Source organism: Arvicanthis niloticus, chromosome 17 (genome assembly GCF_011762505.2).
Source record: "Arvicanthis niloticus isolate mArvNil1 chromosome 17, mArvNil1.pat.X, whole genome shotgun sequence".
NCBI lineage: Eukaryota > Metazoa > Chordata > Mammalia > Rodentia > Muridae > Arvicanthis > Arvicanthis niloticus.
In genome coordinates this window covers 36494948-36639126 of record NC_047674.1, presented here as the reverse complement: position 1 = coordinate 36639126, position 144179 = coordinate 36494948, and the positions used below count along the sequence as shown (strand labels likewise).

The following is a 144179-nucleotide window of genomic DNA, read 5'->3' as shown; positions in this document are numbered from 1 at the left end:
TAGATAGAACTAGAAAATAACATCCTGAGTGTGATAACCCAGACCCAAAAGGACATGCAGGCAACTTTAGCCAAGTGCCCAGTGGGGACATGAACCTAAAGAGTCCACCTCCTGTAGCCAAGTAGGACCCTCAGTAAAGAGATAAGGACAACTCACCTACAACACTTTTGACCCAAAATTTGTCCTGTCTAATAGAAATGCAGAGACAAAGATGGAGCAGAGACTAAAGGAATGGCCAACCAATAACCAGCCCAACTTGAGACCCATCCCATGGGCAAACACCAATCCCTGACACTATTAACGATACTCTCTTATTCGGGCACACGGGAGCCTGGCATAACTATTATATGAAAGTCTCTACCCAGCAGTTGACTGAAACAGATTCAGATACCCACAGCCAAACATTGGATAGAGGTCAAAGAGTCTTATGGAAGAGTAGTGGGAAGGATTGAATGCCCTGAAGGGGTCGGGCGGTGGTGGCGCACACCTTTAATCCCAGCACTTGGGAGGCAGAGGCAGGTGGATTTCTGAGTTCAAGGCCAGCCTGGTCTACAGAGTTAGTACCAGGACAGCCAGGGCTACACAGAGAAACCCTATCTCGGAAAACAAACAAACAAACAAACAAAAAAAAAAAAAAAAAAAAAAAAAAAAAAAAAAAAAAAAAAAAAAGCCCTGAAGGGGATAGAAACTCCACAGGAAGACCAACAGAGTTGACTAACCTGGACTCCTGGAAGCTCCCAGAGACTGAGCCGCCAACCAAAGAGCATACATGGACAGGATCTAGGCCTTCCTGCACATATGTAGCAGATATGCAGTTCAATCTCCATATGAGTACCCCATCAACTGGAGAGGAGTGTAGGGCATGTGGGAACTCATTACCAGAGAGGCTTAAGAACTGGTGAGGTTGTGAGGTCCGCAGGAGTGAAGCCACTCCTTATCCACTCCTGCGCCTGCTCTGGAACATGTGACCACGACACCCCACTGAGAGGACCATGGCAATCAGTCATATAGAGGAAACACCTGTAGTCCTTCCACATGCAAATAGAGAATTACTAACATCCCAAACTGAGCCAATAGGAAACACCTACCCCTAAATCCCACCCCACTCCTCAATATTTATAAAGCCCCGTTCACATGAAATAAAGTGCACAAGTTATTTCTCCAAGGATCGTCTGAGAATGGCTGTTTTTACTGAGCTGTAACACTTGGGGAAGTATTTTCTCTCTGAAAGCATTCATTGCTGAACCTTGGACCCACCTGACTAGCCAACCACAGGCTGTCCCTGCCACTGGCACTGGCACTGCCCCAGTAGCAGGACCGGTGCTACCTGTCCTGCATATGCCGCCCTAATCTCTCTCTTCTCTTCTAAGAGCTGTAACACTTCCAGCACTCCTGACTGGACCCGAGCTCCATGGAACCCATTGGTCCACGGGTTCTGCTTCACCTTATGGGTGGATGTCAATGACAGGGCTGGGGCTCTCCCTAAAGCTGTAGCCTGACTGTGGAACCTATTTCCCAACAGAGCTGCCTTGTCTGGCCAAGGTGGGAGAGGATGGGCCTAATCCTGAAAAGACTTGATGCCACTTTACTACAGTGTGTTTTATCCCACCCCTTCAAACTCAGCTGACTGGCTGGCCAGTCAGGCGGGTCCAAGGTTCAACAATGAATGCTTCCAGAGAGAAAATACTTTCCCAAGTGTTACAGCTCAGTAAAAACAGCCATTCTCAGATGATCCTTGGAGAAATAACTTGTTTACTTTATTTCATGTTTATAGTTATCTTTCTTATCTGTATTCACCATTTGGATGGGAGCCCAATACAGATAGAACCCTAGTCAGTCGAACTCAACATGGTGACCCCACCTTAGCACAGCACCTACATGGATGAATAAAAGAACCACAGTAAGAATAAATAATTGTGCAATGTGTGAGTGGGCAGCATAACTGCATGAAAGTTCACAAAGTGGCCATTCACAGGAGTCTCCAGTTCTAGTGCTATGTCTGTCATTACGCTCCTAGACAGCACCAGAGGCAGGGAAGGAAGGAAGAATTCTCTACCACTGACCCTTTGGCCACACACCTTTCCTTATTATGACCTTCTCAACACCCAAAAGAACTAGCCAATAAAATTTTCAAATAGCATCTCAGCCTCTGGGTCTGTGTTGTTTTAAAAGAGATCTTATAGATTCTTAAAGATATATAGTGGGGGCCAGGGGTACCCTGAGCAAAAGATAACTACTCAACCATGAAAAGGCTCCAACCAGAATGACTTCTTGGGACCTTAAACGTCTCGAAACAAACAAAACAAAATCTGCACTCGCATTTGTAGGTTTATAATTCGGTTAAGTGATGGCTAGACCATGGCAGACATGGTGAAACACCACTTTCCAATCATCGAAAATGAGAACTCCAAGTCACACAGTTCCACACTGCACCACTTGAGGGTGCAAGAACACCAGCTAAGAGAAACATCTACATTGAAAATCTTTGGAGCCTTTTCTCCAGGTGCCTCCTCTTCACAGCCCTGTCAGAATTAGGTGACAGAGCTTGACAAAACACTAATTCCAAGGCCTTTCTGAATCAGAAAGAAAAGAAAAATTGGGTCGTATCAAGCACCTCCAGTGCTTCTTATGAAACGAACATTTGAAAACTTTCAGGGATCCCTCATGGGAATCTACTGAGGAGTATAGTTACAGTGTATCATTTCTGATACAGAGATGATTCATCCGTTTATGCAACATAAATCTACTAATTAGAAAATCCCATTGCCTTACAGCATACTGAGATTAACATTCACAGTGCAGCTTGCCACTGTTGATTCCAAATCAGAGGCGGGAGCAAGTCTGAGTCTTACGGAGCTGTGGGTCTCCATGCTGAGATGGGTGACTGTTTGCTCACCCAAATATTATTCCTGATGAATTAACAGCTACACAGTCTGCATTCACCTTTTTCATATGCAGAGATGCACAAAGCCACAATCTGTATAATAACTTGAACCGTAATAAACAACTGCTAGTTTCTGATTTGAAAATAAAAGCACTCGATCTTCATCCCCCAGTGCTAATGATGTTCTTTCCTACATTCCACAGGAACTGATTTTGTCCAACTTAATTCTCACTAGCTCTAGACACAACTGAAAAAAAAATGTCTCTCAACTTCCATGTTAACCTAGTGTCTTAGGGTTTTACTGCTGTGAACAGACATCACAACTAAGGCAACTCTTATAAGGACAACATTTAATTGGGGCTGGCTTACAGGTTCAGAGGTTCAGTCCATTATCATCAAGGCAGGAACATGACAGCATCTAGGCAGGCATGGTAGAGGAGGAACTGAGAGTTCTACATCTTCATCTTTAAGGCTGCTAGTAGAATACTGACTTCCAGGCAGCTAGAATGAGGGTCTTAAATCCTACACCCACAGTGACATACCTACTCCAACAGGGTCACACCTACTTCAAGACTGCCATAACTTTTAATAGTGCCACTCCCTGGGCCGAGCATATACAAACCATCACACGTAGCCCAGGGATCTTTGTGTGCTTCTGAAGTCCTGGGCATTTTCTTCCTTCATTATTCTTGGTCCCTCTATACATCCACCCTACTCTTTTATATTCTATGCCTAATAATTAGACTCTTTTAGAAACTACCTATAGGTGTGTCTTGGGGTTTCTATTGTTTCAATGAAACATCTGGACCACAAAGCAAAGTTCCAGGGAAAAGAATTTATTTGAATTACATTTCCATCACTGGAGAAAGTCAGAATATGAACTCAAACTACAACATGTAGCCAGGAGCTGCTGCAGAGGCCATGGAGGGGTGCTGCTTACTGCCTTGCTTCACATGGTTTGCTCAGCCTGCTTTCTTATAAAAACCAGGACCACCGGCTGCGGGATGACCCTCCCCATCAATGACTAACTGAGAAAATGCCTTACAGCTGGATCTCATGGAAGCATTTCCTCAGCCGAGACTCTTTCCTCTATCTTGTGTCAAGTTGACACACAAAACCAGCTGTTTTGGTGTGGTACACAGGTGAACACACTATTGTCCGCTTCTGTTGTTGATTGACATGTGACTATTTTGTTTCAGCCAGGTACTCAGACGTGATCTCCATCTTGACTGTTCTGATGGATATTCATTGGAATAAGCAGAACTGTGAACATGACAGAAGGAGCCACTGTCCTCTCTTCCCCCCACACCCCAACCTTCTCCTATCACATACTGTGATCTGTTCATTTTAGTCCCAGTTCTTTTTGCATCTTCTTTCCATCCTTGTTGCTCCCTACTCATCTGTCTCATGTGGTTGCAATATCCCAGCTCAGCCATGTTCCATATCCCTGTTCAGCCATGTCCTTCATCCACTCTGACTTCTGATGGGCTACAGATAATGTGTTTAACACTAAGGCCAGTCACATCCTACCTGACCAACATGAATCACCACAACAGATCACCTAATCTTTGCATGTTGCACAAAGATCTTTGTTCAGCCCCGTTCATCTGCAGTCTCATTTTCCTTTGCTTGCCCTACCTTGCTAATTAATTAATCTCAAGTGTGATTCCTTGGTTTAAAAACCCCATTACCATATTTTACTATTACTATTTGTTGGGAACAAAAAAATTATTGTCTTTCATTTTAATGTCAACAGCAACTCTCTACTCAACCATTTTAAAAATAATGAACACAAAAATTCATGGTCCTTGTTACAGTAAAACTTTTGTCATATAGGAAGAGGAGATATATTTTTTAAAATCGTGTTACCTAACAACACTGTGCCAGAGTTCAAGAACTATGTCCTGTGTATGCAGTAAGTGGCACATATCAGAAACATGCACATCACTGAATTAAAATAAATGCACAATTGATAGAAAATCTGGAACTCATAAAGTGCAAATCTCATACAATTACTTCAGCCAGAGAAATGTACCCTTTAGTGTGTTTTCCATCCTACATCCTCTCCCACCTCAGACTCAGCTCATCCTCAGCCTAACTGTGTTTGTGAGCAGTCGGTACGGAACATTCTGAGACCTAGCTCACTTATGCAGCTTTCTCTTGCCTGCAATGCCTGCCCTGGACATCTTCTCTCCCAACACAACACCATACAACACTGTGAATTCAGCGTTGCTTCATACACCACACATCCATAAAAGCTATATGGCAATTGCAGTTTTTACACTATAATTTGACAGCATTCATAGTCACTGCTTTGAATCATGGAAAGGAAGGTAATTTCATGATCTTGTCCCTCAGAAAGATTAATTTTTAACTTGCATTAAGAGAACCATGTTTCAATTTCTTTCATATCCCTATCTGCGCCATCTAGATGCTGTATACTATAAAAGAAATCAATATTACATGTTTATTGATTCTTTCACAACTGGAAGGCTCTCTGTACAGAGGCAACCCTGGTTAGCTAATAAGACTCTGTGGGCATAGATTGATCTGGATCATAGTGAAGTTAGACAGAGCGGAGGCAGGTATCCTGGCTTACCTCCTTGGAACGTAAGTTAAAATCTCACCTGTAATCTGCATTTAAAAATTCATTATTGTGATGGAATTTTTCAGGAAAAAAAAAAGCACAACTTTCAGGAAATGTGATCTATGTACAACGTGGTTTATGTGCGTACCTTTCCATCAGTCACCAGCATGTAGATGATCCGTGCTGCAGTAATTGTGATAGGCTGCCTCATATTTCATACTGAATCCGTTCTTGTTTGCTACAAGCCTTCAGTTATTAACTGTCATAGAAATAAGAGTACATAAAAACAGCTTGATGTTTTTCTGTGGGAAAAAAATGAAATAAATGTCATCTACAGTGCAAAAATAATAATAAAAAGAAAAAAAATGAAATGGGGTGGTGGTATCACAGAAAGGAATCAGCCAAGCTTGTCAGTTCAAGAATTCCACTATGAAGTGGTCAGAAAGAAGGTTCCTGATAGATGAGCCTTCAGATGGTAGCCATGACTACAATGCAATGCATCTCTCAGATGGTAGCCAGGACTACAATGCAATGCATCTCTCAGATGGTAGCCATGACTACAATGCAATACATCTCTCAACTCCACATTTTATAAGCATAACTGACAGCTCATGGCCATATTCAAATTTCCCCATAGATAAATGTTCATTATTTCTTCTATAATCATAGCAGGATGTCTGGAAATCATGAGGATTTTCCTGCTAATGATCTCAAGTTATCAAAGCTTGGTTTTCATGGAATTAAACAGCCTGGACTATAAGTTATCTAAGTTATATCTGTTTTAGAATAAATTAAGCTAACTCACCTCATCAACAGATAAACCTAACATCTGTCACATTTGACCAGTGCTCAGAGTTAGAAATGGCAAATATATTCATGTTTATGTTTGTGCATGATACACATATATATGGTGTGTGTGTGTGTGTGTGTGTGTGTGTGTGTGTGTGTGTGTGTGCATATGTATCCTTGCAGTCTTCTTTCCCATTTTTCACATCTATACAAGAAATCATGCCTTGGGGCTGAGCTCCATCTCATAGGGACTCACTTGAGGCTAAAAGGAAAGGTGGAGAGGAAATAATACTGTAAGCCCACACTTCCTGCATTGGTGCTACACTGCCAGAAAGCACAAGTGGTCCTGCCCTGTGCAAATTCAAGTGCGTCCACAAGCACGTGTTTTCAACCCTTAATTTCATGGCCTCCTCTCTGACTACACAAAAGATCCAGATTTGGCTGTTGCCCCAGAGGTATAAAATTATGAGCCACATGTAGGCATAGGAAAGGCATCCCACCTGTTGGGAGCCGACTTTTAGCAGAAAGCGGCTAGATTATCTTTGCAGCCATCTGGAACCATATACCCTGATAAGAGATTTGGTTTTCAATGGCCTACAACAGCTGAAGCACACTCTGATATCCCACATATTTTGTGTTGCTGTTTACTGCCCCCAGCTGCAAGGAGCACGTGGTAGCCACACCTGCAAGGCATTGCAGTTCACATGCTGTCCACGTGCTATCCAGGCCATATATGCCTGCAAGGCGCATGTGGTATCCAAGCCTGCAAGGCGCACGGTGCACGTGCTGTCCACGCTATAGACGCCTGTAAGGCTTACGTCATATCAACACCTACAAGGCACGTGGTATGCACACGCCTACAAGGCACGTGGCAAAAGCGTATAAATACCTCAGAATTCCCTTCAATAAAAGAGACGAGACTTGAGACTTGAGACTTGGTATGAGACTTGAGACTTGATCAGACTTTCTGTCTTGTCTCCATTCTTCGCATCACCTGCCTCAAGAGCCCCACTCTCTGTCTTGACCAGAGCACTTAGTCCCAAAGCGTTGAGGCAGAGAAACGGTTCGCAACACTTTGGCCCCCAAGCGTGGGGCGGTTCTCAACACCACCCTATTCTCAGGCGCTCCGAGCTCAGCATTGCCTTTGCTGCCCTTAATTCACACAGAGTCATCCCCCTGTTGTTTCCTCTTCCCCTTCTGCCACTTGCACATCATAATCTCTCTAAAGTCTTCCTTCTTAGCACTAACTCAGAGGTAATGACTAACAGGATCCTTGCCTTGCCTGAAAATCTTCCTAAGCCTGGTTTCATTAAGATTCGCTGTGAATTTGTGTTCTGCATCCCTAATGAGCTTAGTTCCAAGTCTTTTCATGAGAAAGCTCTTGTCATGGAAATCTCCAAACATCTCTCTAAAGCAATAAAGATGTGGAATATCACTTCTTGCTTTGTGAATTGACAAACGTGAAGACAGGAAGCTCCACGGATTCCCCAGAGTTGCCTGTAAAATAATGTTCTAATAGAACAATTAAAAGACACTGGAGATTGTTTTAATGGTGCTGCTTATGATGTCTGTTAAAGAAATTCCCATTATAGAAAATGCCAGATGGTTCTGGGGCGGGGAGAATAGTGGGTATGTTCTTCTCCATGACAGTAGCCACTGGTATGTTATGTTGCCCAGAGAAACAGACTTCACAGGTGTAGGAGGAGGATTAGAGACAACAATGGGGGTGAAAATGACCAACACTCAGTGTATACATCTATGCAACTATCAAAAAAAAAAAAGTAAAAATAGAAAAAAATTTTCAAAAATAAAAAATGCTACAAGAATGACATAAAACAGAGAGAAATGAGCACCAACAAGCCACACTGATGAGCCACATACATGGCCACTCTTTAATCTGGATCAAAGTCTTCTGTTTATAATGTTGTTTGCTTTGGGTCTGGCTTAGTTTTAGTGCTGCTGGTCAAAGCTGAGGGCCCGTACATGCTCACTCCACAGCTTAAATGGAGCCAAGGCTTTAGCATAGAGATTAGGAGAAGGAAATGGAACACACTAAGCCCAGGCCAGCCATAGCTGACAGAACGAAGAAAGAAAGTATTTATTGAGTACCTGTCCCGGACTGCTCTGCTGCTCTGGTCTGCGGGTCAGGGTCTAGCAAGAGAGAGTGGGGATAAAGGGGAAGAGACGCAAAGAATGGAGACAAGACAGAGTCTCAAGTCTCCTTTATTGTCTCTCTCGTTGAAGGGAAGTCTGGGGTATTTATAGGCTTTGCCACGTGCCTTGTAGGCGCACGGATACCATGTGCCTTGCAGGTGTGGATATGACATAAGCCTTACAGCATGGATAACGTGGATAGCATGTGCACCCTATGCCTTGCAGGCGTGGATACCATGTGCACCTTGCACCTGTGGGCACTAAACAGCAAAACAAGATATGTGGGATAAACAAGATATTTATCAGAGTGTGCTCAGCTGTTGTAGGCTGTTGAAAAACAAGTCTCTTGTCAGGGTATATGGCTCTCGAGATGGCTGCAAAGCTGATAGCCACTTTCTGCTACTAGTCAGCCCCCAACAAGTACCTACTATGTGCCTGCCAGGTCTGCATAGCTATGTTGATCATATGTCATCTCAATTAACCCTTAGAAAAATCTAAAGAGACATTTCTCTCCTTGTTCCTCAGAAATAAATACCTGGGAGCAGATGGGCATAGGCAGCCTCATAATTGTTCCAGTTTTAATCCACACTCCTCTTCCTGGCTTAGAGAGCATTCCATTCATGAGTATATGCTCTCCTCTCTGTTTAGTGTAGGGCTACATGACTATAATACCCCACCATCTTCCCTGGTTGGCTTTCCTCAAGCAATACCTTTTTTCTTCAGGTGCAGACTCTCCCACCTACAGCACGGTGACTTTCAGAAGCCAGTGTGCAAGCCAGCACTACCTGTAAACCACAGGCTGAATGTAAACCATAGGCTTGGTTCTGTATTACTTCTTACTCACCCACAGACTCCCAGCAGCTTCAGAGGCTTAGGTAAGGCTAGTAGTGGTCTTTTGATGTTTCCTGATTTGACTTATGAAGGCACCAATAAGTTCCCTTCAGTTCCAGCTCCATAGTATTTATGATCCATTAGAAAATAAACATAAGAGCTTTTCTGTTCAAAATCTGGGAATCCCACTAAAAATGTAAAGCTCCACTTTCCTTTCTTTAGTAGTCTCTCCACATTTTAGTTTCCATATGTCACTGTCAATTAAAAAAAGTTAAAATATTGAGTTAGCAATGTGAACCCTATCCGTCGTTTATATTGTGCAATGCCAGTTTGTTTAAATGCAAGAATAAAACAAAAAATGCACGGTCACCAATTTTGTGCAATTGGTACTACAGAGTTTACATGCCTGCATTTCCTACTTACCAGTAAAGACAAGGCAAAAAATTCAGCCAACCTTCTTTGGCTTTTTCTCCTATGCATAGTCTGTCAATCATCTTGGCCTTTTTAGCCAATGGTTAAGGAAGACAGTGGGAGAAAAAATATTTCCCAACTCTCTTTTTCCCATTTGTCATCATTTCACTATGAGTAATTGTAGGGGCAGTTTTTGATGCTAAAGGTCCTGTTCCCCAATTGGTTCTTGATCTGTCAGTAAAGAACGGCATAGGCCAATTGCTGGGTGGAAGATACAGGTAGGACTTCCAGGTCCTTGGTGTAAAAGAGAGACACAAGGAAAGAGAGGAGGAGTTTTGCCATGCATTGGAGAGAGAAGAACCCAGCAACCACGTGAGGTCTCTGGAGGAGCTGGGACCTGTGGCCACTACTACAGGCAGGTGGTCAGGGATGTTTGTCAGGAGCTAGATGGGACTAGCCACTGAAATTTAGGACAGGTAGAAGGTATGGAGATAAGAAATTGATAAGGGCATGCTTTTCTAGGCAGGAGATAGTAGCACTCAGCAATTTTGCCAAGAAAGCAAGTTGAAAATGAACAACTGTGTGTGTGTGTTTTATCTACAGATTCAAGGGAAGCCAGATGCAGGCTAGTAGCTTGGCCACATCCTGGAGCAAGGGCAGGGTAGCGTTAAAGCTACACAGAAGTAATTAGATCATACAGGAAAGATATAAATCAAGGTTTCTTCCTTGATCATGCAGGTTTTCTAAACCACCACTACTTTGGCTTATAGCTATTTTTTGTTTTTTGGTTTTTGGTTTTTTGGTTTTTGGTTTTTGGTTTTTGGTTTTTTTGTTTGTTTGTTTGTTTGTATTTTGTTTTTTCGAGACAGGGTTTCTCTGAGTAGTCCTAGCTGTCCTGGAACTCACTCTGTAGACCAGGCTGGCCTCGAACTCAGAAATCCGCCTGCCTCTGCCTCCCAAGTGCTGGGATTAAAGGCGTGCGCCACCACCGCCCAGGCTTATAGCTATTAATATCAATCATTTAAAAGAAATATCTAAGCATATTTGTACTTAACACTAATTCCAACACTTGGGAAAGGGGAACCTCAGCTATATAGAAAGTTAACAGCTGACAATTACAATGAGAACCTCTTTACCTAATGCAGTTCTGCACATCTTATACCAGGGCTCAGCCAAGTAGGTCCCCTTGGTTCTCCCATCCATGTACCATCTTCAACCCCTAGATTTAGTCTAAGTCCCATTATCCAGTGCTACAGCCTAGTCTGGCCAGCCCTGCCCACACTACCCCCAACCCACAAGTTGAACTAAGAAGTGCTCCTAAGGACCAACACAGAGCCTACTCCCACTGCTTCCTTTCGCCCCTCCCATGTCACATTCAACTTCCAGGCTCAGTCTGGGCCTGTACATCTTGTGCTGAGATTCGATTCATTTTAGTGAGTCTATGAGATTTTCCCCTTCTGCAGATTCAACCCAATCCTGAGATCATGAATCCCTCGTCCAAGCCCCCAGCCTAGTCTGATCAGCCCTGGACATACCACCTCCAACCCTGGGCTTTGGAAAGTTAGGTAGCACAGCCTGCATGCCAGTCCAGCCCCAATGTCCATATAAACCCCAGGACATAGAATTTAAAAGGACAATCATAAAACACATCAAAGGATTGAAGGAGTTTGAAGAAGACACAAAACAATTCAATTAATGTAAAGAGAATACACACCTGAGTGATGCCCATGAAAACACAAACATAAAGCTAATAGCAATGATGAGGACAATCCAGATTTAAAAACAGAATTTAACAAAATGATAGAAACACTGAAGAGGACTCAAGCTGAAATAAGAATATAATTAAGAAACCCAATAAGCCTACTAGAAAACTCAAGGAGAAAACCTTACAAGATAAATGAATCAAACAGAAGAAAAAAATATCAGGACTCCAAGACAGAGCAGAGGAATTAGACCACACAAGCAAAGAATGTAGAAAGAAAATTAAAAGCACAGAAAAAGAGACCTGCAGGAACTGTTGGACAGTGACCAATGAGAAGACCAAATCTTCAAATTATAGACATAGGTGAGGGAGAAGAATTCTAAGTCAATGACACAGACCAGATCTTCAACATGATCATAGAAGGAAACTTCCCCACAATAAAGGAAGACATGCCCATACAGATACAAGCTGCACAGAGAAAAACAAGTAGACAAGGCCAGAAAAGAAACTCCTCACTTTATATTACATTAAATCATTAAATATACACAATACAAAGACAAAATGTTGAAAACTGGAAGAGAAAGCACACAAGCCGAATGCCAAAGAAAATGCAAAAAGCCAGAAGAGCCTAGAACAGGGACTGTCCCCTTTTATCCTACCCAACAACTCCTTCTAAAAACAGATGACCTATTAGGTTATGCAGTTTCTGCTTCCCAGTTCCTATTGATCTGCCCAGAACTTTCTGATCCCAGGTCTAGTAGGACTGGTTCTCTTCTCATTGCTTCTCCCCCAGGTACATACAAGCTGCTACTAGGGACACTGCATTCTCAACTCACTTTCCTGTATAAGTAGCTCTCAACAATGGAAGAGAAGAAGTGAAAAAGGATTTCAGAAAGAATTTACCCTAATTACTCTAGGGGTGTGGCCAAGAGTGTCTAACAGAATCCTGACAGCATGCTCAGAGAAAAGAGAAGTAAATAGTCCTTCCTATTCTCGGTAACTCATGAAGACAAGTTCAACCCAAAAGCTAGGTTACTTCCATTGCTACCAGACGTCTACACCACTGTAAATTTTTCTCCTTGAAAACCTCACATTGAATTCAACAGTCAAAATGAACTTTGTAATTTTAACCAACTCCTTAGGTATTGATCACTTCCTGGCTTAACTAGAGCCCCCCAGGCTTCAAAGAAATAAGCCATTAATGCTCTGTTTCTGGCATATAGCTAAGAATATCCAATTGCGTAGATACATGATGAGAAACTGTATGTTATAAATTCCCATGCTAGCCTATGACTCAGAACCAGACAGGAAAATAGAGCCAGCTGGACTCCTGGATTTCCTCTTGCTGACTGTTCCCTTCATCTTATTTGAGATGAATGGTGATGACTTCCTGGTAGTGGACCTTAACAGCAATGTAGTTTATAGTTATAGCCTTGGATCTGGCAAAGCAAGTATCAAGAACAGAACCTCAACTTGAGGCTTAGAGTTCACAGTGTCCTAGGGAGGGTTGGTCTTACAAATGCATTAGCTGAAAATAAAGAGGCATCTCATCATGCATCAGGTTTTCATGGAACCTGACTGGAGTAATGAGAGAATGGAGAAAGAACAGACACTCTAACACATATACAGAGAAGCTGTCACTAGGTGGACCATGCTCACTTTTGATGTAGTGGCACTGTCTATACAACAACAACACCTCAGCACATGTATTATATACAGCATGAGAAGGAGGTTAGCTTGTCTCAGTTGATGGTCTCTGTAGGGCAGAAGTCTTGGGTTGCAATCTTAAGGAGGAGGAACCTGTAGTAACCAGCTTTTGCACACTCTGGCCAATCATTCCATAAACTCAGATCAAAGGAAGGCATTGCCATATCTCTGACCCTCACATGGAGAAAGGCTTTGTAAATTCCTGTGGGTCTGAGACAATGGTATTTGCCAGTGATACATATCAGGACTTCATCCACTCCTCATGTGACCACTGAGGGCTTGCTCAGCTCCTGCAAGTTTGGTGAGCATGGGCCCACTGTTGAATCTATGCTAACGTCCAAAAGCCATGATATTTCACGGAGCAGGGCACCAAAGAGAGGAGCAGGGAGATAATCATAGCTGAGTCGTGTGAGAACCAATGGGAGGAATTGCTAGTGTGGATAAGGGAGATGATGCGGGCCAAAAAAGGAACTGCTTAAAATGAAACCCTAAACAGACTCATAGACTGGAGCAAGAACAGCGGCAGTACACTTGTGGGCTGAAGAACTTCAAATCAGGGCTGGAGAGACTCCAGCAGAGATGAAAGAGCACTTGTTGATCTCTTCCAGGGAACCCAAGTTCAGTTCCCAACAACAACCTACCACTCCAGCTCCAAAGATGTGCTGTCTGTTTATGACCGTCCCAGGCACCTGAATATACATGGCACATACACATACAGGCACACACACACACACATTATAAATATGTGTGTCTTTTCAGGTGGAATTGTGTAACAAGAGTTGTAGTTAAAGGTGGGTGGTGGTCTATGACACCAAGTCACTTGGGTGCTGTACTAGAGAGTCTGTGTTTTTATCTGAAGCTGTGGGAGGTGCTTTTGGTTGGTTACATGGTTGGCTTCTATTTTTGGACCACTGACGTCTTGGATGTATCAGGAATGAATGTAGAGCAAACCAGGCTACAACATGATGCCCTCTCCTAATCTTTGAAGAACTGCGATTTTGATTCCAATTTGAGACCGTAAGTGTAATGTTAACGTATCTGTGTTCATAGGCACCAGCAAAGAAGCAGAGAATAGCATGATGTTATTTTTATGTCTTTCAACTTCAGGTCTGTGCAATATTTTCCCAGCCAAGCTAACAGGAAACAACCAAAGAGCAACTCACCCTTGGAAGTTAATTTGTCCTCAGGAATTAACAGCTCCTTAAATAGGTTTTAGGGGAAAGGGGGAAAGAATCTTTTTTGAGAGGTGCTCTTTTTTTAAGAGTATTTTATTAATTCTTTGAGAATTAATATAGTACATTTTGATTGCCTTCGCCCCCCCATTACTCCAAGACCTACACCTACCTCTCTTCCTACCCAACCTCATGTTTGTGTTGTTTTAAGGCATCAAATACAATTTGTATTACCCAAATGTTCTTGTGTGTGTGGACCTTCCCATTAAGCTCATGCCCTTAAGGAAAATGATGCTTCTTCACCTGATAGCTATCAGATACTAATAACTTCTTAGCTAGTAGTGGGACTTTGTGCCCATCTACCCCTTCCCTTCATACCAGAGGTATTAGAAGGCAGTGATTAAGAAATACATACAAACATACATGCATGCATACATACATACATACATACATACATACATACATAAAAGTATGGCAGAGCTTTGGTCCAAGTTCCAACTCAGCTTTTTTCAGCCATGTGAGCAGAATATGATATTGACTTTCTTTTTCTCTTTTTTTTTTTTTTTTACTTATTTGTCTTTCACACAATATTTCCCATGAGCCTTCCCCTCTCTCCACATTGCCCCTCTCCCCCAGATCCACTGCCCCTTCATTTCCCTTCAGAAAAGAGCAGACCTCTCAGGGATATGAACCAAATACGGCATAACAAGATGTAATAAGACTGGGCATAATTCTTCATAACAAGGCTGGATGAGGTGGCCCAGTAGGAGGAAAAGTGTCTCAAGAACAGGCAAGAGTCAGGAACACCTCTACTCCCACTGTTAAGAGTCCCACAAGAACACCAAGCTGTAGGGCATGTGGGACCTTGTTACCAGACAGGCATAAGATTTGGTAAGGTTGAGTGAGTTCAGACCCCAGGCATCTCGGAATGTTGAGATCAATAGGAGTCAAGCCACTCCCTATCCACTCCTGTACCTGCTCTGAAACACATAATGAGACCTCAGTGAGGGGACCACGGCAATCAGTCACATAAGAAAACACCTGGATCCTTCTCCAGGCAAATAGAGCATCACTAACTAACGTCCTAAACTGAGCCAATAGGAACTATCTACCCCTAAATCTGACCCGACTCCTCAATGTTTATAAAATCCCTGACCATGTGGAATAAAGCACACAAGTCATTTCACCAAGGATACTGAGAGTGGCTCTTTTTACTGAGCTGTTAACACTTGGGGAAGAGTTCTCTATCCCGAAGCATTCATTGCTGGACCTTGGACCCCCTGGCTGGCCAGGCTCATGTCAGTGTTGCAGCCACAACCACCACCACCACCACCATGGGTGCTGTCACAACCCCTGCCACTAGCACTGACTCTACTGCAGTAGCTGACAAGACTAGGGACATTGGCCACCTGCCCTGCACAGGCCACCTGTTAGTTAGGTTTTTACTGCTGTGAACAAACACCATGACAAAGGCAACTCTTACAAGAACATCATTTAATTGGGGCTGGCTTACAGGTTCAGAGATTCAATCCATTATCATCAAGGTGGGAGTATGGCAGCATCTAGACAGGCATGATGCAGGAAGAGCTGAGAGTTCTGCATCTTTATCTGAAGGCTGCCAGTGGAAGACTGACTTCCCAGCAGCTGGGATGAGGGTCTTAAAGCCCATACCCACAATGACACACCTACTTCAACAAGGCCACACCTCCACTCCCTGGGCCAAGCATATTCAAACCATGACACCACCCAAACTTCTTCACTTTTCTTCTAAGATCTATAACACTTTCAGCATTTTTGGTGGGGGACCAGAACCCTATGGAACCTGTTCACCCTGGGTCTGCCTTGCCCGATGCACAAATAACAGACAGTGCCAAGCTGAACAATTACAGCATGTGTTCAGAGGACCTAACTCAGACCCATGCAGGCTCCATGATTGCCTCTTCAGTCTCTGTGAGACCTGTTTAGTTTATTCTATGAGCTGTGTTTTCCTGTTCAACCCCTCTGGCTACTATAATTCTTCCTTCCCTTCTGCAGGGTTCCCTGAGCTCTGCCTATTGTCTGGCCCTGGGTCTCTGACTCTGCTGGAGGATGCCTCTTTGATGATGACAGTTGGGCGAAGCACAGACATATGAGTATAGCAGAATATCATTATGAATCATTTGATTGATTTTTTTGTCTTTTGGTAGTGGTGGTGGTGGTGGTGGTGTGTGTATACCCTGTCCGGTTGTGTTTGTTTCTACCTTGTCTCTGGGTCATCAAGCTTCGAGTTCCCGCCATCCAGGCAATGTCAGGCATGTGCTCCCTCTCCTGGTGTAGGTCTTAAGTTAGACCAGTCATTTGTTGTCCACTCCCACAAGCTCAGAGCACTTCTTGCAGGCTGGACAGTTTGTGGGTGGGTTAAAAAGCATGATTCCATTTCTGAAACCTGTCACATGGCTGCTTTCCAATTTGGCCTGGAGTTTTATTTTAACCAAAAACATTTGTTCACTGTTTATCTGCCACTCCACAGATGTTTACTGGGCATGAACATTAGACTCCTGCAGCTGTGAGTTTACAATCTGTTGAGATAGAAGTGAAAACAGATAGAAGTCTAAATGAGTAATTACAGAGTACTATCCTGGGATACATCCTATAAGAAAGTGAACTTGTATAACATGATAAGAGGGTGTATGAGTAATTGTTTTTTACATAGGATGTTTTTTAATATAGGTTGAACACTATAGATCTCATGGAGCTACTGTAAATACTGAAATTCCAGCTTTGGGGTATATTTAATAGATAAAGTAAGAGGCAAACTGAAGTCATCATATCCACACCATCAAGACGGCACACAGAGACAGGCACTTCAAGCTATCAAGATCAAAAGGGATATTGAAAGCCTGGTGTGGCCATTCACACCCAGACGAAGCTCTTGCGAGGGTACATCAGAAAGATTACTGTGGGTTTCAGGCCAACCTTGGCTACACAGTGAGTTTCAAGATAATATGAATTACAGTGTGAGATACTAAGGGAAAAGGAAAAAGGAAACAATACTATCTTTGGATTAACACTGCATTGGTATGGTTCCCTTGCTGAGTTTCAAAAAGAAACAGGCTTAGACCTTAGCTATAAAACCCAGTTATGAAATAAAAGCATGCTTTGAATTGCTACAATAATAATTCACATGGTACAAAGAAGCTTCACAATAGATGCAATCCCCCAGGATTTGATCACCAGGCTGTTCATACAGGGCCAGGCCGCTGTCAATCAACAGAGGCCTGCTCAGAAAGCATGTCCTGGGAGTCAGGAGCCATCCAAGGCCCAGCAGCATCCTTTTCCACTCTCTCACTGACTTCTGCAAAGCAAATCCTCACAATGCAGGGAAATAGCATAACTAATCCTGTGGAACACAGGTCAGGCTCTAGTAAAATCACTTCATTCTGCCGATGAACCTCTACTAACACTTTCTTTGACGACGTAATCAGTCCTGATTCTCAGAAGAGTGTCTTAAAGGCGGCTTGAAAGCATAGTGTGGCTTTGTGCAAAATGTAATAAAGAGATCAACAGTATTTTCATAGCATAAAGATAATCTGAAAGGATTATAGAGGCAGAGTAAATCAATAGGCTCTTAGTATATTCAAGGAGATAAGTGAGCTTGTATATGTAAAAGATGTGTCAACAAAGGAGAGATCCTGAAAAAGGTCAATCAAAACTTGTCAATGACCGGAAGATCTAGGTCAGTGTAGAGACTTGACTGGCATGTGTTAGGCCCTAGTTCCAATACTTAGGAGACACACACACAGAAAACACAACTCCACCTTGTCACTTATTTATGGATACAGTCTCTATTTAAGCAGTACAACTTGGCTAATTCCTCTGCGTCAGAGGCTGGAATACCATTGGAGATCTGAGTGTGATCTCTGGAACCCAGGTACCGCCAACTCTTCATCCTCCGAGCATCATGACCCTGCCTTGTTGCTTAACTTCGTCTACTTCCCTGTGCCTTGTGTTAGAAATGATAACCAATTTCCCTTGCATAGCATGCTATGCTGAGAGTGAGCCGATAGCCACACTCACCTGTATGCTAGCAGGTGAGGCACCGCTCCCGAAGCAGGCTTGCTGTTTTCTTGGCTACAAACAGTGGTAAAAGCACAAGCTATGGAATCAGGCAGGCTGTGCTCTGCCACCTGGCAGTTATACAAAGCACCGTGCACATTCGGGAAGTACGGCAGTCTCCACGGCTCCTACTAGAAAGGGAGACCTTCTTGACAATTTCGGCTTAACCCAAAGACTTGAAGATGGTTGCTGGAAACCCCAGGTTTGTTTTTCATCCTTGGAATCTTCACTTTTGCCTGTGCTCTTTTGTATAGTAGCATTCAGTATTTGCTGCAAAGCATTGACAACTATTGCCAACTTTCCACAACAACCGAACCACATCTGTCCCAGCAATTCAAGGTTCCCAAAAGCTCACTCATCTACACTCTGAAAAATGAAACAGTACAGCTTCTTAAGAGCAGATGTCTGAGCCCACCCTGGAAGTGTTTAATTGGAATCTCTACAGTTATATCTTTTTAAAAACAGTCTTACTTAACAAGACTCCCCATGGTTAGAAGTAACTATAATTATTCATAGCAAAGCAGACAGAACCCAGTGGAAGAATTTAACTTTGGGGGGGCGAGGTTATAGAATTTGTCTTTAGCAATGCCATCAAAACATACCGGCGAAAGATCATCTGATTTAGTCTTTTAAGTTTCTATAAATACTCTTAACAAATAACGCCAACCCAAATGTTTGTAGTGTAGCACACACATTCTTACTGCAAATAAAGTGTGTTTGGTTTTGTTCTGTGAGTTATTATATCATTTTCTTACAATGTTTATGGTTCTCAAGGTCCATACTCTGTCATCTAAGCAGCCAGACCAGTGGGGCTGTATGGTTCTACTCACCCGAAGAATCCTTCCTGCTTTCAGTGGCTCATCTGTTACAAAGCCACAGCGTGCCCAGATTGAGGCTTATGGATACTGGTGTTAGAGTGAGTGAGCAAGAAGGAAGGAAGAATCAGAGGATGGGGCTGCAGAGACGGCTCAGTGGTTAAGAGCACTGATTGCTCTTCCAGAGGTCCTGAGTTCAATTCCCAGCAACCACATGATGGCTCACAACCATCTGTTATGGGATCTGATACCCTCATTGGGTATGTCTGAAGAAGCTACAGTGTACTCATATACATAAAATAAATTAATGAAATCTTTAAAAAAAAAAGAAAAGAAAAAGAAAGAAAAGAAAAAGAACCAGTCAATGCCTTCAGAAGACCTTTATTGTCTATAGAAAATCCAGTCTGGAGGCTAGTGTGTAAACAGAATAACTGACAGCAAACATCTTTGTCACTACCAGAGTCTTTTCTCAACACAGTTGTTTACTTACTTTTTTCCCTTGTGTTATGTGTCTTGGTAAAAGCCTTTATGTAATAACTCTTAAAGTGTGGTCCCTGGACCAACATTATTAAGCAGAGTTCATTAGCACTATAAATTCTCTTAAGTTTATTTGTTTACTTACTTATGGGGAGGGGGGTATGTGTACACAGAGTAATTCTGACCTAGCCTTACCAGTGAGAGCAAACTGCCTTCCGCAAATTACCAATTCAAATATTAACCTCGTCCAGAAACACATGTGCACACACACATACACACACACACACACACACACCTCTCTTGGTCCAATCAACTTGACCCATAAAATGAATGATCCCAGTAGCTCTTCATTGTTCTGTTTGTCAAATCTGTGCTCTCTATCTCTTCAAATTCTACTTGCCAATTTAAACTCCACCACCTCAGTGGAAGCCCACTCCCTGAGCCGTCAAAGCACTGGTTCCACCCCTCCCCACGCTAGGTCCTTCCCACTTGATATTTTACCACCTAATATATATTCTGTATGCCAAAGGACACCATCATTCAGACAAAATGGAAGCCTACAGAAGTGAAAAAGATGTTCACCACCTACACATCTAATAGATCTAATAGTCACAAAATATAAAGAACTCAAAAAACTAGATATCAAAATTAGCCCATTAAAAACGGGGTACAGATCTAGAGACCTGGAATGTGATCATCTGCAGTAGTTAGACAGGATACGCAGTGAAGAGATGGGGACACAAACCCACCTTCAAAATTTTTGACCCAGAATTGTTCCTGTCTGAAAGAAATGCAGGGACAAAGGTGGATCAAAGACTGAATGAATGGCCGACCAGTGGCACCAGGCCCTGACACTACTGTTCATGTTGTGTTATGCTTGCAAAGTGGAGCCTAGCATGGCTGTCCTCTGAGAGGCTGTGCCAGCAGCTGATTGAAACAGATGTAGATGCTCACAGCCAAACATTGGACAGGTGTTGTGGTCACCTATGGAAGAGTTAGGGGAAGGATTAAAGGAGCTGAAAGGGATAGTAACTCCATAGGAAGATCAATAGTGTCAACTAACCTGGACCCCTGGAAGCTCCCAAAAACTCCACCAACCAATGAGCATACACAGGCTGGTCAGAGGTCTCCAGCACATATGTAGCAGAGGGCTGCATGTCTGGCTGGCCTCAGTGGGAGAGGATGTGCCTGGTCCTGAGGAGACCTGTGCCCTAGGGAGAGGGGATGCCGGAGGAGGGGTTACCCTCTCAAGGTGAAAGGGAGGGGGACTGGAGGAGGAGATCTGTGAGAGGGAACTATGGGGAGGGGGCAACAGTTGGAATGTAGAAGAATAGATTGATTGATAAATAATAAAAATGGGGTACAGATCTGAACAGAGAAATCTCAAAAAAGGAAATTTAAATGACTAAGAAACACTGAAACAGATGTTCAAAAATCCTTATCCATCAGGGAAATGCAAATCAAAGCTACTTGGAGATTTCGTTTTATACCTGTCAGAATGGCTAAGGTTAATAAAACAAGACAGTTCGTGCTGATGAGGATGTGGAGAGGCAAGCAGGCCCATTGCTAGTGGAAGTTCTCACTCATACAGCCACTCTGTAAATCAGTGTGGCAGCTCCTCAGGAAGATGGGAGTCAATATTCCCCAAGGTCCAGCTATAACTACTCTTGGGCAAATACCCAAAGGATGCTTCATCCTCCCAGAGACACTTGCTCAACCATGTTAATGCTGCTCTATTCATCTCTATTCACAATAGACATTGGAAGCAACCTAGATGCCTGTCAACAGATGAACAGATCAAAAACTGGAGGACGTCTACATAATGAAATATTACTCTGTCGTTAGAAATGAAATCATGAAATGCACAGGTACATCAGTAGAACTAGAAAAACAATCATCTTGAGTGAGACACTGCAGTCCAGAAAGAGAAACATAGAATGCATTTGCTTATTTGTGAATATTAGCTGTTAAGTCATTGATAACCATACTAAAATCCATAGAATCACAGGAGATAGGTATAGAGTAAGGGACTGAGGGATGGGTGGAGAGACAGTTAGACCTCCCTGTGTGAGAGAAATAGAATACATAACTGAAGATGGATGGAGAGGGGACTAGAACTGAAGGATCATATGGGGAGGGGGAGAGAAGAAGACAAGAGAGGAAATACAGGGAGAGACAGCTAAAACTTTGGGGATCATATGGAAACCCAATAAAGTAGAAGTTTCCTAAAATTTATACATAAAAGAAGAAAATATAAATGAAATCACCAAACAATAGGGAAGCAGATCCCCCAAACTGGACACCTGTCATAAAATAAAGCTTCTAATACTTGGATTGGGCTACATCTACTTGAGCTGTTGCCCAAATGGAGCCCACAGGAACCCTCAAACTACCCAGGCTGTTGCCAAGATCATAGGTTAGTTTTCATACACTAATGACGAAGCCCGGTTGATAAAGATAACACCTACACAACTCACTGAACACAGTGAAATCAGAGTGGAGCCTTCATCCTTATGGGCTAGTGTTCTTGGTACTCGACGATACTCTGCACACTATCAAAGGAGAATCATAAACACTAACCCAACTACAAATGCTGCAATCTACAACGATGTCCTGCCTGTAAGATACGCCAGGGCAATGGTGGCACAAAGCTTGTGGGAGGAACCAACCAGTATCATATTTGACTTAAAGTCCACTCCGTGAGATGGAATCCATAGCTAACACTGAGAACCTGAGACTAGGTAGACCAGAGGCCTAAGGTAAAACCAATTACTACTGTTCTAAAACTAACAAAAAATAGCAATAAGATGACTATGAACAACCTTCTGTTATATTCATAGATCATCATCTTGCTCAGCCATCATCATCAGGGAAGCTTCCTCCTGCAACAGGTGGGAACAAGACTCCCAGCCAGACATTATGCAGAGTTAAAGTCCTTGGAACACTCAGCTCTAAGCAGTATATCCCCATTAAATCCCTACCCTCAAAGTTCAGGGACCCCCACAGAAGAAGAGGCAGAAAGAATGTAAGAGCCAAGGGGTGTGGAAGATACCAAGAAAACCAGGTCCTATAGATATATAGGATAGTAACACATACTAACTTACAGAGCCAGGACCTGTATGAGTCTTCACCAGACGGAGTCCTAGAGCTGAAAGGAGAAGTGGACACATGTCCTCATGCTTAACCCAGAAGCAGTCTCCAACTGATAGCCACTTGCAAATAATTTAATGTTCTCCAAATGAGTCGATATTAGTCAAAGTTCTCTAAAGAAAATTTATATAATGAATCTCATGCGTCTCTCCCCTCCGTGTCTCTCTCTCTCTCTCTCTCTCTCTCTCTCTCTCTCTCTCTCTCTCTCTCTCTCACACACACACACACACACACATACTCTCACACACACACACTCTCACAGTTTGTGAGCCAGCTAGTCCAACAATGGCTGTCTACCAATGGAAGGTCCGGGAATCCAGTCCACGAAGCTGGATGCCTCAGCTGGCCTTCAGTATACATCGATATCCTGAAGAAGCAGGCTCTAACGCCAGTGAAGGAGTGACTTGCCCTCAACAGTGAGAGCAAGCAGTCAAAGGGAGCAAGCTTCCTCCTTCCATGGCTTTTTCATCGGCTGCCAGCAGAAGGTGTGGCCCAGATTAAAGGTGACTCTTCCCACCTCAGAAGATCCAGATTAAAAGTGGGTCTTCCCACTTCAAATCATTTCATTAAGAAAATGTTCCTCACAGGCACATCTACCCAGCCTCTTGGGGCTTGGTTAACTCCAGATGTAGATGATGGTCACTGTTTTATGGGCACTGGGACCTGGGAGAACAGAGCCAATAAATGAGGCAGACTAGTGTCATGCAATAGCCAGCTTTATTCAGAACAGCAGACAGCGTATACTTTGAGGGTTAAGGACATTCATATGAGTAAAGTTCTCATGAGTTCAGTCTGCATACAATAACAAAGACAAGCTAAGAATGACAATAAAATGTTTTTCCATAGAAGCACACAAAGGATTGTAAGCAGCAATAATGAATCTGAGATCAGCCCAGTCCTTTTGGCTGCATCTAGAAGGAGCACAAAAATCCACCCCAGGAACGTTTCTGTGTGTTTTGAAGGAACTGAGTCACAAGACTTTGGTCCTGTGTCTCTTGGAGTGTTCCCACAAGCACTTGGAATTCTCCTCAGGTGACTCTGGGCCATGTTCTGGGCCATATTTTTAGTTGACGACCAAGAATAGGCAGCACACTAGAGGGGTATCCATTTCCTTACCCCTTCCAGCGACTTCTTTCTCCCAGGTCGTGGTCAGTACCCCATATGTAAAGCCAGAGAAGAGAGGTCCAGTTCTGTTACCATCTCTGACTTTCTCTTCTGGCGCCCTCAAACTGAAAGGTGTGTGTGATTCCATTTGTTCACCCAAATAAAGGAAGATAGCCTTCCTGTCTGGAAGTCAGCTGAAGGGGTGTCATCTGTGACCTCATTTCTCTGCTATGCAACCTGACATTCACAGGTATCGCAGGGATTAAGATGTAGGTAGACATCTTGGAGGTCAGGGAACCATTCTACCTGGGCTTATACATTGTAAAGTAGTCGTCGGGTCGTTAACCTGAGCTCTTTCCTACATGAAATGTCTTAATTTTAAAAAAATAATACTGAACTCATCCCTAAGTGGCATTTCACATTTTATGTTTTCTCCCAAATTAGAAATACCTTGCGCAGCAGCACAAATCCTGGGCTTTCATCAGCCAATGTGTGAGTCCAAATGCTGAATCTCACAGCTGACCAGGAAAGCCTTACTTTACATAATAAGTAGACACAAGCAATAATAATGCATAATAATACATCTCATAGATTTCCTTACAGGCACTAAGTGCTTTCCATATAGAAATTACCATCACAGGCTGGGGCTGAGGCTTGGTGACGGCACACTTATATGTTCTTTCTTGAGACCGTTGTGGCCACTTTGGGGGGTCCTCTGATTAACATAACACCCAAAATATTTACTTTGTGGTAATCACTAGCTGAGGTACAGCTGGTTCTTGTGACAGTCATTAACATAATAGCCCTCCAAACTTGAAACAGCTGAGTTTTCTGTTAAGTAAATTATGCCTCAAAGAAGCTGCTTTAAAAATATCAAGACTGACATTCATAGGTGTTCAGCTCTCTCCGAAGCAGCAGTTCAAAGGATTTTCCCCCTTTGAAAGTTTTTGTAGTTCGGCTGCTAGCTCAATAATAACAATCCCATCTTTAGGGAAAAGAAAATGTGTGTGTTTGTGATATACTCCTCAGTAATACCTAAAAAGCTGCTACTCTTGTCTCTGCATTTTGTTTCTCACCTAAAGCAGAACAATATTGAGTCTCTAAATAACAATATAGATAACAAAAGGATGAAATTCAATCTTTTCTGAAAATAACTGAGATGCAAAAAAAAAAAAAAAAGTTAAAAATTCCCAAGAAACAAGTCCTAAGCCAGAAGCACAAATTTCATGGTGTCTGAAGTCAATTGTAAAAATACAATCTTAAAGCAGTTCAAAGCTATCCTCCTGCTCCAGCCTCCGGAGTACCGGGGTTCAGGTGGGCGTTGCCACATAAGGCTTCAAAGCAGGTAAATGTGTAAAATACTCCTTTTGAGCCTTTCCTCAAAGCTAGGGAGAGGAAAGTTTGCTTTGGTGCCTAGAAGAAAGTCTTTTTAGAAGCAAGGTGTGTGCAGAGCCTTGGCAGAGTGCTGAGAGTCCTGCCTTCTTGTCTGGAGTCCATCGGCACTCGGTTGTATTCTAAGGCCCGTTCTCGTGGTACAATGCTATAAGCAAAGTTTATGTGGGGCCCCTTTATGCTCCTGATGAAGCAGAGAAACAGAAAACGAAGCCTGTTGTTACTGAGTAAAGGGGTTTTTTTGTTTGTTTGTTTGTTTGTTTGTTTGTTTAACAGAGTTCTAGATCCAGTGAGACATCTCGGCAGGTGGATGCATTTCCATCTAAGACTAAAGACAAGAGTTCGATCCCTAGAACCCACATGGTGAGCATAGAAAAGAACTCCTGTAAGCTATCCTCTGACCACGCACACACAACACACACACACAAAAGCTAATAAATATAATATAAAGAATAGTAAAACTATTCTAACTTAACCATATGTGGTCATGAGTTTTGTATGTATTTTTAAAGCAACTTATATTTCCACTAACTTGTTCTTTGATAAAATATAAGATATATATTTATCATGTTTATTATATTTTAGATGTCTGCATTGTAAAATGGAAATACAGTCTGCTCTTAGTGATTTTCGAAATGTAGACGCTGCTGTAAAGAGTCACCATGCTGAGCCTACGTATCCTATGACTTGGGCACAATATCCAGCTGCATCACGTCACACAACACCAGAAAATCTCCTCAAGACTGGGTACCGGAACACTTACCTAGCTCGTGTGAAGAAGCCCTGGGTTTCATCCCCCATCACCACCCATAGGGAGGAGGAAGTCACACCCAAGTAGGGTGACGCTAAGAGAACCGGAACTTGACAAACAAGCCAAAAGCTGGTGTGAATGGACAGGATGACAAATGCAATCCAATCAACAGGCCCTCAGAAGAAGGATAAAAACCCTGCCCTTCCCGTTCTCTTCTTGCAAGTACACGAACGAGCCACTAGGTGGCAGAGCCATCATTGAAAACTGTAAAGACATTGCCCTCTTAACATTCTTGAATAAGAATTTTTACTAGTTTTATTTCTTTTGTAAGATTAGTTTACTCGTTCAACTTTAATAAATTCTCTACCTATTTCATAATCTTCAAACGATAAAAGTCGTATGTGATTTTGTAAGAGATTAATTCTTCACGTTAATTGGTCTTCATTTTAAAGATTATATTCTTCAAATGTATTAATTTATACACAACAAACACATAACTTTCTACTATATATAATATATTTTATATGCATGGTATGTATTATATATTATTTTATATTATATAACATTGTATACATGTATAGGATATACATATATCCTATCTAATGCAGTAGAAATATTCCCACAAATGCATTTCAGTGTGTGCTTATGCCTTATTCCTCTACCTCTAAGGTCTAAACAGATGATAATTTTAATTTTAAACTCCTCCCATGTTAGAGTCTAGGAGAGCACTTGTGAGCATGGTCAGTTTCGGGATTTCAACAGTTTCTTCTCTCCACAGCACACTATGGTTTCCTCTTCTCAGTGAATGCATCTGGCGCCTCATATCCTAGCATGACAGGACTCTCCTGAAGCCAGAGCTTGCTTCTCACACCTCAGCTGCCTGTCAGAGCAGAAACACACATATTAGGAAGATAAATTCTGTGAGGCACAAATAGAAATTAAATGGGAATTTTAAGCAAGTATTGTCTTAGTTATTTTTCATGCTACTGAGATAAAATATCCCCGCTAAGTTAACTGAAGGACAAGAGGCTTACTGAGGCTCACAGTTCATTGCCTTAGGGAAGTGAATGTATCAGGACCCTGAAGCAGCTGGTCACATTGTATCCAGTCAGGAAGCAGAGAATGACAGCTGCTTGTTCTCAACTCTCTTCCTCTTCTTCATTAAAACCGGGATTCCAGCCCAGGGAATGGTACCACCCACAGTAGGCACATCTTCCCAGCTCAATTTACCAAATCAACATAATACCCCACAGGAACGCGCAGTGGTCAATCTAGATCACACCCAGGTCTTTCTTCTACATCTCACCATACTGACAACTGAGATTAGCCATAACAAATACATTCTTAATAAATACACACAGGTAAACAATCATTTTTATGTAAGAATTATTAGTGCCAAAAATAAAGTACAAAGGATCTGTAATATGCTACATTTTGTTTGAACTATATTTAAATCTATTGGTTTAGAGGCATTCTCAAACACTGATAAAGAGAACGAACATAAGTTGGTAGAATTATTATGGAGGAGATACTGGAATTTGAATTTAAAAACCTAAAAGTCATACTGGCACTTGACTTTATCCTAGACAAATAATTATAAATACAAATATTGGACTACAAGAGTTTTGTCACCGTGTTGTTTACATAAAGTGTGAAGCTTTAATTGTATAACATTTCATCCATTAGTGTCACAATGTCCATTAAAATATCTATTAAATATGGGACTAAGGAAGAAAAAAAAGTAAATACGGAAAGATATTTGTGAACCTTGTAAGGTTTCTGTTGTTTTGTGTACAGACATAAACCTGAAAGTAAGTCTATGCCTGTGCACCACATGATTGCAGTACCCGTGGAGGCCAGAAAAGGGCGATCCATCTTCCAGAACTGGAGTCAGGGAAGTTGTTAGCCCCCTTGTAGGCACTGGCCACCAAACGAAGGCCTTATACAAGAGCAGCAAGTTCTCAGAGGCCATCTCTTTAACCCCTGCTAAGAGTTCGTTTATTTCTTTGTCTGTTTTGGTTGGGTTGGGTTGGGTTGGGTTGGTTTTTTAACAGGGAATTCCATTTATGGTATCAAGGGGAAGTAGCATATACTGAAACCGTGTTGCTTTTAAGGTGAATATTTGCAGGTCATTTTCACTTGAAGTGAAAAAAAAAAAAAAAAAAAAAAAACGGGCAGAGACAATAATTTTGAAGCACCAGCATGGAAGTGGCTCATCCCTAATGCTGCCTGCCAAAGCCATGACTTTCTTTTTCTTTTTCTTTTTCTTTCTTTTTTTTTAAATTCAAGAGTATTTATTTTTTTTATTCTTTCTTTTTAAATTTTATTTTATCTACTTTTACATTCCAGATTTTATCCACCTCCTGATCCACCCTCTGTTCCACATCCCACACTTTCCCCACCCCCCCTCATCTCCACGAGGATGCCCCCACCCCCACCCCACACAAACCCCCCACTCCCTACCAGACCTCTCCACTCCCTGGGGCCTCCAGTCTCTTGAGGGTTAGGTGCATCTTCTCTGACTCAGTTCAGACCCAGCAGTCCTCTGCTGTCTATGTGTCAAGGGCCTCATACCAATGCTGCCTGATTGGTGGCTCAGTGTCTGAGACATCTCGGGAGTCCAGATTAGTTGAGACTGCTGGTCCTCCTACCGAGTCACCCTCCTCTTCAGCTTCTTCCAGCTTTACCCTAATTCAATCACAGTGGTCAGCAGGTTCTCTCTATTGGTCGGGTGCAAATATCTGCATCGGACTCTTTCAGCTGCTTGTTGAGTCTTTCAGACAGCAGTCGTGATAGGTCCCTTTTTGTGAGTCCACCGTAGCCTCAATAATAGTGTCAGGCCTTGGGACCTCCCCTGGAGCTGCATCCCACTTTGGGCCTGTCACTGGACCTCCTTTTCCTCAGGCTCTTCTCCATTTCTGTCCCTGCAGTTCTTTCAAACAGAAACAAATATGGGTCAGAGATTTTGACTATGGGATGGCAACCCCATCCCTCACTTGATGCCCTGTCTTTCTGCTGGAGGTGGGCTCTACAAGTTTCCTATCCCCAATGTTGGGCATTTCATCTAAGATCCCTCCTTTTGAGTCCAGAAAGTCTCTCACCTCCCAGGTTTCTGTTACATTCTGGAGAGTCCCCCCAGCCTCCTACCTCCTGAGGTTGCCTGTTTTCATTCTTTCTGCTGGCCCTCAAAGCATCAGTCCTGCTCCCCTCACCCCCCCAATACATGATCATGTTCCCCTGTTCCCCTCCCTGTCCCCTTTCCCACCCAGGACCCTTCCTCCCTCCCTCCTCCTGTGATTGCTTTCTTCCCCCTCCCAAGTGAGACTGAGGCATCCTCACTTGGACCCTTTGGCACCTTAACAGATTAAAGAAGATCTGACATGAAGGCTAATGCATGCCAGAGATGGGGAATCTAATAAGAGACCCTTCATAATGTCATGGCCCTAAGCAGCTATATACATGTAAGAATGAATGAGAAACCCTTATTTAATGCATCAGACACCAAGAAAATAATACTTGCAAGCAGTTGAAGGGGAAACGTATGAAATAGCAAAAGGTTGAAAATAGTTAAGATCTCCACAAGAGAATTACAAAACCACATAATTTGCCATTCTAGACATCAAGACACAAACTGGAGTAACTAAGACAACATGACATTGATGTAAGAATAGGCTAACAGACTAAAAGACATGGGACTGTGTTCAAAGGGACACACCCTATCAGCAGGAAGGGATGTGCTACATAATTGCACATTTCTGTAGAGACCTGGAGTTGAATCTGTGCCCTAAACAAAATACAAGATATTTTTCAGATGCACTAAGAGTTTTGTTCTTTGTACAAGGGACAAAAAAATGTAACCTTTTCAGGAAATAGCATAAAGTAACAGTAGTTGCCAGATACAGTAGTTCATGGGACGCAGGTGGCTCTCTCTGAGCTCCATGTGTAGCAAGTTCCAGGCCAGCCAAGGATACATAATAAAAACCTGTCTTTAAAAATAAAGTAATATTTTAAACATCATACTAAACAAAAGGTTCATAAATAAATCTCAAAAACCTAAAGCCATAAAAGAAAGATGGTGATTTCAACTATGCAAAAATTCTGAACTTCTGCTCTTTGTAATGTACCAGTGGCAATGGCTACAGCCTGTGCCTAACTAGAGCCCCTTGCAGTTCGGATGCAGAGGCTGTCACTGCGGTTTATGTATAGTATAGCACTACACTTGAAACGAGCAAAATTTAAAACTAAAGCTAAAGAAAACTATTTTCTTTAATTTAGGACAGTGGTTAAGCTCCCTGAGTTTAAGACCAAAGGTTATGGAGCCAACATGTTTGTGACCTTGCAGGACTCAAGAACTTTGGGGGCTATGTTTTTGTGTTGAAAACAGAGGTGGTAAGTTCTCAGAAGTTGATTTTATCATTCATCTGTGAGCTGTATATGTACATGAAATATATAACAGAGTCCACAATAAACTAAAAGGCTATGACATATGATGTAAGGCATTTTTAATGTTAGAACTGGCTTGGAAAAAGTACTGGAATTATACAAACAAGTGACACAAATTAGCTCCACTGCAATGAGAGATTTCTATGTTACATTTATGGTGCTTTTACCTCCTGTGAAATCTTGCTAATGTTTGTGGACATGTCAGTTTTCCTTGTCTCCCCTGCTATGTGAAGAATATATTTTTATCCATCTAGGAAGAGCTGTGTATAGTTTCAATCTGTAATATATGTGAGGGTTAGCCGGGCAGTGGTGGCGCATGCCTTTAATTCCAGCACTTGGGAGGCAGAGACAGACAGATTTCTCAGTTGGAGGCCAGCCTGGTCTACAGAGTGAGTTCCAGGACAGTCAGGGCTATACAAAGAAACTCTGTCTCGAAAAAATAAATAAATAATAAATAAATAAATAAATAAATAAATAAATAAATGTGTGTGTGTGTGTGTGTGTGTGTGTGTGTGTGTGTGTGTTATTATGGAATACAGATCGAGTCTGTCAAGTTTTTTCATAGAAATAAAAGAAGTTTCTTTTAAAAGTCCAAGAGTCTCAAGTATTGAAAGGATTGCACATGCTTTGTTTTCTAGACTTCTGGTGAGTTACAATAAGACATTAGAAAGTTTAACTTAACACCTGTTCAAATCTCAAACTCTTCTCCACAAAACATGGGAGAAAATCCCTTCCAGAAGCCTCTGATAGAAGAAATTACCAGATGTCTGGCTGCCATAAAATGATAGTTATTGTGCAGAACACTTAATTTTTAAAAAAGCATACGATCTGGATAGCTCTCCAAAGATCATTTAGAATAAGAGAGCCACCCAAATAAGTAAGTAAGTTAAATTCTTAAATAGAATTGTTCAACATTGTCCATCTGGGTGTTGAAGAAAATCCACCTAAGGGATAAATTCATTCTTTTAATAATTGACACTTAACCATTATGTCTGTTAGCCAAACAGGTTCAATCACTCATTCACACAACTCCCAGTAGACTTCGATGGTAATCCATACTTCCAGCAGGGACAGAGATGCCAAGCTTCCTCTTCTTTCACAATCACCAAATGTGTACAAATTGCTAAAGTTAAAGTGGGGACACAAAGTATGCAGAGTTGCCACTGTTCTGGATGGGGAAAGTTTCGTTTCTACCCATTAGACTCTTGCTGGGCTGAAGCTGAAAGAGGCTGCGGTGAAATGGTTTGCATTCATGCGCAGGCCTAAAAGCAGATATTAGATTAGTAAACGCTAAAGTATCAAATTGCTCTCATTTCTTCTTCTATGATTAAATGGACAGAACATAGCCATGGGTCCAGAGAACAGTTAGCACATGCTAAACTTAAGGTGTTCTTCATTAAATGTGACAAAAGTAACTACAGAGAAAACAGAACTCTGAACAAAGCCGTGTGAATCCATGCGGGCTACACACTGAACTTGAGGGTTGTGGTACATGGAGATACTGAGCTATCAATTTATTTTGAGTTCATTTTGAAGAGCAGTGATATGGAATTCATCTATTTTAGAGGCTGGAGAGCTTGCTATTCTTGCAGAGGACTTTCGGAATAATAGAATAACTTAGTCCCCACCCCAGCCCCCACCCAACACACACACACACACACACACACCAGGCAGCTCACAATTACTATTAACTCCTACTCCAGAGGATTGGACACTCTTCTGTTCTCTATTGACATGGGGCAGACGGCATACACTCACACCAATACCTAAATAAAAATTATTTTTAATCATCTATTTTAGAAGTCTTGGGGCCACCTCAGAGAACACGAGATTGTATTCCGTTTAACGTGATTGAACCTGTTTGGCTATGAAATGGGCAGAGTGGCTGCAGCTGAGGTAGAGCGGTATCAACATGGGCAAAATACAGACCTACTCATTTGAAGAGGACTGCTTTAAAAGCCATGTGGTGAAGCAAGAAGGGGCAGGGGCACATTAGCCTCCAGCCTTCCTTCTTTCCTTCCTTCCTTCCTTCCTTCCTTCCTTCCTTCCTTTCTTCCTTCCATACAAAGACTCCAGATTAACAATATTCAGAGCAAACCAGGCTTGCCTGGCATGGTGGTGTATGTCTTCGATACTAGCACTTGTAGGAAGATCTCTGTTGGTTTGAGGCCAACCTGGTCTGCCTGGCAAGCTCTAGGATAGCCAGGACTACATAGAAACCCTGTCTCAAAAAGCAAAGCAAAACAAAACAAAAACCTTGTTTTCCACAAAATCTAAAGACTCTGTTTCTGCTAAGCAAAGCAAGAGTCCAGAGAAAGGGCTGAAAGATTCAGTCAAGAGTGCTGTGTCTGCCCCATGCAGCAAGGCAAAGCAGAAGAAACCATCTGCACCCGCTCTCCTTCCTCTGAAAGGATAGTGAAGAATGTCTGGGGTTCATTGTCGGTTTTGTCCCAACACCAGCAGAGGAGACTATTTTCTGTCTTACTTGACAGGCTAGCACCAGAGTCCATAAGCCACTGAAACTAAGGTGAACCAGGTGTGCTAGGTAGCACACTCCTTTAAATCACAGCACTGAGGAGGTAGAGGCAGACAGATCTGCATGAGTTTGAAGACAGCCTGATCTACTCAGCAAATTCTAGTTCAGCCAAAGTGTCACGGAAAAAAAAAAAAGAAAGAAAGAAAAAACAAAACAAAAAACAAAAAACAATCTCTTGTCTCAAACCAAAACAAAACTCCCAAACCTAACAAAATGCGTACCAGAACTAAAGTTCTACAAGAAGACACCAGGGGGCGCAAGCTATCAGAAAAGATTTGAGGGCATCTATGGTTTAACAAATGACTAGTAAGCAGGATATGATAAGAACAAAATCACCAATGGTCAGGCACAAGTGGAAATCAAAAGCAGAGCAATATATTGTCTTGTTCTCATTGTGGCTATTATCAACGGTGAGGGAGGGAAGGAGAGAGGGAAGGAGGGAAGAGATTAGATTAGTTAAAAACAAAACCATGTTTTGGCAAGGTAAAGAGGCCTTGGGCCACCTACTTAGTATTGCTTAACAATGCAAAATTATACAGCCTCTTTGGGATCCCTATTATGAGTGCTCCTGAAAACATTAAAAATAGAATTATATGGTCCATCAGTCCTACCTCTCTCTGGGAAAGAGAAAGTACCTACTTAATAGGCATAGAACATACAGATTGGAAAGTTAAAATATTCTGGAGAATTGTTTCATTAGAAAAAAAAGGAAATAAATTTAACATTATTAGATGGTTACACTAAAAAAAAATTAAGCATGTAAATGTTTACCAAGTGGATTGGGGGAAATGTGCATACATACACTGTGGAATAGGATCCAGTCCCCCCCCCCCAAAAAAAAGGAAATTCTGTGCTATCATGAATGATGCTGGAAGGCATATGTTATATGATATAATGCAGACACAAGAGCAGATACGAAGGCAAACATGTAACATGGGAAACACTGAAGATTCAAACTCACAGAAGGAGAGACTAGAATGTTTATTACCTAAAGCTGGAACATGAGGGAGTTCTTAGTCAGAGGGCACAAGATCTCCGTGAAACAAGAAAACATTCAAGGGCTTTATTATAGATCACAGAGACTAACGCTACCATGTTGAGGATTGCTAAGTGGCCTGGCCACAAAAACAAGTGTACGTATATTAGGATATGCAGAAAGGGGATTTGTCTCACCAACCTACATGTGACCACATGTTTCTCAAATAACTAGCATATTTTTGTTATTATTACCACAACAAAATAGATATATTTCAATACAGAGCGATGACACTATGATTTATTCCCACAAATATGCACAAGTTAAATTGGTTTTAAATGTATGATCTCTGGTTGTTTTTTGTCGGTGGTGGCGTTGTGTGTTTTATTTTTTGGGTTTTTTTTTGTTTGGTTGGTTGGTTGGTTGGCTTTGGTTTTGGGGTGGTTTATTTATTTATTTATTTATTTTTGATAATTAAGATGAGTTTGATTTACCTGAGTTGTATGCAAATGTCTTGTTTTGTTTTAAAATATTATCATCATAAGATGAATGTGCTAAATACAAAGTTGTAAGTTGTATATTGTTTTTCTGGGGGGGTCTGTAGCTGTAATAAAACGTGTTCATAAACAACTTAGGGAGGAAAGGGTTAATTTCAGTTTGCAGTTCCACAGTGCAGTCTATCACTGAAGTCATGGCAAGACCTCAAACATGGCAGAAACGGGGAGGCAGGAGCTGACACAGAGGCTATGGAGGCCTGCTGCTTACTGGCTTGCTCCTCCTGGTTTGCTCAGCCTGCTTTTGTAGGGTACCCGGCACCAGCCCAGGTGTAGCATCTCCCTCCTGTGATCCTGACCCGCCTACATTAGTCACCAATCAAGAAAATAGATGTATTTTCTTGATTACAGGCTTCCCTATAGGCCAGTGTAGATAAGGTATGTTTTCAGTAGAGAGTCTCCCTTTCAAAATTAATCTAGTTTGTGTCACATTGAAATAACAATGTGTACATCAACCCTGGAAACAGCATTAAGAGACATTATAGACATGTACATTATGGTAGCATACATATAGTGCTAGCATCTCAAGTGAAAATTAAATTATGAGAGACGACGGACTTTGTTAGTATTCTGTCTAAACTCCACCCCCACAGTTACTTGGCAACAGCCAGGTATGCTCCTCCCCACAGTTACCTGGCAATGGCCAGGTAGGCCTGGCCCACTTTCAAAGGGGCTGCTTGCCTCCTCTCTCTCTTGATCTCTTGCTCTCTTGCCTCTAGTTTCTCTGTCCCCTCCCCCTCCCCCCTTCTCTTCCCCCTCTCTCCATGTGGTCATGGCCAGCCTCTACTTCTTTTCTTCCTCTCTCTTCTTCCATCTTCTTCCATCTTCTTCCCCCAACCTTTGCCCTATCTCCTGAATAAACTCTCCCCACCCCCACCCCTTAGAACCGTGTAGTCTGGAGTGGTCTGTTCTGAACTGCGCGCGGACATCTAACACGGATGTCTAACAGACTTATGTTACTGTGTTTTACAAGTACTACTTGGTGTCAGTGTGTAAAGTGTCTACTTCATATTAGATATAAAGGCTGACTTGAAATTCACCAGTAATCTATTCTAAGGCATACGGCAACAAATCTTGTAGCAGCAGCAGAGGGTTGCCAGACTATTGGATTTTGCAGTGACTTCTCACCAAAAATGCAAACAACAGAAGAAAGGGCTGAATCCAAATTTACACTTGACTGTTACTTTTCCTCAAAAGATAACGTATTGAAGAGGGAAAATACTTCCAAGTCCCATAACGTATATGTTTAATATCCAGACTAGATGAAGGACTTCCAAACAGCCATCACTGAAGTGATAGGTCATGCCACATGTCCAAGAGTCAACCTGATAGAAAATTGTGTTTTTAAAAGCACAAAATGAAACAGTGGGAAGGATTTGAAGAAATCAGAAGCCTCAAGGATTGCTACTGGGAAAGTGAAATGCAATCTCTGTGGAAGTCTTAATTTAAACAGAACTTCTTATGTAGCCAAGAACAATTCATCTAACCCTGCTCAGCTTTCATAATGATGTGAGGCCCATTGTGTTATCTATGGCTGAATTTATTTTGAAGAAGCATTTCTGCCAAGTGCGTATGCAATGCACCATGAACTAAAGGAAAGCTAAGCAACACAATAGGGCACTATGAATGGGAACATGACTGTGTGGTCCGGAGTATCAAGAATTGGGTATTTGTACATGCCTCACAAGTAACTGGAGCATGGAGGAGTAACAATGAAAAGGAAAGGTCCAGTAGCACCTGGTACAGTAGTGTCTGGCATAATAGCACCTAGTATAGTAGTACCTGGTCCAGTAGCACCTGGTACAGGGGCAGCATTAGTGAGTCAGTACGTGTCACCTTCCCAGAATCTTCATTTAAGACAGAGAGAAACCCTGATCCTTTTTCTCTTCTAAAACCGCATTTGAGGCTGGGAAAATAGCTCAGTGGTACAACACTTTCCTGCTTTACATACAACCTATGTTCAAGTCTCAGAATTGGAAGAAAACAAACACTTGAATAAGTCAATCACAGAGGTATGGGTCTGCAGCCCCAACACTGGGAAGGTGAGGTCAAAGACTGGGAGCTCACAGTCATTATTTGCTACATAGCAATTCCAAGGCTAGCCCTAGGATACACAAGAGCCTTGTTTAGAAATAGATGATAGATAGATAGATAGATAGATAGATAGATAGATAGATAGATAGAGTTAGACAGACAGATATATGCTGCACTGATATTTTTAAATTACTTAGTTTAACAGGTGAAGTAAAAATTAAAACATCTGGGAGTTTACCAAATAGGTGAAATTGGTCCTGAATTTGGATACTAGAGCCAAAAAAGCAATGCTTCCCTTGAAGTTTAAAGTGTGTTTGAACCAAAAATATAGATTATGGAAATGCAAAACAAATATTATATGAAAAAGAAAAAAAGGACTAAGATATACCTTAGTGGCAGAATGCTGCCTTAGCATCTACAAGATCCTGAGTTGAAGCCTTGGCACTGCCCTTCCCCTCCCCCCCAAAAAAAGAAGAAGAACAGAAAAGAAGAAAAAGGCCATGAGTAAATGAAAAAGGGAGGAGGGAATTGCTAAACTATAATATCTATTTCTATGTCTGGGTATTTTCATATGTCACTATTTCTTGTGGGCTAGTTTGGAGTACTTCAGCACCCACAAAGTCTTAAACGGGGAATTCTGATTTGTATACAAAACATACTTCTTCCCAACACCTACCAAATGTGTGTGTGTGTGTGTGTGTGTGTGTGTGTGTGTGTGTGTGTGTGTGTACTGTATGAGGGTGCACACACCTCTGTATGGATATGTATGTTGAAGCCACCTTATTGCCCTAAGACAGAGTCTCTCACTGAACTAGAAGCTTGCCATTTCCCTATGCTGGCAAGCCAGTCATCAGCGTCCACTTGTCTCTGCCTACCTATGCTGGGCATAGGACCAGTATATCTACCCGTGCCTGGCTCTTTATGTGGGTGCTGAGGATTCAAACTCCTCATACTGTCAAATCATGTGTTTATGCCAAGTGAGCCATCTCTTCCACCTCCCTACAAATCTTTTCAGATTGCTTCTCTCACAGTTTCTACCCCAAAGTGTAATATTCCATAACCTTCTTAAGTCCTCCCGTCATTGCTGGAGAAGTCAAAGGTCAGAGTTCAACAGTGTTTCTCTGAAGACTTCCCCTTTGTATGTTATACTCAGCTTCTTGGGCCCTGTGCTGGTTCTTCTTTAAACCTAAAGTCAAATTCTGCAAGAATGACATTTCTATCTTTAATCTCAGTGTCTTCTACTTTTCTATGCTCAACTTGAGAAACAAGTTTGGCTTAGAATTTAAAAATCAATCCAACTGGCCACAAAACCTGTCTGATCTTCTTGCTGCAAATGCAGAGGGTTTTTTATTAGTAGGAAAACCTGTCTGCCTGGCTCTTTTTTGTTTAAGATGAGTTGTCAGTCTCCTAGAAAATGTCTATGTCTCATATGCAAATAGATTTCTGGCAGACACCCTGCCATTCTGCCAGATCTACCCAATAGTTACAGTCTACATGAGAGTAGACAGGTGCAATGCGAGCTGTTCCTGCCAAATTACATATGACTAATAAACTAATGCCTTCCTGGTAAATTGTAGACTATACTAAGTCAGAGGGTATCTGATGGAACATGCAACAGATTTAAATCAAACCTTTCTTACTCTCTAAGTCACACATGATGCCTCAAAGCTGAGATTAACCAGACGCATGTAAACTCACGAGTCTAAAAAGTAGCTTATGGATAATTAGATAGCCTGACGTATCTACCGGAATGACCAAAAATAAATAAATGATGATGATCCCACACGAGGATAAGAACTTTGAGAATCTGTGTTTGTCACACAGTACAGTCAATGTAGACTATAACATGGGACAGTCACTCTTAAAAAGCTGTGTTGGCAGGCAGCGTCTCTATTTGATTTCTGTTGTTGTGATAAAATATCCTGACACAACGCAACTTAGAGAAGAAGGGGTTTATTTTTTTTTCTCACTGTTGCAGGTCATGGTTCATCATTTGGGAGAATCTGAGACAAGAGGATCTTAAAATAACCACTCACATCACATTCATACTCAGAGCAAAGAAAATAAACGCATGATGCTCAGCTTGCTCTCTACATTTATACAGTCCAGAATCTCCTGCTAGGTAATGGTGCCACCCATGGTGGGCATGATCTTCCTACATGAATTAAAAAGACAACCCTTCCCACACAGACATACCTATAGGAAAACTCAATCTAGACAGTCCTTTATTGAGACTTTGTTCCTAGGTGATTCGAGATTGTCTTGGGTTGACAACTAAAAATAATCATCTTTTTAAATAAGTTTCTTGTTTAAAATAAAAATATACATTATCCCTAGAACCCAGAATTTATGCTAAAATATTCATAGCTTTAAAGTTCAAAATTATACTCACACAAAACATGTCTATGGGTGGCCATAATAGATTTATTTTTAAAGCACTGAACTGGAAACAACCCCAGTGTCTGAATGAATTATTGAACAATTTGATGGATCTAAGCCATGGGAAAGATCCACTGGCAGAATGTCACCCACAAATACAAAGAAGCATCCCACTTGGAAATCGTGCAAGTATCCACAAGGCTCTCAAGGACAATACATAAGAGATGAGAGGTCATCCATATGGACACAGGAACTGGATTAGTCCCATTATCTATCTCCTGCCTATATGTAAAAGAAGACAGTATGAGAATTGAAACTTTTAAAGAAAATAAACTTCTGAAAGAAGATTGTCAGCAATAAGAGGAAGGATTTGAATGTACATTTTAAAAAATTAATGAAAAGAATATCAAAAGTATTCTCAGAAAACAGAGACCCATGCTGTAGAAGACTCACAATTCCTTACCCATGGACACTTCTGCCAATCCACACTGAACCACTCTACTGAACCAGAGTAGAGAGAAGGAGAAATATGTCAGAAACAGATCTGATCTACATGTAAAGTATCCTCCAGGCAAGAGTCTGACAGAAGTTTTCCCTGATGGCAGGGCAGAAGCAGGGCATCTGGAACTCACAGGTGCCCTTCCACAAAGAACACACTCAGCAGGAGCCCCATAAGCATGGCCAAGAGAAGCCTTGATCAAAGAGATAAATTATCTCAAGGAAAAGTGGCATCTCACAAGCTCAGAGAGGTGTGAGTCTTGTCAGTAACTTCAGTGTGGAAAGCATCTAAATAGCAACATTGTAACTGGAAAGCGTATCTAAATAGCAACATTGTAACTGGAAAGCGGTCTAAATAGCAACATTGTAACTTCAGGGAGGATACATCCTGCAGCTAGACCAAGCAGCTGTAGACAAGGAAGGCAAGCCTACTTTTCTTTTTTTTTTTTTAATCAGAGATCCTCAAAATGTTCTTAGAAAAGCCCAACTGCAGCCAAGTGGGGCAATGAGCAGGAGAAACAAGAAAATGCAACACAGTCCATATGAGACCTGCCCCACTTTTCCAACACCTTTCAAGCTTGCATCAAATACAACTCAAGTTAGGCAGAAAATGGAGAATTCGGTTCAGATTGAATGGGATTTTTAAAAACAGAAAACATTTCACTGAGATCTGAAAATGATCAACGAGTCAAGGGAATTTGCCCAAGATATCATCAGAAATAAGGATGACAGAGCTCCCAGGCAGATCTGAAGGTAAAAAGCAATAAATCCCAAGTTCTTGAAGCTTTTCCCTGGATTCCTAGAGCGATGGAGCCCTGATCTGGTCCCATGTGTTCTGATGAGGTACATTCCCCCTCAAAGATTTTTCTAGTTTCAGAATCTATGGTTCGGTAAATCTGGTGCTGCAGTGTTACAATCCAGCCGTTTCCATGTTACCAATTAGTCCAGTCTTCTTTGGGTTTTCATGCTGGCCTGGTGCCAAGCAATACTGAACAAGTGGGAAAATGTATCTGGAGGGCAGGGAGAGGGTGGGTGAATGGGTCCTGTTTATTATATCAAGATCATAGAGTAGTCAATAGAGTTTGTTCAATATTGGTAACACTTAAATGATTACTTATTATTTATTCCTATCTGAAAAACTTTCTTCCTGAAATAACCCTTTATGCTGACCAGAACAGAAGAGAGTCAGAACCCAATAGGTCAGTGATCTAAGTAAGAGAAGCAGTTGGATGAATTCTTCTTAAACCATCCTGTGTTCATGAGCAAGTTCTTCTGAGATGATTCACTGCAAGAGTGATATCCAATGAGTTACTCAGAAGCCTGGACCTTTACAGAGTTTATCTCAGTGAGCAACAGAGGAAACACTTGGCAGCTAATTTCAAGATGACAGATGTTACTTACTCAATTGGGGTCCTATCACGTCCTATTTGTAGCCTCTACCTACTTCTTCGGGGAGACCCACTCACATTCAAAGGGTATCAGAACGCTTACTCTCTCACTGAAACTGTAAGAGCTCTTCCTTAGTCAGCTTTCTGATTGATTCCTTGAAAAAAAAAAATAAAAACAGAAAATAACCTTAAAGAGGAAATATTTTTAAATCATGCCTACAGCTTGGATCACAGTGTCCCTTTGAAATTTGGTTCAAAAACCCACTTCAAAATGCCTTCTTTGCCTTCCTGTTGCTCCGAAAAAGGCAACTTAAGGAAGAGAGATCAATTAGCTCACTATTCGGGTTATAATCCATCATTGTGGGAGAAGTCAAGACAGCAGGAACTTGAAGCAGCTGGTTACATTACATTCATAGTCCAAAGCAAAGAATGATGAATTCATGCTTGCATGGCAGTGCCTAGCTCCCTCTCTCCACAGGTATACAGGTCAGAGACCCCTGCCCAGGAAACACCACAGTAGCCAAAGCTTCATCTGAACCTAATCAAGGCAATCCCCCACAGATCTGCCTGTTGGTGAAGACATCATGCGCTTCAGGTACAAGCGTTAACAAGCTCCTGAACTAGAACTGACCTGAAAGCTTCCTCGCTTCCGACTAGCCTACCTAGTAAAAGAAGGCATCATGCAAGCTTCCAAAGGAAGGAAGCAACTGACAGCCCTACTCAGCCAGCTATGGTGCCTATGAACCCCAACAATGAGAAGCATTGCACAATAACCCTAAGGGTGCATTAGTGTTACACATACCTTGGCAGTAACCAACAGCTCTCTAGTTGGATTTAAGACCCACTCAATGAGTAACCTCTCCCCTGTTCTGCTATTGGCCATGGAATATTAACTACCTACCACTTGTCTTAGTGTATACACAACTCTTTAAATTTTTGAATGATTCTCTGGTCACAATATCGGCAGAACCTTAGTGTTAAAAGCAAAGCTCACTCATGAGATGGAATGTTAAAATGGATGTACATATATATTAGACATATACATATGCATGTGCACGTTCATGTAACAACGGGTAATGAAAAAGATGCAACCGATTTGAAAGAGAGTGGGGAGGGCTATATGGAAAGATTGGGAGTGAGGAAAGGGGAAAAATATCTCAAAAAAATTTACTGGTTTAATTTTAATTTTAATTTTTCGAGGAACACATGACTTTAAAGTGATAAAAAAGCCTGCCTGGCTTCTAGAAGCATTCTCCGCACTCCCTGCTCGACCTTCCCCTTCCCCCCCCTGCACCCCGTATCCACATGTGGTACAAATGGCTATTCTTGGAGCCACGGTTCTTTCATGCTGCTAGGTCTTTGAGCTCTTCAGGAGTTGACTTCATCAGTTTGTCCTCGAACAACAGGATGAGTGAAGAACCAGAAACTCCAGACAACCACTGCAGCAATCCAGCCATATTTGCCCACAGAAGCTCAGCAACACAGGGAGGTTAGTGGGCAGAACTCAGCATAGGCACACTGCTCCAGGGTTCCGGGGTCTGGGTGATGTGTACTCAGGGTTGAGTTGCCGCTGCTGGTTTCTGTACCACAGGACAAGTAGAAGGAAGTGAGGACCAGGGAGGTCTGCGGGGCAGAGGTAAAATACCCAGGACTGCAGAGGAAGATACATGGCAGGGCCATGTTGGTACAGAGGTGCCCTAAGATGGGAAACATGTGTCCTGTGTGTGCTGTGTTTGAGGTGACTCCTGTCCTCCTGGTTCAATTTTTAAAAGGCAATATTCTTAGAGTAAAAAAAAAAATGTGGAAGAGAAAAAATAGATGCATGATTATGCATTATGATTATGTTTGTGTATGAGATGAATGCATTATGTATGCATTAGATCTATATGATGGCAAACATTGTGACAATGACAATAAGATCACATCTCATCCTGTCAGTGGCTCTTCTCAGTCCTTTCAATGCCTTGATGATTGACATAACAGTGGAGCCTCTGACATGTGGACTCTTTGCTTTCTATAGTGGTCCCACATGTCAGTGTTTAGCGGCTTCTAAACTGAGTATGTCTGAAAAAAAGATCTTCCATGTGCAGATGCTTTTCTTAAGAGGAGGTGGTTGCTTTGTCATAGGGAATGCATGTGTATGTCTTGTGACATCAGCACCGTCTCCAGCTTCTACCTGTTAGAAGTCAGAAGCAGCCCCCAACTGTGAGTGTCCAAAATGTCTTCATGTGTCATGTATCTCCAAAACACAGAGCATCTCTCAGTGAAGAATGCCCCACCACACACTAAGTGATGCCCCTGGACTGGATAGAACTTGATTTCTATTTTATCTATACCCTGTGAAATCCAGATTATGGTAATGTTTCTCTATCTCCATTCTGAATGTATAAAAATGAACTATAGAAGAAATTATACAAAAACTTTAAATTGACCAAAAGACTAACAGAAATCTTCCTTCAAAACCCCACATGTCTAGCATATCCTTCCAAATTACTGCTTGGATGAGGTCTCATTTTCATTTTCTTTAAGGTCTTTAAAATTAAATGTAACTCAGAGAACTGATAATGTAAATTTTTCTTTTCCTTTTTTTTTATATTACTTTATTTATTTTTTTTACAGTCCAGTCATTGTCCCCCTCCTGGTCTGCCCTCCTACAGTTCCTTATCCCTTTCCTCCCCACCCCGTCCCCAAAAGGATGTCCCTACCCACTCCCACCACCACCCCAGGCCTCTCCACTCCCTGGGGCCTCAAGTCTCTCAAGGGTTAGGTGCATCTTCTCTCACTGAGGCCAGACCAGGCAGTCCTCTGCTGTATATGTGTTGCGTGTCCCAGACCACCTAGTGTATGCTGCCTGGTTGATGGCTCAGTGTTTGAGAGATCTCAGGGATCCAGGTTAGTTGAGACCGCTGGTTTTCCTATGGGGTCACCCTCCTCTCAATTTCTTCCAGCCTTTCCCCAATTCAACCACAGTGGTCCCTGACTTCAGTCTATTGGTTGGGTTTAAGTATCTGTGTCTGTCTCTGCTTGTTGGGCCTCTCAGAGGACAGCCATGCCAGGCTTCTATCTGTAAGCACACCACAGCATCAGTAATAGTGTCAGGTCTTGGAGTGTCCCCTTGAGATGGATCCTAAGTTGGGCCAGTCACTGGACCTCTTTTCCTTCAGTCTCTTCTCCATTTTTTATAACCCAGACTGACCCTGAAGCCCAAAGCTTCCTGCATTAGGCAACACACCGATTGCTCGTAATAGAAGTTTTGATATCAGGAATTCAATCTAATTCTGCCGAAATGCAATCACTTATTTGCCAATTAATACCACCATGCTTTTCTGTTTTCATAACTACTTTAAAGTTGATTTCAGCACTCCTCATCTGACATATGTGTTAGCCACCTTTGAATCAACTGCAACGTCATGATAGTTCTTTTTTAAGTTAGTGCATGAAATAGAATCATTCACCCATGTTTGATTTTTTTTTTTAATTTCATCAGAGAAATGTAAGTTAAAATTAATTGGCGATTCTGTTTTGTCTTAGTGTTCCATTGCTGTGAAGAGACACCGTGACCATGGCAACTCTTATAAAGGAAAGCATTGACTTGGAACTAGCCTACAGTTTTAGAGGTTTAGTCCATTGTCTTCATGTGAGCATGGTGGCACATAGGCAGACATAATGATGGAAGTAAAGGGGAGTTCTAAACCCGGATCCACGGGTAACAGGAAGAGAAAGAGCCTCTGGGCTTGGCTTGGGCTTCCGAAACCCCAAACCTATCACCAATGAGATGTTTCCTCCAACAAGGCCACACCTAATCCCTCTCAAGTAGTCTCACTTCCTAATGACCAAACATTCCAATATATGAGCCCATAGGGCTCATAAATCTATTCAAATCACCACACATTTCCCCTGAGTCAGAATAGCTAATATCAAGAAAAAAAAACCCTGCAATTCATCAGTGGAGATGCTCACAAGTTGGGCAGGAAGCTCTGCGACACAGCTTTTGTGAGTAGTCACCCACACTACAGTGAGGCTTTGGCCATATAACTGTCTTTCATTAACCCATGTTCTTATAAGTATCCTTTCATCCAGTGCTCCTCTCGGCCTTGGGATACTCACTCACTTTCTATCTCTTGTCTTAGTGTACACACGACCTTTTGAATTTCTGAATGACTCTCTGGCCATAACATCAGCCGGACCTTGATGTCAAAAACAAAACACACGCCTGCAGTGGAGTACTAAAAGGCCAGCCGGGCATTGTGTGAATGCCTCTAATCTCAGGAAGCAAGTAGATATCTATGAGTTCCAGGACAGCCAGGAAAGAGAGGGAGCCTGGGACAATGAAGCAGAAACCTGATTGTTGCAGTAGTCAGGAATAAAACCTAAGGCAACGAAATAAGAGTTCATATAAACTAAGTATTCAGATAAACTGATTAATTCCAATGAGAATTCTACTGAAAACTGAGTCTAAATTGAACATAAAAGTTGGCTGAGAGTTTAAGCAAGATGAAGAAATGCTGAAGAGAGTGGAGGAAAGAGATCTTATACTTTCTAGAGATGTGGAGTGGATCTAGGATGGTTCTTAAGCTTCAAATCTTTTACTAGGTTTTGTTGATGTTCAAAAAAAAAAAAATGAAAAGGAAAGAAAACATTGATTCCTTTTATGCTTGCAGTCTTGATAGCCTTCACTGGGCCTTCCTTCTACAGCTATCACCCTGGGTCTCATGAACTGACAGCAATCTCCTTGTCCATACTGCCCGTCAGTGTATCAACCTATACGTATACATGTATATATACGTGTAACAATAATAAATAGCAAGAGATTATAAATTTGGGAGGGGGAGATGTGGGAGGAGGCAGAGGGAGGGTGGGAGTGATGTATATGCGTTGTTTGTCTTATGGATTCATTGCTGTAACAAAACACCATGACCTTAAGTCGGGGAGGAAAAGGTTTATTCAGCTTACACTTCCACAGCACCTTTCATTACCAAAGGAAGTCAGGACAGGAACTCACACAGCGCAGGAACCTGGAGACAGGAGATGATGCAGAAGCCTTGAAGGAAAGCTACTTACTAGCTTGCTATTTATTTGTTTGTTTATTTATTTAATTGGATATTTACATTTCAGATTTTATCCCCTTACCCCATTCCCCCCACCACCCAGAAACCTCCTATCCCATCCCCCTCTTCCTGCTTCTATGAGGATGTGCCCCCACCTATCCCCCACTCCCATCTCCGCACCCTCGAATTCCCCCCCCCCCCCACTTGGTGTTCAGCCTTCACGGGACCAAGGATCTCCTCTCCTACCTATGCCCGACAAGGCCATCCTCCCCTACATATAGAGATGTAGTCATGGGTCCCTCCCTATGTGCTCTCAAGCTGGTGGTTTAGACCCTGGCGAGCTTTGGTTTGTTGGTATTAAACCCAGGACCACCAGCCCAGGGATAGCAACGCTCACAATGAGCTGGGTCCTCTCACATAAATCACTAATTAAGAGAATACTCTTACAAGCTTGCCTCCAGCTGGTCTTATGGAGGTGGTTTCTTGATTGAGACTTCATCTTCCAAAATTACTCTAACATGATAAAATTGATAATCAGAACTAGCCAGCACAGTGCCTACACACTAAACTCTCCAAAAAAAAAAAAAAAGAAAAGAAAAGAAAAGCTATTTACTATTTTTTTTTAAATAAAGCAGATTCTTAACCCTTGAAAAGAAACAACACATGCAAGTGTAGATGTAGGAAAAGAGGAACCAAATACTTATTGCTGATGAGAATACAAACGAGTACAGCCAAAAGTCAAAAGAAAGATAATCAAAGCTGCATCTTTTCAAGTCTGCCCATTTTTCTGAAAATGATTTCCATGGAAGTCAGTATGGAGATTTCTCAAAAAAAAAAAAAGAATTTTCCTATGGTCCTCCTGTAGCACTTCTGGGCATAAACTCTTACTCTCTATCCTCCCACAGAGATACTTGCCCATCTGTGTTCATTGCTGCATTACTCAGAGTATCAAGGAAGTGGATCCAGTCTGGATGTTCATCATTACATGAGCAGATAATGAGAAAGTGTAAGTGTATGCAGTGGGGTGTCATTTAGCTGTAAAGAAAAATGAAATCATGACATTTTCAGAAAAATAGGCAGACTTGAAAAGATGAGGTTTTGGTTGTCTTTCTTTTGACTTCTAAATATGCTGAATTTTTTTTTTTTTTTTTTTTTTTTATGAGACAAGGTCTCTGTACATAGCTTTGGCTGTCCTGGAACTTATTTTATACATTAGGAAACCAATAAATCTGCCTGACTCTGCTGGGATTAAAGGTATGTGCCACACCACTCAGCTAGATATGTTGACTCTTAGATATTCTAAGTTCTTTAAATGTTTATTAATCTGAGAAATTCTAGAATAAAATTCAGGCCAGAATAAAAATCAATGATATATATTAAACACATGATAAAAACCAAAAATAATACAGAAAAAAATTATTATACAAAAATCGAATCAATATTATATTGCATAATTCACACATGTGAATGTTGACATAATTGTAATAAGGCAAATCGTGAAGACAAACAAAAAATCTTGCATGAATACGAAGAGGGAAACTGAGGAAGAGTGCATTAGTAGGAGATAAATCCTTATTTTTTGTGTAAGAGAGCAGATATTGCCAGTATTTGTAACAAAGAAATGGCCAGCGCATGAAGACAAATACAGAAGAAACACCCAGGACTCAGTGGCACAGAGTAGTGCAGAGGGGAACCACTGTTTACTTATAAGTCTTCCAGAACACCTGATTTGTAAAATCATGCACTTAACAGATCAGAGGTAATATTAAATTTTACTTACATTTGTTATCAAGTCTAAAAGTCTCAAAATTGGACGTAGGACAGATTCTGAATGATGACCCTCAACTGAGTTGCTCCAGCAATGTTCACGTTGCGTTTTGTTTCTGGGGAATGAACATGCTGGGCAAGCCTCAGCTGCCTGTGCTTTTCAGAAATACCTTTCTGTTGAATATTGAGTCTCCCTCTCTCATCCCTCTGTGCCCCACCCCACCCCCACCATGTATGTGCATGTATGTGGGCTCATACCAGTCAGAGGACAACCTCTGGAATCCATGCTCAGCTTCCATATCGTTTCAAGTCATGAGCTCTTTGCTGTTTGTCCATTGCACACATGGGGCAGCTGATCCTGGGGTTTGCAGGGATTCTCCAGTCTTCACCCCCCATCCTACCAGAGGAGTACCAGAATCGCAGGTAATACCTTGTGACTGTGTTTAGCTTTCCATGAGCTCTGGGGATTCAAATTCAGTTCTCAAGCTCATGAGGTAATCTCTTTACCTATTGAGCCATCTCTCCAGACCCAATGTTTTTCTTGCTAAAACATAAAAGCGCACTTTGTGCCCAAAGACGGTACAGAGACAATTATAAGTGGCAATTCTCTTTCCACTGCTGGTGCTCCCATTGCAGACTGGCAGGATATTGAGACTGTAACTGTTTAGTATTTCTAGAATTTAATAGTTGCAACACACCAGTCATCAAGAAAACCTGTGGCACCCCGTGGTTGACCTGGAACACTGATGGACCGTACAGGTCACAGAGAGGTCTTGGTAAGCAGCAGCTTGTTAAGTTCAAAACAACAACCAGGGAGCCTGCATGAGCCTGACTGAGGCCCTCTACATGTTAAGAGTTCTGCAGCTTGATCTTCAAGTGGGACTCCTTACAGTAGAGCAAAAGCTGTCTCTGACTCTGCTGCCTACCTTTGAGACCCCTTTCCACTACTGAGTTGCCTTGTCTAGCTTTAATACAAGAGGAGGTGTCCAGTTTTACTGCAACTTGACATGCCATGGATGGTTGGCTGGTATTTTCTGAAGAGAAATGGATGGTGGGGTGTGATTGACAACACTGGGAAGAGAGGATGTAAACATAAATTAAAAAAAAAAAAAATCAGGAAACAAAGCTCTGGGGATATCTGAGAGGGAGGACTGGGTTAACAGGGATGAGAAGACCTCCTCCCTAAACGTGGGCAACAGCCTTTCATGGACCAGACCAAAGTCCCAGACTGAGTAAAAGCAAACTGGAGGACGGGGAGGGGGAAGGATTCCTCCCTTTCCTGAACACAGTGAAAATAGATCCTCCACCTCCCCTTTTCCTTTAGAGACAAGACCTCATTATGTAAACTTGAAACAGCATGAAATTCACTATGTTGAATAGACTGATCTCTTCTGACTAAAGTCCCCCGATCTTTACACACTCCCCGCCCACAAGTCCTGAATATAGGTACGTAGCACCACATCCAGCGTTAGATGTAGCTCTTACAGTGCCTGCTGGCTAGTGTTTTGTCAAGTCTTACGGAAGCTGCTAGGGAAGAGAAGGTATCAATGGTTGACCAAGCACTGAAATCTGCATGGTACCACATTGAACTCCATAGCAAGATGTGCTCAGTGGCTCAGTAATGGCATGCTGGTTATGGGGATAACCAACCACATTCTGGTTAGATATGAAGCTTACTTACTCTGTAGGAGGGAAATTCATGCCTGGTTCTGTAAACCTGGTCAAAAGCCAAGAAAGGTCATTGGCTCTAGCAGAAAAATTCAAACTGCCACATGGTCCAACTGCCTTCTAAATACTTAGGTTTATGTGTTGCTCTCAAGATTAAGGGAACACTGCAGAAAAGGAGGTGGGAAGAGCAAGCTGGCAGATGGGGAAAAATACAAAATACTGAATTCATAACATGGCTGATGCACTTATCTATAAGCAGCAGCTATGATTATTTGCATAAAATCAAGCCAGTCAAGATGCCAGCATAGATGACCCCACCATTGGCAAAGATGCTTTTAGAAACTGACAGTTGGCAAGTCAGGCAGTCACCTTGCTTCCAGGACAAGGATGCTGGGGGAGCTAAGGGGAGCTGGGAGGCAGGCTGTGGATCGTTATGAATAAAATACATTGTATAAGCACTCTGCAGAAAAGTATTCTTACAAAACCAATGACACTACTTTCCTGTCCTTTTCTAATGTGTGAGGCAGTCTCAAGTATCCCAGCTGGCCTAGAACTCATGATGTAGCTGCTTCCACTACAAACTGCTAAGATTACGGTGATAACTCCCCTTGTCTGGCTTATGTGGTACTGGAGATTGTACATATTAGGTTCAAAAATAAAAATCTACCAAGCTACAGCCTCACACAAATGCTACATCATTATCTAAATGGGCTATCATTAAAATTAAAAATGACCAAAGAGGGCTGGAATGTAGTCCAGTAATGAGAGGCCTTGCCTAGCATGGACAAGGCCCTGGCTTCAATCCATAGCAATGGGGGGGCGGGGGGGGGGCGCAGAAGGGAAAAGTGGGAGAACTCATCATTTAGCTTTTGTGACCTCAACATGCTCCCCCCAGCTGCAGTCTCACACTCAATGTCACTGCCTCTCACCATGGGGTAAGCTCCTCCAGCTTGGGACCTGCCACAACACTCAGTAATTAACTCCAAGATCACTCAGAGCAGGTACCTAAGAACCTAAGAACTTAATGCTTCCTAGAGATTCAGGGCTCGCTCGGAGGGAGCCCTTTCACTTTAAAACTCTTTACACTTCACAAACAAACATTTCTGCTTTTGCCACCATGTGATCTAAAAGGTCCTATGTGAGTACACTTTGAAAGCAGAGCAAAAATGAAACATAGGAACTCAACATCCATTTTCTTCTATACTGTTGGCATTTACAACGATCTCATTCTGTATTTCCAGAAGGCTAACAATTCAACTACTTTACCATGTATAAACCCAACCTCAAAGATGTCTACCTACATCTTAATCCTTGTGATACCTGTGAATGTCAGGTTGCATAGCAGAGAAATGAGGTCACAGATGACACCAATTCAGCTGACTTTCAGACAGGAAGGCACCCAAGTGGATGGATTCACCTGTGAGGGGTGTTTTAATTAAATGAAGGGTAAGACGAATTTTGGGGGAAGCAGGATCTTTTGAGGGGCTGCACCTTTGGATGGCAGCCATTTTACAGCTCCCTTTAGGCCTGCTTACTCTCATTGGCCACTCAACTTCATTAGCATCAAACCCCACTTCTCTTGTCAATTCTGATGTCTACTGAAGACCAGCTGAGATATCTAGTCTTGTGAACTAACAATTACTGGATTCTTGGATCTTCCATTGGTAGATGGCCATTGTTGAGTTAGCTGGACCAGCCTATAAGCCATTCTAATAAATCATGTTCCATTAACTATATTCCTCTAGGAAATAATAACCCTAATATATTTAGACTCCCCAAAAGGTGTACACCCAATGGCCACCTCCCTGCTAGATGTCTATTACATTTCCATCTGCAGAACTATAGTGAACTGCTAAGGACTCATCACAGCAGCAACAAACCTGAGCACTGGAGAGTTTCAACTAACCTACATTAGCTAATCTGTACAAACAGAGGTGTGGGCATACAGCTGGCTTCCCATTCCTAGTGTCTACATTAGCTTGCTGAGAAGGGGTTCAGCAACACTGATGGAATGAAGAGGGTTAGAATTTTTTTTCTTCCCTTGATCTTAATTCTCAGAGCACCACATGGGACCATGGAGGAAGGCAGAGCTTAACTGGACTCTGACTCAGACTCCAGCAGTCTAAGCTTGGGCAACTTCTCACGTCCCGATTCCTAAGCTCTAAGTCAACCACTCACCTAACACGACTGGTCAAAGTTCACATGAATGCTCAACACCATGCTTGGCACTCAGGGGCTCACTGTTACTCTGTTTTCATTCAACAGCCCATTAACTTTTACTTGTACTTTAGAACCCAAGTCAGGTGTTAGGTCAACTCACAAACCACATAAATCAGTAAAAGTAGATTAACTGACACAGGTGGCTAAGAAGCTCATTTCTTCACAATCATGGAAACAATGATTAGATTAAGCCTTAGGATTGGTCTTGTGTGAGGGCTTTCTTTTCCCTAACAACTTAACTTTCAAAATAAAAGTAAACCAAACGTTAAAAATACTTTATTTAAATGAAAATCCTTCATTTTAGAATTTTCATGATGATGATAAATTTCAGAGGCAAAGATGGAAAATATTGTAATCCTTGCAATTCAGACAAAACGTTTGACTGCTATTTTCTCTAGCAAGGTTAATTTGGTTTCAAAAACCTGGTAATCCTCTTTTAGAAACAATTTTCTTAATTTTGTGGGGTTACTGGAATTCTTCTACATCGGTATAAGTAGGTAAGAACACTGATCGCTCTTGCCTGGGTCTTGAGTGTTAGCATCATCTGGCAGCTAATGCTTTAGGTCTTAAACATCAGCACAGGAAGCATTTCAGGGAGTGGGTAAGTTTAGATCTGAAACAACAGTCTCATTATTTTCTATTTCAAGTCAAACCGGCATACTCAATTTTACAGTTGCCCTACAAAAAAAAAAAAAAAAAAAAAAAAAAAAACCAACAACAACAACAACAAAAAAAAAACCCTAACCCAAAATACCTTTCACTTAAAAGCTCTGCGGTTTTATAATGCGGAGTCTGTATGACAAAGTTTAAGCACATGTAAGTTTTCAGAAACATAATAGCAACTCAGTGGATAGCGGCAGAGCTCCTGCTGGCAGTTCTGAAGACCAGCTTCTTTAGAGGTGAATCATCTAAGACGTAAGAATAACCATTCCTCGCTTAGGCAATGTCTGACAGTGCGTCTACATATTCTTGGCTGAGTAAAAGAATAATGTCTCACGGAAAAGAAACTTCGAAGAATCTCCTTTACTACTGAATTTCAAATCACACACACAAAGTAGGTGAGAAATTCTTTTATCATATTTAGAATCAAAATATCCCTTAAAATATTTACATTTTACAGTAAAAAGGATAGCAAAACACAAGATCATGTACAAGCTTAAGTATTCAAGTTTCTGAAGAGCCAGAAAGGAAAGGGGGATGGCCTACCACAACTGCAGTACATGGTAAGAAACGCCTTCGCAAGCACAGATAAAAGCAGCAGTCGCCTCCCTCCCGGGCCCCTGACTCAGTCGCAGTGGCCCCTGAAGAGTTAGTACGGGCTAATCAGGAAGTCACTTGGCTTTTTTTTTTTTGCTGTTCCTCTACATTTTCTTTAAAAACAGTGCAATTGAAAACAAATGTACAGAGCACAGATTACTTTCAAATTAGTCATTATAGAAAGGACATTCACTAGAGGCAGGAAATATATTTCATAGTTAACCATATTTACCAATTAAGGAATAAAACTAAAATTTCTAAGCCTTTATTGCATATTAATTAAACAAATCTTTGAATATACAGTATTGTAAAACTTTAAAAATATGAAATTCCTGTGGATAGGACAGCGGTGTGAAGAAGGGGTGGTGGGCACTGCTGCACAGGACTCTGCACCAGCACAGTTCACTGCTCTGCCAACCACCAACAGCGAGGGTTAAGATGGCACAGTCCTACCAGGCAATCTTATAAAGACACACATGGAACAGTTTTAAACGTGATGCCGAAGCAGCCTCCGAGTTTCACCTTTTGCTTTTCACTCTGTCAGTGTGGTCCCTGTCTTTGTGGTACCGCTCTCTGTCCTTCTCCCCTTCTCTGTGCTTGCTCTTCTCTCTCTCTTTCTCCTTTTCATGGTCTTCACCTTTAGGCTTATCCGGTTTCTTGTCTGCACTCTTATTATCTCTGCTCACTTTTCCATCTGGTGCTCGATCGATGTGTGATAGCCGTGGCCTCTCCTTATCTTTGTGTGCTTCCTCTTTGCTTTTCCTGTCTCTGTCCCTTTCTTGGCTTCTGTCTCTGTGTCTGTGCCTTTCAGATTCTTGCTCCCATTCCTTGTCGTGACGATCTCTTTTCAAGTGGTGTGAATCGCTGTAGAATCTCTGACGGTCCCCTTTACCCCTAGTAAATGGCCTATCTGGTTGTTGTTGGTCTTGCCTACCCCACGGGTCACTATGGCGCCTCTCTGGTCTCCGAATGTCTTTTACCTGATAAAAATTTTGTGGGCCCATGTACCTTGATGCTTGTGAAAGGGGCCCCATCATGCGTTGTGGTTGGCCAGGGACATGAACAGGTGGCCAAGGAACCATAGGGGGATTTTGAGGAAAGCCAAAGCCTGGAGGGGGGAGTAGCGGAGGTGGCAAATGTGGTGGAAATCCAAACACATTTTGGGGAGGAAAGTTTTGGGGTCCTGGAAATGGGAACCCAGGAGGACTAGACTTGAGGTGCTGGAGGTTGGGTTGCTGTGGCCTCATAGGTGAAAAGTTTGTATTCGCTCGGGGGCTGCTACTCCTGGAAGTAAAGTTGATGCTTTTAGAAGGAAATTCTGATTGGCATGTATTTCCACCTTCAAAATGAGAAGATGTTGTAGCCGATCCTCTTCTGAATGGATGGACGGTTTCAATATTTTGTGTTAAAGTATCCTCTTGTGAAGGATTGGCTTGTTCTGCTTGTGAAGAATTTAAGTTTTCTAGTGAGGATGAGTTTGGTGCAGCCTCTGAGTCATCACGTTGCTCTACACAAGAGCTCTTCTCTAGAGAAGGCAGCTTTCCCTCTCCACCGACAGACTCTGCGAAGGGCTCTCTGTTGGGTGGTGGACCAGACACAGACACAGCATGCTTTTCTCCATTTTTGCAGCTCTCTGCATCCTTGCTTTCTGAAGCTGTCTGCTGATTTCGTCCTGCTGCTTGCCTAGGGTCCCTTTTCAGGTTGATGAACTGTGGGGCTCTGGTGTTAGCAACAAGACTGTCACTGCAGCTCACGTTACCATCCATGCTTCCCTTTCCGGTGCTAGGCCTGCAGGGAGAGTTACTAGAAGTCCTATTATCTTGCAAACTATTCTCTTGATCTTGGAGCAGTGGTCTTTTTAATATTCTCTCTTTGTTTTCCACAGTTTCCTCCTGTTTTGAGGGAATCGATAAGTTTGTTAAGAATGCTTCTGTAGAAACATCTGGTGGTTTCCCTCTCAGACTGAGACTTGCCAGAGGCCCTGGAGAAATGGAAGAGGAACCTACCAATGAAGTTTCTTCTACTCCTGAGGTTTTACCTGCAGACTCCGAAATATTTTCTGCTTTAACTTTTATCTCCTTGGTTTCACCTTCAGTTACCTCCACTTTATCTATTTTCTCTATTTTTGGGTTAGCTTGATCACTTATAAAAGGAATTTCTTTAAGAGTGCTTTGTTCTACAACTGGTTGAGTCTGCTCAAATGCTTGACCAGTGGTGCCCAAAAGGCTCTGGAGTATGTCATCCACAGGAAGAGGTTTATTTGCTAGTTCCAGAGTAGAAGGTTGATTGTCCCAGCCAATTAGGACCCCAGGAAGGAACCTTAAGGGTTTTGGAGGCTCTTGCTTGGTGATTTCCATTAGAGGTTCAGCTGCTGTTGGCATGTCTTCCTGAAGAGGCTGCAGGGGCTTGTTTCTCTGCTTGTGTAATACAGTTGTAAAGGAATTGAAAAAGTCACTCTCTTCCTCTGCTGCTTCTTCTGTGGATGACTCCATTTTACTTTTCTTGTCAGGGGGCAAGGCTATTGGGGCGCTCTCAGGAGTCTCGGCTGTGTGACTGGGACCTGCACTCGCACTGTGCTGTCGCTTCAGCCTCTGACGAATAATCAAGCCCAACAGCAGATTAGGTCTGTGCAGCTCAAGTCCTGGAGAAAATAAACATAACAGCCATAAACTAGCGGTCCTTTTCAGTCATTTCAGAGATTTACAAGCACTTCATGACAAGCTACGGAATGGTGGCCAGCCCAGTCATATCATGTCTAATAGTCTGCATCTAAGACAGAAAGCAATCATTTCCTCTACTTTGAACCTACGCCTCCCAAGCTTATTTCAAGCTCATTTTATTACCAAAACATATACCTACCAGGTCCATCAAAAGGCACAAGAGGGTGTGGGATTTTATCTGCAGCGCCCAACGGAATAAGGTACATGTCTTTAACCTGCTTCATGTTGTTAGCAGCCACACCATAGCGCTTTCTGCTACTGAAGTAGGCGAACAGCAAAGTGTAAGAAATCTGATCTTCTTCAGTTACTGGTGTGAAGCGAACCACACAGATCTCCTATTCAAGAGAATAACGAACAATTGCTTGAAACAGTAACCTAAAATATAGCTTGATTTTTTTAAAGTTTATTAATTAGTACTCATCTAATTTTGAGTTTTGATTTTGATAAGACTCTAAAAACAAACACATAATAGATCCTAAGTTTTTAAGATTGGCTAAGTCAAAAATTTTGTTCGCTATCTCTGAGCTTTCTTTCAAATAAAAAGATAATCATAATTTGGTATTACTTTATTAATGGACTTTTTTTTTTCCTTAAAGGTATTCAGTCAAGATGGAAAAGGCCTGCTTCACAGCAAAGTCTAAACTGACACAAGAAGAAAAATACTAGTGAGCTTAGCTATGGCTCGGCCTCCTACAACTGTATACAGGTTATTAAAGATAAATGCTCAACTCTGAAACCTGGAGGCCAACATTTAAAAAATTCCACTCCAGTCTACAGGTGATAAGATGCAATCAAAACAAAGGTACCTCAAGAATTTTATATGAAATCACCGTTAGTCTATGTTTATAAGGTTTATGAAATCCATAACTCATTTTGTAATTATAATTGAATCTCCATTCTCAAGGAATCATCTTATGTGTATGCTAACATTCCAAAATTCAAAAAAGCTCAAAATCTGAAACATTTCTGATTACAAGCAGTTTGGATAAGGGATATTAAAAACGTATTAGTAATATCACATTACTAATATATCTAAAGCTAAGTAACTACTATGTGTTTAAATCATTTCAAGCTAAAGGTATGCTATAAAGTACTGGACAGTAATGTGTATACACAGGGAAGGGTGTGGGGAGGGAGACAGAGAAGTAATAGCAACTAACGTACTAGCTTTTTTTTCCGACCATGTAATCTAGGCTGCTCTCAAGAGGTCTGCCTGTCCCTACCTCCCAAGTTCAATAGCCTTTTAACTGCTTCAGTGAACTGTTAACACTATATCAATTCAACAGTTTATACTGGGAAAAAAGATCCTTCTCATTTTAAGACTCTTCCTTTTGAGCCCTCTAAAGAAACCAAGAAATTTCTATCAAAAAAAAAAAGGGGGGGGGATTTAAGTTATTCCGTGAAATATTATTCTCTATGAGTTTAAGAAACTACAGCAAATAAACAGAGACCATGGCTGAAGAGAAGCATTGCTGGGCCGGAGGCAGAGGTCACATGTCAGTTTATAATCTCTCTGTTACTAACAGATCTCTAATAACTAATCTCTCTCTGTAACTTCCAGCCGGCTTGTGGCCCCCTCTGCCTGCTTTCTTTTCAACTGCACACAGCTCTGTGACTCCATGCTCAACAACTCCAGCTCAAGCAGAGACAACTGCAATTTCTGGAATTTGCCCTTAAAAACAACCTGGTAAGCAGCCCTCACTGGTTCCCATCTGCTGCTGTTAAGGGACCTATGAGCACTTTGCCTGATGAAAGCCCGCACTACTAGAGACAGGAAAGTAGCAAGCAGTAGCCTGGATCCCAATTGATCCTACAAGACCAGAGCCCTAAGCCTCTGCAGGGTCTGTAACACTGGACTGTTAGTATCGGGGACACAGGCATACAGAGCTTGGCTGTGCCCTGTCTGACACAGGTAAACCTCATATTTGCTCTAACACAGTTCCTTCCAGTGTTGACAGAATCTACAGAGAACACAAAGCAGAAAGCAAAGACTCAAGGGAAGGTTGCACTGCCTTGAGCAGATGGCTTTCCTTCAGTTTGTGTATTCATACACAGACTCCAGAAATCAACCAAAGCACCATTTCTAGCTGTTCAGAAACAGTCTCTGGGACCTGAGCTCCAACTAGCCTGCTTGGTCCACATCTCTGTCTCCCCAGGGCTGAGATTCCAAATGTACACCTCCATATCCTAGACTGTTACGTGTGTACTAGAGAGCACACCTGTGTAACAGCCACTTTAATAACTGAGCTGGCTCTCCCCTCCCACATACATTATACACATTATATACATTTCCAATTTGTATTAGCTCCCTCCAAATAAAAGACACTGGATCCTTGTGTGAGAATTTCAGTAGTTTGACTCTGTAAACATTTCAGATACTGGCATTGTTGAGTTTACTCACCTTGGTGCCTGATGCTTTTATTTTTTCCACATAATCCCAAACTGTCTGAGGCGATATCCTGCCACCTACTTGAATGCTATCTGGTAGATCCTATGGATAAAAGAAAAGGTGATCAAATATACAATATCTCCACTACAATACCATGTCTCATACATATTTAGCTTTAAGAATACTTTGAATAAAAATAAAACCAAGTAAACAAAGCTGAGAACATGGTAATGTGCTTAGCATAGGTAAAATTCAGGGTTCAATCAATCCCCAGAACATACAAACAATAAACAAACTGCATCAGAAAATAAAACCCAGTAGAGAGAAAGCAACTGAGCCTATCTTAAATGCCAACTTCAAATAAGTAATACTGGGATCATAGTTATTAAGGGCACACAAACATAGACAGCCTCAACACTAATCAAAATCCAAGGTCATGCCAGGGCAGGATAGACAAGCACAAGGACCCCGTGGCCAGCACCACACCCACAATTCAGGAAGAGCAACACGTTCAGAGACTCAGAGGTGGGCTCTCTGCTCCTCAATGGTGGTCTCTGGCAGCGGACAGCATTATTTCTTTGTTTTGTTTTTTGTGAAACAGGGTTGCAAAATGTAGCTCTAGCTGTCCTAGAATTCACTATATAGACCAGCTATCCTTGAACTTGTATGAGATCCTCCTGCCTCTGTCACTTGTGTGCTGGTACTAACAGTATGTGCCAACTATGCCTGGTGCATTTTTTTAAGCTTTTTTTTTTTTTTTTTTTTTGAAGGAATCCTTAATTATTAATAGCTAAGTTCAGATTTTATGCAATTAATTACAAAGTATATTTTTGCAAGAGAAAACTATGTAGTTATATATATATATATATATATATATATATATATATATATATACACACACACACACACACATATATATAAAATCAGAAAATTTAAAACTCTATTCAGCATATTTTTTTCTATGAAGACCAAGGAAAGGCATAAAAAGTCGAATTAAATTTATTTAACTCATTAGTTGCTTTCAATATTTTAAAATTACCTGTAATAAAAGTAAAATAAAAGTCAGAGATGGAGTTCAGGAAACTAACTACACTGAAACTATGGCACTAAGAAAAATATCTTTATTCAAATTTAAAAGGGTCTGTGAGACCAAGACCTAATTATTCATATAAAAGAATTAGCTTCAAAATGATCTAAAGAAAAAATAAAAATTCTGAAGGGTTATTTTTTTACCCCCCAAAAGACCATTAGTGGCCCATTAATTTTCCTCTAACAGTATTCACATTCCTAAAATATTAGTGTCCAAGTAAACTGCGCAGCAGCAGCACTGTGCAGTAACCCAGAACGACGGGAATGGACAGGACCGTGGCTGTGGCTCAGCGACAGAAGGCTCGCTGCGTACACACTGGGCACCCAGGCTACACACAAAGATCACAAGGAGAGAGGACGAGGTGAGACAGGAAAATTTCAGCCTAATCAAAGGAAAACTCACCTTACCAGTATAGGAATTTAGGCCTTTTGAAATTTAAAAGGAATTATTTCAACAACTTTTGCCTTAGAAAAATGAGAAAACCAATGAATCAAATCCACAAAAATAATGTATACAGCTCATGTATACTGGCGTTCTCTCTTCTGATGTTTAAACGTCACACGTGTCACTGACCAAGCATTACGCTCCCGCTGCTTAGTTTCTATTTGACCGACCACAGGAGTCACTGCAGTGACTGCTCAGTGCTCTCGGGGACTGACACTGTGACAGCCTGAACAGTGACAGACACAGGCAGGTACAATGGTCCTGAAACATGAACAATGTAAGATTTCCGTTTCTTTAACAATTACTTTTTTTTATAAGCTAACTTTGCCATAAATTTGCCAGCATTTTATGTAATAAAGGGGTTAAACAATTTTTTTAAAATTATTATTAATAGCATGTCTCCCTGCCTGTTGTTTTCAGAAACACATGCAGTCTCAAGCAAGGAAAGGCAGAAAAGTTCACAGTACCTCTGTCAAGTAGTCAGGGGATCCAGAAACAGGGTAGGCTTTGGTAACAAACTTTGCCACAGATGGCATATTGATAAAACCTTTCCAGATGAAGTTCAATCGAGCCAGGAAGGTTGATTCAACTTCTACAGTTCCAGGCATCTCTGGACTAGAAATGGATACTAAAGTTAGCAACCATGCCACCAGATGGCTCAGTGGTAAAGATACTTGCCCCCATTCCTGAGGGCCTGGGTCCAATCCCTGGAGCCCACATAAGGATAGAAAGAAAATCAACTCCACAAAGCTGTCCTCAAACCTCTACATGAGTACTGTAGCATGTATACACACACAAATGTAATAAAATAGCCAAGAATGAGTCAACTTTCTACAACCATTAAAAGTATTTTATGTCAAAAAAAGACAATAAAAATAAGTATTGATAAATGTTGATAAAAATAAAAACTATTTTATTTTGTTTATCTTAATTTTTAAATTTTAAGTTTAATTTAAAAATTTAATTTTAAAAGTTTACAAGCTATTTTAATTAAATTGTTCACTCGATTCAAATGAACGCAATAAAAAGTTTGTACTTTCAATTATACATTTACAATCATAAACACAGTTATGCTTTACAAAGAGAATCTTCTGAACTGGCTTGAGGTAGACACAAAGATGTGCATGCACAGAACAAAGGCTACATCCCTACTTCTTGAGATCAGTGTGTTTTTATTTGTTTCTGATTTGTTTATAGAGATTTATTTGCATTTATTTCATGTACATGGACTTTGCCTGTGTTTGCCTGTGTACCATGTGCATGTCCGTGGAAGCCAGGGGGAGATATCCAGTCCACTGTCACTGGAGCTACAGATGATTATGATCTGCCTTGAAGGTGCTGGAACAGAAACCAGGTCCTCTGCAAGAGTAGCCAGTGCTCTTAAATGCTGGATCTTCTTTTCAGCCCATAATATAAGAGTCTGAAAATCATTACTTCATACTCTCAAATCCATTCAAAATAAATTAACCTCCAAAGTCCTGTTCATTTATCTCAATTGGCCTGGGGTATACATAATTACTTTCTCCAAAGTCCCTAGGAAATGTCACTTCTCTCTATGTTTGCACATCTGTAAGTAATTAAGCAATGTTTATTATAGAATTATGACAGAGAAAGCTACCGTGGAGTGGGGGAGAATGTTGATTTGGGAGATTCTTGTTTCTCCTCCTCAAAGAAATCAGAGGCCAGAATATTTGTAGTTGAAGACAATGCATCTGCTATACTTTCTGCTTCATTGTCGGAATGTTTACGGGCTCCTCCTACAACAACTTTCACATTTTTTGGAGAAAGATCATCTACAGGTGGTGCCATTCGACCTGAAGCCAGAAAACACCAAAATAAAATTGTTACCTGCAATGTTTACATTTTCATGCATTTTTACTTTCAGAAGTGATATAATTTCTTTGGCTTAATTACTGAATAAATATTTCCTTGGATAGTTGTTCCACCTGTTTTAAGAACCAAAGAATTTACCAATGGCACCCCTCTGTCCCAGAGACCTAAGCTAACTGAAGTGTGGTTTCCTCACACCGTGAAGGGTTCTACCTGGACTAACTTTTTATAACTATTTATTAATTAACTATTTTATAATTATCACCAATGTTTAAACAGAAAACAACACAAGCAAATGAGAAGTTGCTAGTGCTTGCCTTCTGATATGAAAGCAAAAAATTAAGAAAAGAATGTTAACACACTAATGGGGAATGGTATGGGGAAAGCCTTTAACCCCAGGACTGGAGAGGCAGAGGCCAGCAGACCTCTCTGAGTCTGAGGCTGGCCTGGTCTACAAAGTGAGTTTTAGGACAGCCAGAGCTATTAAAGGAAACCCCTTCTCAAGAAAAGAAAGAAAGAAAGAAAGAAAGAAAGAAAGAAAGAAAGAAAGAAAGAAAGAAAGAAAGAAAGAAAGAAAGAAAGAAAGAGGGAGGGAGGGAGAGAGAGAGAGAGAGAGAGAGAGAGGAATAAACTAAAATAAAAACATTGTAAGAACCTAAAGTATATCTGACTCCCTGATGATTTTTTCCTGAAAATGTGGATAAGCTCCAACTAGTAAAAAGAAATCTGTATTCTACCTATTCCTAACCATAAATGTACAGTGCATATCAATAAACCCGAACAATATAAAATAGAAAATGACACTAATTTGTGACAATAATATCAAAAAGAGAAAACAAACAAAACCTCCAACACTCTGAAAATGGGCAAGTTTAATAGTCTTCTTAACAGATGCCTACTGTTATGTTTGCATTCCTGTGAACATGGTAAAGAACAGCTGTGTCTGCTTCTGCATTTATAAATTGGATCCACTCTCATACAACAGAATGGGTTGGAGCTGCAGCATCCAATGGGAGAATAAAACCTACCCTGACTACAAACATGAGTGCTAAAATAACCCTTAAAGAGTGAGCACAAAACTAGAGTGAGCAAAACTCCCAACCTATGCATATTTTGCAGTTCAGGTCAAAGAGATGCTGTCTGTGTTGACTAGTGGTGTCTTTAGATGTGGAGTCAGCCTCTTCTTTTTGTTTCTCAGATGCTTCTGGCTTCTCCAATGACTTATTGGTTGAAGATTCCTAACATAAGTGAAAATGAAAATGAGTTTTAACTGATACATTTTGGCAGCAATTTTAAAAATCAAGTTGTTAATTTGTCAAAGTCAAGCACTGCATTCAAAAAGCTGTTTTACTTTCTTAAAAAAAATACTACTTAGCATTTGTTACTTAGAGTAAAAACTCAAAACAATTCATTCTTCAAAGCTTTTAATGAAACTTCAAGTCATATTTTCCACTGGTATTTGAAACAAGGAACCCTGAAGTAAACTGTCTCCGCCCTGATCTACTTATTTCTTTTTTCTATTATGCAAGAGAAAACACATCTTAATATAATTAAAGAAAAGTTCTCAAATTACATTATTTACAAAGCACCAAGGAAGTACTGTATCAAATACCCTCAGGATTTAACAAGTTTTTAACAGGCACCTATAATGCAGACAATCTGCACTCTGAGGAGAAATAAGCTCCCAAGAAGCAACCCAGTAACACAGGCTCCTTTAAAGCACACGACTTGATTTTAATGCTCTACTTTAAGAGCACGAGGAAAGCTTTTGTCCACGCTCACATCTGGAGCTGTAGAGCACACACGGCAGATCTGCTCCTACCTGGATCTCCATGGCTGCTTCCTGCTCTTTCATCGGGGCGTCACTCTCGATTTCTATCTCACCTTTGTGAGTTATTTTCGTGATTGGTCGTCTTTCCACTTCTCTCTGTTCCTTCTCGATCATCTCTATGGTCTAACAGAAAATATTTTAAGGAAACATTTAAAGTATGTACCTTAATTTATGAGGACTTAAAGAATTAAAATTAACGTTCAGTTTTTCTCAGATATAAAATACCAGAACCTGAGAAGTGCAGCCAGTTCTTACAAATTCAGCTCTATGCCTCAGCCATGAGAGGCTCATGTTAACACTCTGCAAGGAGGCGACTGAGAGGCACCGCTCCGTCCGAGTGGGGAAACAGTGTTTATACTTGAAATCAGCTTACAAGGAGCCAAGGATGAACTTGACTCATATTCCTCGTCTGATGTTCTAGTATACACCCCCATATCAGCTTTACTCAGTGATTATAAAACAAACAAACAAACAAACCCTTTTCCTGTCTCCTGGACCAGTTTAGTTAACACTGGTAATTAACGGAAAGAAAGAAACTTAGTAACAACATATGAAAGTTAGCAAGTGTAACAAGAGTATGAGACAGAGCGGGGCAGAGCGTGTGTACGTACATGCGTGCATACATATGCACACATGTGCATGTGCAAACTAGAGCACAGAACAGTAAGAACTGTAAAGGTTTGTTCATCTCGTTTGTTACTTGTAAAACATCCATTTAAAAAGTCAAATAGGACTAGTATTCAGTGGGTAAAGGCTTTTTATCACACAAAGAAAAGAAAAACATGGTCTCCAAAGCAAATGCAGCCAATTTTAAAGCTTAGGTAGGCAATTGAAGTTTTGGGATGTGGAGGGAAAGATGATGTTCCAACAGTATTTTCAAAATAAAGAAGGGGCAGAGTTATATGAAATCAAAGCAAATAAAAAAAGTGTGATACACTGCATGAAGGCCTCATGACCTTCAGACCATCTCAGGCACAGGCCAAGGAAAGTTAATGTCTAAGACTCAAACAAAAGAATCATGGACAAAAGAATCATGTAAATAACACAGGGCAATGCAAACCATACATAATCATTATTTCCTAAAACAGGCAGTGGCTTTATCTGATCAAAAGCTCAAATCATGTGTTCCGTCAATCTTGCTAGGCATGGTGGCACAAGCGGCTGTTTAGCCAGCACTCAGGGAGTGTTGAAGTAAGGGGATTACAGCCTGGGCTATACAGGGAGATCATTCCTCGAATGAATGAATGAATGAATGAATGAATGAATGAATCAATCAATCAATCAATCAATCAATCAATCAGCAAACTTTTTAGTTAATCTTTTAAGATTGACTTTAAAGATGTTGCAAGTATAAATCCCAACTGCAAATTTTTGGCACCCGTGACTTTGAGAAATTTTTATTTTAAAGATTTTGTGTGGTCTACAAATAACAACGCTCCAGTTTGATCTGAGGCAGCACCACATAAACATAACAATATTTCTATGCATATTACACATGACAAGTCAGGTCATCTTCTCAATAAATTAGTTTTTAAAAAGCCTGACTTTCTTAGAAATTCAGCCCATGAAACTTGGTAGCAAGATTCTCAAGTTTTGCAAAGTTTTAGAATTGAACAATTTGATTCATTAAAATGTTAATGTTCATAATGCATTCAAACTGGTTATAGAGTGCACGGGTTGGTTAACGCTTATTTTCCAATTGTTCTGATTGCAAGTAACAAGTCATAAAGTAATTCTATAATCTGGTGATTTAACAAAATAATAAAAAAAAACAAAAAACAGAACAAAACAAAAACCCTGCAGAGATGAAGACAGGCAATAAAATAAAGAATTTAGGAAGCTGAGGCTGGAATAGCCCAGAAGTTAAGGGTACTTGTTCTTTTAGAAGACAGGACCTACATGGAGGTTCACAACTGTTTGTAACTCCAGTTTTCTGGGATCCAAAGCTGTTCTGACTAGTTATATATCAATTTGACACATGCTACAGTCATCTGAGAGGAGGGGACCCTAATTGAGAAAATGCTTCTAAAAGATCAGGCTGTTAGGAGACAAGCTGCCAGGGGATTTTCTTAGTGATCAATGAGAGAGGGCCTGGCTCAGTGTTAGGGACACAAAGTGGGAACAGCCCTGGGCTGATGTTCCAGGGCTGAGCAAGCCAAAAGGAGCAAGCCAGTAAGCAACACTCCTCCATGGACTCTGTATTGGCTCCTGATTCCTGCACTGTCGGATGAGTTCCTGTCTTAACTTCCCTCAATGGATTGTGACTCAGGATATATACACCCAAGAAACTCTTTCCTTCCTAAGTTGCTTTGGTCCTGGGGTTTCAGCACAGCAAGAAAATCCCTAAGACATATGCCCTCTATTGACACTACATGTACATGAAATACATACATACAGGAAAAAAAAAAAAAAAAAACCTCATACATAAAAAAGTTGAAGTGGCACATGCCAGTAGTCTCAGCAACTTATAATGTTGAAGAACGAAAATCACATGGTGGGGACAGAAGGGGAGGAGAAGAGATGGGGAAGGAGAAGAGGGAGAAGAGAGGATATAAGAGGAGAGCAGGGGTGGGGTGGAGACTAGGCATTAATTGAAGAGAAAGCCTGTTTTACTTGCACTCTGTATTGACTGATCTTTGATAGCCAAGCAGAGCCAAAGTTACAGATGTCCTTACGTGTCTGTTCTCCCTTCGTCTCCACGCAGCTAACTCTTTGGAGGCTAGTTCCTCTGGACTCATTCTTATAAGATGATCAGGGGTTACTTCTCCTTTTAGTACTTTCTTAAATAATATCTACAGGATTTTAAAATGAGAAGAAAAGGAGACACAAACATTTAGAAACAAAAGAGATCTGTAATCTGTGAACTTCTAATAAATAAACTTTGACTCTGAAGCTACTTTGAAGGCTGACTTATGAATATGTAATAATGTATATTAATCTAACAACTTTATATTCTGGAAGAGTAAAAGATAAAACACAGCCCATATTAAATTCAATTTGATGCCAGTGTGGTGGCCACACCTGTAATCCCAGCATTCAAGCTTGAGAATGAGGCAGGAAAATGGAATTAAGGACAGCAACACAGTGGCATTCTATTAAGCTTCTGTCCAACCACCTAGACATCCTCTAAGAAAGAAAATCCATGTAAAAGTCAACATGAAAAAGCAAGTGCAATGAAACCATCATACACCTGTCCAAAACTGTCTTAAGTCTGCTCCAGGACAAATTATAATAATCACACCTCTTATAAAAAGGCACTGAATAAAAGAGCTTTTAATCAATATAGTAACGTCTCTGTTTCTCTGTTTTCTTATGATTTTAACTTTTAGTGGAGACCACAGCAAAGAACTAACTGCAAGGAAAAGCAATCTTCATTTAATTATTGGGGAATGTTTCTAAATTATATAGTTTAAGAAGTTCTTGGTCCATGATAAGTGTATACAATGTAGATTTTTCTTCAACAGCTAGTAGTAGATTTGAAAATACTTCAGTCAATTGCACTTCCTCTATTAGGGGAATTGGTCTCATGAACTCTGAACTCCTCCCAAATTCTAAGTCTTCGATAGGATACTATCGAACTATAAGAACTATGTCCTATTAGCATATAACCTATAGACCGAATCCCATATACAGCTGCATGTGACATAACATTCTCGTCAACAACAGTCCATGCAAATATTGATACACATTGAAAATTTACTACTTAGTGGTAGATAAGGGGGCTGAGCTACCTTTATCTATGTAAATATACTCTGATGTGTGTACAGTGGCAAAAATCACCTAATGATGGCTTTTTCTTACTGTATCAACATGTATCAACATTGTCACATGGCTATAGTTTTTATATATATGTAACATGTTAAGAACTGTGTACACACTTGTTACATATATCACATAGAGACACAACTAAAAAAACAAACCTATACATCTTTACTAAACATGCAATTGTTCCCCAGTATTTTTGATCTGCTGTTGAAATGCCTGAGTTTTAAGAGATGACTCTATTGAAGCAAATATTAATAATGTGCAAACTTAATTCTATAATCTAAAGCCATCCTTAGCAAAATTTCTCGATGCACCTACAGAAATAAAACACACAAAATAGTCATATTTATATCTGGAACTTTGAAAAGTGTAGTCTCCACTAAAAGAATCACTGCATAATTCTTGCCTAGCGTATGCCGTGTAGAACTTTCTATGTGTTACACACACACACACACACACACACACACCTACCTTTTGGATTTTTACTAAGTCTCAAATCCCAAGATATAATTATGGGAACAATAATATTTAATCCACAACTAAAATATATTTTAAAATAAAGTTCTATTTAATTTAGTAAAAAATATTTTAAAATACTTCTCTGGGGAAAGGACAAAGTCTCACTGTGCTGCTCAGGCTGTCTGGGAATCCACAGCTTAGGTGATCTTTCTGTCGCAGACTCCCTAGACAGCTCTGATGCAAAGCATGTGCTGTCAGGCAGGGATCTTTGTTTTCAGTTACAACGAAATGTGACTTTTTGAGTGAGCATAGCTCTACTTATAGGTTTTAATAAAAACTGTTTAGGCTTAACAGAGATTTTGAAGAATACTGAAGAGTAAATTTTTTATTCATTTAACTAGGTTATGCAAGAGATAGTGAAGACAAGAAAGTACACATAAATCTAGACACGTGGTTCACGGGACTCACAGCACTGCTCACTGGTGTATAGGATTCCTAAGTCAGTAGCACAAGAGCTTATTACAATGTTATGTTCTGGGCTGCACATGCACTCAATTGGTAAAGCGCTGCTCGGCATACATGCAGCTCTGGGTTTGAGTTAGTGATCAAGCACTGTGGCTCCTGTAATCCTAGCTCTCATGAGGTGAAGGCAGATGAATCAGAAACATCCCCAGCTACATTCCCTTCCCTGCCAGTAAGAAATGCTGCTCTTAATGAGGAAGAAGCTCAGCAGTAGGAAGAAAACTTTGTGACATGAAGCCCTGAGTTTATTCCCTAGCACCACAGGAAATCAACCACACATAGAAAGCTGTGTGAGCTACCCTGGGATGTTCCTCAGTCTCGCAATGTGACATCTACAGCTGTTCCTGGAGGCCTCTTGTAGGACATATTTTTGGAGTCTAAATCAAGAGGCAAACTGATCCTCTCACTCTAATTAGGAACCCAAAGGGCTATTTTATTAAAGTCATTAAAGTCTTAGATCCCAGTTCAGACCATGGCAAGCACAGCCATTACAGGAGGAGTGCAATGGCTCAGTGGGTAAGACACTTGCTGTCCGGCTTGATGACCTAAGTGTAACTCTTTGCACACACTCTAGAGAGAAACGACTCGTCAAAGTTGTCCTCTGACAAAGGAACTACAGTATGTACATGCCCACACATACACATGCACACACTTACAAAATTAAATAAGTTTAAGAAAACTCACAGACAAAACAAGTTACTTACATTGTTTTTAGGATCTTTTAGATTAAACATCAAGCTTCTATATTTATTCTTATATTTGGCATCCGTGTCCCGAAAAAAGGAGAAAAGTTCTTTTTCAATTTTTGTGGCAACCTTTGCTGCCTTTTCTTCTGGGATCTTCAAGTTTGAGTCTGTAAGTCTTAAAATGAAAACAATTCAATTATTTTCAAACACATGAAAAGCTCACGCCATTCGACCACCGGCGATAACAGCTTGTTACCTTTTCATAAGAATATCTTTGAGAGAATGCCGGACGCTCTGTCTGATTTGATCTGCAGAAGGCTTGGAAGCTGCAGCAGGTGGGTGCACGTTAGGTCCACCCTTTTCAACTTTCCTCTTTTTTGTCTCTTGCTTCTCATGAGTACCTAATTTTAAAAAGTATCTAAACTCATTAAGCTGTTTTAAAAGACACTTTCTCTATAATACATGATGTAAGTTTAAATCCACGCAGACAAAGCACTATTTAGGAGTAACGCCAGCCTAGAGTCATCGTGCGAACACTCCAGATGCTGAAGAGCCACCTGAAGTCTCCTATAGTCAAGAGCAGCTCTAGACCCATAAACGTGTATGCACTCACTTATTTTTCATGTATTTTTGCATTTTTAAAGCTACTCAGGAAGTCTGACTCAAACTTACTACATAAACTAATAACTGATTGAGATGCAGAGTTGACTGCGCTTATTACAGCTTGTGTGTGACATTAGATGAACGCTAACCCATTCATTCCATTGCTTTTCTTTCTGACATTACTGACATTTCTGACATTTCATGCATTTTCAAAATCTCAATCTCAAACAACCTACTACTTTAACATCAGCATATTTCTTCTAGAATCTTCTCAGCTCAATAATATTTTATTCTATTTACTGGCTGTGAAGAGTGTTTGGAGCTCCTAGAAATTTGACAAAAATATGACACTGGGCTAGAACCAGGGAGTGGGCTCAAAATGAACAAAGCTGAGGAATGTGTTCTTTGTATCTTGATGGGCCTTGTTAAGACTCAAATACAGTAATCATGGGACCTTTGCTTATGCTTTGTTCTTGTCTGTTTTGCTTATGCGTTAGGACTGACCATATTCTTTGTATGTACCTACAATGATATAAAAGCCGACTGGAAAAAAATAAGCCTCAGCACTGGCTGGAGTCATAGTGTTGCTAATTGTCTTTTTCTTTTCAATCCTCCCTCCCTCCCTCCCTCCCTCCCTCCCTCCCTCCCTCCCTCCCTCCCTCCCTCCCTCCCTCGAGACCCTGTTGATTGACTGAGCAGGCTTGATCACTTGGCATTCAAAACAATCATTCCAGGTAGACTGAAAGATAGCTCATAGGTTAACAACTGCTATTCTGGAGGACAAGAGTCTGGTTCGCAGAACCCATGTCAGGCTACTCATGGCCACTGTAACTCTGGCTGTGGAGAAATCTGACACCTCTACCTACCTGAGATACCTATACTTATATACACACACCCACACACTGACATGCACACATATACATCATTAGAAATAATAAAAGTAAGTCTTTAAAAATGAATTTGATATATAAAACTGTCCTTATTAGTGGAGTGTATTGTTGCGATACAGATAAACACCATGTAATGCATAAATCAGCTTAAGCCGTGCAGTGGTGGTGCACGCCTTTAATCCCAGCACTTGGGAGGCAGAGGCAGGTGGATTTCTGAGCCAGCCTGGTCTACAGAGTGAGTCCAGGACAGCCAGGACTACACAGAGAAACCCTGTCTCGAAAAACCAAAGAACAAAAACAACAACAACAACAACAACAACAAAAAAAAAAATCAGCTTAAATTTATCTCATCATTTATCACTTCTATAAGTAATATATATATATATTTATATATATACATACATATATACATATAATTTTTAAAACATACATTATTATCTGCAGTCACCTTGCTATGTGATAATAGAACTTCTTGCTTGTAACTTAGTCCATTTTATGAGATTTCCCTATCCAACTCTCTCCAACCCTTGGTACCTACGGGCTAATATAATCAAATCGCCCATCTACCCTCAGCTTCTATGAAGTCACCGTTTTAAACACCACATCAGCCAGCAGACACTTAGTAGTAGTACCACTTGTCTTCAGTGCTTCTCATAGAAGTCATCCTAAAGAGTAAGCTGATGTCCCACTGTGGTTTAAATTTGCACATAACTATTATTCTAACAATCCTTAAATCTATCTTTTTTACTATCCTCATAACCTCATTTGTAATAAAAATCTAACTAGATAATACACTATTACCACTCCCTTGCATGCTTAGCACTTACTCTGTCTGTTAAACAAGGTGTAAGGGATCTGTCTCTTTCTGTCTACCTGTTATAAAACTTTCTATAGCTGTTTTTTATCTATATATTTGATTTTACATAATAGATAGGAACTGATGAGTCCCAAGTTCATACCATGGTCCCAAAATCATGAGCTCCATAACCAGTCAACAGTTTACTCAAATATCTCTATCCAAATGTCTAGTAAAATTTCAAAGTTCTAATGACCAAAGCTGTAATTTTTTAAAAATATTCTTTCTCAAATTTTGTTCCTTCTTATAAAAAGAAAGTAAGATTCTACACAATCATCCCACTTCCTTCATGGGCCTGTAACTAATTTGTACCAAGTTCTGTAAACTCTACTGTAACAGGCATCTTAACATGTTCACTGCGTCCCTGTGCCTAGGTAACAAGCTACTATCTTTCTTTTACAGGACACTGCTGTGCACTCCTATTGAGTGTACGCCTTTCCTCCTAAGGGCCTATAGTTCAAACCCACCAAGGCCCTCTAGTACTCCTTTTCACAAACTCCAAAGATTTCACATTATTAGGAACAGACTACGTCGTCCTCCATGTTGTCCTTGAACCTGCTCTCTAGTACTGGTCTACTGTCACTCTTACACCATGCTGCCCTCTGTACATGGCTTCCATTTACTCCACAGTGACGCTCTTCCTCCTGAAATACCACGCCTGTGTCTGCCTGAAAACCTTCATTCACTGCACTGCTCTTGATCTTGTCTCTCCAGCCATGTTCTGTTCCCTCCCTCCTTTCATCTACATCAGTCTCCCTGGCTTTCCACTCCCCAATACCCCCACCCCCACCCCCGTGGCTCTGTAGCGGATTCCCACACTTTTCTCAAAGCCTCTGATGGCATTTCCTCACTTGTTGGTGTATTTGTCTGTCTTCTTTCACTAATATTTAAGAGCCAGGAAGACAGGGTCAAGGTCTTCTAAGTTCACTAACTACTTATCTAGTGTCCCCTATGCTTAGAGCAGTTTTATTTTTACTACAAACATGGGTCAATAATTTAACTGTCATTAAAATGTTCATTTTTCAAAAAATTTCCAAAATATACCAACTTTCTGTGAAAGTTCACACACAGTACATATTCTCCAACAGTCTTCCTACCTGATCTCGCTGCTCTCTCGCCTGCGCAGGCAAGAGCTGCAGAATCTTTTGCTATTTTTTCACTTTTTTCTTCTGATGATCTTCGAGGTAAAAGTGGTTGGCTCAACTTGCGAAGAGGGGCTAGCTGCCATTTTTTAACTTCATTATCTCTACTATCAGAGGAAGTTTTTCCCTCACTAGACTCCTGAAAAATACAATTTGTTTCATTAAAATAAAAACTACTCACTATTTAAGACAAACGTCAATAATATGTAAGTAAAAAATTAAACCTAATTAACATTACAACCTGTAAGAGACTAAACACTTTCAATCCAAACATTCAAATTTCTGTAAGATATTTAAAAACAAAAATAGGAGCTAGAGAGATGGTTCGGTGGTTAAGAGCACTGACTGCTCTTCCAGAGGTCTACAGTTTGATTCCCAGCAACCTCATGATGGCTCACAGCCATCTATAATGGGATCTGATGCCCTCTTCTGGTGTGTGTTTGAAGAGAGTGACAGTGTACTAACATATATAAAAATAAATAAATAAATAAATCTTTAAGTATGTATGTATATATACAAAAATAAACTACCATCATTAAAAAAAAACAAAATTCTATTGTTAAGCATCTACTTTGTATAAAATACATAATAGCCTATACAAGAGGAAACAAGACAAATCAGGCTGGAAGGCCTGAGTCTGCTGTAAATATGAAGGAGGAGGGGCTGTGGATAACTGAGCATCTGCATTTGCCTATATACTCCTAAAAAAGCAAACAAGCCTCATTCACTTCAGCACAGGTATCAGTTACGTTCCCAAGATGTCAACAGGCAATTTTAACTCCCATGGTTACCATCAATGTACCTGCTACTTCTCAGCGAGAAATTAGTACATCACACTAATCTAAAAACACAGGGAGAATAACTATATACAGACCAAGATCAAGATAAACATGGAAACATTATTTTCTTTAAAGTAAATAATACTCATTTTTCACTTTTTTTTTTTTTTTTTTTAGTTTTCTAACTAGACTTAATATTTGAAATGGGGGGTGCTAAGCCTTATTTTTGTTATGTATGCATGTATGTATGTATGCATGCATGCATGTGCACCACACGCATGCCTAGTGCCTGTGGATGTCTGAATAACTGTCAGACCCCTAGACCTGGGCTTACAGATAACTGTAAGCTATGCTGCAAACACTAGGAATTTCACATGGGTCCTCTGAAAGAGCAACCAGTGCTCTTAACTGCTCAGCAATCTCTCTATCCCCAGAAACATGTTTTTACTGTTACAGGTCTAGTAGTATTATTCCTACCACACATGGAAGTGCAATAAATATTGCAACATAGAAATCTAATGATAGAAAGACCTATGTGAAAAGCAGACAGAATAAATGACCACCAGATTAACCCAAAGACTCAAGAGTGCACCATCAGCCAGGTGTGGTGGAGCATGTGCTTAATCCCAGCACTTGGGAGGCAGAGGCAGGTGAATCTCTGAGTTTTAGGCCAGCCTGGCCTAGAGAGTAAGTTCTCTGTCTCAAAAAATTAAAAACATAATAAAAGGGGTAGGGGTATTCAAAAAGAAAATCAAGCAATGACGGCATGCAGCATGCATCTATAAACAGAACAGCTTCTAGGGTTTCTGAAAACATTAACAATGGTAATGTTTTATAACATCTTTTTAGGTAAGACACAGTTCAGCCAAAAGACCATATATTTCCAAATAGACAAGAAACTATATACAAAATGTAATGACTAACTAACAGTTAATGAAAGACATTAGTTTTCAGAGAACATAATATAAAATGGTAATACAGCACTTAGCAATATCAACAATTAACTTGATATTAACCAAGAAAATCTCTAAACATCTTAACAGATAAATGTTCAATGTCACAAAGGTTTGTCAAAATGGAGTTCAATCAAGACTAGTCACAAAATGAGTGAAGAACTGACTCAGCGAACAATGGAGAAAATGAAGAAGCCATCAGACGATGCCCAGGCTCTTCCCTGGATCACTTTCCCTGCCACAGAAGGAAGCCTGGCTATGCACAGGAGCTTATGGGACTCAATGTAAGCACAAGGCCATTCTAACAGCTGTGCTCCCTGGACACCCTCTAAGACAGAGGCTCCGGCTACTGCTTCTCTCCCGGCTATGAGTAGTTTACCAGGTCAGAATGGCTGCACCAAAGGCTTCCATTCTGCCTCCAACCTGTAAATCAGTGTTTGCTTTGCTTTTTAGGCGATATGCTTACTTATTCTTATAGACTTATTGACACTGTGTTATTTCCTCTTCAGGGTTCTACTACAAATCAAGGATGAGAAAAATCACTGCTAATGAAAGAAAACTTAATTGGACAGAATAATGCATTTTTTTCTATTTTCTTTAAGCACAAAATATTTTAAATTTTGTTTAGAAAATACTTTTAGACAATGATTTAATGTGTCAGATCAGATGGGCTAGAGAGATGGCTCAGTGGTTAAGAGCACTGAATGCTCTTCAAAGGGACCCAGGTTCAATTCCCAGCACCCACAATTCCCAGTTGTGGCAGCTCACAACTGTCTGTAACTCTATCTCAAAATATCTGATACCCTCACACCAAGGCACATAAAATAATGTTAGATAAATTATAGAAAAAATAAAATAGAATAAAATGCCAGATCAGGGGAAATAAACTTTGAGAAGTCCATGGTTCAACAGGAAAAGTGGGAGGAGTAACTTCTAAGCAAATGAGATCAAAGTCTACAATTATTCTTTTTAATTCTTAAAAAAATACAAAATTATTAAACATCTAGTAGATGTTTAGATTAGAAAAGTACTTAGTAAGCATAATTTATACTTAGGTCACACAGCCACATAAACAGTATACAACAAAGATTCAAATATGTATCTACAGCACTGTGGCAGCACAAAAAAAAAAAAAAAAAAAAAAAAAAAAAAGCATATGCCAAAGTCCCCACTTTTCAACAAAACTGGCCCCCTCAAGTGTTAAATTCAACTCATTCTTATACTAAAGTAAGACTCTACGCTGTAATAGACCTGAAGAGAAATTTCTGAATATCATTTAGGTCCACACAAAGCTCCTGAAATAACAAATGCACTGTCTGGAAAGCTTACCCGTTTTAAAATTTTGACCTTGTGCTTCCCAGAGTCATCCGAGTGTCTGTGTTTATCCTCGGTGACACCATGCTTCGATGACATCAGCTTTCCACACTCCATCCTTTTATCTTCACTGTGGGCTTCGGTAGGAGCCTGGGCTTCCAAAATCTCTGTGTCTACTACGTCAGTCTTTTTATCTTCTTCAGCACAGCATCTTACGCAAACATATTCTTTGTCTTCTTCTCCCATCTGCTGTGCTTGAGAAAGGCTTAATCCAACACAGTCTCCATGAAACCAGTCATCACATCTCCCACAGCCAACCATAAACCTGAAAAGGGGGAGAAAGGGGAAAGGAGGATCTCTTTTAAAAACTTAGTATCAAGTGAACATATTTAATGTTCAGATACTCCTCATATTTTCAATGGATAGTTCAAAATGGAGCAAGTTCCCAAGTATTACATGATAATGTAACTTTTAAGTCAAACAACTCTCCTCTCTAGCAGGAATGACAGAAGATACTGGTGGGTGATAAGAAAGAGGACACAAGGCAATCATGAAAACTGGCACCCCACTGTACAAAAATACCATAGAACAAAGCACATAAAAAGACCTAGTCAGGTGTGAGATCTCAATCACAATCTATCCAATTTAAGAGGTGAGATCATACAGAAAACTGGGGGATTAGAGTTTTTTAAAAAAATGTTTAGAAAGAGAAAGAAAAATCTAAGTAAAAGTCTCTCACTCCTAGCAGCCAGTAGTAACCTGAATAATTCTGATCCAATATATATTGTGTTGATTCAGCTGAAGGATTCTTGTTTACTTTGGGTGTGGACTTCCTTAGTCAATGCCTGTGTGCCTTGGGAAACCAACTCATTTGCTCAATAAACACCACTCCATCTTAACATGAATGCACTCACATTTAGGTTTTGATTCTCATTTCCTGAGCTTTCCCTTTATTGCATTACCTCATGAATGAGAAGCCAGGCAGTGCTTCACCTAAAGGAATTGTTTGCAACTACTCAGAAATAAAATGGCAACTCATACAGGATTAGCAATGCTATCAGCTCACTGGAATGCACAGATCTCATGCCCCCTCCCCCACATACACACACTTTTCTTTCTTCCTCTGGCAATTCTTGGTATCTCAAAAATTTAGGGATAGCCTTTACTAATCTGAGCACTTTGCGACAGTTTGTTAATAATGGCACCAGCAAACATGCCCTGCTCCTTTAAAAATGTGTTGTCTAACAGATGGAATGTTTAAAGTAAATAGCCTGGATGACACAGCCCAACTCTAAATATACCTGGTCCTAATTTTATGTCAAAAGTATCAAAGTTATCAAAATTGGTGCTACATTTAGGAGGTGTTTTTAAAGGGGTGCCAAATCCATCCGGTGTGCCTTTCTGTCTGCCCAACTACTACGCTGAGTCTTAGGAAACAAGCTACAATTGGCCCTTCTTTATATCCTCAGTGGTCTGTCTGCTGCCGACATCATCAGTCTTCACCTTCCCTATGATACACTTGGTTTGAAAAATAAGGCAAGTAGTTCTTATTCACAAGCCATGAGAACATTTAAATAATGTAACATTTATTTGTAAGAAAGTCTCTCTTTGAAATTTTTGATGATTTTGTGATGTCCCGATGACACAGTTGTTTCACAGGGAGGGATCTTCAAGAATTCTCTCATGTTTAATACTTTAATGTTCTTTCCTTGCTCCCTGCAAAGTGCATACATAGTAACTCCTGAAACCAACTGCCTGGTGTAAACAGCTTGGATATTCAGAAGGAAAATGAGCAGTGTCTTCTCTTTTACAACCACAGCACACTGACTTCAAACCAAGCCTGCAATGGTTTCAGTCTTAAGTGTGAGATTATATAACAGTTGTAAAAGCATTTTCAAACTTCCATTTAATGTAACCAGGCCACCTCACTGATCCATCTATGGTCATAAAATTTATCAAGAAATTATTTCATCATATTCATTTCAAGTTTACTTTGGAAATGGTTACATTCAATTGTTGACATGCTTTGAAAAACAAATTTCCGCCACCTAAAGATGTCATCTTAGTACTCTAGGTTTGCTTTTTAAAAACAATGTGTTTAGATAAAACTTTCTACAAAACAAACAAACAAAAAAAAAAAAGTAGCAAACACCCCAGTGTCCCAGGTAAAGTAGATTCCCTTTACTATAATAAAGTCAATTACTTGTAACTGACTACTACTTTAATATAGTCAATTACTTGTAACTGTTTACACCGATTTTTACTTAGGTACTTCTAAAAACCATGAACTAAAAGAATATTGTTGAAGCCAGAATGAGAGGAAAGAGAAGAGGAGTTGAGGTGGATGGAGGAAGGCCCCTCCTTCCCTCCTCAGGCTGCACTGCTTTAAGGACATGAAGACTAGGAGGGTATACTTAGAAGGTACAGCACAGGACCTGCAGCAGTGGGATGCCGATAACTAGTTCTCCAGTGCTTGTCCCATCCTCGAATGCGCGACTAATAAAAGGAGAAACTTCTTTATGGAAAATATGAGAGTTTACTGTTGCTAAGTTAACTCAAGCAAATCAGTATGTATTAGTGAAGTGGGAAAATGGAGCATGACTCATGGCTTTTTTTTTTTTTACTATGCTCACATACAAAAAAAATGAAAAGGTAAGTCTATTGCAAAACAAGAGAAAGCAACTTGTATTTCTAATCTTAATATTTTGGTAAGAGCCAGAAAAAATTCTTAGAAAACCTCAGTTGTTAAAGTAAACTATAGTGTTAATTCTAAGAAAATTTGCTCTTAAAAGATACAGGTCACAAATTAATGTGGAAGGTATTACAATATTAAATTACCTACAGTTCTGTAGGCAATTTAAGTGACAGCCCCAGACATCCTGTCACTACATGTAAGACTCTAGTCCACATAAACATAAAATCATCTTTTATTCCATATTAACGAAAGTCATCTTAATAGTCAACCTAATCTTTGAAGAAAAATAGTCTATAAAACTTAAAATGAGAAAGCCAGAATCCTACATTCTAGAAGTATGTCCTTAGAATTAAGTTTTCTTAATATAACACTGTGACTTAATGTTACTAAGGTGACTTTTTGCTGTTAGTTCTTGAAATTTTGTCCAACCTACAATTAGGGTTAAGAAAATGCATTATGAATTAAAGACACAAACATCTTCCAGACAAAGGAAGAAGAGAAGCCGAAGATATATAACACAAAGTGACTAAGAAAATTTCTACTCAAAATGCCTTCTGGCAAAAGGTTCAAAAATCACATGTAAAAGTAAACAAGGGCTTCATTTTAAAAGTATACTGAATAATTCTGATATGCCTGAATCAGGAAAATAAATCAAAGAAAATAATATAGAATATGAGATTGTAACGATATGTCATGAAGATCCATAATACAAAACATAATATCCAACTGGACATATATACAAAACAGCTATTTCCAATTGTAATTTGTGTAAAATACTAATTAACTCTGTCACAAGTGCTATTTAAAAATAGCTTTCAGTATGACCAGTATATAAGATATATCAGATAATAAATTTCCAAATTTTTCTAATAGTATTTCTAATGTATTTATGCATGTAGATTAAAATTAAAAAACTGCAAATTGTGTGAAAAGTATGCTTTAGGTATTTAGTGAATGGAAAGGCAATATTAACAATGCAGAGCTGAAGAATATATATATATATATCAACCAATGCCTTAGCTTCTTTATTCACGGGCTGAAAAAAAGTACAAAAGGTGTCTAAAGAGCCAATTCAGAAACTAATTCTTTCCAATATACATCACCCAGATCAATTACACAGGGTCAACACTCAGTCCCCACACAGTCCCCATTGCTATCATGCTAAGCCATATTCCAGACTGAAGCAAAGGAAGTTCATACTTTATATAGCAGCCTCAGAAAGGGGAGGGAGGGAGGGGGGGAGGGAGGGAGGGAGGGAGGGGGAAGGGAGGAAGGAGAAAGGGATTAAAGAGAATATGTAATCTTTATGTAGTCTTTTCTTTACATAATCTTTACTTATGTAATCTTCACTTTGAGTAGCTGCTGAAGCTACAAAGTGACTGTCACCACTATACAGCTTAGGCAACTCCTGAAGACCACACCATTAGGACAAAAGTTATTATTAAAGAGCTAATAGTAACATACTGAACATAGGTTCAAACTCTATGGCAAAGTGATTGTTGAGGCTCCCAGTCCTTGACTGTAACCATGTCAGTGTCGTGAAGTTTTTACAGACACTAAATGAGACAAATGGCTGGCTTTTAGTAAAAGTGCAGTTAGCAGTGGGAGTTAATCCTTAAGCCTCTGAGATGGAAGCATTTCAAAGCTCCCTTTGAAATCTGTCAACATATCATAATGTACAAACCATGAAAAAGTATGTAACTGGGATAAAGGTAGCACTAGATTCAAACATGGTACAAAGTTTAAAAGCTGGGATATACTCTTTCATAGAGTTAATTCCCAACATTAAAATAGGATATAAAGAGTAAAGATTTCAGCAGTATAAAGGCGGAGCCAAGAGGACCCCAAGATCAAGGACAGCACAGATTACATACCGAGCTTTCAAACAGGCTCTGCTACAGTCTGTCCCAAACAAACAAAAAATTTACAAACCTCTATGACATAAAACTTTAACAATCCCCAAACTTCCCTCTTACTCCCAATTAAAGTGATGTATACCGCGCTGTTTACTGACTGCCTCTCTCTAAATTTAATTTTACTTTTACATAATCTGAGAGAGCTGGGAGAGGAGCCTGGCATGTAACTTTACTGTCTGTCTTTATTCTTTTTAGTGTATAATCACTGACAAGAGCAACACGAGTACTTGATCAGCAATGGCTGCAGCAGCAGGGATCACTTCATCCTTGTCCCTTTTCAAAATAATGCATAAGAAAATACTCCAAAGACGGGGCATGTGATAAGCTACTAAAAATAGAGTCTAAAATAGCCCTATCATAAAAGTAGTGGTAATATAGACTCTAAAATTTTCAAAGATCAGAACTCAGAAATTCTTGGAACTACTAAAGGTTACAAAAACAAATACAATATTTTCAGTCTACTCCATAATACATACAAAATTCAGCTAGGTAACCTAACAGTTGCTTTTGCTAGTGAGCTTAGTTCCAAGATCAAATATGTTGGTTTTAAAATGGTAATGGTTGGTGTTTCAAGTGTATCATTTAAAAAAATAACAGCTTCAAAAGAAAAATAACCATTCGATTAAAAGCTTTACACTTTATTACTAGTTCTGCAGTCAAATAAAATGACATATAGCTTCCAGTCCTGAGGGCAGCATAACAATTCTGGTTAGCAAAAGGGGTTTGTTTTTTATCAGATGCAATGACTACATCAAATTCTAACTGGTTACAATGATAAAACATGTCCATGCATATCAGATTTGTCAAACTAAGCGTTTTAAGATATTCTACAATGATCTAGCTGTAAATTCAATGGTTCCAGGTTTCTATCATTTATCCAGGACTGGTAAGGGGTTTTTGGAAGTCTCTGTATATTAAAATGTTTTCATATTAGAAAGTTCTCACACAGATCTCAATCCTCATCCTACAAATTTCCCAATGTATACACCCATACAGATATGTACAAACACACACACACACCTGTTGCCATGTGGTTTTTTGCAAAACCCACACTGTTTGCTGGGAGTCCACATATATTTGCTTTCAACTGAGGTGGTCTGATCTGACCCTTCTTTTTTTACAGTAGCTATGTTGTCAGGGATGAACAATGGGGGCTCATCCAGAGAAAAACTTCTGCTGCTTCTCCTTTGGCGAGGCTGTAGGTTCCTATCAGGTTTTTTTGGCTTCAGTTTATCCTCTTCCTTAAGATGCTCACTGCCTGGGTGTTCATGCTCATCCTTCACATGGCTACTGACCTTCAGCACTGCTGCCTGCTGCTGAGGCTTATGGCTCTGTTTCTGACTGGAATGCACTAAGTGTCCAGTTTGTACAGGATGATGAGGCTCCTTAGAGAAGCCAGGGTGACCATGAAGCTTATCACTAAGAGAAGGAGTTAAAGGTTTGGAAATGTGCATTGTGTTTTGATCCTGGGGTATTTTTTTCAATACAGAATGAGCTTGGCTTTTCACAGATTTAACTCCAGAATTACAACTCTGGCTCTTCAAATCCTTATCAACTTGTTTTTTTCTCACTTTGACTGGCCTCTGAAAATCAGGCTGGGGTTCTGGTTCATCAGCATTTCGCTTCACAATCTTGACATTAGATTTAGTTTTGCTATGACCTACTTCATGCTTTGCTGCCACAGTTTTTCTTGGAGTCTCTGTGGTCATGCTTTGTTTAGAATGAGTTACAGATTTTATGTTTTTGGATTTTATGTTTTTTAGCTCTAAACCACTTCTATCAACCTGAAGATTTGCTGTTTCCATTTTAGTATTTTGAATAATATTCAATTGCTTTGAATTTTGGTCAGGAACATCACAAACAGTATTTTCTAAAGGACTAGTTTTTGGTTCAAAAGCACAAGTGTCAACCTCCTCCAAATCTGACTTATTGAACTCTGTGCTCTGTAACGGAACATCATTAGACTCTGTGTCTTCACCATAACCCAGTGTTTCCAACTGATTTCTCCGAGGAGAGTTCTCAGGTTTATCAACAATATCCACAGCATTCTTCAATTCCAAATGACAATCCGCCCCTTCATTTTTTTCTGTCTTATTTTTATTGGTACAAGCAGAGTCACCAGGCACATCGCAAGATTCAGGTTCCTCGGCCATCTGGTCACCTTCGCAGGGGAACTTTACCTCCTCTGCTTCTTGCTCAGGTTTTCCCCCTGCATTCCCTCCTTCAACGGTGTCATCCAGTTCACCCGAAACAAGATCACTCTGCTCATCTGCTTTAACTGGAAACTTAAATAACGGGCTACTGTTAGTCTTAGCTTTACATTCCATCAGAGTGTCAGTGTTCTCTTCCACACTAGCACTAGTCTCTGAAAGAAGTGGACACTCTAACTCAGGAGACGGCACGTTCACTTCACCCTGGCTATTACATACATGCTTGGGATTGAACTCAGCTTCTTCCTTCATTCCAACACATGATGACACTACAGAATCAACTGAAGACACTGAGACTTCTGGCGCCACATCCATGTGTTCGGCATGCCGGCCACTTCTTCTACTCTCCTTAGGGTGTTCAGATTTCAGTGATGAATAAACTTCTTCTTTACCCTGACATCTTTCTGGTGGTTTCACCCCTACTTTAGAGGTAGATAATGTCTTCCCAGATGGCTTTTTTGTGCTTAGAGGTGCCGCATTTGAACGCTTGGCAATAGTGCTTTGTCGCAAACTTCTTACTTGTTCTATCACAGGGGGAAAAATAAAATAAAAATAACTTAGCTATTTGCTGTGTGCTTTTATTTCAGTAGTTTAAAATATATCACTTCCTTATTCTGATCTCTGAAATTTACCTGATTGTATCAATAAAAGATTTGAGAGCTACTCTTGATGATCACACATACACTAATACATACACATGTGTAATATGTACTATATATAGCCTAACATATTAATTTACATTTATTAGAGTCTCTTGAATTCTCTCAAATGAAATAGAAATCTAAAATTTCAAACTCATCTAATTTTTAAGAATTACTTTCAACAAGTATCATTTCTATAAGAGATGGAAATCAAAGTAACCAAAATGAGATTCATTACCACTAACAACTGTGTTAAAGAAATATTATAATACATTCTAAACATCAAATATTTCTAGATATATAAAAACAAGTACAAATGCCAAAAGTCTTACATGCAAACAAAACCATGTATCATAAACAAGATCTATTGTTTCAAGATATAACCTCTAGAAACCTCCAATTTCCACTTTAGTGTATTTTCCTTTTACACTAAAGGCTGTTGTAAGAAGTGAAACAAATGTCATATAGCCTAGGCTAGACCCAGAAACTTCAAGGAGACCTTGAAAATGATTCTCTCACCTCTACTACTCACATGCTGAGATTTACAGGCTACTCTCTAGAACAACTGAGGTACTACACACATCTCCAGTCCCTATACTATTTCTATTCAAGAGATTAAAGTTTGCACCAAGGGTACCACACACAGACCACCAAATGAATTAGTAACTAAAAAAGTTTAAGGAAAACACAAAAAACAGTGTGAAGATTCCTTCTTTTAACAGTACTCCTAACAGAGTCTACTAAATTAAGGTAGAGTCCCTTTGTCCTGAGCCTGAAAAATCTTCCCAAGAAAAGAAACACAGTAAAAAGAACTATAAAGAAAACTTCAAAATTTTACTAAATACAAAAGCAACTTGTGAAAATTCAAAATACAAGAATAAAGGTATAACTATCTTGCTAAATAAACTTCAGATGCACACTATTTATTTCAAGTTACTCATTCAAAATAAAATCTCACTACACTACTACTCTGAATATGTCCTACAACCTGCCACTTCTCATAGAGGATGAGACTACTGAAGAGTATGCTGCTCATCCAGGTGATGCAGTAGGTCCTGGTGTAGCTAGCTCTGACTCTTCAGTGTCGTACTGGAAAAATCAATGACCTAGGCATCCCAGACTCTGGAACTTTCTAGTTCCCCCAGGCCCCACAATCTCTGAATATCTGTGACACACTCAACAACTTTACAAAAGTATGGGTTGGGGAGGTGCTCTGCATCACGAGGACCTGAGTTTAGATCCCTGACACCCACATACAAGATGTACATAGAAGCACACGTCTGTAAGCCCAGTGCAGGAGGCAGGGCAGGGTGTGGAGGCAGGGCAGGGTGTGGAGGCAGGGCAGGGTGCTGAGACAAGAGATGCTGGAGCTCACTGACTACCAGCCTAGTTGAGTCAAGGAGCTCCAGTTTCAGTGAGAGATACTGACTCAAAACAAGATAGAAGGTGATGAAAAAAGACAACTGAAATGAACCTCTGGCATTCATATGCACACACCTGGTGTGCACATGTGCACCACACATGCACACACACAAATGTGTATATACAACACATAAAGACAAAATAAATAAGAAAACATTACATAATGGTTTATGAAGTGTTCATCATAGGTTCTGTTATTTTTAAAATAACGATCAGAGTTTTATTTCTGTATTTAGGTGACTTTTAAGCTCTGAACTCTTTACATGTTTGAAATGAAACCACTGATAAAAAAATAAAAATTTCTAGCGTTGAAGTAGCTGCTAAAAATAGAGTGGTAGTCAGCTAAGTCTGAGGGTATTCTGATGAAATATTATTTTCAAGTAGGAAGAAACTAATTAGGAAAGAATAAAGCCACCTTTACTTCTCTAAATATAAACTGCCTTAGTCTGAAGCATGTCTTCCTATAAGGAAGGAAGGAAGGAAGGAAGGAAGGAAGGAAGGAAGGAAGGAAGGAAGGAAGGAAGGAAGACGCCCTTGATATTTTTTCATCTTATTTATTTCTTAAAATCTCATGTACATGTGTCAAGTAACTAATTTTTAAAAATAAATTAAAGTTATATACCAAGAAAATTATGATAAGGACAACCCTTATTCCCTTAGCTACAATAAAGGATCTTTTTTGAAAGGTATGTATATACAGAAAATGAAGAGCAAGAGGAAACAATGATACATTTTGTGATTCAAGCAAGGAGCAATTAAGTAATATACTTGAGACAAATACTACACTGGCAAATCCCATATTAACACCTTGACCTAAACCCCAAGAGCTTAGCTCCTAAAGCAATGGTTCTTAGCCTGCTGGTTGTGAGCCCTTTGGGAATAAACAGTTGAACTGTTTCATGGAGGTTGTCTAAGACCACTGGAAAACGCGGACATTTATATTATGGTGTGTAACAGTAGCAAACGTACAGCTATGATGTAGCAACAAACATAATCTCATGTTTGGGGGAAGGGTCTGTACGACATAAGGAACTGCATTAAATGGTTGCAGCACTAGGTGGAGAGTCTCAACCCTCTCATCCCTAGAGAATAAAAAGGGGTTCTAAGACTAGGAATGCCACAATATGACAATGGTAATTGTGAAACACAATTTATAATAATTTATATAATACTGATAATAGATATTCTATCAACTTCCTTCACAGAGTAGCAAAATGTGCTAATGAGACCACAGAAATAGCCTGAACTCTGCTAAGATATCATAGAAGGCAAGTAATGCTCAGTTCATAAACTCAGGTCGTACAGTGGGGTTTTCCCACAGCACTTGTTCCCTTAAATGAATCTGGCAGTGTGCACTCACTGCTCCTCTGTCCTGCATGTCCTAAGGCCCTGGCTCCTGTTAGGGATGTCAACTTCAGCCTTAGTGAGACTCCCCTCAGTGTCACTGCAACAGCAGGAACTGCTCTACTCATAAACTAAGTGTGACAACAGAGTGACCTCTGCCTTTTCAGGCTACAAACCCCTCCTCACTGGCTCAAGAAAGTTCCATCTTCCAATGCTGTGCATCTTGCTGGCAGCAGCCAGTGACTAACCCTATGATATACAAAACGTCTATACATTTAATGTTTGCTCAGCTCTTTGATGTTTTTGTAATTCCTAAATAAAACAAAGGGGAGGAAGCTTTCTAAAGTGAAAGACAAAAACCAAAATATTAATTTTTTTCTTTCAAAACAAAAAGGAGATGAATTTTTTAAAAACACTTTGAGTATCCTAATAAAGATAAAAGATATTAATAACTTAAAGACAAAAGCTATTATATAAATTTTAATAAAAATACATGCATTGCCATTTTCAGGGTCATTCTCCAAACAAAACCAAGAAACATTTGAAATGCAAAACTTGACAGAAGAGTCAGAGGAAAATGAAATAATTTCAAAAGACTAAGTAAAAAAGATAATATAGAAAAGTATGAGGAAAAATAAAGAAAACAAAAGGCCAGCATCTTTCACCAGACCTGAATTCCAGAAGCAAGAGTTGAGAAACTAATGAAAAGGAATAGTGTGGAAAAACATTTCCAGGCGTGAGCAACTATTCCCAGATACCAAACTGAATGAACACTAGCCAACCTTAATACACCAACATTCCATGTCATAAAATCTTTTTTTTTTAAATAGTGGAAAAGTTTCCACAAGCTTCCATCCAGCTTATAGCAATGCCCCCAAAACGCAGAGTAAACAACTTCCTAAGTCAGTGAATGAAGTCGTATTCTTAGATCAGTTCCTATGAACTGATTAAGAGATTAGCAAAAATCTCTCTTTGCTAAAGTAAGTTTTTCTCACCCATGTCCATGCAAGCAAGCAGTATAAGATGCTACGGACGCAGAAACACTAAAGTAGAAGAAAGACTTGGCGAGAGAACAAGGAATATTTTCAGCAAGAGTGGAAGAGGGGTGTGTGTGTGTGTGTGTGTGTGTGTGTGTTTATGAAATTGTGAAAAATTTATATGCATATATAGTTTAAATAAAATTTTCTTATGTGGACATAATAATCCTTCCCAGAGCCAAAGACAATCTCACAAAAAACCCCAAGACCAGTTGTTAGTGTTGTCCAAGAGATTTACAAAACAGTACAGTCTATTGTTACGTTAGGTTGCCACCAGGTTCCCTATTGCTCGAAGATAGACACCATACATTTCAGACAGAGGGCCAAGATGCCCAACCTGAAACTGACCTGAAAGCCTCCCTGAGGACAGGCTTTCATAGCACCAGAAAGCGTCATTCAAGCTTCCAGAAGAGGGAAGGAACAACCAAAAGTCCTACCCAGTTGTGACACCTCTGAACCACACTGGAGACCCACATAACACAAACTCCTGCACAGTAACCCTAAGGGTGCAGGAGTCCACACAGAACTTGGCAGTAACCAACAGCTCTCTAACTGGACTTAAGGTCCAGTCAAGAAGGAAACTATACCTGGTCCTGAAAACCTAGCCAACAGCCAGTGAAGTCATGATCATGCAGTAGAACCTACAACCACCCCTTTACTAACACCAGCAAAGCTCTTAATTGCATTCTAACGATGTGTCCATGTATCCACAGGCAAGTGTGGCCCTCACCCCTCAAGAAAACGTCTCTTTGTAACAGACAGAGACCACTACAGAACACCACAAATCAAAGTGCAGTTGTAGAGCTTAGTTCCAATAGACACATCTCCAAAAGAACTGCAGCACCTAAAGCTCAGGAATCCGTGCAGAAGAGGTGAAGGAAAGACTGAAAGAGGCAAGGATGAGGGGATTTGCTCTAAGATTGCAGATCCTAGTAATGTCAAAAGCTACACCCACCAAGTCTGGTCATCATGCCTACACATGAGCTCACCAAGGACAGCAACAGACATGCTAATGTGGACAGGGGAAAACCCAGAAAGCTTCACCCTACACAAAGAACTGCAGACAACTGAGCAATGCTGAGAAAGAGAAATGGTCTTCTTCAGGGAAAAGCATACTAACTGGTTATCCAGTATCAAATGAGCAGCCATGAAAACACAAACAAGTACGATTATACAGACTCAGAAGCTGTATTTGTATATTTAAAAACACATACACGTGTACAACAATTAATTTAAAAAACATGCCATGAATTTAAAAAGAGTTCAAGGAGAGATATATGGAAGTTTGGATGGTGGAAGGGGAAGGAAGAAAATGTAATAACATTAGAATCTCAAAAATTAATAATTTAAAAATGCTTATACTGCAAAACACACTTTCAAGCCAGATGTGACTAGACTACTCCTGTAGTCTTAATACTTGGAAACTGGAGGTAACATGACAGGAGTTCAAAGCCAGCCCGAGCTTCACAGGGTGTCTAAGTTCAGCCTGGGCTATAGAGACCCTAATGATCAGTTGAGTGGCAAGTAGATAGGTGGATGGATGGATAGGTAATCTGCTTAGCATTGTACAGCCTAACACCCATGTTTTATGCATCTAATTTTCTGGCTTAACCTCTTGGGAAGGATTACCTTGTGCCATTAAACGAGGTGATTTTCTTGGTGATCTTACTGAATTGTCTTCTACTCTGTCCCTCAAACTCCTGTTAGGTAAAATCAATTCTTCTTCATCAATGGTATCATTACCACTTTCTTTAACAACTCCTTCATCCATAATATCGTCAAGACCAACAACTAGAAAGAAACAAAAAACAAAAATTATTTTTAAAAATTTTGGGTGTGTTATTAATTTAAAAGCAGTACATGGAAAAAATCAAAGTGTTTTAATGTGATAATGTATAGTCATAAAAAATCTAAGTCTATTGCTAATATATGCGGTACTTTACCAGTAAGCACCCACATCCATTCCATTTGACCTAAGTCTACCCTGTGAGGTAACTACTCAGAGAGAATTAGCAATAATCCTTGTTAATCTGACCTCAACTATTGCTCTGTTATCATCTGCTTTCCCCTTGAGAATGTCATGGGTAACTATACCTGGAATATTCAATTATCTCAATTCTATTGAGGTAGTACAAATGTGTTCTATGTCTTGAAAAGCTCCTAATTATAGGCTCATACCTAAACCTATGGTAGACATTATGCTGCATGTGTGGCGATGATACAGCTAATTTATGGATGGCTAAATAAGAAAGAACAAACAGAAAGAAAAGAAAAGAAAAGAAAAGAAAAGAAAAGAAAAGAAAAGAAAAGGAAAGGAAAGAAGTAAGCAAGCTAGCTAGCTGCCTTCATTCCCCCAGGGGTGAGGAAAACAGTGAGTATTGTAGTTACACAACTCAATGCTGTTCCCCTAACCAGTAAGACATCATTTCATCAGAGGATGGAGCAGGAGTGTGACTCTGGCATTCAGCCTGTCCACTGCTCTCCTCCATCTCTGAAAGGAGAGTAAAAGGCCCTGTCCTCCCTACCTCACAGTGCTGTTGTAAGATCTAGTGGGGTGATGTATGAACTCACTCTGTAAACTTTAGAGCACTAGACAAACAAATGTTAGTTACTATCTTCATCCTAGGGGATAGAAGAAACCTTAAGAAGTTATCTAGTCCTCATCTTTGTATCCAAGCAGAAGAACTTCATTGAAAAGAGCTCAACAAGATCGTGATCTATCCTAAAATTTAAAGACAACAAAATTCTTAATAAATATACTTTCCGATGACACAATCTTTTAACGAGCAATTGGGCAATGAATAGATTTGTAAAACTACTCAAATCCTTTCCCAAGATAGACATAAAAAACAGTGGAAAAGAATTGCAAAGAAAATGTTGGCCAGAAAACATTCTAATCTTTGTTCAAGAAGTATAGAAATGACATGCAAGTCCATTACATTCAAACAGGAGAAAGACTGACAGGATGCACATGAGAACACATCAGTTGTTATCAACTCTTCTCTATAAAAGGCAAAGGGTTCCGTCTCATCTGTCTCCCAATATCTTACTACAAAGCATGCATCACTCTCAGAGCCCATGGTCTTAACCACTACACTATGCACTACAAAATACCGCAGGAAAGTTCATCAGGATTCTCTTAAGATATAATATAGGTAGGGAGGGAGGGAGGAAGGGAGGGAAGGAGGGAGAGAGAGAGAGAGAGGGAGGGAGGGAGGGAGAGAGAGAGAGAGAGGAGAAATACAGTGAGGCTATTCTATCATGACCAAATTTATGTTACTGTACATACTCAGAAAAGTTTACATTAAGTACTCAAAGTAAATTAACACTACTTCTTCTCAATTCTATATAAAGCACATGAAATATATATATATATATATATATATATATTTGCATTGGAAAGACCCATAAAAACCACAGAACAGACTTAACACCGATTATTTCTAGCAGCTAAGGTAGATAAGGAATAGTTGTTATTGTAGTTTCTTACTCTTATACCTTCTCTGTCAGAAAATTTTTACAATACACACATATCTTATATCACAATTGGAAGAACAACCTGGATGAGTAAAATCACCCACAAGAGGCTAATTAACAATGACTCAAGGATATTTGAATCTACAAGCCAATTAAGTTTTAAATATTGTAAATGTGTATGCACATGCCATAGTACATAAACGTGAAATGAGAAAATATCCTGCAGGATTCCATTCTCTCCTTCCACCATGTAAATCCCAGGGATTTGAAACTGAGGTCTTCAAGTGTGGCGGCGAGAACCTTTACCCACTATATCTCACTGGCCTTAATCTGAAGTTTTCTGAGATAAGTTGCTTATAATCTTTTACAAGTCATTGAATGGTGCCTCCCTTCAATGACTTACCTGTCTACCTGTAGTATATTACTACACTCGTGTAAATGTATTTGTCTGACTTGACTCAGTGAGCCTTTGAGTTAACTGTAATGACAAAACTGAAAGGGGATACAAAGCTAAGTCTATTAGCAGCATTACTTGTATTCTTTTCTCCATTAGGAACATAATAGTACTTAAAAGTCACAGTCACTCCTATGAAGTTAACGTGATGTATGTAATGCACAGCTCAATAGAACAAACCAGTCCGTATATGTATGAGACTCCTGTCTCAGTAACAAGGTTAATGGCTCCTGAAGAACACCACTGAGGCTGACCTCAGGCCTCCACACATGTACACCACCTCTCACACACATAAATAAACATACTTGAGAATCATAAAGCTTTTTAATTTTTTTGGTTAGGGAATCAAGTAACAGACATTAAAGTGAGTATAAACAGAGTAACTGTCTAAAATCTGAACTCTGTGACAATATTTAAAAACAGTAGTTGAAACATAAAATTGACAAAAACAAGTTAGAAAAATAATGAGTGAGACATATGAATCAGAAAAAAAAATATTTCAAAGAAAAAAAATCAATTAAGTTAAATCAGTGATGGATGAAAGAAAAGAAAAATTGCCTTGTACCATGACAGCTACTGACGTGACCTCAGTAAATGAAAATGGTGATCCAGACGCAGATCTGTTTTAGTAGAGGGACAGAAAGTGCAATACAAATACTGAAAAAGTGAATATAAAACTGTGTGTGCTGACAACAAAACTCCATAGTGGAGGCTGTTACAGAAGAGTGCGCTTTTCACACTTCGACTCTTCCAAGTATAGAAAGAAAAAAAGAAAAGTCAGGTATGCTCCACACCATGGAAGTGCAAGGCAAACCTATGGAAAACAGCTGTGAAATATACTTTCAAACCCCCAAAGGGCACCTAAATATGGGACGTTACAAGAAAGGCAGCAGGGCATGAGAGCAAGGGGCACTAGTTAACCTACTCAGCAACTAAGAACACCACAAAGATACAGGATGCAGTTCTTCATTACCATCTGTACTCTGCCCAGTGCCTCTACAAGCATGCAAGCAAGAGACACCTGCATTCACTTCTAACACCTAACGATGACAGAAACACTGTTGCCAGTAGCCTTTGGGGGAGCAGAGAGGACTCACTTAAGACCTGATTCACTTTATTTTTATTATTCAGGTTTTTTTTTTTTTCTACTAGATAGGATATGTAGAGATCAATGTCCTAATTCATTTGCATAGCCTGCCAGTCATACTCATGAAAGCGGAAAGCTATGAATGACTGTAAAAAATGTAAAAACTCTAGGCATGACTGAAATATCTGACTTACATCCAATTACGTTAACAAAAGAGCTGTCTAATCATCTCTTTTCATATCCTTCTGTTTATAATATACTTTGTGTGCCCAAGATCTTCAGAAAGGTGGTCACTACATGCCTCCCAGATACTGCTACTGTTTGTTGTTTCTAGTTTCGTATGCATGCTTTGTACATGTATGGGTACCTACCTATGTGTGAAAGTCGGGAGCATTTTCAGCAGTAATCAATCTTCCTTATTCCTTTTCTACCTTAGTATGGAGACAACGTTTCTCACCAAAGCTGGAACTAACTAAAACAACAAATTCTGCTAGAATGGAAGACCAGCAAACCCTAGGAATACTCTTATTTCTGTCTCTCCTAAACTGGAATATCAGCACATATCACTCACTGCACCCAGATCTTCAAAAAGCTACTACATGCATGTATGTATGTATATATGCACACGTGTATTTAGGGGATGTTGTGTTGTGTTATGTTGGGGATGGGGACCATAGGCATCGCATGGCCCACATGTAGAGATCTCAAGACAATTTGCAGTAACCTATTCACTTGTCTGACCAATTGGGTTCCAGGAGCCAAACTCAGGCAGTCAGCATTGATAGCAAGAATCTTTATCCACTGAGACACCTCATCACCCAAGCCTAGCTTTTTATGCAAACTCTAGTCTGAACGAGAACGCTTACCATAGACTCGTGTACTAGAACACTTGGTTCTCAGATGTTGGTGTTGTTTGGAGGTGTGGCCTTGCTGCTCAAGTATGTCACCAGAGGCAGGTTTTGAGGGTTTGAAGACTCTGGCCATGTTTAATTTGTTCTCTGTCTTGTGCTTACATTTGAAGATGTGAAATCTCAATTTCTGTTCCTACTACCATGTCTGCCATTTCCCTAGCATGACTTACCCTTATCCCTCTGGAGCAATAAGCCCAAAATAAACTCTTCTTTCTTTAAGCTGCCTAGGTCAGTGTTTCACCACAGCAACAGAAAAATAACAGGATCAAAAATACTGGATCAATGTCAGATTTTCATGCTTACATGCAAATGACCCAATTCCACAGCTACCAACCCTGTTCTTCTTCATGGAACACTCAGATGGAACACCATGACTTTCACTATGTGAGAAACAACTATAATCTCTCATCATCATCAGTTATACTTGTAAGCTGCATGAGGGCAGGAACTTGTATCTGATAACCACTGTATCCTCCAGTACTTTAAACAATATAGCACTTGACACATATAGAGCATTTAAAAAACAATCAAGCAGTATAGTATCAACCACGTTTAAGTCAATGCAAATCTTACATAGAGTTGTGCAACTAAGCATTGTATTGCTAATGCTTGGAGTGTTATTTAATAAGAGTCATGGTACCATAAAGTAGGAATAGACTTGAAATGTAAAAACTCCATCCTCTTATTGACCTCACTGAGTATCTTATTTCAATGGTCCCAGTTAGTTCTAATACTGCTGTAGCTTGGATCATAGACGGTTCCCTAAGGTCCATGGGTCAGAGGCCTGGTCTCCAGGAAGGCTTTAATGAGAGGCAGTAGAAACTTGAAGAAGCGAAGCCTAGTGGAAGTCTTCATGGAACTCTGAGTGTGTTCTTGAAAGGTGTTTATGGATGAAGGTCTTTTTTTCACCCTATTCCTTCCCAGGCATGAACTGAGCCCTTCTGCTACGCCACACATTCTAACCATGATGTGCTGCTTCTCCAGACCTGAAAGCAAAGGGGCCAACTGATTGTGTACTGAAACCTACAAAACTTATCCAAAATAAATCTTTTCATGTGTTATCTGGCTACCTAAGATATTTGCCATAGTGGTGAAAACTGAACAAACACTATGACATAAACACAAAGAAACAGACAAACAAGAAAGCCTTCAACTTCTTAATGAAATGTGTTCTCCCCCTACCAAAAAGCTTGAGCAATGAATACCTCAGGAAAGGTCTTTCTTTAGTGGTTGTATGCACACAACTACATAGAATATAGCCATGAGGGTAAAAACTGCTTCTGATACAATGTCAACATCTGAACAGTTGCAGAAGTGTGTGCTGTTCAATTTTAATGACTAATGGGCACAAAACACTATAGATTTCAATTATCTACCTCAAAACACTTAGAACCTTTATGTTCTTCTAAATTCAATCCACTTAATCAAAAAGAATTAAACACCTCTCTTAAATTATAGAAGTGTTGCGCAGCCCCTCACAGAAGATACTTACAGTTTAGAAACACAGATTAGAAGGTACAGACACATAGGAAATAAATAAAAGACTGCTCCCTCAAAAAAATCATAGTTACTATTTTTTTAGAATATCTAGAAACTAAATCCTTTTTAAACTATAATTGAAAAGATTAAAGACAGAAGCCTTGACAGAAATTCAATCAACTCTTCATTAACATTGGCACATCTAAGAAACATTTTATATGTGATAAACAACAAAATCCTGATCATTGCAATAAACATACTGGTATGAGCCAGAGCTACATGAGCAAAAGGTTAACTATTGAGTACATTTAGTTTTAAAGCAACTATTCACATCTTGTGCCACCTACACTACAGGTTTGGAAGTCAGTACATCCTGATAACTTTAATACTTTCTGATTCTGAGTACCATAATATTAATCCTTTATCAAATTCATTTCAGTTAAGATGCTCAATTCTACAGTTTTATACGCTAACAACTAATTTTTATTCCACATACTTCTATTAACCTCTGTTTGCTGGCCTCTCAACCAGATAAATGAATGGAATATAAAAGATACTCAATGTTCTAAACTATTAAAAAGATGAAAAATGTATCATTCAATCACGATTCTTTTACCCAAGTACATTTATCTTGGGCTCAATTGATAGAAGGACCAGAGCCTTACCTATTAAAACAGTAGTTGTAATATTGCTAATAAAGAATGATCCAAAGGCAGTGGGGATACAGCTTGGTGGTGGAGCACTTGCTTGCCACTATAAGCATGCGCGTGCATGCGTGAGGGCGTGCACATGTGCGTGCGCGTGTGTGTGTTCAAGTTCATGTGTTTAGGGGATGGTGGTAGTAATGTATTTTCTAAAACAACTAAATCAACATTTAAAAGCAAAATTTTCAATAGCTGCTTTGTAAATGGACTCTTAGTTTACTGAAAATTTATGTGGAAATTATTTCCCAAATTGTCACAAAACCATCTCTGAGTCAGTGAACACTATTCACTAATCCCGGCCGTGTGACAGTTTCCCTGTCACTACTGTGCATCAAATTTATTATCAATATTGAGCCTCATGCTAGAAAATATTTTTTAAGCAAACCTTATCAACAACTTAATTTTCAAACTGATCTCTTTTTATGAATTTATTTTTGGGACACTGAGTATCAAGAAATCTTTCATACTGAAATTGAGAGTAACCAAACATGAAACAGAGGGAAAAAAATGTGGCTTCGGCCAAAGTAAAAATAAAAGCCTCCCATTTTAAAATAATCAGAGCATTGCTCTACAACAGTAACACACAGGTAACAGCCATTCAACAAATATTGCACTGGCTACATGTGAGATAATTTGTATATAAAAGAAGGGGAAAACCTGAACATCAAAACCAAGTATGGTGATGTATGCCTGTAAAACAAACTCTCAAATGGAACACAGGATCATATATCCATGCTTTTAAAAAGGCGTTCTACACATATTTTAGATCCACAGAGTCTTTGTGACAATCAAAAGGGATAGCAGGCCCACTGCATGATATTGGATATAAGTATTTCACTAACATAATTCTGAAACTGTTGGTTTCAGAAAATGCTAGGTTTCTCCCTTTCTAACAGTCTCATCAATAAAAACTGCATACAACCTTGTAGGTAGTAAAGAAAATTTTAATTCTACTAGAAGAATGTTGGCAAATGCACATGAATTAAAGTAATTAGAAACTAGGCAGTGGTTATAACTGATGCCAATGGAAGCTTGGAACCCATCAAGGGGAAATCTGATGAGAAACTGGGTATCCATGCTGACAAAGTTATGGTTCTTCAGATGGCGTGTTATCTCAAGTCCTAAAGAGATTTCTCTCTCAACACCTTGGCTTGGTAAACAAATTTAACATGAAAAATTCCACAATCAAACATAGTAAGATTTCTGACATTATACAACATTAACTGAAAAAGTTTCACCCATGAAGAATTCTTGTATGTTTAACCTGAATCCTAATCAAGCTTTTAATCCTCACTTCAAATTTGAAAGTAAAATAGGACAAGCCATCACATCATCAAAAATTTTGAAATGCCCATAATTCAGCCTAGTCTGGGGATGGGTGGTCTTAATTTTCTTCAAAAAGCATTGACCTGAAGGTTAAGGATAAATACAGCAACTCATCCAATAAAGTTCTTGCCCAGCATGCACAAAGACCTGGATTTAGCTCCATCCCACTTATGAGTACCAAAATGGGGTGTGGTGGCACATGCCTGTGATTTCAAAGGTGGACAGGAATTATCAGAAGTTCAAGACCATCCTCATTTAAAATGAGTTCCAGGCCAGCCTATGATTGAAACTGTCTCAAAAAAGAAAAAGGAAAAAAATGTTATCAATGAAAGAGTGATTTCAGAAATGTTATATATGTACCCTGATTATTTAAATATAAATATAACTTGGGGACAAATAAACTTAAAAAAATTATGAAACCATTTAAGCACAGTATTGTGCATGAGTCCTTCCTGTGAGATCCGTTACGGCTAAACTGTACGAACTCAAACACCTCATACATGAGTAAAGTGAATAGAACCAAATATTAACAGTGGTGCCAACAGAAGGCACCTGTGTACACACTATACTATCATTATTGCCATGTATGAAAATTTCAAAATGCAAATTAGTATTTAAAATAAAAAACCTTTCTTTTTAAGAAAATAAACATTATCCTTATCCAGATATCAAAATAACATGTATTTGATTTCCAGTCCATTTTACTGTAAAACATTTAAAATGTCCTTTTAAAAGTTATGCAAGTAGGTGTATTTTAAAAGAAATATAAAAAGTTGAAAAGACTAAACAAAAGAAAAAAAAATCACCAAACTAACATGAAGCCAATTTGATGGCATATGCCTGTATCCCAGCATCTCTACAATGAGATGGGAGATGGAATTAGGAAGATAAACTAAGAGCTAACAGGCCAGCTAGCCTAGAGCCTGGAAGCAGCAGGGACAGATTCCCAAGTTATTATTACACACAAACTCAGAAATTTTAATTAAAATCTTTTCATTTCATAAGGTGTAAATCTCAAGGTACAGAGTTGTCTTTAATCTCAGTATTTGGGAGGCTGAAAAGCAAGAGAACTGCCATGAGTTTTGAGGCCAGTCTGGTCTACACGTAAGAGAGGTCCAGTCTCAAAAAAAGAGGAGGGGAGGTATGTCACACAGCCAGAAGGGCTCACTAAGTAATGGTGCTTGTCTCCAAGTCTGAGGCCCTGAGTTCAATCCTTGGAACATACATGACAAACAGAAGCAACTCCTAAAAGTTTTTCTCTGACTTCCATATCTCCATATGTTCCACATAACACACATACATGGGTGTGCGCACATGCACATGTATGCACACACAATAAAACTTTACATATATGTCAGCATTTTTTTAAGTCAATGTCAAGTATTTAGCAAAATTCAGGGGGATAAGATATGAAGTCAAAATACATTAAAATCATGCCTTAAATATCAATTTTACAATCTCATATATACATATATTTATTTGTTTGTTTATTTATTTTTGTACACTATAGCTGTCTTCAGACATACCAGAAGAGGGCATCAGACCTCATTCCAGATGGTTGTGAGCTACCATGTGGTTGCTGGGAATTGAACTCAGGACCTCTGGAAGAGCAGTTAGTGCTCTTAACCACTGAGCCATCTCTCCAGCCCTCATATATACATTTTTTAAAAGACTTATTTTTAGTTTTGTGCATGTATGTGTGCTGTGTCAGAGTATTTGTTCATTCAAGTGTGGGTGTCCTCAGAAGCAAGATGGGCTTCAGCTGGAGCTGGAGTTACAGGCAGTTAGAAGCTGCCTGACATGGGAGCTGAGAGCTGTATTCAGGTGCTCTATGAGCAAGCAAGTGCTAGTAGCTGCTAAGCCAGCTCTTTACTCCCCTACATAGCAGCTTTTTTTATTTTTTTACCTGTGAGAGTATCTTATCAATGACCTAGAAGAAAAACTTTTATTACCTTCTCTGCAAATCTAAATCAGAATGAATGTTTCCATTATTCAATCCAAGTACCACCAGCACCCTTGGGGGATCACTTTCAGCCACGGTATGTCCGGGAGAGACCTTAAGAACTAAGACTTCCTAGAGGAAAAAAAATTGATGCCTAAAAACATGCTTGCCTTCACATTGCATTATTAATATAGTGTTCTCTATATTTTAAAATGTTATAAACATATTGCTTGCACTAATCGAATGGGAAATGATTCTTAAGATATATCACAGCAATTTTTTTTTTAATTCACAAGCAAGGGCTTTAAAGAAATTATTACATTTAAGGATGAGTTAAACATTTTTAGTTTACAAAGCAAGCTATATTTTACAAATGAGATGGGTATTACAAACATAATAGCATCTTCTATTATGAAAAGATCTGAGCAATAAGTTATATTAGCCCCTTCCATAAAGATGACATTTTAGTAATGCATAGCATAAACATGTTATACCAGTAGATGTCTGTACCTCCAAGAGCCTGGGAGGTAGAAGCAGAACTATCAGAAATTCAAGATCACTAGGCAATTTAAGGACATCCTGCACTACATGAGACCCTGACTCACAAACAAGCAGAGGGTAACCAAGGAAGGTACTTGACATGGACCTCTGGTCTACACAAGCACTCAAGCACACATGCCTGCACACAACCCTCCCCACACTGACACCTCCACAAAGAATGAAGCCTCAAACAAGCGAGCAGTAAGTAATGTTGACACACATCTTCTTCAGGGTTAAACACTGCAATAATTCACGTTCTCCCTAAGTCCTAACAAATGAAGATGAATGCTTACAATTCATTAGAGATGAAAACTGGTACCAGCAAAGTGACAAGTGAAACAGGGCAGGCTCGGAAAATAAGCCAAGTACTCTATGTACCTTGAGTGATGTGCGAGTCGGAAGAAGCAGAACACAAGTAAACAGCAGGCAAGCTTGAAGCTACTAGTGACTGCTCAGGACCACTCAGACAATCTTGTAGCTACGTACATGTCACTCACAGAGACAGCATTCCCCAACCTACCATCCTACTGATGTGACAACTACTCTCTAGGCTGTGAAGCACAAGATCCACAACGTCAAATGAAGTTATTATTTCCACTCTCAGGTGAACCTGGCGTTACTAAAACTGTGGTCAAATATTCTGAGTCCACATAACCCAGCCAGAATTTTGGAGTAAATCCACAACAGAAACAGACATAGGAAAGAACAAAGGCTGTGAGATGTTGTTTCTAGAGTCAGTAGGAAAGTAGGGAATGTCTAACTCTTTGAAATGGGGAATCCAGGTCATCAACAAGGCTTTCCTTCTTTAGAAACAGAACCTGTCACTATTAAGAAATTGCAAACCCAACTAGCTACATTAAACTACTAAGAGAGAAAATGAACAGGGACAAGGTCTGAGACAAAAATCCCCTCCAGGCCACTGGAGTCCAATCCCTACACCACTCCATCTTCCTCAGAACTCTTCTCTGCTCAGCATCCTTAAAACCTAACATAGTAAAGCACTTAAAGATCTTTTTTATTCATTGTTCTTCTTGACAGAAAAGAGTTAATAATTATGGAGTCAATTAGACCAACATAAAAGCAACTTCAGAAAAACACCTCATGAATCTTTCACAAAAGAAACAAGGACAAAAATAGCCCACACTATAGAAACATTTAACACACAAGCGTGACAAAGAGTTCAATGCCTAGAACTCACCAAACTCAGGTCATTAGGCTTTAGGAGAGAAGTGACTCCACAAAGTCATCCTCAACCATATCCCATGCATCATGGTACACGCATCCACAACATACACACTCACACCCACAATGATAAGAACAAACTATTTTAAAATTTAAAAAAAGACCATCATTGGCCAGGTGCTACTCGAGTCAACAATGCCACTGCTCACACACATGGACACCGGTCCAGATTCTTTTGCTGTTTTTCACTAGGGAGTAGTTTTATTTGGAAAAGGGTTTTTTGGTTTGTTTATTTTGTTTTGTTTTTTAAACTATGAAGCCTAGGCTGGCCTCTAGGTTCCAGCAATCCTCCTGCCTCAGCCACCAGAGTACAATGATAACAAGCACCAAGTTCAGTGCCTATAAAATTTTTTATCTTCATTATATTTACCTCATGTGTATCTGGGGGGTGTGTAAGTAAAGGTCAAAGGCCAACTTATGGGAGTTGTTTCTCTCCTTCTATCATGTATATGTTCCATGAACTCAGGTCATTAGGCTTGACAGTGAGTACCTTTACCCATGAACCATCTCACTGGTTCTCATAAATCTTATAAATTCCACATTAACATGTATACATCTCAAATTACCAAACAATTAGGTTTCTCTTTTAATTATACTAGTAGCTCTGAATATATTATCTCAAATTACCAAACAATTAGGTTAGAGTATTCTCTTTTAATTATACTAGTAGCTCTGAATATATTACATATCAATATGTTCAAAGCAGTATATGCAAGAATGATAAGCTTACTGAAATTCTAAGTTGAGAATACAAAGTATAAAAATAAATTTGTGGGATTTGAGATAGCTCAGTGGTATCTGATCATGCAGTACTCTTCCTGCGGCCCAAGTTCAACTCCTAGTAGTACAACAAGTAGCCAAACAACACTTGTAATTCCAGCTCCAGGAAGATCCAACAGTTATGACATCTGCAGGCAGCTGCAGTAACATGTGGATACCTATATGCAGGCACACACACACACACACACACACACACACACACACACACACACACACACACACGCTTGCATGCGTTAATGCACTCACAATTTAAAAAAACAAAAAAAGAAAAAACAATACCCAAAGGGAAAAAAATGAGGCTGAAGTCAGGTGCTGTGGTGATATCTAGAAGGCAGATGCAGGAGGGCTGTGGTCCCAGCAACCATACTTCCTACTGAAAGAGTAAAGCTGTCAAATATAACCATTTTATATACCACAATTTCAGTATGTGCTAATGTTGACTCCTCTAATTAAGCATTGGCTCTTGTCCATTCCATACAAGGGCCCTTTTTACATTTTATCACTGGAGTTGCCATCTCGTGTAGATACAGTAACCACACCAGGAAGAGCTTCATCCAATCCTCAGACTGGTTACAAGAAATCAGCTTTATCAGGGGAAGCGGGCCTGCAACAATTTAGCATTCAACAATTCCACTAGTTTAGATCCTCTCAGACTTTAACCAACTTCTTTGTAAATGACTTCATACAGTTTTCCTCTTCTACTGCCGTGACACATTTACACCAAAGATTAAGTCTGTAACAAAGCATGAGAACTGGCCCCAAAAGTACCCAAAAGAGGAATGGACAACAAAGCATGGTGTGCACACCAGAAACATCAGCTGAGACGTAATCTTCTAGGAAGACTGAAAAGCAGAGTATGAGGATAAAGACCAAGGCATAAGGCCTCCAGAAGCAGCAGGAAGCACTGTGGAGAAGACGGTGGCAAGGACTCTACAATGTTGCCTGACCTAGAAGAAAGCCCCAAGGATAATTATTCTACCAAAGAGGAAAACACAAGAACTTACTCTGTAAGTTATCACTTTAAACTTGGGGTTGTAAAACAAAAATCAGGGCCAAGCTGCATGTCCAACACAACAATCCCTTCTGCTCTTCAAGACTGAGCACATTACAGAAAATCTCAGCTCACTTCTTGGCCCTGTCTTCTACAAGGACAGGAGAGCAAATCCCTAGTTGAACAAATGACCCCTTCAACCCCTTTAAATTCTTACAATCTCATTCCCATGTACTTAATGAAAAAAGATAACAAGACAAGTGCCACTGTCTTAGCTGTGCTCAAACATCACATAACATCTAGGAAAAGCTGTTTGAAAAAAATAACTTAAAAATCCATCTTTTTGTTTGTTTGTTTGTTTTTGTTTTTGTTTTTCGAGACAGGGTTTCTCTGTATAGCCCTGGCTGTCCTGGAACTCACTCTGTAGACCAGGCTGGCCTTGAACTCAGAAATCCGCCTGCCTCTGCCTCCCAAGTGCTGGGATTAAAGGCGTGTGCCACCACCGCCCGGCTTAAAAATCCATCTTGAGATTGGGCCATACTAGTTACTCTTCGTTAGTCCCATAGTACTACTTACATGGGGACATATTGAGACACAATTAAAAAAAAAAACAAATCTGTGTTCAAAAGATAATAAAGCCTATGAACGCTGAAAGTATACTTTAAAAGATTGTCATTTATTATACATTAAAACAAAACGCTGGACAGAAATTCTAGTTTAGTGTCCAAAATAATTTTACTCAAGCACTAGGTTTTGTATTTTCAAAACATTAAAACAAAACGCTGGACAGAAATTCTAGTTTAGTGTCCAAAATAATTTTACTCAAGCACTAGGTTTTGTATTTTCACAGTAAAGGCTACTACGCTTGTGTAAGAATCTGCAGCAGGGTCAGATGCCACATACCTGCAGCACACTTGCAGCACGCCTGCTCACTGTCTTGTCTTTGGTTTATTTTTTCAAGTCAAGGCTTACTAAGTGCTCACTTCTCTACTGCCTGTATGAATGACATAGACACAGACACAGATACAAACACAGATCTAGATAAACACACACACATATTCATAGAAGTAAATTGTTTCATTTATTTTTTTGTCTTTATTAATGATTTGAAATAGCCATGTAATGTAAGATTAACATATAAATGAGATATACATAGTGCATATATGGGATTAAACACAGAAGTGTTACGATGTGGAAAGGGGCTAGGACTTGACTCTATTTTTGCACAAACAAACCATGTCCTCCCTGATTTTGTGGCTGCTGACACAATACACAAGACTACCAGGACAAAGAGTCTTATTTGTGGCAAAAAAAAAAAAAAAAAAAAAAAAAAAAAAAAAAAAAACCCAGATTATGACAGTAGGCAGTGCCTCTGACCTCTTCCAGCTTCACAAAATAACACCCAAGAATACCTTAGCTGGATGCCTGCAACAGGAGTAATATAGGTATTTATTGCTTTTGTAATGGACAGAGCGAGTCTGCTCTGTGGGATAAAAAATGTGACAAGGGACTTTATCATTCAAGGTTTCTTGTGAAATCACAACTGTGGAAATGATTCAAGAACTGGAATAACAACACAGCCACTGCTACACTGTCTCCTCCAGCAAACCCATGTTAAATATATAACTAGCCTTACAAAGTAGACTCAGACAATTCATCAAAAACTGTTATTTCTGTATTAAATGGTAAGCTCCTGAAGAATTGGGGCAAATTTTCTTTTACTCATGTGTACTTGACGTCTAGTAAATGACCTAGCACAAAACTCACATTCAACAAATGAATGCAGCTCAAAATACTTCATTTTAAACAAACAAAAAAAAAAAAAAAAAAAAATACAGTGCTTAGGAGGATAAGGCAGGACTGCAACGATTTCAGGGACAGCAGAACTTTACCCTGAAGTAAGAACTGCCTGACACATAATGTTTTGAGCAGCTTGAGCTTGAATATACTTCCTATCCACTGGTACTTACTAACCGCATATGTTTAAGAGCATCTATTTGCACAATCAACTAAATCACTAGCTAATTGTTCTATTTGTGTCTCTCTTCCCTACTTCCCCTTATAAGCCATTGGAGACTTTATTGATCTCCCATAAATCCAGTTTAAAAAAAAAATCTAGCCTCTTTATCCTTCTTAAAAAAAAAAAAAAAAAAAAAAAAAAAAAAACATATTTTAAAATTCTATCCTAATTGAAAATAAAACCAACTGAAATCTGAGAACCAACTTTAGAGCCCTGATTACAAGAGCATTCAACTACATAAGCAGCAGAAAACTTAAGACACTATATCAATCTTAGTGCTGTGCCTTTTTATTAATGAACTTGGGAAATAACCATATAGAAAGAAATAGAAACCGGTTGGTAAGTGCTGTGGTTTGAATGAAGAAACCCCACCCCCAGCAAGGGTTTAAGCACTTGGTCATCAGTTAACAACCTTGCTTGGTTCCAAGGCTGCAGCCTTGCTGGAGAAAGCACATCACTGTGGCAGGCTTTGGGTGCTTAACATCTCACCCCAGTTTCCTGTTTTCCTCTCTGCTTCCTGTATGCTGCTGTTAGATGATAAGCCCGCATCTTACAGTGGCCCTCAGCTGTCATGCCTTCCCAACCATCACAGACACCTGTACTCTGGAACTTTGAGCCAAAATCCATCTTTTCTTCCTTAAATTGCTCTTGGTCCTGGCACTTTGCTGCAGCAATAGAAATGTAACTGACAGTTACTGTGTGTACAGCTGTAGCTCATAAGGTTTCCTGTAGATGTAATGAGATATGGCCAGTAAATCACTTCTACCTAGCACTTGGTACATTAACATGGAAGCACTAACCATTTATCAATTCCTTCAAAGACATCGTCTATAGAAAAGGAACTAGGGGCTTTCTTCATAAACTGCCTCTGCCCAAAAGCTCATTGTGAAGCATTGCCCCAAAACTTCTGAGAATAAAATGACTCTGACAACAAATACAAAGCAGTAACTTCAGAGTGACTTAACACGGCTACTAAGTTTGGTGCCTGGAAGTGGTGATTAATTTTATGTCAATTTGGCCAGGATATGATACCTAGGACAGTCAGTTAAACAATATTGCGTGTATTTTTTTAGAAAGAAGATTTAACATTTAAACTCTGAATAAAACAGATATCCTCCCTCAACTTCATTACCTAACAAGGCTTATTATACCCAAGCAATGACTTACAAGGAAATAAAAACCTTTCCCTAACCTGAAACAGAAGGAGAAAACAGCACAGATGCTACTTACTAGAAAGGCTTCTCAATCCGCTGCTTACTGCTTCCCCCAAGGAACTCCAGACTGTCTGGCTAACAATCCATTATTCCACAATAAAAGGCCACTAAATTTCCTACTTACCATCAAAAGATCAACACCAAAATAATCCAACATTTGGGGAATGTTCCCAACACTACTGGAAAAGAAAAATAAATGCTGAGGAATGCAGATTACTGTTTGTATGCAGATGAGGTCAAGTGAAATATAAGGCTAAAGCCTGTGGTTGGGCAATGGCCCAGGGCTAAGAGTTAGAGGAGGTGGGGAGAGAGAGAGACAGAAAACACTAGAACAAGAGAGAGACAGGAATAGGACAGAAAGAGGAAGAACAGAATCCACATGGCTTGAAATAGCCACAGGTAGCTATGGATATCATAGAAGAGGAGCATAGAATAATATACGGCAATTTGTCCAGTCTAGATGGGCAGCTTGTACCAATATCAATTGAGTTTTGACTCTTTGTGTGGGCACTCTGTGGGTTGAGAATTTACTGTTATAAATCTGACTGATGATTTTACAAGCCTCTGGAGTTTCGATTTTACTGGGATACGGGGGATTTGTGACAGCTAGCCACAGTGGGCGGATGTCTGGGAAGACACAGCAGTTCGGTTTGGGGGCAGGTGGGAAAACAGCTCCCAATGAGAGGGGAGACCTCATTACTTGAGTGTAACCAGCATTAGTGTGGATAGTTTTTTAATAATTACACCCAACAGAGAAAAACTACTGTCCCTGTGACACTAGGATGTCATTTAAATGTTCTTAACTTTCACAATTCAATTTTCAAGAAAATTTCAATTTCAAATTTTCAAGAAGATATGGCAGGGCATGTCAAAAAAGCAAAACTTTAAAACACGTTTCTAAAAAAGCCAAACAGTAGAAAAAATGTAAAAAGTAAGTAACAATTAAGCTACAAAGAGAGAATATGCTGATATGGAATAAAGTATCAAGAAATTTGTCAACACAAGTCTGTCTCTACAGGGATGGGTTTGACCATCATGCACTGTATACAAGTACGGAAACCACACTAATCTATGAATATGCATAATTATGTTAATTTTTAAAAAGAAACTGCCAAAAACGGTACTAAATCATAATACAGCTAAGAAACTTGTAAGTCACTACAAACTCAGCACCCTGCTCAGAAGTAAATCAGCAAAAGCGAAGATTCTGGTGAGACAAGGTCTTTCTCCACATCCGTAACTGACTGGAATTACCATCTAGCCCAATCTAGCATGGAACTCCTGAAAATCCACCTGCCTCCGCCTCTCAAGCACTGAGATTACAGGCATAAGTTTCTATGATACCAAAAACATAATACAAACCACCAAACTCTGTCGACAGCACAAGAAATCTCTAAACAGCTACAGAAACAACTGTGTTCAACAAAAGAGAGAAAAAGATATTCCACTAATTCTATTTGCTATTTTTACAGCACTTAAAAAAAGAAAAACCAAAACATTACAAACTAACCCCAGTCTACAGCCTTCACTGACCTAAGAAATGTAGAATATTTCTCTGCTTACCTTCCATCAAGACCATCAGTAAAAACCTATGTCATGTTTATAAACAAAAGCCTCAAAGTAATTTATGAATAGCTGGAAAAGTTACTTTCCATAAAGCATTTCCAGTAGATTGTAGTTAAGATTTCTTCTTTGAAACTCTCCTAAATTTAGTATTATTCCAAAATAAAAATTAAAAAATGTTTTCCATATTGCAGTCATTAGAAAATTAGTGGGCTTTTGACTAAATCAACTATCTCAAAGGACAAAAAGAACCATGATTCAAATCCTGATTGGCAAATAATGAAATTTAAACAATCCTAAACAGAAGAGCTTTACCATTATTGTAATGTCTTTCAGATTCTCTTGCATGTCTTTAAAGTGCATGTACCATACACATATGGATATGAAAAGTCCATTCCATAGATCTAAGATAATTACAGCCAACAAATGAATGAGAACATTTCTATTCAGCATTATTAACAAGTATGAATAACAATCTTCAAAAATACATATTTCAAGAAAGAAATTTTATCCCTTTAACTAGAAAAGAAATGTTTCCTAACACTTAAGCCTTTTACATCAGTAAAAAATTTTACATCAGTAGAAATTATCATTTAAAAAGATATTTCATACAGCCAACAGAAATACTAAGATTACTAATGAGCCAGAATTTTTTAAGTAAAACTGTCAAGTAAAATGCTAACCATACTAATTCCAGACCCTTCAAACACGATCAGTGGTGATTGTCATTCCAACATGTGCACAGGTATGAAATATTTTTCCTAAATGTGGAATAAACCAGTCAATTGTGTGTGGAAGAGCAAAGGTTACCAAAGTACTTAGCAGTAAAGATATATAAAACTACCCAGACACAGGCATCAAAGTTTAGCCGAAAAAGAAAAAGAAAAAAAAAGAGCTTGCATAGCCACATAATCAAAACAATTGTAAAGTTTTAAAACACTTGTAATGCAAGTAACAAAATGACCTATGTAATAACAATACGATATAAATCATTTCAGAGATACAACATTAACAGCATGTCAATTCAAAACACTTGAGTATTAATTAAGGAGTGATTGAAATTAGAGTCCTAGTAACCAGTGTTGAGGTCTTCACGCAGCATGATCTGAGTCAATGGCAATCCAGACATTCCAAACCTTCAGTTACTTTATAAATTTAAAATACTGGACAAAAATATTAAAAAGAAATGGTAAATACACTGAAAACATATTTCAGAAGTGGTCTAAAGTCATTAGCAAACACACAAGTATCACATAAACCTAGTTACTCTGGGAACTAGTCAGGGGTTCCCTTGACTTTGAGACAGGGTCTTAATATGTAACCCAGGCTGGCCATGATCTTAAAATCCTCCTGCTTCAGCTTCCCAAGTGCTGGGATTAAGGCCATTCACCATTATACAATTCAAGACACTTCATTAAGAATACTTTAGCCCGACAGAAAGTTACTCCTTACTCTTTCTGTTGCTTCAACTACAGACTAGAGCAGTGCCTTCTAATAGTTCAAGCCTTATGTGTGATTTCAATGTCTAAGAAGTCACTTATATAAAACTACAGACTAGGCTCAGACTTGACTAGTAATGGGTTATTTGGCATGTGCAAGGCCTTGGGTTCAATCTCAAGTAAATAAAATACCAGTGAAAAAAGTAAGCCAGGCACAGAAACCTACTCAGGCAAAAGGATTGCATGAGCCCAAAAGGTGGAGGCCAGCCTGAGGCAACACCTGAGACCCTGACAGCCTTATAAAAATAATTTTGTAAAAAATAAGAAAAATTAGTTTTCATCATTTATTTAGCCAAATATCTTTAAAATTATTACGTTACCACATAATAAAGAAGCTAATGCGATACTTTGCAATCTTCTTTCCCATCAAATATCCAAAATTTAATGTGTACTTTATAGCACATCTCAACTAGAACTAAATTAATTTAGAGTAATAATTATACGTGGCTAGTAGTTACTGTATAGAACAGCACAGTTCCTTTTCTGGAACAGACATACAAAGTATCAAAGTCTCTGTAATTTGAGCCAAGAAAACTATGAAAGCTGAAGACATGTCAATTCAGCCTTCATTCCTGCCTCTAGCAGGCCTTGTATGACACTGTCCCATCTGGCAGACAAGCTCTATTTCCAGCATGAGTCCCAATTTTCACATGTTCTAAAGACACAATTATTAACAGCAACCCCTTTAATCCTCACAAATATCTCACCTGACGTGACAAGTTGCATGGTCACTCTACCTACATCTATAACATCCTTGACAATAACTTTGTGCACTGCTTAGAAGAAAATTTAGTTGAAATTCTCTAACCTGATGCCTGGAAAAGAGACTCTAAATTTAAAGGAAAGAACCCTAAATGCACTACACTCATTCTTAAAAAAGAAAAGGAAAAAAGATGCTGCTGAAAAGTCTTTATTTTAAATTGCAGACTTAAAAAAAAAAGTAAGAGTTACCTGTTGAACAAGGCATCTGGAAATTGGGATCATTGCTATCCAAAACAGGCAAACAGAACTGGTTACTTGCAGATCCTAGCATAGGATCCTTATCGCTGAGCATGTTCTTCAGCGAGTCCTCTAAGACATTTTGACTTGTACTAAAATCCTCACAGACTTCATTCTCCAGGTTGGATCCTAGAAATAGGGCATCATCTAAGTGTTCAGTAGGAATTAAATGATTAAATGTATCAACTATATCCATGAAGACTTCTGTGTGTCTTTCAACCCTATAGAAAGACAAAAAAAATACCATAAGAAATAAAGCTATCAATTGAAAATAATCACCTAATACCAAATTATTTTAATAATTTTGAATCTAAAAACACACTTCTGAATTTGTTGTTTAAAAAACCTCACTGTCTTTTAGAATATACATTTGGAAATGTGGATCAAATTTTTACTGAATAACCTTTCTTTATCATGCATGTAGAATTTTATTTTACCAGAAATCCTACTAAATGTTTTACTCAATTTATTATTTTTAGAAAAATTATATAGTCCATTGATTTGACATAGCAGAAAGAATTACATGGTTTAAACTATAAAACTGTGTTTTAACCGCAACATTTTCATAAAGAATAAAACAATGCTTTTACAGAAAGTCCACATAAAATAGCTAAAATTCAATTATTTAAATTATGGTCCACAACTACTAAAAACCACAGAGTAACCTTGTTTTCTTTACAAAGCATTAAAATTATTCACACATAACACAGAGAGACAATTTTCCCTCCTGTAGCTAAACCCCCCCCCCCCAAAACAGAAATTTACATACACATGCACAAAGCTGTGCACAGACACACACTTTCTCCCGGGGTCTTCTTTTAGGAGAAAACAAGATAAATAATAAGAAAACAATCACATCAAATACTGAAATTTATTTTAGTGAGTTAGGTGGGATTTACACACATGTTCAATTAATCTTCCAAATTTTACCAACACACAAGCATTCGGCAAAATGTATTCCAAGGAGATTTCAAGAAGCCTCAATTATCAAAAACAATTATTTTTATGAATGGTTTTAGATAAAACTGAACCAGTTAGAAAAACCACACTGATCACTTAGAATATCTTGTGCTCTACATTTTCAAAGCCTTTTACAGTAACTCTAAATCTACCAAAACTTTCTGAACCTCACTTAAAATCTCCCTACTTAAAAATGAGAGGGGAAGCTGGGTGTGATGCTGCACACCTGTAATCCCGGAATTCATCAGGATCAGGAACTTGAAGCCAGCCTGGCCCACAAGCTAACTTACTATGTAAAAAAGGGAGGTGGTGTGGAACTCCCATGTAAGCTACTGAACATATATCATATGCAATACTTTGATAAACATTTCATCTGCATCTGTATAACTTAATCCTCAATGATAAAAAGGATTTGATAATATGCCTCTTTTACCAGAAAAAAAAAATAATTTAAAGGTTTTCCTCAAAGTCATCCAGTTCCATAGTCCATATCTAAATACCTGTTCACCCTTAATACTGAGCTTAGGAGCTACAAAGACTTGACTCATTGAAGGCTATTGAAAAACAATTTTTCAGCAAATTTGTGACTGGGGCTGAAGATAAGAACGAAAGACTAAATAAAGAATAAATGGAAATTTTAAGAAATGGCAGAAATGTCCTAAATCTTAATTACTGTAATAGTTTACAAATATCCCATCATTCTTCAAATGGAAGAAGATCAGGAATTCAAGGCTAGCCTTGGGTACATAAGACTCTGAAGCCAGTCTGGGCCGATAAGACCCTGTTTCAACAATATACTTCCCAGTGTCAAAAGTGAGCAATTGAGAGAGAGAGAGAGAGAGAGAGAGAGAGAGAGAGAGAGAGAGACAGAGACAGAGAGAGAGACCGAGACCGAGACCGAGACCGAGAGAGAAAGGCATACAGAAAGATTAAGCATATTGAACTCCTTAAGATAGGTTAAATTTTCCAATATGGTTCTTCAACCCAAACTGTATGCCTCTGTGTTTCCCTAGACTTATCAAGATTCTACGATCCAACATTGAGAAAGATCATGTGTATAATAACATTGCATTTTGCCGGGCAGTGGTGGCGCATGCCTTTAATCCCAGAACTTGGCGGATTTCTGAGTTTGAGGCCAGCCTGGTCTACAGAGTGAGTTCCAGGACAGCCAGGGCTACACAGAGAAACACTGTCTCAAAAAAACAAAAACAAAAACAAAAAAAAAAAAAATGGTTGCATTTCTTTAACAATATTTTTTTCTTTTTTCATCAAATGTTTACTATGTAGCTACCACTTTATGAGACAACCTGGCAAGCCAGTCAGATGAGACAATCTTTTAAGACAGAAAACAAAAAGATCCCCAAATCTATGGGTCTAAAAAACACAATTTCCATAGAACAATCACAATATAAATACTCTATGGAACATATTTTAAGGGAAATCAATATAAATTAATGAGGCTAATTTTTAAAGAGGGCCCCATTAGATCTGCACACAATTCAATCAAGAAAAACTAGCAAAAACAGCAGACAGCCATCCAGCAGTCAAGCTCTACTGACAACACTTTTCACAAGTGTAAAACCTAAGAAACTGGTTTCAGATATTAAGTACTTAGTATCAAATATAACTCATGCTAGGACTGAAGAGCTAGCTTTTAGGGCTTGGCTAAAGCATGGGCTGCTTGCTCTGCACAAGTTCCCAGCACCTGTGTCCAGCAAGCTCCAGGGAGATGGTAATCTCCACAACAGCCACAAAATTTAAAATGCACCTTAAAAATAATTCCTGATAAATAGGAAACCAAATGTTAATTACGGAAATATTAACTAACTTAAAACAGATACATTAATCTATGTGCAATGTAGACTGACAACAGATCAGAAAAGGTACAGTTCTGGAAAAGTTGGTAAAATCTGAATCAAGTGTGTACTTCTGTTTGCTCTGAGAGGCACTAATGCTACATCTGAAAGCAGTGATCAAGGACATGCATTAAAGCTACATCTGGGGTACGTAGGACTCTCAGCCTGCTTTGCAGCTTTCCTATAAATGTAAAAATACTCCAAAATAAGACAGCTTAAAAACAAAAGAGAAGATTGGAATAGCAAGTAATGTAAAGGAAAGGCAGGTCTTATAAAAAAGGGTATTTTCAGAATCTTTGATAATTATATAGCTGCTTGATACAAACAAATGTCTGTCTCTTACACCAAAGTTTTACTTAAATACTTCCTTTCATTGGCGTTTAAGCAAAACACACAATCTATCATCTATTTAAAATGGCTCATGGAATGCATACAGTTAAATCATCCATAAATTGAGATTATACATGCTAAAATCTGAAATGATTTCTGGGTTCAGAGTCACATCTATTAATTACAAACAATAAAATACACATAGTTGTCACAGAATTGGATAATGTTAACTCAAACCATTCCTTTATTTATTCCCTCACTCACACACATACTATTAATGACTACAAAGGAAAACCAAGCACTGTCTCAAATTTAAGGAACTCACAATCCAAGCCAGATTACAGACAAATGTAATAAAATACAACTATCAGCAGACTGTCAATATTGGAGGGCTGCTAACAGAATTACAAGTGAACACTCAGGCAGTAAGTAGACGTTCTTATAAAGATTGATAACACAATTAAAAACACGAGTACTAATGTAGTAAGTAAAATTTAATCTAAGCCCAGAGATACTTCCAATTTGAAACTGCTCTGAGAATTAGACTGCAGCTAAATTTAGATTATACTAAATAAAATCAAAATGTGTTATTCTCTGCTTCAGGTATGAAAAGAACAGGTAAAAAAAATTACAAAGTACCAAAATAGTTACTTTTAAAAATTGACTTTAAGATTTCATTTAAATGTCTTACTTTTAGCTGGGCCTACTGGCTCAGGCCTTTAAGCCCACCTAATTTGGCAGGTGGGCAGGCAGGCAGGCACTAGATAATTTCAAAGTCAAAGTCTGCCTGGGTTAGAGAATACATTTGTGTTCAAGGCCAACCCAGGCAACTCAGTGAGACTATCTGGAAATACAGGTCAATGGTTGAGTTCTATGCCAATACCAAATATATCAAAATATGTCTCAAACAGAAATCTCTAAAGCAACCCTATGTAACATATACTTCATCCTCTATTACTTTTTTTTAAAGCCTTTCAATAAATCCACACCAGTATCAAAGTTAAGAGACCAAGAGGTGATGGGTGTGGGGACATGACTGAAAAGAAGAAGGAGAGTAGACTTCAAGGCTAGCTTTGGCTAGCAGCCTGGGAAGAGACCCATATATTAAAACAAAACAAACAAACAAAGAAGCCTAAAAAGAGATATTGGAGACTATGCAATGAGCTTCCACTGCCTCATGCAGATTACACATGTGCATGCACACATGTGAGAGGTGACATAAACAAAAACTATCCATGGTGTGGCTGGCTGTTTAAATGAGAATGGCCCCCAATGAATGGAGTGCTTCAATACTTGGCCCTCAATTAGGGAATAATTGATTAGGTCTGGCCTTGTTAAGGAGGGGGCACTGGTGGTGGGTGCTGAGGTTTCAAATGCTCAAGCCATTCCCAGTTACCCACCCTCACTCTCCAGGCCCTCCCTGCCTCCTGCTTTTGGATCAAGCTGTCAGCTCTCAGGGCTCCTGCAGCCATGTCTTTTCTGCCATCACGACTCCTAAGAGCAGTCAAATGCTTTCTGTTATAAGTTGCCATGGTCACCGTGTTTTGTCACAGCAGTAGAAAAGTAACTAAAACACAAGTGTGTTATACAATGGATGAACACTTTAAACATGGTAATACTAATTGGAAAGGAGCATTTTATAAGTATGCTAGTGAAGGTCTTACTACTAAAATAACATTTTACTGTAAACCTAAAGAGAAGTAGTGATCAATTCTATGTAAAGGAAATCCAGGCAAAGACCTAGAATAAAGCAAAGCCCTTAGAAAGTGATCAGATTTGATGCCTTCCAGCTCTGACATAATTGTTTTAACTATTTAAATTTGATTTAAAGTTGAAACCATGCAATGTGATTGGGCATGCTTAGCAAGAAGAAATTTCTAACAGGCAGCTGCAGAACAAGTACTATGGCATTAGCAGTAGAACATAAAATGTACTGTATTCTAATTTCATGTCAAGCTGCACAGGCTTCAGACCTCTTCCCACAGCTTGAGTATCAGACAGGCTCTTGAAGCCCAGGTTGGCCTCAGTTAACCCTTCTGCCTCCCTACACTGGGGATTCCAGGCGTGGGTCATCAGGAACAAATTATTCTTAATTGGAGGCAATTATACGCATCCAAAGAACATTTGGCCATGCTCAGATACCTTTACTGGCGTCACAGTTAAGAAGGGTATCCCAAGTATCTAACAAATGCAATATAATGCCCTCAACCAAGTCCACATTACGAGGGGCTTGGGGCCAGCAGTATGGGCCGAGACATGCTCCTCTGAAGACATTCATTTAACAATTTAAAAATTGATTAGCAAAGACTGCTTCCTAGAGTAAGCAACGGAGCAAAAAGCTGAACCCTGAGAAATAAAAAAATAGCTCATTCAAGATTTAATACATTTACCTACCTATATAGGTTTTGTAAAACTTTGCTGAATATTTACTATTCAGGGTGCTGGAAGAAGTAGTCCGTGGCTCTGTTCTATTTAATCTTCACAACCACATAATTAGGCAGAAACTACTGGTATTATCAATTTATAAGAAAGGTGCTACAGCCTCCAAGTTACACCTAGTGTTCATCATAGGTAGAATAGCTTAAGGTAGTACAACATCAAGGTCATTTCTTAACAACTGGTATAAAAATAAAATAATGTATTATATTATAAAATATAATATAATAAAAACACTATGGATAAGAACTGGAGAGATAGTTCAGTGGTTAAGAGCACTGACTGTTCTTCCACAGGACCCAGGTCCGATTCCCAGCACCCACATCCTTGCTTAGAACTGTAACTCAGGTCTCAGGGGAACTGAGGCTTTCTTGTGACCTCTGTGGGAAGCATGCACAGACATACATGCAGACCAAGCATCCAGACAAATTTATTTAAAAATTTTTAAAAACTATACATGAATACTAGATTATTAGGTACAAGCAACTGTTCTATACACTTCAAATTCTGTTCCAGTTATGAGTTAAAATCTACCAGCAAAATCTCATAAAGGAAAACAAGATCATTAAGTCTGTGTGAATTTATCCAGTAAAAAGAATAAATGGCACCCTGCCTATGAGAACACCAAAGACTAAAGCAGACCTATGAACTTAGAGAAGGAACTAGCAGGCAGAAGCTGAACCTAGCAAAATCAGAACTGGACCAGTCAAAAGTAGTAAAAGTTCTTTTCAAACTTTACAGTCAGTTTGTATTTTAGGTAGCATTCAACAGAAGTAGAATTTTAAAATAAGCACAGAAGTACCATCATAGAATGGGTACTAACAGCCAGACCAACGTGCACTTAGCACTTACTGAATATCAGAACCTGTAAAGTGGGTGCAATTATTATGTCTCTTCTACAGAAGAGCAATTCAAATTCAAATGGTTATGTAATTTTCCAAAGCTCACATACCCAATATCCTCAAAATACTATACAGGCAGCATGATTTCTGAGCCAGCACTTCTAAATTTTATTTTATTGACTCTCCTTATATAACACATTGTTTTTATAACTTTAGTAACAAAATAAAATCTGTAAAACTGCTAAATAAGTACCTCACTTATTTCTAAATAAAGCACTAAGTATGTACTTTGCCAAACTATACACATAAAAACTATACAGATGGCTACACTCAGTGCATATGCACACATCGTTTGGAGGAAAGGTAAGCTTCCCAGCTAAAGCTCTGAGTGTATTTTCTCCCTACTCTTTGGTTTCACATGTCCACCCACACCAATGCCAATTACAGTATTATGCTTAGCCTGTCTATATCATCTACCATGCCATTCAAAACTGTCTAATACACTTGATTATATCACCAGATGAAAACTTCTAGGCAATATTTAAGTCTCAACTATTTGCTTAGAGCTTTTCTTCACAGTGCAAATGATCAAAAATGTATTTGCTGAGGTATGGCAGTGCCCACCAATAAAGTCAGATCTCTGAGTTTGGGCCCACCACTCTAAATACTGTACTTCAGGTCAGTCAAGGCTATGTAGTAAGATACTGTTTCAAATAATAATTATCTCTAATGAAAAAGGAATTGTCTAAACTTAAGCACATAATGAATAACACTTAGCAATTCATACAATGCTTTCCTTACACTTGACTTCCCTTCTTCAATTTCAATACACCGCCTATCTCATAGCTTTAAATCCTGTTTTTGGTCAACATTATATTCCTTCAGAGCAGCTTGGTTTCAGATACTTTTAATCAAATCAATGCTCTGCTATCTCCTAGTCCATGTGATCATGCAACAATTACTGCCAACGTGCTGGGTGGAGGCAGATGGATCTTTGGGAGGTCAGCCTGGTCTACAGAGCGAGTTCTAGGACCTCTACTGCTACACAGAGAAACACTGTCTTGAAAACCGAAAAACAAAACAAACAAACACAAAAAAAAAAAAAAAAAAAAAAAAAAAAAAGAAAAAAAGAAAGAAAGCAAAATGCATCAGAAAAGCAAACCGTGCATGGCCTTGTCCAGCAATCCAGTTATTACCTATCTTGACACCTGAAAAAAAATGCAGGCCTGGTTTTAATTAGTAAAGCAGGTTTTCTAAATAAACATCTCAATCCTCTTTTCTTTTGGGTTGTCTCTGCGCTGGACCCCATTTATAGCTATCCTCAGCCATATATATGAACATATACTGTGTAGACATACCGCTATCTACCTGAGTATGAGTTATTATTTTTCTACCTGAAAACTGGCCTTCCCCTTCTCCATTTTATTTCTGTTTTTGGGTTTTTTTTTTTTTTTTTTTTTTTTTTTTTTTTTTTTTTTTGGTTTGGTTTGGTTTTTGCAAGTTCACTTTTTCCCCTGGACCAAAGGAGCTGCTCTCTCCAATGATAAACGCTCACAGCAGAGTCCTCCAATATAATACTTTCTGACAGCAAATTCAATGTATACGTTTGTCTTTATGTGCATGTCTGTGTGTCTGTGTCTCCCTATGTATATGCCTGTGTATATGTACAATTCTCCAAAATCTCAACTCTTAATATGATTTTATGATTGGATAGCAAACTGTCACTTGCTGACTTCCAACTTTTGCCAATAATGTATGGATTATATGTATGGATCAAAAACTCAAACTTTTCTTCGCTGATTCTAAAACAGAATATAAGTTACATTTTTAATAATGTAGCTTTAGCTAAAATAGTTTCAACTTCTCTAGCCTGAAATTCTTAATCTAACTTAATTCCCACCTACATTTATAGGCCAGTTTTCTCTTATGACATGAAAATATACAGCATACAAGTATACCTAAGAAGCTTACCCATATATAACTATTTTGGTGCAACAGATAAGCACACTCTTCTTCCACTAGGAAGCATGAGCACTTTAACAAATTACACCATGCATGTTCTTCGAGTAACACCAATAAAGTGTACAATGGACAGGAGAAAACTTCAGCCCCACCACTGAGCCATTTGTCCTCTTGACAGGTCACGGGTACAACTATAAAATAAAGCTTGACATTTCCGGTCTTAACTCTTTTTAAATGGCCCATTTCGACTATGCAACAAGTCTTTCTGCTGCTAATGAATTATCTGAACGTGTTCCTTGATCAGAGCAATGACTCCTCAAGGTCCTGCTTCAATTCTGTTGTCACTGAAAACTAGAATACTCATGTTCAAGTAAGTGGTCATGGGAATGAAGGTGAGGGGAAAGAATCATTGTGAATATAAATGGCGGGCAAAGAGAGAAGTGGGGGGAATAACCACCATCTAAGTCTGTCAGATGCTCAGGACTGCTGTATGAAATAACGTTTTTCTCTCAGCATCTTCTGTGCTCTGGAATAGCACTATAAATTAAAGACATAAAGATGCTACAACAGAAAACTTCCTGTTTCTTTCATCTGTCTCTTTTAACAACGAAATATCACCTACATTTTCAAAATACTAAACACAAGAATTTTTTAAAAGGCAGGAACCGAGATGTTGGTTTGGAAACTGAAAACACAAGACAAAGTTTGATGGCAAAATACGAACTAAATAGAGCAATATAATTTGCTGTGATTTTTTTTTCTAGTGTAAAATAAGGTAGCAAAATTCATGACGTGAGACAAGTCTAGATTGTTCGATCCTTTTCTAAAAGACCTGTCCGAAGAATGAAGATTAACATCAGGCAGACATTAAAGCATTGCCACCTCCCTCAAACCACAACCGCTCTCTACAAATTGTTACTCAATAGCAATAATAAACACACATTCGAATTATAACAACTAGGAATGTCATTTAGCTACCCAGAGACAGGGAGAAGGGGCATCTGGGGAACAGAGCCTCTGGCTGGACAGTGCTAAAACACTCTCTCCTCTCCCTGAGTCCGCCACCCCCGCCCGGTGTCAGATGATCAGTTATTTAGCACCATTAACACGTACTTATCGACTAGTGGTTCATTAAATTACACGTCCCATAAGCAAGCAGGACTCTCCGGGCTCCCCATTTCAAAGTAGGCAAAAGGAACCGGCCCACTGTCCCGGTCCCCAGCACAAAAGCGCGCGATCCCCGGAGATCCGCAGCCTGAGGTGTCCCTGATGCGGGGCCCCGGACCGGCCTAGGGCGCGGGTCGGCCTCGGCGGGGACCCCGGCCGGCTGCCAGGCTTCTCGAGCGGTCTGCGGCCACTGAGCCGGGGACCCGGGGCCTTGGAACCCAGCGTAGCCCGCGCCGACTGCCCGCGCGGCGGCGATGGAGACCAGGCACGCTCGCGGGCGAGAGCCGAGGCCCGGCGGTCGCGCGGAGGCCGCGCCGCCACCGCCGCTCCGGGCTCGCGGTCCAAACGGTGGGGCAGGCCGGGGCGGGGCGAGCCGGGGAGGCCGAACGGCCTGGGAATATCGGGCGGCCGCTGCGCGAGGTGGGGGTGCGGGGAAAGAACCCGGGACGCCCGCGTGGGGGGAGGGAGGCCACCGAGTGCCTGTCGCGGCGGGCGCCGCCACTCACCCGCTCCGCAGACGAGCGCTGCCACCGGCAGCCAGAGGAAGATGGAGGCCGCGGGGCCGCGGAGAAGGGGGCCGCGGAGGGGGTGCGCGCAGGGCGTCGGCGTTGCTGCTTCGGCTCGGGGCTCCCCGGCCCGCGCCGCCGCGGTGACGACACTACGGCCGGTCTGCGCTCCGCCCTCCCCGTCCGAGCTGCAGTCGCTGCTTCCTTGAGCCCAGGGGTCGCTCGCCTCGTGGAGCCTGTGCGGCGCCGCAAGAGCCCGCAGCCATCGGCGTGCGGCGGAGGCGGCGCGGGAGCAGGAGCGGGGCCGCGTCACGTGACGCCACTGTTTACCGTTCTGGGGGCCGGGACAGCGTGCGCTGCGCCTGCGCGCTAGGGCCTGCGCGCAGCCGCTGGGGGAGGCTCTGCCAGGCCTCTCTGCAGCTGAGCCGGGAGCGCACGCTGGTTGCCGCTCGAAGTAGCACGGAAACAGACAAGGCAGAGCGGATCGGTTTCCCTGCCTAGTGCTTGTTCTTTTCTAGTGTGAGGTGAAAATGGAACCGTTAGGCCTGATTATTCCGGGTGGCGCTGCCCCCACCCTGCAGCCGATTAGCTGGGACAATCTCAGAACTCCAAATGCCTCATCCTAGAAAACAGTCCTGGGGGGAATAGGCGTGGTTCTCAGCGCTAGAGGCAGAGGTAGTGGGATCTTCAAGAGTTGTAGGCCAGCCAAGGCTACGTAGTGACATACCCTGTCTCTATAAAAAAAAAACATTCCTGGATACCAAAAAATATTCTTGGGAAGCAGTCTTCAAAATATGATCTTCAGTCCTTGGGCGACCCCAGCAAGATGTTACCTTCCAGAGATGCCTCATTCCTCTGACATGTGTCAAAGTTTCTTGTCACCTTGCAAAGAACGGGTTAAATACACTTAAAGTTTTCAAACAATCTTCATTATTTTGTAGCAGAATCTATCGTAGCATTTGTGACAGGTAATGGCACTTGCGGTTACTTTTTCTTATCTTTCAAATGGCTTTTCTTAGGTTTCCAAGGTATCAATAGCTACAACTATAAAGACCCCTGGAGTTCAGTCCTTCAATAGCGAGTTGAAATCCAGAGAGCAAACACTGATAGTCTGCAGCAGTTCGTTTACCCCATCCCAGCCTTCAGTTATGGTTTAACTGTAGCCTGTCAGTCACTGTAACCAAAATGAGCCCCTTAAAGACCGCGATTGTGTCTTCAGTCTGCAAAGACAATTACAATGTTGTCAGCACCTGCGGAGCACCTTACCCGGAGGCCTGAACTCTTCCTTTTAAAACCTTTGTTAAGTTAAACCTCACGCCAGTATACTTTGCAAAGTAAGATCAGCAGGGGGTAGAACAAGCCACTGGCGTGTGTTGACCTGCTCTTTACTTTCACTGTCTTCTGGTAAGTTCACCGCTAACAGCAGAGAGGCCTGGGTTGTCCTGAGTCGGAGTTCTAGAATGCCATTGCCTGCTGTAAGTATCTAAACCTCACGTCTTTGTTTCACAGTCTTTTAAAACGCTTTGTGTGGGTTTGTCTGTGTGTTTAAGAAAGAAAAACAGAAATGAATAATCAGAAACTTTGACTTGAGCTGTTTGGGAAGGAATTGCAAAAAGTAAAATACGCTTAACTCTTATTCATTGTTAAAGGGAGGCAGGGAGGTAGGATTTTAAAATATACAAAAAACATCTCTTCAGAGAACTGTTAGTAAATTTAGGACAAAACACAAAACGAAGATAAAAATATCAGTCATAGTGATGTCACATCCACACATCGAAGATTTCTGATGATAATAATAAAATAATAAAGCCTTAACATCTTTGATATAAACATGATATTTGAGTCTGGTTTTTCAATCAAGTATCCAAATCCACATTTGTCCACTACTAGGCTTTTCTTGTTTTTTTACGAGTATTTTGTCTTTTACCCACGTCACGGATTACAAGAAAAAGGAGGCCTGGGAATGGTTATAACTGCCCACTGGTCCTTTTAAACACTTAATGGGAAAAATCAAATAATACTGGTAGCATTAAAAGTCCAACTTGGGACATGAAATTAGTAGAACAACACAAAACTAATAGTGTGTGTTTATAGTGGACCAAAAATTATGGGGAAAATAGTTCAATTTGAATCTTGCAAAACAAAGTCCACATAAAATAAAGCCAAGGAAGACAGTATATAATACACATGTTCAAATCAGTCTTGACTGCCAACCTAAGCAGCTCTGGGGGACTCATCTGCTGTTTCTTGAACAGCTGAGCAGCAGACAGGTGACTGGACTTGCCCAGCCTTAGGCAAAGAAGGTTATGTTTGTCTGAAACACCATTGTTGCCATAGATAGAACAAGCCCTACAAGTCCCCACTGGCTGTCCTATTTGGTGACCTGTCCTAAATTCTGGAGATCCTTGAGGCCTCTGAGGACCATAGTTTTGCATCACAGTTTGTGGGTGTGACACTTCCTGGTCCTCCCGCCATCAAGGCTCTCATTCTAGGGTGATCTCTTGTTGCTGACCTCTGTCCAAGACACACTTAGGACAGAGGGTGCATGATGCACAAGGAGGCTAGGCAAGGTTGGGGACTCAGAACACTGGTGTCAATTTTCCAATATCTTGGTGCCATAACACAAAGGCATCCTGTAGTCTCTGTTAGGATTGTGCCGCTTGGACACTCTCTCTGGGGCAACAGCTGGCACCTTCTAATGGCTCCCTGAACCCAGGTGTATCCATCATTCAGGACTATTCAAAAGGTCAGATCGGAGAAGGTTCGGGCTTTATACTTTCATACCCAGCAGTGTTAGGATGTTTCTCCAATATTAGGACTCAACTCTTGTAAAAAAATTTGTTGAGAGATGGAGAGATGCACCAGTGGATAAAACAATCTGCTGCTCTTCCAGAGAAAGACTGGAATTCAATTCCCAGCACCCACAGCAGACAGCCACAAGTACCCATAATTCCAGTTCCAGGGATCCAACACCCTCTTCTGGCTTTGTGGGCACCTGTACTTATGTAAACACACACAAAGAGAAACGCATATAGATAAAAAAAATAAAAATCTTTCAGAAACAAGTTTGATATGAAAAGTGTTTGCCTTCTCTGAAACACTGGACTCTACCATATTAGTTCAGTCAAGTGATAAAAGCAAGAAATATTTGAGTTGCCCACAACTCAATATTTGCATATAGAGAATTGGGCATGTGGAGCTGGCTACAGATGGCTCAGCAGGAAAGGCACCAAGTCTGACCACCTGAGTACAAACCCTGGGGTCCACATAGTAGACCAGTGGTTGTCAACCTGTAGGTCGCAACCTTTTGGCAAAAAACCTCTATCTCCAAAACCATTTACATTATGATTCTTAACAGTAGCAAAATTACAGTTATAAAGTAGCACCAAAAAATAATTTTATGGTTGCGGGTCTTCACAACACAAGGATCTGTATTAAAGGGTCATGTCATTTTGAAGGTTGAGATCTGATATAATAGAAGAAAACCAACTCCTGAAGTTGGCCCCTCGCCTCCACACGTCTACCATGGCACACATGCCTCCCCATGCAACATAAATCAACGTGCTGAAGTATTTTACAAAATAAAGTATGACATTTGTGTAGTAAAATTTTTCTGTAGAAACCATTTTGTAGTTACACACTCTCATATTAGTTTCAAAAAGGTTTAAGTACTTTTATGTTTCAACATGAGATGAAAACAGAGGCATTAGATTATCCAGAATTTTTTAGTGAGATAACCATTGAACATCAGAGGCTCATCTAAGAACACTGTATCCCTTATAACTGACAGGCTTTCTCCAATCTACACATTGACTTTCCCCTGAACATGACTAGCCAGGTGAGCCTTCTTCATGATTAATGAATAAAAGGAAGTGCCCTCCCAATTCAGGAATGGATAATTGCCATCATATACCAGGGGTCAGCAGAGGGTAGCTAGAAAGGCTAGATCAAACAATAAAATAAGCCTCCATCTACCCCAGGCCTTTGTAAGCCATAGGGATCTTTTAAAGACTTCACTTATAAGGCCATCTCCTCTATATCACTCTCCCTACCCACACCACACCTTCCTTAATTTGCTCACCTGCTTATCTATCCCATTAAGTATACATCTTAGGCATCCTTTTGGGGGTGAGGAAGCCTATGTTGTTTTTCTCCAGGAAGTCTGTCAGCCAACACTTAGATTGTAACCAACCGCATCAGGCTGCCACCACCATAGACTTGAATTGCTTCCCCTGTCATGGCTTCTCTCCTGGGATTAACTTAAGTCCTCCAAAACTTTTAGCCAAAATAAACCTTCATTGTGTGAGTTGTCTCTGATAGGTATCTAGTCAAGGTGTTGAGAAAGGCTACTAATATCTGGATTGGATTTTCTTGGAGATCCTTGAGCTTTTTCCTAGCTCTATCTACTTATAATAACTTAACTAATTAGGCATAAATGAATGGCTTAATCATTTTACTCTCTTATAATTTGTAAATGTTCTGGCCAGTGTGTTGACTTAGCAGATAAAATACTTCCCACAAAGCCTATTAACCTGAGTTTGATCCCTGCGACTCACATGGTGGAAGACATCCAGACATCCAGAGGTTATCCTCTGACTTCAACACATAGGCTATTGTGTATGTACTCCACACACACAAACAACCAATCATTAATCAATTCACCTGTACACTTAAAAGAATTATTTATTTATATATGAGTATATCTTCAGACACTCCAGAAGAGAGCATCAGGTCCCATTACAGATGCTTGTGAGCCACCATGTAGTTGCTAGGTATTGTACTCAGGACCTCTGGAAGAGCAGTCAATGATCTAAACCACTGAGCCATCGCTCCAGCCCAAGCTATACACTTTTAAACAGCACAGATTGTGAATTTTGTGTAAGCTTGTATTCCAAGAACCTATTCTGACACATGGCTCCACAGAAATTCAAAAAACATTTCTTGTCTTGATGACCTACATTTGGCAATAATGGATTTACTAGAAGACTTTGGCTTCTAGGAAAAACCTTTTTACTGTATTTCAAAGAATGGAGGCTGAACAGTAGAATAGAATTTTGTCCCAACATTTGATAGGCAGATGCCCCAATTTATGTTCACTGAAAAACTTCATTAACTATGAAGATGCAAAGCATTGCTCCTCTGGTACCCAGAAGGCTGGGGATGGTGTAGAAAGGGGAGGATGCATTTTCCTGTGTCTACAGAACATAGACATAGAACACTACTACAGTAGTGTTTTGTTGGCTCCCATCTTAGCAAGGGTCTCTATTGCTTTGATATAATACCATAGCCAAAAGCAACTTGGGAAGCAAAAGTTTATTTCAGCTTACAACTCTCAGATCACAATCCAGTGCCAAGGGAAGCCAGGCAGGAACTCAGAGCAAGAACCTGAAGTCAGGCGGTAGAATAGCCATAGAGAAGGCTGCTGACTCGCTTGCTCACTCAATGGCTTGGTCAGCCAGCTTTCTTGTAGCACCCAGAACCAATAGCCTGTGAGTGGCACCACCACAATAGATTGGACCCTCCTGCATCAATCACTAATTAAAAAAAATAAACTACGCACTTGTCTGCAAATCAGTCTACGGGAATAGTTTTCCAAAGGAGAGTTTTCCATCCCAAACAACTCTAGCTTGTGTCACATTGACATTAAACAAACCAGCCTGGAAGGGAACCTCAAGAATGGACAGTTTGTGTATCCCTAAGAGACATGATAATTCAGTCTGATCATCACCACAATTCCCTTTACACACACACACACACACACACACACACACACACACACACACGGGGGTTGGGAGGAATGGAGCAGAATAACACAAGTAGATTTTGAGTTCATGAGAAATAGTGATGTTCCCTGTGGTGTTCTTCTGATGTGTCTGAAGACAGTGACAGTGTATTCTATTGCATAAAAATAAAGAGACAAATCTTTAAAAAAAAACAAACAAACTGATTGGCTCATGCCATCTCCAGCTAAAGTGGGTAGATGTAGGTATCCTTACATTGCAATAAAATAATCAAGTACGTAAGAACAAATTTGACAAATTCCAGGCTGCTGAATGGTGCCTGGCAATAACTAGAGCCAAACAAAATATTACCATAAAGAAATGAATTTCTAGAGTATGAAAATGAATCACTGCCCTTACATATGCCCAGACATACATGCAAGTAAAACACCAATACGCATAAATACAAATAAATATTTTTAAAGTTTGTGTTAAGCTGAGGTTTATATCAGTTGATACTTTTTTAAATAAGAAAAAAATCAAAATACGATTTTGAAACGTTTCTGGAAACAACACGCTGTGCTATACCGAAACAACCTCGAATACTTTGCTTACAAGGTTTTTTGAGTTTTTCTCGTATGTGTAGTTTAACCAGGTATTTTCTTGGCATAACATATGAGCATACAAAAGCTGCTGTTAGTGTTGAAAGCAAAAGGGGGTCACACCTAGAAGGAAAATTTAAGGGAATTGAAAACCACAAAGGGGAAAAACCAGTGCTAGTTATTTCTTTCCAATCAAGTATGTCTGGTTGAGTCCTAGCTACAATCGTAAAGAACAAGAATGCACTTATGTAATCTGTTCCAGGATCTGCTCCATGGAAGCCAATGGGACTACCCAAAATCCTACACAGGCTATTAGCAGACACAGAGAAACCTAACCAAGCATCTCTCAGAATGCAGCCCTACATTTAGTCAATATTCAATACCTCTTCCTCCTGTGTCTCATTTTCCTAGTAACTACTGTATACTGTAGTAGCTGTACAAATCTATGTAGCTTATAATTTATAGATTTATAAATTTGAAATGTTGTATACTACATACTGAAATTAATCTAAACTTGTTTTTACATTTTCTACATTTCATACCCATATACTCTAAATAAATAGCTGTTTGATTTCCAATCATCAGCCACCATTCCTATGTATGTATAGAAACAAAGTACTTAACTTTTTGTGACCTGATTTTTTTTGACTCTCAATTGAAAAGTCTTAGCACTTGGAAGGACTGTTGTGGAGCCTAAGTATGGGTAAGTGTTCAGGATTACCTGTGGGAGGTAACAAAAGTGCGCACAAGACCACTGTTGCTGCTTCCCTTCAAGTGATAACATTTGTAGCCCAAAGCGTTCTTAAACATCCCTTTGGGCCCGGTAGTATACAATGGCTTCCTATTCTGAAAGCTTCTGTTGTATTTCTTTTCTCCTTTGACCCTTTCAAACTCCTAACTTATGGAAAAGTAAGTGTAGCTGGTCTTTGCTACTTTGTGGGTCCTTTTTTCTACCTTTTATCCCTCCAGTTTCATGTTCTACACTAGGTAGGAGAAAAATAAAGATAAGGGGAACGAAAGAAAGAGAGGGAAAGGGGAAAAGGATTCCTGAATCTAATTTGTTTCTTTGTTTGTTTGTTTCTTCTTTGACCATGGCTACTAACAAACCACAACCAGCCTCCCTAAATGAACGATAGCTGCTGTATTAGTCAGGGTTCTCTAGGGTCACAGAATTTATAGGTAAGTGTCTATATATTAAGGGAGTTTGAAGCCGGGAAGCGGTGGCACACTCCTTTAATCCCAGCAGTTGGGAGGCAGAGGCAGGCGGATTTCTGAGTTCAAGGCCAGCCTGGTTTACAGAGTGAGTTCCAAGACAGCCAGAGCTATACAGAGAAACCCTGTCTTAGAAAAAAAAAAAAAAAACTAAGGAAATGTGTTGATGACTTACAGTCTGTAGTCCAACTTCCCAACAATGGTCAGCAGCAACTGTGAATAGAAGTCCAAGGATCTAGCAGTTGTTCAGTCCCACAAGGCAGGCAAAGAAGAGTCTTCCTTCTTCCAATATCCTTATGTAGGTCTCCAGCAGAAGGTGTGGCCCAGATTAAAGGTGTGTACCACCATGCCTAGATCTGGGACTTGCTTTGTCCCAGATGTCAGAGATCTCCTTGCTTTAGTCTCCTGAGATTCATAGCCACTATGCCTCAAGATCTCCATGACAAGATCCAGGTCAGAAATTTTTATCTCCCAACCTCAATATCAGGATCACAGGTGAGACTGCTGATTCTGGACTGTAGTTCATTCCATATATAGCCAAGTTGACAATCTGGAATAGCCACTACAGTTGCCCATCACACTTCTTGGAGCTCCTACCATTTATGAAACCTCTGAATAGTTCCCAGAATTCCAAACTTCACACAATTTCAGAAATTATCTGCAACTGTCAAAAACATTCTTTTATTAGAACACAAGGCAAATCATATAGTCAGCTGCTGCAGACAGTCTGAAGCAGCCCCACATCTTATGGCTGGGATTAAAACGAAAGCACATTCTTATAATATTTCCAGTTTTTAGAGAAGCCAAAATTCCAGAATTCTCAAAAATGTAACTACAGAAAATAAATAATTAAATTAAATTAATTCATTAAATAAAAATTATTTAATTCTCAGTATAATGAAATGAAATGGGGTTATTTTGTGTAGAATGATTTTTTTTATAATTTTATACAAAAGAGTACATAGCATGACTGTGTTAAGAGTATATATATGACTGTTAATATTTTTTAGTGTGACATGAAGTCAAATAGGATTACCCTTTGTTAAAAACTGAATTTTACAACCCTATACCAGTCAAACAACATTCCAAACATCAAGCAAAAGTGCTTTACATTTAAGCCACCAGTTTCCAAATCTTTATTGCTTTTAGCTATTGTGACTACTTCTCTTTCATTTTACTGACAAAAGAACTGTAGGTTTTTAATATGGGCTGAGCAATATCCATACTGCACGTCACTATCTGTGGCCAGAAAGTCTGGTTCCTGCTTCCATCTGTACAAACTTGGTCTCCTGGCTTAGCTTAATTGTTTCCATATTCTCAATCATTGGATTCAGTTTTACTCCATGTTTTGTCAAACTACCTATTTCCATAGTGTTCTCTAGAAAGACGAATTCTCATATGCTTAAAAACATATTCCTTTATCCTCATAACTGTCAGATATTCTATCCAGGCATAAAATACTAAATTCACAATTATTTCTCCTAAAAGTTTATAAAGTACAAGTATGGTAGCTCATTTTAATAATCCCAGCACTTGAGAGGATGATTTACTAGTATTGCTGTGGTTTAAAGCTAGTGTGAGGGTCATAGTGAGATTTAGGTCAGCCTGGAGGCTTATCTTAAAAAAAAAAAAAAAAAAACAAAAAAACAAAAAAACAAAAAAAAAAAAAAAAAAAAAAAAAAAAAAAAAACAGAAAATAACTATAGATATAGTTTTTCATTACAGTCTCATCATCCAATATTGCTACATAGAAAACTAATGTTAAATACTCTCTCATTTCTCTGAAAGTGAGTTGGATTTTCTATCTTGAAGATTTTAGACCAGTGGCTTTCAACCTTACTAATGCTGTGACCCTTTAATACAGTTCCTCATGTTGTGGTGACCACCCCCCAACTATAAAATTATCTTTCTTGCTACTTCATGACTGTAATTTTGTCATTGTTGTGAATTATAATGTAAATATCTGATATGCACCTTGTCTGACATTCTGTGAAAGGATCCTATGACCTCCAAAAAGGTTGCGACCCACAGGTTGATAACTGTTACTTTAGACTTGTTTGCCAAGCTCTCACCATGCTGTCATTGAATTTTGATCCTCCTGCCTCAGATTCCCAAGAGGTGGGATTACAGGGGAGCAACCCATGCGGAGTTCAAGCATTTATGAATTATGATTTATGAATTATGATTTTATATTTAACCTTGAGAAACTAAAATACAAAATTGATGTTTGTATGGAATATATTGTTTTATTTATCAAATAGCCTAATTCCTAACTGATGCTTTTAAAAGTTTTCAAAAACTTAAACGTAATCTGCTCTGATTGTCTAAACAATTTTTCTCCTTAATAATCTCTTTTTCTACTGAAGAAATGGCTGACCAGTAACTGGCCCAACTGGGCACCAATCCCTGATGCTATTACTGATGCTATGTTGTGCTTGCAGACATGGGTGTCCTCTGAGAGGCTCTACCAACAGCTGACTGAGACAGATGTAGATACTCACAGCCAAGCATTGGACTGGGATTGCTGACCCCCATGGAAGAGTTAGGGGAAGGATTGAAGGTGCTGAAGGAGATGGAAACCCCATAGGAAGAACAACAGTGTCAACTAACCTGGACTTCTCAGAACTCCCAGGACTGAGCCACCAACCAAAGAGCATACATGGGCTGGTCATAGGCCCAGGCACATATGTAGTAGAGCACTGCCTTGTCTGGCCTCAGTGGGAGAAGGATGTACCTAATCCTGTAGAGGCTTGATACCCCAGGGTGGGAGGAAGAGGTGGGAGGAGGGGGGAAACACTCTTTGAGGGGGAACTAAGAGGGAGGGCAACTGGGATGTAGATAAATAAAATAATTAATTAGTAAAAAAAATCTCCCCTCCTCCATGCTCCTACCCACGCAGAGACTTTGATGTGCGGAATCTCTTCTCTTCTGTTTCTTTAAGTCTTGGTCTTTGAAATGCATGTAACCTGTCAAATGCTGGAATCCATAGACTGAGCCTGCCCTTCCATGCTTTCCTTCCCTATCTGTATTCAAATCTTTCTTTTCATGCCACTTTCCTTCTTCGATCTAGGAGACCTCTTAGGCATTTAAACATAATCTTTGGTAATTTCATGCGAGAGCCCAATGTATTTGCATTTTATCATCCACCCTTACTCCAACTCTTCCCAGATGCCCCCAACTTTGTGTTGTGTCTTCTTCTCTCTCTCTCTCTCTCTCTCTCTCTCTCTCTCTCTCTCTCTCTCTCTCTCTCTTTCTCTCTTTCTTTCCTTCCTTCCTTCCTTCCTTCCTTTCTTTCTCTCTCTTATTATTATTTTATAACTCACAAGTCCAATAAGTGCTGCCTGTATGCTTCATGGGTGAAAGGTCATCCACTAGAGTGTCTCATTGCCCTCCACCTCAGAACCTTCTAGAATTGCTAATTGAGTTTTTCTCGCCATTGTTTTTTTGTGTTCAGACGTTTGTTGCATTTCTGATGCATTTCTGATATTTGCATAGTTACTAGTAGAAAATCTAACAGTTTTATAAATAGAACATTGAGTTGAACTCTTCAGAAAATATTGGTTTACCCAGGTTTGTGTTGTTGTTGTTGTTCTATTTCTCAAATTGGCTTTATGTTTCTTTTGCTCCTCTTGGTCTTTCTCACCTAGATTATTTTTTTTCAAAATCCTTGGTATATGTGTGCATCCATTTTTACTTTTAAAAACAAAAGATAGGTCAGTCAGAGTAGATGTGGCACTCTTTGTTATTTTTCCAAGGAGTCTTTCCCTAGCCCAGAACCAGCAGTAATGTGCATACAAATGAGTAAGAAACATTGACCAGCTAACCCTGTAAGCTTTTCTGGAAAAGAGCAAGATGGTAAGTAATTTGGAAAACCACAGAAATCTTTGCTCTGGGTATAATTCTACAGTAAATCCTTAAGCCTACTAGAAAGTCTTTGGAAATATTTCTTCTTCTTCTAGCTGGAAGTCAAAGTCCTCCTCTCTCTACAGTTCTCCCAAGGCTCTGATTCTCCTATCAGTCTCCCTCTTCCTTCCAATCTGACTTGCTACCTACTTTTAAGTGCAGGACTAGATGATAAACTATTACTAGATCACACCTGTAAGAAAAGAAAAGGGCCTAGATAATTGCTCTTACATGAGTACATGATGTGTTTCCATTGGTTAAGAATATTGCTGATTTTGCATATTTGTGAACTACAGAAGAGATACCTCAACCTCATATCTTAAGAGTTGTCAATACTTGCTGCAATAAACTAAGGATGACTTGGAAATTAAATGACCTGTGTAGAATTATGATCCAACTGATTCTGGGACTATCTAAAGAAACCAAAGACTTGAACTTGGTTTTCTGTGGTCCAAGCCTTCAACAGCTTCAGACAATAATGTGAATCCTTTCTGGGGATAAATGAAGATGGCCCACAACTTACAATTTTCAGTTTTGTGATAACACTAATGTGACACATATTCAGTGGAAACAACACTTTAAATGCTTATCTTTTCCTGTGCTATGATACTCATTCAAGGTGATAGGTGTTGTCATGAGCTGCATCTCCACCCAGTCATGATCTCATGAGCACAAACAACAGATGTTCTGCAGTGCACTCTGTAGCCAAATATCATATGTGGTAGTCAGAGTCACTTGTTCTGATAAATATGTGAGGGAGAGTAACTCAAAGGGAGAGAAATGCTGGTCACACCAGTAGTGCATGATTACAATCCTAGTAATTGAGAGGCTGAGCCAGGAGGACCACAAACTTAGGGCCAGCTAGGGCTATGTAGTAAAATTCTATCTCAAGTTTAAAAAAATAATAATAATAATAAAATAAATGGAGGGAATGCTTTTTAGGGTTTACAGCTTTGGGGATTATAGTTGGCTGGCTCCAGTGTTTCTGGCCTATTGTAAAGCAGAACATCATAGAGGATAGATGTGTTGGAACACAGATGTTCATTTCATGGTATCAAGGATGCAAAAACAGCCAAAGAGGGGTCCTGGGCAATATATAACTCCCAAAACCACATTCTCAGTAGTACAATTCTTCCAACTTCAGATACATTAATGTAGTAATAATGTCAAAGTCTTCATGGTACAATCAACTCATTTTTCATTTGTTTGTTTTTAGAGACAGGGGTTTTTTCTGTGTTGCCTTGGCTGTCCTGGAACTTGTTATATAGATCAGCTAGGTACAGTCAATGCCTAATGTGGGGTGGTGGGGTGTGAGAAGCAGCTGGGTGATTGGTCAAACATGAGTTTGGAACCCCGGAAGCTTATTGAACAGCAGGAGTTCAGCTCTGCTCCTAGGTCCTGGTTCTTTTCATTTAGCTTCAGCCCTTCAATAACCACTCCCACAGAGAGGTCTATGGCCAACAGTCACAAGGAACAGGCCTCAGGCCCTAGAGAGATTTATATACTAATGAGGTACCTAAAGGCAGAGGGTGGAGCCAATTAAGCATTCTTCCCCAGCCCCTCCCCCTCCCTCCCTATTTAACTCAGGTCTGCTCTGGGTTTTGGGGGGGATGCATCCAGATCCATCCACCATCCGCCATGACATTAAAGCCTGTAAAAACCCATGGACTTTCTTGTGTCATTGGGGCCATGCTGTGAGGAACCATGGAGCCACAGCAGCAGTGCCTAACTTCCAGCCTGGAGGAACCCTCAACATTCCCAGCCAACTACCCACATCCTAATGGTTGAATTCAGCAGCTAGAAACCTAGCTTTCAATATAGAAGCCCATTTGGAGGGATGGCAGGAGTACTTACTTTATAGCTAAACCATTACCCATATTTGATAAGTGTCATGGTTTGAATATGTCTGGCCCTAGGAGTGGCACTATTTGGAGATGTGGCCTTGTTGGAATAGGTGTGTCACTGTGGGTGTGGGGTTTAAGACCCTTGTCCTAGCTGCCTGGAAGTTACTCTTCCACTAGCAGGCTTCAGATGAGGACGTAAAACTCTCAGCTCCTCTTGTACCATGCCTGCCTGGATGCTGCCATGCTCCTGCCTTGATGTTACTGAACTGAACCTCTGAACCTGTAAGCCAGCCCCAATTAAATGTTGTTCTTGTAAGAGTTGCTTTGTGCCATGGTGGCTCACACCTTTAATCCCAGCACTTGGGAGGCAGAGGCAGGTAGATTTCTGAGTTTGAGGCCAGCCTAGTCTACAGAGTGAGTTCCAGGACAGCTAAGGCTACTCAGAGAAACCCTGTCTCAAAAAACAAACAAACAAGAGTTGCCTTGGTGATGGTGCCTGTTCACATCAGTAAAGCTCTAACTAATACAATAAGTTACATACATTTTTGATTTGTGATGTTACTCTACAACTCAACTCTGATACTACTCCTTAGAATAGTGTTGAATTCCACAGATGAAAAGCTCAGTTCCATTCATTGCCCCTACTCTAAGGATCAATCACAAAGCTGGGGTTGTGACCTGTGCTTCCGGTTATAAATTTAGATCTCCATGACTTTCCCCCCAGGCTTGCTAAATTACTGTGTGACACTGTTCCTGGGAAGATAGGAACAAATGACTAATTATCCCAGATAGGAAACCTGGGGAACATTTTGCAGTTAATGGTTGTTGGATACAATGCTAGTGTTAATTGTCTATTTGACAGAATCTAGAACCTTCTGGGAGATGGGCCTTTGGATATCTTGATGACAGAAGACTCATTTCAACTTCTGACAGGACCATTTCCTGGGCAAGAATCCTGGATGATGTAAGTGGAGGAAAAAAAAAAAGTACAGTGTATCTACTACCCTCTGCTTTTCAGTTGTGGATACTGTGTGGCCAACTGGTTGATCTTGACTTCTTGCCTAGTGAACTATGCCCTAGAACTGTGTGTGAGCCAGGAGATTCCCTTCCTCCCTTAAGTGGCTAGAGAATTTTATCATATCAACAGGAAAAGTAGCTAAAACACCCTGAGGGTGGTGGATCTGGTGGTAGTAGTTAGTCACTTTCTTCAGTCCTATAGTCACTGGAAAGGTGCCTATGCTCCAGTAAATCACTGCACATATATGTTAATACAAGCACCCCTCCCTCACACACACACAAAGCAGGCAGGGAGATGAGAGTAGTAGGGGGTGAAAGACTACTTTTAAATTTATTATATACATGTATAAAACTACCAAAAATTAAAATATCTTCAAGAATATAAATAAAATAGCCATGTAAAGCTGGGTGCGTGTCTTAGTTAGGGTTTCCATTGCTGTGAGGAGACACCATAACCAAGGCAACTCTTTTAAAGGACAACATTTAATTGGGACTGGCTCACTGGTTCTGAAGTTCAGTCCATTATCATCATGGTAGGAAGCATGACATGGTGCTGTGAAGGAGCTAAGAGTTCTGCACCTTGATCTGACTGAAAACAGGAGAAGACTGGCTTCTAGGCAACTAGGACAAGGGTCTTAAAGCCCATACTCACAGTGACACACCTACTCCAACAAAGCTAAACCTCCTAGTAGTGCCACTCCTGGGCCAAGCATATTCAAACCACCATAGTGTGGTTGTGCATACCTATGACTCAGCACTTGAGAGGCTGAGGCGGGAGTATAGAGTTTAAGGCCCTAGAATGCCTAGTAAGGTTCAGCTTCAAAACAGAATAAACAAACAAGAAGCAAATAAATGTGTATATATGTGTGTATATTACAGCTAATGCATTAAAGGAAATGTTTGCATATAAAAAAACAATCCTTTGAATGATGCTTTATTTTGGGAGTTGTTCAAGTAAACATGATAAAATCAATGGCAAAATAGTATAATAAGTTCTGTTTGTATCTATCCTCTAACAACTATAATTACTATTTCATTGTTGTGAAGTTCAAGACCACTGGGAAAAGACCCTAGACTCCATTTATATTATGATTAAGCAAATTTATTAAAGCTATTATTAGGGCCACAGTCTCCAATTCAAATCAGAGATGTGCTGTGCAGAAATGGGTGAAGGAAGGGCCTTTAAAGGCAAAAACTCTAAGAACTGTTCTGCACTACCAAGGTCAGATGGTCAAAGTGGCCTCAAAACAGTCCTTGAATGTCTGCATAAGAAGGTACAGAAGCTGCTGGGCGGTGGTGGCACATGCCTTTAATCCCAGCACTTGGGAGGCAGAGGCAGGTGGATTTCTGAGTTCGAGGCCAGCCTGGTCTACAGAGTGAGTTCTGGGACAGCCAGGACTACACAGAGAAACCCTGTCTCGAAAAACAAAAAAAGAAGGTGCAGAAGCCAAGTTAAGAAGATGTCATCACATTCTTGGGTGGGGGTCAAGGGGTTGCAATTATGCTGAACTGTGTTTTAGGAACTTGAGTCAGAGACAAACAGCTTTTAGGTACCAAAATGGCTGCCTAGCACAAAGTGGAATTTCTTTAGCTATCACACAACATTATTTGGTTATCTATATCCATTGTCTTTAAATTTCTTTACCTTTTCTGGAATCATGTAAACAATTTGCCAGATGTCACATATTTTAATTCACATGCATTTATATATGTATGTCTAAATTAGACTATAAAATAAATACCTTTAGATTTTTTTTTAATTATTTCATGCATATTATTGTTTCATCTGTGTAGTGACTGAATAAGAATGACTTCCAGGGGGTAGTCTTGTTGGAGTAAATAGGTGTGGCCTTGTTGGAGAATATGTGTCCCTGAAGGTGGACTTTGGTGTTTCAAATACCCATGCCAAGGCCAGAGGTGCTCTCTCTTCCTGCTGCCTGCAGATCAAGATGTAGAACTCTCAAGCTCCTACCCCAGTACCATGTCTGTCTTCATGCTTCCCACCATGATGATAATGGACTGAACCTCTGAAACTGTAAGCCAGCCCCAATTAAATGTTTTTGTTTATAAGGATTGCTGTAGTCACTGTGTCTCTTCCCAACCATAAAACCCTAACTAAGACAGCCTGCATGTGTGCATATATGTGCAACCTGTGAATGCCTGGTGGCTGTAGAGGTCAGAAGAAGGTCTCAGATATCTTCAAAATGGAATTATAGATGGTTATGGGCCATTATATGGGTGCAAGAAACAGAATGTGAGTCTTCTGCAAGAGCAGATTCAATGCAATTCTAATAAAAATTCCAGTAACAACAGAAATAGAAAAAAATCTTAAGATTTATATGGAAGTACAGAATAAAACAAAAATCCCAGCTCCCACTCTGGAGGAGCTTTTTGGGATCCAAAGAGCATCCTGCCTCTTCATGGAAACAAACCTTCAGGGGCCCCAAGCTTGAAACTCTGCCCAACCACTCATCCTAATTGGATCTGCCAACCACCCCAGCAATCCAGATGTCCTTCAACTAAAGAATAGATATAGAAAATGTGGCACATTTACACAATGGAATACTATTCAGCTATTAAAAAGAAGGACATCATAGATTTCACAGGTAAATTGATGGAACTAGGAAATATCATCCTGAGTGAGGTAACCTAGACCCAAAAGGACATACATGGTATGTACTCACTGATAGTGAATAGTAGCCAAAAAATTCAGAATATTCATGTTATACCCCACAGACCCAAAGAAGTTAAACAAAAAGGAAATCCCAAGTAAGGGTGTTTTAATTCCACTTAGAAGGTAGAACAAAATAGTCATGGGAGGCAGAAGGAAGGAGAGGCTTGGGTGGGAGAAGGGAGGGCAAGGGGAATATGGAGACTGGACTAGGCATGGGGAGAGACAGGGGAGAGGCCTAGAGGGCCAGCAGAATGAATGTAAATACCAGCAACATTGGGGGAGGTTAGTGGTGGGGGAATTCTCTAGGAAGTCCTATACTCCTGGGATGAGGGAGGCTCCCAAGAGTTGATTATAGGTGATCTTAGCTTAAGATCAAGAGTAGGGATATGGAACCTGAGGAGACCACCTCCAATAATCAAACAGGAGCCCCGGTGGAGGGATAGGGATACCAACCCACCTTGAAAACATTTGACCCAAAATTGGTCTTGTCTAAAGGAAATGCAGGGACAAAGATGGAGCAGAAACTGAAGGAATGGCCAACCAGTGACTGGCTCATTTTGAGTCCCATCCCATGGGCAGGCACCAATCCCTCACACTATTAATAATGCTATGTTGTGCTTGTAGACAGGAGCCTAGCATGGCTGTCCTCTGAGAGGTTCTACCCAGCAGCTGTCCAGGGTAGATGTAGATACCCATAGACAAACATTGGATAAAGGTTGTGGACCTCTTCAAAAGAGTTAGGGGAAGGATTGAGGACCTTCAAAAAATTGACCATCCCACAGGAAGACAAATAGTGTCAACTAACCTAGATCTCTGGGTGCTTCCAGAGACTGAGCCACCAACCAAAGAGCATATAAAGACTGATCCAAGGCTCTCGGCATGTATGTAGCAAAAGGCTACATCGTTTGGCCTATGTGGGAGAAGATAGGCCTAATCCTGCAGAGACTTGATGCACCAGGGAGGGAAATGCTGGGGGTTGGGGTTGCCCTCTTAAGGATGAAGGGGAGGAGGGAAGAACTCTTCAAGGGGGGACCTCAAAGGGTGGCAGCATTTGGGATATACTTAATTAATAATTAATTAATTAAAAAACAACCCCCCCCAAATCCCAGACACTCAAAGCAACCCTTAGCAAATAGAACCATACTAGACAAATTACCATTCTTCATTTTGATTTATACTAAAAAGAAGAAAAGAAAAAAAGGCATAGTAAAAGTATAGTAAAACACAACACAAACGTGACCTAAAGACAGACAATCAACTGTAGGTCAATCAATAGAATAGAGAGAGGGCCAAGAGACAAGTTGTCATACAACTTTAGCCAGACACCTGATTCTTTTGCTTTTTTTTTTTTTCAGAAAAAAATGTAATTTTTAGTTGTGTGTGTATGTGTGTGTGTGTGTGTGTGTGTGTGTGTGCATGTGTAGTGCCCACAAAGGCCAAAATGGGGCATGAGAGTCTCTGGAACTAGAATTATAAGTTATGGAGTGCCTGGGAACTGAACTCTAGCCCACTGAACTGAAAGAGCAGAAAGTACTCATAACCAATATCTGCAGCCATGTCTTCAGGCCCTAGCCACCTGATTTTCAGCAAAGATGCTCTTCCAGTTGTCTTTGGCAACTTGTCACAAGTTAGAGTCCTCTGAAAAGAGGGAGCCTCAACTAAGGAAACTTCTATAGCATAGTGGCCTGTAGGCAAGTCCTTGAGGGCATTTTCTTGTTGAATAATGATGTGTGAGGGCCCCACCCACTGTAAGTGGTGCTACCCTTGAGGAGATAATCTTGGGTTGTATAAAATGCAGGTTGAGTGAGCCATAAGGAGGCAGCACTACTCCATGGCTTCTGCTTCAAGTTCTTGCATTGACTTTCAGCTCTGACTATCCTTCGTGATGGATAGTGACTATAAATCAAATCAGCCCCCTTTGTGTTAATTTGAATGAGATGTCCCTCATAGTTTCTGGCATTTTAATACTTGGTCCCACTTGATAACAATGTTTGTGTATGTTTGAGAGGTATGGTCTTGTTGGAGGAAGTATGCCACTGATGGTTGACTCCAAGATTTTAAAAGCCATGCTCCGTTTCCATTTTCTCTATGCTTCTTGTTTGTGGTTTGAGATGTGAGCCTTAAAAGCTCATCACCCAGTTCCAGCCACATGCCTACCTCCTGATCCTATGCTGTCTCTTGCATTATGAACTTAACCTTCTGGAAACATAACTCTCAAATAGGCTACCTTGGGCATAATGTTTTAGCACAGCAATAGAAAAGCAACTAATACATTACCGTTTGATCACAGCATTTATCACAGCAATAGAAACATAAGACAGAAGTTGGTACCAGAACATAAACTGTTGCCGTGGAAGACCCAAGCATGTTGTTTTCTGGGAAGATTGTGGAAATGTTGAGAACTTTGGACTGGAAAGGCCATTGAGTGCTCTGAGCTTAATGAGCTGCTGTTGTGGGAGTTTGGGAGATAATTCTGAGAACAGTGCACACAGTGGAGGCCTTGCTTGTGAAATTTCTGAAGGAATTTTGAGAGTCTCACACTCTGTTAAGACTATGTGCATGATACATTTGAATTAAGAATTTGTGGTTTCTGGTTAGCAGAGGCTGAACTTAACAAAAGACCAGCACCATTGAAGTAAACGTTTTGTTTTACTGGGGTAGTTGATGCTGGTTTGCTGGGGCTCAAGAATCAGCTGAGGTTCATAAGAGATCAGCAGATCAGCATCATTGAGATGAACTCTTCTGAGGACTCCTTCCCTGAGATTATTAACTATGTCTTATTTAAAATTATTATAACAATAATTTTAAAGAGAACTTGAGTGGGGCTGAATAAAAGAGTAATGGAATAATTCAGTGGAGGAAATATCAAGACAGAATAGCTTTAAGTCTGTATCATAGGAACTGCTCACTTCTTTTATTGGGGTGTACCGTGAGAGTGAGCAACAAAGTGAGGTGGACATGTGAGAACATCTTCCATGTGGCTGGAAACAGAGAGGCTTTGAAGTTTCAAAGAGGCTGAGGAAACAGATGGGCTCGTGAAAGAGATCAGCACCATTAAAGAACAACAGGTTGCTCCGCACTAGGGTATAAGACAGTTCCCTGAGGCTAAGACCACCCATCAAAGGCTCTATCTTATGATAGCGCAAGTTCTCATGAAAGAAGGGAACCTGGGCCCTAGGATACAACTCAGTCTGTAAAGGGCTTTGCTTCCTCAGCATGATTACCCAGAACCCACTTTTTAAAGACTCTTGCGCGCACCTCTTCTGTGTCCCCTTCGCCCGCGAATAAGGACACGGAGGCAGTAATCGGGTAGTTACTACAGATGAGGCTTTACTTCTTGTAACAGCAAAAGCAGAAAAGACCCCAAGCCTGGGAAAGGCACTGCTATATATATCCTAGAGTGGCGTGTTCACTTCTGATTGGCTGTTCACTCATCACCCCATATTACGCCCCGGGATGGGCAGTGACTTTGGCGCAGTGACTTTGGCGCGCCTTTTGCACCTGCGCAGTCAGTTGTTTACAAGTGGGAGGACAAGATGTCAGCGCCATCTTGGCACTGCGGCTCCCAACAAAAGACACATGTGGTAACACACGCTTTTCATCCCAGGGCTGAACAGCAGAGGCAAGCAGATTCCTGGGGCTTCCTGGGTAGCCAGTATAGCTTACTTGGCAAGTTCTAGACCAGGGGGTAGCCCATCTCAAAAGGCAAGATAGACAACACCTGAGGTTGACTTCTGGTTTCCTCGCACACATGAGCACATGTGCACACAAGAAAGGGGAAAAAAGGAAGGAAGGAAGGAAGGAAGGAAGGAAGGAAGGAAGGAAGGAAGGAAGGAGGGAGGGAGGGAAGGAAGGAAGGAAGAAGGAAGGAAAAAAGAGAGGGAGTGAGACAGGAAGAAGGAAGTAAGAAAAGATAGAAGGGAAACCACAAAAGAGTCCAAATGGAGAGCGCTACTAAAGTAGGTTCTTGCTCAAAAACATCAATGTAGTGAAGTGTTTCCCCCATGCCCACAGCGTCATCACACAGAGGTGGATGCAACTGTATTCAAAGGAGGCAATGGCATAAGTCAGCAGCAGAACTTGGAAGTGTTTTCCATGTGGTACTGGGTGTGTGTGTGTGTGTGTGTGTGTGTGTGTGTGTGTGTGTGTGTGGTTTTATTTTTATTTTTGGTTTTTTTGAGACAGGGTTTCTCTGTGTAGCCCTGGCTGTCCTGGAACTCACTCTGTAGACCAGGCTGGCCTTGAACTCAGAAATCCACCTGTCTCTGCCTCCCAAGTGCTGGGATTAAAGGCGTGTGCCACCACTGCACGGCTGGTACTGGTTTTATATGCATGAAATATTCGACTTAGAGGGTCATGGGAGCTTGCACCAAGATTCTTAAAAGGTAGAAAGGTAGTCAAACCAGGCAGTGTGTATCAGATGTGAGAAATCTAGTCTTTTCCATCACATAAAGGTAGCATTTGTATGTCTATTTTCTTTTATGTCCATCCCAGTTACTTTGTCAAGAAATATTCATGTGTTTGGTTCTAAGATCCAAACCCACAGTTCCTAGAATGCTCTACACACTTCTCCCCATACCCCTTTTCTGGTTTTTCTTTCCCACCATTCCTCAAGTTGGCCAATCAAGTGCAGACTCTGATGTTCAATTTCAGGCAAGGAGTAACAGCCAAGTTCCTTTTGCATTAGGGATAAAAGTGATGAGAGGGTTGGAGAGTTTCGGGGGCTCCTGGCAGGCAGAGCAGGGCCGGGGTGGCAGTCGGCTTGGTCGTGGGCTCTGTGTTTCAGGAGCTTGGCTGGCCACGGGATGGATGGTGTTCGTTGCGGGTGGGCTTTTAGAGAATAGCCTGTGCAGGATGTTCCCCGTGGCTGTTCCTTGGACCATGTCACGGACTGGGTGGTGGGCTGGGACTTTCCACAGGTACTCTCCAGTGGCCCTCCTTCACTCCCCCTGGGTTGTGGCTTCCCCCCTGATTTGTGGGTTTTGGCTTTGAATTCTCTCTGTCTCCAAAACCCCGGGGTCAGACCACATTGCCCCTGTGTGGGCTACAGGTCTTGACCTCAACATATTGATCAAAATATACCTCTTGCTGATTACATCAAGTTCAGTGTCTTGTGAGTTAATGGGTGGCTGCGAATTCCCGAGGCTTGGGTGAGGTCCTCCCTTCCTGGGGACCTTACAGTGAGAGCCCATTATGACTAGATTAGCTTACTCTTCGGGTTTTTGCAGCCCTGTACCCATCTGTCTTGAAGTTTGCTTTGCCAAGACACCTAAATTTGAGTTGCAATCTGTTGGTTTGTGACCTCAATCTCATCCTTGGCAGTTTAGGTGACTCTCTATGATTCTAGCCCACTCAAGGAAGATCCCAGACGCCCTCCCAAAGGAGACATGTCCCACAGCCTTTTGTGGTATCCCCTGGTACTGAGTCTTTAGCACTTTCCATACTGGTGAAGATACTCAGGACCAAAGATGATTGAGAAATGCAGTGAAGAGCCCAAATAGCCACCTGGCGTGTCTGGGTAGCTCTGCACAGACCAACATAAGAAACACCAAGATTGCAGGTACCCCTTGGTGGTCCTGCCATCCTGGAGATTGAATGAGAGAGAATGACACATTGATGAGGTGAAGTTTACTTAATGCAGGGTCCTGATTCACAGTTCCAGAGATATTCAGAGATGGTGACATCATATAACTTTCCAGAAATCTTTGGACTCAAGTCTGGGAGTTTTACAGATCTGCCTGTTGCCAAGCACCAGATATTGCACCAAAGGGAAATTGCTAAGCAAGAAACCTCTATATAAGCAGTGATGGAATGTGATGGATATACTGACTACCAGAGTATAATACCCAAAGAAAAGGGATTAGAATCACTGATCGCCTCACAACAGGCCAGGATAGGAGATAATTGAAACAAAATGACCTCTAAGGAAAATAAAGCTAAGGCTTTAGTATCCCTGTTTTTCCATTTCTTGGGCATGTGCTTAGATACTGAGTAGACTATACTTTTTTTTGACAAAGCTAAGAAAAAGAAACATATAGCAAAAGTCTGCTGTTTTATTTGGAACAGAGCCAATCCTTGTCCCCTCAATATTTTCCCAATTTATTTAAAGAGTTTGTGAAAGTCCTCAGTTGTGACCGGAGGAAAATGTCTCCCTAAAAGTATTTTAAGTCATTATTAGCCTTTTACAATAGTCCCAGGTAAAGGTACTCTTTAGACTCACTGAGTTAAGTGATCAGCTGTTATCAGTATATGCTGCTGCTTTTTTTTTTTTTTTTTTTTTTTTTTGGTTTTTTGATTCAGGTTTTCTCTGTGTAGCCCTGGCTGTCCTGGAACTCACTCTGTAGACCAGGCTGGCCTCGAACTCAGAAATCCGCCTGCCTCTGCCTCTGCCTCCCAAGTGCTGGGATTAAAGGCATGCGCCACCACCACCCAGCCAGTATGTGCTTCAAGTGGCCAGTTTTCGGCATTCCTGTATCATCAGCTGAAGTAGAATATGGTAGAAAAGGCCAGTTATAGAAACCGATTTATTGATTTATTTAGTTACTTACTTAATGCACTGCTTGTGCTGCTTATTGACAAGCATGCCTTTACCTTTGCTATGTGTAATAGAATGACAACAGAGAAATAGCTAAAACACATAAATTACTGTCCTTAGCAACCTGGCCACAGGCTGAAACAAGTCCCTTTCCAACCAGATGGCCCTCTAAGCCAAAGAGTATGCATTGTGTCATCTCTCTTAGACCAAGAGGCCTGGGGCAATGATCCTGCCAGACCTGTCAGTGTTTTTCTCAGTTAAAGACAGGAAGCATCATCTGCCTCCTGGGTCTGTAAAGTCCCCACGTCCTGCAGATAATTATATTTATGTCTCTCTATGTAGAGAGAGCGCCGATTCCAATGGGCAGTATGTAACTTGGGCTATGAAGGCCTGTCTCTCAAAGAGATTCTGTAGGAGAGCCCTGGGGAGCCACAAACAACTCCAAAGCTATAAAACAAAGATGCCAATTTCAAGTCAGCTTTGTTCTGATGATTGATTCCTAACAAAATTGTTGATCCATTATATTTATTACAAGCATCAAAGATTTGTTAATTACACCCAAGATGCTATCAAGGTGACAGGTGAACAATTGAGCCCCACTAGTAAGATGGTTGGGGAGGACAAATTACCATGACATGATTTTGGATGAAAAAAGTAGGGCTTATGTAATTCTGGAAGGACAATATTACATTTCAATTCTATCAACAGAGCTCTAGAAGGGACCATTACCAGGGCTCTCCAGGGTTTTAATGCTTGTTCTAGTGAGAAAACTCAGGAACAGACAACCCTCTCACTAACTTAACAGAACAGTGGTTGGATAAATTCAAAAGAATGATTAGTTCTCTAACATCCTTAACTACAATAACTATGACTATGATTCTAATAGGCTGTTGTTTAATGCCCCGCATTAGAGGCTTAGTCCAGAGGCTAAAAGAAACAGCTACTGTGAATCAACCTCCAAAACCATACCTATAGAGACTTTTTAAAAAGAGACACTCAGTTAAATAGACCTCGCACTGCTTAATGGAATTTGAAAGAGGAGTGTGTAATTAACATGGAGCAGAGGCTGTGATAAATCTAGCCATCTTTGTCAAGTAAATCTACCCTTTGTCTGTCTGTTTTTCTTCATATCTACCCAGTTCCTTTGTTATGAAATCTGGGTGTGTTCAGCCAAATTGAATCTAATCCAAAAAAAAAAAAAAAAAAAAAAAAAAACCCACATATCTAAAAGTCAAATGTATTGTCATGACTCCTGGAATTATTTGTTATAACTCCATTCTCCCCGTACCCTTCTTCAGTTTCCTTTTCTGCCAATCTTTAAGATTGCCAACTACACACAGATTTTGAGACTGGATCTTGGTCCATGAGGAACTGTCAAGTTCCCTCTTGCGCTACGAATACATGGCCATCATGACCCTGTGCACTTGATCTCCGGCTCTTTGTAGTCATGCACTCTTCTGTATGGATGTAAAGTTTGCCTTGCTGAGTGGTAGTCTGTTGGGTTTTGACCGTATTCTTATTGCTAACACAGAGCTCGAGTCCCTGCAGTGAAGCCATTGTGTCTACCAGGGATGCTGAAACCTAACTTATAGTGGAGACTATGATATTGGAGATGCTAGAACCATGGGCTATCCACTGAGGACACCTGCTTATAAGGATGGAACCAGCCCAAGACAGAGACTGTCTATGCTGCAGGCATCATAACTGCAGGTGTGTGGCTACCTGTCTCTTTTGGAGCCCAGAGCAGTACATCATAACTCCTATATGCTAGACAGAACACAGAACTGAAAGATTTGGCCCAAGCTGTGCCTCTATTATTCCCTGTTGGATTAGGAATGCTGATACTGTCTATTGGATGTTTGCAGGGTTTTTTGTTTTGTTTTTATTGTTTTGTTCTATTTTATAGGTACTCACAGGTAAGGCATTACCTTGAATGTCAGAAGATACTTAGACTTGAGGGTTCTGAGCAGTGGTGGAATTGTTTAAAGACCATGGGAACTTTCAAAGTTGGACTGAATATATTTTGTATTATGGGATAGCCATGAACTTATGGGGCTA

General features: G+C 40.1%; 1 protein-coding gene and 1 pseudogene across 10 annotated transcripts; both read right to left on the bottom strand.

The window, feature by feature from the left end:
- Window positions 1-42172: 42172 nt before the first annotated feature.
- LOC117722202 (transmembrane protein 213 pseudogene) lies at window positions 42173-42601 on the bottom strand (annotated as a pseudogene).
- Window positions 42602-52587: 9986 nt separating this feature from the next.
- Phf3 (PHD finger protein 3) lies at window positions 52588-118882 on the bottom strand. Of its 10 annotated transcripts, none has more exons than XM_034521331.2 (16): window positions 118615-118882; window positions 108508-108776; window positions 87957-88118; window positions 80694-82407; window positions 75078-75387; window positions 71972-72155; window positions 68782-68926; window positions 68544-68700; window positions 65769-65885; window positions 63085-63216; window positions 62365-62500; window positions 61051-61246; window positions 59900-60047; window positions 57911-58000; window positions 55649-55844; window positions 52588-55430 (listed from the first exon to the last, which is right to left on the bottom strand). In XM_034521331.2, the coding sequence occupies exons 2-16, from the start codon at window positions 108749-108751 to the stop codon at window positions 53308-53310; spliced, it is 6054 nt and encodes a 2017-aa protein (XP_034377222.1). In that variant the 5' UTR covers window positions 108752-108776; window positions 118615-118882; the 3' UTR covers window positions 52588-53307. The 10 variants fall into 10 exon arrangements, with proteins under 10 accessions (XP_034377222.1, XP_034377226.1, XP_034377223.1 ...); XM_034521335.2 differs by having other exon boundaries at window positions 108508-108684; XM_034521332.2 differs by lacking the exon at window positions 118615-118882 and adding an exon at window positions 118055-118585.
- Between the last annotated feature and the right edge of the window lie 25297 nt (window positions 118883-144179).

Coding starts and splice junctions, on each gene's coding strand:
- Phf3 (XM_034521331.2), bottom strand. CDS start 108,751: ATGGATATAGTTGATACATTTAATCATTTAATTCCTACTGAACACTTA. Junction 82,408..87,956: donor ACCTCGTTTAATGGCACAAG/GTAATCCTTCCC, acceptor CCCCTGTGATAG/AACAAGTAAGAAGTTTGCGA. Junction 68,927..71,971: donor CGAGAGAGCAGCGAGATCAG/GTAGGAAGACTG, acceptor TTTTAAAATTAG/GTACTCATGAGAAGCAAGAG.